Below are 144,179 nucleotides of genomic sequence, written 5' to 3' on the forward strand. Positions count from 1 at the left end.
TTTTTTCATGCCAGGAGGTGGGCAAGGGAGAGATAAAGCTGGCCAGGTCTGGCAGATCGCGGCTTTGTGTTCCCCAATATGCCAACAGAATGCCAGCATGTTTGCAGCATTGTGGTGCAAAATATGAAAAAGTCAATGGAAGATGGGGCTATGAGGGGATCCATCTCTTTGAACACTTGCTCCTCCTGGCTCTAAAGGATGCCCTTGGAGCCAAGGAGTAACAAGGCAGTTTAGTTCTGAAAGAAGTGATTGAGAGGTGCAATACATTTTCACTGGCATATGAAGGGTGGGCAGCAGCTGTGGGTATGCAGTAAAGAGCAGACACCTCATACAGAGCACAGCAGACGTCTATCAGCTACTACATTATCTGCCCCTTCCCCATCCCACTGTGACCATGGCAAAATGTTCTCTATGAAACAGCCAATAGGAGAGGAGATTATCCTCCCTACTAAAGGAGATGCCAGTGCACACTTTCTAGCAAAGCCCATAGAGGACAAAGCCACAGATCTATTGGCATATTGTAGATACAAAGCCGTGATTTGGCCAGACCTTGCTATTGCGGTTCAGCTTTATTTCTCCTGCCCACCCACCCATATGACCAGCGATATTTCTCAGTGTCAGGGGACATCATGAGTCTACATCATTCACAGTTGGCGCTAGAGATGTTGAAAAAGTTTGTCTTTCTTAAAATAAATCTCAATTTGTTGGATTTCTTGGAATTTCCATTTGAGAGGCAGAAGAATTGAATATGCAGCTACAGAGAGCAAGTGCCCATAGCATTGGTCCTCAGTACTTTGCTGCATTCTTGCCAGATGCCTTCCTGTTCCTCACGCCCTGCCTCTCTCCTGGTCTTTTTGGGTCTCAGCATGGTTATTCCACCATGCTTCTCTCTTGGTCATGCTGGGGTGGTTTTGTCCCCATAAAGAAAAAAAATGGTAAATAAGAAAACAAAACTGCAAGTTTCTCCTCCCAACCCACCTCTTTCCTGGTTCTATACTTTGCTCTGATACTGATTGATTTTAAAACCCCTACGCACGCCGAAGCCAGGAGATACACGCGCGACTCAGCACAGTGCATGCTCAGATTTTAAAAACTGCATGGGTACTAGTGTATCTCCTACTATGCACGCAAACCATGAAAAGCAAAAAATGGGCAGGGCATGGGGATGGCCTGGGCGGGTCATAGACAGGCCGAGTCTGTGAAATGAAGTCAGCGCATAAGTATTTATGCACACACACAAGTGAGCGCCAGGGACCCTTATCGCATAAGTTTATTCCAGCTATGGATAGTGTGCAAGTCATATACAAAAAAATAGGCTAATCAGCGGGGTTTTAAGGGTCGGGGCTAATAGGGTAAAAGGGAGGCAAGTTAGCTAAGGGTATTAGGAAGTCCTCTCCTTTACTGGGGTGAACTGGGAGCGAACTGAGAAAAAGGGCTATTGCATTGATGCGTGTACCTACTAAAAATCCCCACACTTTTGCTCTTGAGGCAGCATTGGCGCACATCAATATTAAATCATGCATTCATGTACGCGCATATAGCTGATTTTATAACACATGCACGTAAAGGTGCATATACGTGTGTATGTTATAAAATCGCCGTATCCATGTGCACCGGTCGGCAAACGCGCGCACATGTGCGACCACGTGCGGGTCTTAAGATTCACCTCTTAGTCTGCCACTGTTACTGCCCATCCTGCTTCTGGCCCTCTCCTGGTGTCTTGGAGAACACCATCAGTACCCATTTTGAAGCTTTGCAGTGTTGGGGTATTCATGCTATTGTTGGTTCTGCTTTTACTACTCTTTTGGTGCCTTGGACTATTCTTGTTCATAAACCTGTTGTTTCCTTTTGTCCTTTTCACAGTGCCTTGAGGTTTTACTGCCACTGTGCTGTTTGTCATAACCTGCACTCTTCTTCTTGTGTGTTTCCTCTGGGTTTTTTTTTCTTTGTTAAGGATGCTTTACCTCACTCATAATGCCTCCAGGTGTGCTTGCCACTAGCTGCTTTGCCTCTCTCATGGTGTTTTGAGGTCTTCATGCTACTACTTGTGCTGCTTTGACCCTGTGTTGGTGCATTGTGGTATTTTCTGCCACATTTGCTGCTTTGTTTCACTTCTCATGGTGCCTTGGGCTGTTCATGCAATTGTTGGTGCTTTCACCTCTATAGGTACTCTGGGTTCTTTATACCACTGCCCCTCTTTTGGATCCTTAGGGTTTTCTTGCTACTCCTGCTGTTGCTTTATTCCTCTCGCAGTGTGTTGGGGATTTTTGCCACTCTTAGAGCTGTTGTGTTCTTCTCATGGTGCCTTGGGCAGTTTTTGATGCCTTTGTTTTTTGCCCAGTACTTTGCTCTATTATGGTACCTTCGACTATTTATGGCACTCTTGGTGCCACTTTCCTCCAGTCTTGTTGTCTTGAAGTGCTCTTCCCTCTGTTGTAGGTTTCACTAAATTTGAATAGAAAACCTTGATTTTGGAGCCCAAAATAGGATGCATTGCTTCCCCCATTAACTTTAATGGAGAACAAATGAACAAATAAATGAACATTTTTGTTTTTCATTTCAAATGAATGAAACAGTTTATGAAGACAAATGAAACAAATTAACAATCCAAATTGCAATTTTGTTCTGCACACATCCCTCTTATAGTCCCTTATTCAGGTCTGTACAAAATGACTGCATAGCTCTTGAAAGTTAAGCCCAGGCTTTTTCAGGTTAGTCCAACAAGTATATTTATCTTGTTTAATTAAAGCAAGCAGAAAAGGCAACATTAAGCTACTTGCACTGTCTTGATGGACCTTTGGTCTGACCCATTCCAGTAGTTCTTTTCACCAGGCAGTGATTACGTCATTTTCCTGCAGAAGAGGACCTTCTTGGCTTCCATTTCGGACAGCAAAAACCCTCCCTGACTCTTGATGGCTTTGGAGGGGGTCATTGTTCAGCAAACAAAACAAATCATGACAGGTCATTTCTTCTACTGTAACTCATGAAGGAAACACACCTCAACCCATCGCACTTGTACCCTCATTTTGCCTTTTTTCTGTTTGTACTGCTGCACGTGGAAGCGAACATGAGGAATCATTCCCTCAGCATACATGCTCTACACAATGCTAGATGCTGGCTCTTTCATACATTCGCCAGTTTCTGAGACTATGATTCATTCACAAATTGTCGGAAATTAGAGAGCCTGGCAGATTGGCCACCTGCACGGGGGCCGTGGGTTGCGTTTCAGGACTCTGGAAAGCCCTGGCACTTCAGAGAATTCCTGTGAATGTTGAGAGGGATGCCTGATTCGGTGTATTATAGAGCTCTGGCTCCTTGGTTTTCTTTGTCACTGCAAATTAGAGTGAACGCTTGAATAGAAAGAGCAGCTACTTTAATTGAAACCATATAAAATTCACAGGTGTAAATTAACATCATTTTGCTTAAGTAAATTTATGTGCTCAAGCTGTAAGAAAATCAATCGATTAACTGCACAACAAGCTAAATTAAGCACAAAGATATTGTCTTTCAATCATCCATCCGGTAAATCTTCCCACCCCATCCATTTATATTCATTCTCCTACTTATCAGAGAAACTCTGGGAACCTACTTTCCTAGTCTTATTCAGTAGGCCGGTTAGTAGACAAGTAATCTGACTAAACTTAACCAGATAATTTGTATCATATATTCAGAAGGATAAACTTCCCACTGAATATACTTGCTTAAAGCTATCCAGCTACATCTAGCCAGATAACTTAAAAACCTAACCAGCTAAGTTTGAATATAGCTGCTTTGGTTTTTAAGTTGCCTGGCCTTGTGTAGTTGGATAACTTGCTATTTTTCTGGATATTTTCAAAATATCTGTAGGTAAGTAGCACTGAGAAAGTCAATTAAAAAAAAGAAGTGCAGGGGCCTGTGACCCAATCCTCCTCCACCCCCCACCCCCCCACGAGCACACACATATCACTGATACCCCTTATACCTCCACCCCACTTCACCTCCTAAATCTCAAAAATGACTCATGATCTGCTGCTGACCCTCCCTTTCCCAGCCTCTTCCTTGGATTGAAATTAATTGTTCCTGTCAGTACCTCCCATCCCCACCCCCTTCCTCCCATCCCCCAGAACTTACCTACTCACAGTGATCTCTAGCACGGATTCTGTCAAAGCATAAACCACACTACAATAGAGATAGGTGTGCATTGTCACTGGGCACGCATGATTCAGCTGGTAGAAATCATGAAGCCCTTCAAGGATGCTATGGGGGACCTGAGTTCCAAAAGCACCACTCTTGCCAGGTCATCCCTATAATAAATATTCTGGAGGAAATGTTAGCGCAACAGTTCTCAACCTGTGTGTCGCAACACACCAGTGTGTTGCCACGCACCGGCAGATGTGTCGCGGCTCCTGGTGTTCCACTGCCCCTCTTGTGCTTCCCTTCTCCCTAGGGGCGGGGCTGAAGAATGGAGAGATGCTGCGCGCCACTGCTGGAGGCCAGGCCGGCAGGGCCAAAGAGTAGGGAGACCTGCGCGCCGCCGCCAAAGAATGGTGAGACGCTGCACGCTGCTGCCGGCGGCTGAAAAGTGAAAAGACCTGTGCACTGCCGCCAGAGGCCAGGCCGGCGGGGCCGAAGAGCGGAGAGACCCTGCACACCAAAGGAGGTGGCTGGAGAGATGTTGCACGCCGCAGGAGGTCAGGCCAGAGGCGGCTGAGAAGCAGAGGCCAGGCTTATTGGGCCAAACAATGAGAAGAGGCTCCATGTGAGCTTGTGTGTGTATGTGTGTTAGAATGCATGCCTGAGTGTGTGAGTAGCAGATTTGTGTGTGTGTGGTAGAATGGGTGCCTGGGTGCATGAGTGAGAGCTTGTGTGTGTGTGGTACAATGGGTGCATGAGTGGCAGCTTTGTTTGTGTGTGGTAGAATGGGTGCCTGGGTGCGTGAGTGAGAGCTTGTGTGTGTGTGGTACAATGGGTGCATGAGTGGCAGTGTGTGTGTGAGCTTGTATGTAAGTGTCAGAGCGTGTGTATGATTGAGAGAGACTGGTCAGGGAGGTGACTAGTGTGTGTGTGTGAGAGAGAGAGAGACAGAGACTGGTCAGGGAGGTGACTGGTGTGTGTGTGTATGAGAGACAGAGACTGGTCAGGGAGGTGACCGGTGTGTATGTGTATGAGAGACAGAGACTGGTCAGGGAGGTGACTGGTGTGTGTGTGTGTGGTAGAGACAGAGACTGGTCAGGGAGGTGACTGGTGTGTGTGTGAGGAAGAGATACTAGTTAGGGAAGTTACTGGTCTGTGTGAGACAGAGACTGGTTGAGACTGGTTATGGTCTCAAGGAAGAGGACTGAGGACAGAGCTTCAGCAGCCACTGCTGCTTCTGGTGAGTTCTATTGGCCTGCAATGGAAAGGAGTAGGAGAATTGCTGGAGAGGGTAAGTAAAGGCAGCTTTTTAAGTTTATTTTTCTTGACTGACTGCCATTTTAATTATTGGGTATTATGTGATGTGTCTACTGTTTTGAAATATTTTATTGATATTTGGACAATTTTTAATAATTTTTATGAGTTTTTAATTGTTGGATGTTATTCTGTTCATCAGCTGTTTTGTAACATTTATTAGTATAATTTTACAATTATTTCTTAGTGGGTATCTATCTATAGCACTTGTAGGGGTATGCATTCGTTTCCTACATATTGGTAATCCGCAACGTATAGGGCCATATTCGTTGTATTCATGGGGAAGCGAAACATATCGCGATTCCCCACAAATACAACAAATCTTCGCCGAATTATTTGGCCGTCTAAAGGAGCAAATTTAAACAAACCCCCCACCCTCCTGACCCCCCCCCCAAGACTTACCAAAACTCACTGGTGGTCCAGCGGGGGTCCAGGAACCATCTCCTGCACTCACGCCCTCGGCTGCTGGTATTCAAAATGGTGCCGATAGCCTTTGACCTTACTATGTCACAGGGGCTACCGGTGCCATTGGTCAGCCCCTGTCACATGGTAGGAGCAATGGATGGCCAGTACCATCTTGTGCTCCTACCCTGTGCCATTGGTCTTCTCCCTTTATTATGCCTTAGGATGTTGATTTCACTTTTGATGCCACTTTGCCTCTCATGCAGCCTTCGAGGGTTCATGCCAATGTTGTTGATGCTCTCTTTTGAAGTCTTGTGATGTTCCCATTCTAGATGCTTCTTTCTTTCTTTCTTTATCATCATTTCTTAGTTGCTTTACTGATTAAAATTCACCCAAAGCAATAAACAAAAAACAACATCAAAAATTTTTAGACAAAAAGACATAAAACAGAACTGCAGCCCATCAACATATCCTCTCAAGCAGATCCAAATAAACAGATTATTGTCTTTTCAAACAAACAATGTTCAGATTGCTCCACTGCCACCAGATAAGAATATAAGAACATAAGAAATTGCCATGCTGGATCAGACCAAGGGTCCATCAAGTCCAGTATCCTGTTTCCAACAGAGGCCAAACCAGGCCACAAGAACCTGGCAATTACCCAAACACCAAGAAGATCCCATTCTACTGATGCAATTAATAGCAGTGGCTATTCCCTAAGTAAACTTGATTAATAGCAGTTAATAGACTTCTCCTCCAAGAACTTACCCAAACCGTTTTTTGAACCCAGCTATACTAACTGCACTAACCACATCATCTGGCAACAAATTCCAGAGCTTAATTGTGCATTGAGTGAAAATGAATTTTCTCCGATTAGTCTTCAATGTGCTACTTGCTAACTTCATGGAATGCCCCCTATATGCCCTTCTATTATCCGAAAGTGTAAATAACCAAATCACATCTACTCGTTCAAGACCTCTCATGATCTTAAAGACCTCTATCATATCCCCCCTCAGCCATCTCTTCTCCAAGCTGAACAGCCCTAACCTCTTCAGCCTTTCCTCATAAGGGAGCTGTTCTATTCTCTATCATTTTGGTTGCCCTTCTCTGTACCTTCTCCATCGCAACTATATCTTTTTTGAGATGTGGCGACTAGAACTGTACACAGTATTCAGTGTGGTCTCACCATGGAGCAATACAGAGGCATTATGACATTTTCTGTTTTATTAACCATTCCCTTCCTAATAATTCCTAACATTCTGCTTTTTTGACTACTGCAGCACACTGAGCCGATGATTTTAAACTTTATCCACTATGATGCCTAGATCTTTTTCCTGGGTGGTAGTTCCTAATATGGAACCTAACATCGTGTAACTACAGCAAGGGTTATTTTTCCCTATATACAACACCTTGCACTTGTCCACATTGGGCATCCAAATGGCAGATGCAATTTAATCTTCTAGTCTTGCAAGGTCCTCCTGTAATGTATCACAATCCACTTGTGATTTAACTACTCTGAATAATTTTGTATCATCCGCAAATTTGATAACCTCATTCGTCGTATTCCTTTCCAGATCATTTATATAAATATTGAAAAGCACCAGTCCAAGTACAGATCCCTGAGGCACTCCACTGTTTACCCTTTTCCACTGAGAAAATTGACCATTAATCCTACTCTCTGTTTCCTGTCTTTTAATCAGTTTGAAATCCATGAAAGGACATCGCCTCCTATCCCATGACTTTTTAGTTTTCTCAGAAGCCTTCTGAAAATCCAAATATACTACATCTACCGGTTCACCTTTATCCACGTTTATTAACCCCTTCAAAAAAATGAAGCACTGGTCTATAGTTACCAGGGCCACCCCTGGAGCCAAGTATTCAGTTGCTTACAAAATTTCAATAGTTCATTTTCAGCTCTCAAAATAGATAAAAGAGCATTCCATATACCTGGACTAACCTTTGAAAATGATCTGTTAAACAAATGAGAATAATGAAATGCCTTATTAGGAGGCAACTGCAAAAGATGTTTCCAAACCAACACTTTTTTTTTCTCTGCACATCCCTACTTTAAATCTGCCTTTCAAACCCAGCCCCAGCAGAAGTATCTAAGCCTGCAAAGAGGAAGTCCTGTAAGAAATCCAAGATATGGGAGCACATCTGAGCAAAGGAGGACCCAAATTTGAATTTTTGTTTTATTTTTTATTATTTATAATTACATTATAAATCCATACTCTACAAATGTTTTCACATACACATTTGTATAAGGGTATAAATCTCCGCTAAAAAATGAAATAAACATGCAGATTAGGTATTTAAACAATTAAATAAATTCTCATTTTTTTAGAGCTAATCTACAGGATACTGGATCCATAAAATCAAGATATTCTCAATATTCAATATGTTTACATGATGAGCCAAATGTTTCCTTCAAAAATAATTGTTTCAAGTCAATGCTTATATAATTCTAAATATCGACGATATTTTCAATGGGTCCGAAGCCCGATTCACATCCCTAGTACTGGGAATGTTGCAGAGGCATGGCCGGGTCTCTTTAGTATATAGGGTAAATATGCCATAAGTTTCTGGTGAGTCAGCAGTCTCTATAGTCATCTCCCTAACTGACCATATTATTATGGGTCTTGACAAAGGACACTCTTTTCTGCTAATCCTCTTAGACATATCAGCGGCGTTCGATACTGTCAACCACGCCATTCTCCTGAATCGTCTATTAGACATAGGCATCTCAGGACAAGTCTACAACTGGTTCAAGTCTTTCCTTAGTGATAGAAGCTTCAAGGTCAGAATAAATAATAAAGAATCACCACCAACAAATTCATCACTTGGAGTACCTCAAGGATCCTCCCTGTCCCCCACACTTTTCAATATCTACCTCCTCCCCTTGTGCCAATTGTTAACAAGTCTCAACCTTATTCACTACATTTACGCAGATGATGTGCAGATCCTGATCCCCATAACGGAATCCATTACCAAATCACTCTCGATCTGGAACAACTGTCTACAATCTATCACTAGTCTCCTCAACAGTTTAAATTTGGTCCTCAATGCTAACAAGACTGAACTCCTTCTCATTTCCGCCAACCAAGACAACTTCCAATCACAGACCCATCATAACCACGCCCTCACTCATACTCAGGTTAGAGACCTGGGGGTAATACTCGATAACCGTCTTAACCTAAAGAGTATGATTAACACTATCACCAAAGACTGCTTCTTCAGACTACAGGTATTAAAAAGACTCAAACCTCTCTTATATTTCCACGACTTTAGGACAGTTCTTCAATCCTTGATATTTGCCAAAATAGACTACTGCAGCGCTCTCCTCACAGGTCTACCCAGCTCAACCATTAAGCCACTTCAGATGATACAAAATGCTGCTGCCAGAATCCTAACAAGCACCAACCGGAGTGATCATATTACACCCATCCTCCGAAATCTACACTGGTTACCAATCAACCACAGAGTCCTTCACAAATCATTATCATTAATACATAAATCCATCTACGATCTCCTTTATCTCGACCTTGAAATTCCATTAAAACTCCATACTTCTAATAGGCCAATGAGAGAAATATCCAAAGGAACACTACAAGCCCCTCCAACCAAAGCCACGCGACTCATTGCATCCAGGGACCGAGCATTTTCAACAGCAGCCCCAGCTATCTGGAACAACCTCCCTGCTGAACTCAGGTTGGAACCTTGCCTGCTAACTTTTAAAAAAAACTCAAAACGTGGTTGTTCCGCCTAGCCTTCCCAGAACCCTGGGATACACATTAGACTTTATCTACTCATGAACAATTATACGAACAATTATACCTCCCCTCATCTGATTCCTGGACAGCATGGATACCAACTCTAATATATGGACTAATTCTATTCTGAACTATCTCTAGTCCGGAATTTGTTATTTCTCTTTTCTTTAACTTAACTTTATCTCTTTTCTTCCAGCTACCTAAGCTTCCAAGTTCACGGTCCTCGTTTAATGTAACTTTGTCTCTTGCTTTACCTAATTATTTTTATCCCTGTTCAATGTAAACCGTCCTGATATGGTATTTAACCATGAAGGTCGGTATAGAAAAATGTTAAATAAATAAATAAATATAGTAGAGCTGCAGGTTTCCTGGCCTGCAACCGGCAGGTTCAAACCCTGTTGTTCCTGACAATGATGCCTTCTGCTATTCAATCTGAGCCACTTTGACACAGGCTTGGTGGCCTGGAGTATTTTTCCCTCTTCTGATATTGTCTACTTGCAAGTTTCATTACATCTGGATAGAAAACCCCAATTTTGGAGACCAAAATTGTTCCCCTCATTGACTGCATGAATGACATGAAAACATTTCTTTGTTTGAAATGAACAAAACATGTTATGGAGGCATATGAAGCAAATTAATGAACCAAAGCAAGATTTTCCCATGTACATCCCTATTGAACAACTTGGTATTGTCTATCCAGAGCGTGGCCTTGTGGGCCTAATATGCCAACTTATATTCCCATGCTTTTGATGGGATATGCAAGATTAGCATGTGATTGACATTTGTGTTGGGAAAGGGATAATCTCCTCTGCAGCCAACTATGCATTAACTATGACCTGTATCCGGAGAGCCCATTCTACGGAGGCGATGTTGGAGGTGAGGGATCTAGTGGTAGCTGATAGGGTGTTGCTCATGCTGATGGTGGGGTATGGGGTGCTCACTTTTCCTGCACACTATCCCCACTGTCTTTCTGTCCCTCTGACTTTGGTGGTCCCATTTCCTCTCCTTAGCCAGCAGCATCCCTTTCCAGAGAATTAAACTGTGGGACAGGAGGGTGATACTCCCTTCCCCTTATGGGTCACAAAATGTTGCTAACATTTCGTTTTCTTTTTTGGATAAAGGAATGTAACCTTTTCTGCACCTGCTGCTGGAAGCAGTCCAGAAAACACAACACCTCAGGTTCCAGTCCCTGTTCCTGCCTCAAACGCACTGACTCCTCCATATATTGACTATGGGGAAGACCTTGCCCAGAGTGGCTCCTGTGGAACTCGGATCCTCTATGGTTTCAGAACTTGTATCATCTGTGTTACCTTTAATCAATTGTGATGCGCAGGAGGTGGGGGACAATCCATACCTTTCTCCCTTTCCAGAGACAAGTCATGAAGGGTTGTCTAGAACTCCAGTTTCCTCTTCAGTATCAGATAGGTGGAAATCTCTCTTATGCCTACCTCTGGAATAAGCCAATCCAGAGGTGCCCCCCCCCCCCCCCACACACTGATCCAGGCTTACCACAGAGTTGCTGCCCACTCTTCATGCTGCATTAAAAATACCACACTATTTTCCTATATCTCTCTTGCAATTCCTTCAAGACTAGGCTGACACATTCCTCCTAGGCTCCCAGGTGCAGCAAGTGTGCAAAGTAACAGATCCACTTAAAACCCCCATCTTAAGAACATAAAAAGTTGCTGTTCTGGGTCAGACCAAGGGTCCATCAAGCCCAGCATCCTGTTTCCAACAGTGGCCAAGCCAGGATACAAGTACTCGCAAGCACCCAAACATTAAATAAATGCCGTGCTACTAATGCCGGCAATAAGCAGAGGCTATTCCCTAGACTAATAGTTTATGGACTTCTCCAGGAACTTGTCCAAACCTTTTTTAAACCCAGATAAGTTAACTGCCTTAACCACATCCTCTGGCAACAAACTATAGAGCTTAATCATGCACTGAATGAAAAATAATTTTCTCTGATTTGTTTTAAATGTGCTCTTGCTAACTTCATGGAGTACCCCCTAGTCCTTGTGGTATCTGAAAGAGTAAATAACCAATTCACATCTACCCATTCTGGTTCTTTGTACAATGCCTTTTTCCCATTAGTACCATTGTCTGCAACAAAAACACCAGGAACAATATTTCTGTCTCTCTGGTCTAGCTGCCAACTCTCCATCACTTTCTTTATTGCTGCTAAGGTATTAACTAAAGTGTGGCTGACATTCTTCACTGGGTGTACAGCACAAGCCCCCTGGCTGATCCTCCTCTAGGCCTACTGCTAGACCTCCCCCGTTAGACCTGCCTATTGAATATTGTCTCAAATGGCACATAAATCCCTTGGCCACTAGTGCCACATGTTTCCTTTGCTCCTTGAGGCATGATGAAATTTGACATTAATTAGAAATTAATTAGCCTTAGTGGCTTTGGGACTTCAGTCTTACGATGTGGTATACTCTAGTAATATGTACATCAGTTCTAGTGTCTAGACACAGCAGAATAGATAATTATTTTGTTGCAAAGCAGGCCACACACTATCTACTCCCTTTCAACAACTATGTAACAAGTAATTGCACAAGTTGCGGGAAAAGAGTCTCTCACACATGCTCTAGTCACTGTATGCTAACTCCCTTTTCCACACACGGAAAGCAAGAGAAGAAAAAAAAAAGAAAAGGCTGGCGTTCTACCTGTTCAGGGATCAGAGATACTGCAGCTGTTAAAATAAATGCAGGCCTCCCCTTGCTGCAGCTGCACCCGGAAACCAGCTCTCACCTCTGCAGATTCACCTTCACAGTCACTCTGTGACAGCAAAGAGATGGATAAAACCACAGGCTCCCCTCTCACATAGGGGCACCGTGACAACAGGGGAGAGCGCAGCTCTCCTTGTTTTAAGTTTTTCCTCTCTTTCCTCTTCAAAAATGTTTTAATATGTTTTATTTTGCTCTGAGGAACAGCTTCAGACTTACAGCCTTTCTGTCTGAAATCAACAGAGAAATGAGGGGAAATTATATTTTCAGTTTCAGATTTTAAAGATGAGGAAGACATTGTCAATCCTTGCTTCTAACAACTGGGATGGACTGGCTGAAAGACCTGGACTGGTCCCACTCCATCCTCAGCCATTCCCACCCTGTATTAATTCTGTTTGGCTTGCCTTAAGTAGGAAAAAAAACCTCTGCAGTTTCCTTGCCCCATAGATTCAGAAACAAATGCACACGAAAATCTCTGTTATTCTTGGTGCCACTGTCAGTGTCCATTTGTATTATTAAACCACAAATGGCCTCTTTTGTTTCAAATTCCCCATGCACCTTATTTAAATATTCCAAACCTTTTAGAGTTACACACAAAAAAATTGAGTTTTCAAAATTCCCGTCCCCCACCCCCATCACCATCGACTGCATAAATTTCGTACGCAGGAAAAGTTTGTGCACAAAAAATGTAGGCATTCCTGGGGCAGGATTATCCTTCAGCTGATATGTGCACATATCCAGTGCTTTATGGCTAAAGTAATGAGCGTAAGTCTGCTCGTAGAAATTACAGTCTTGAATTTGTCTGGGTAAGGCTGCGCACACAACATTAACTGGGAATATTCAGTGGGGGACGTGTGTGCATGAGTCCTGATGAATATCCAGATAAATGTGTTGCTCACTGGCTTACTGACCTCTGAGTGTCCTAAGAATATTCCTGAACAGTTATCACTTACTAGAGAAGGCTGTAAATAGTGCCTATTAATAACAAGGACAGCTTTCTACATTTAGAAAGTGATATGCTGGTAGTGGGAACCTGGCTTCCCATGTTAATGGTCTTATCATGGCCATGGCACTGGAGGAATTTTGTGCCTGCAGAGATATCAAAAGCCAGTGTCCCATTTTTAGAAAAAAAGAGTTCATTTTAAAATAGTTGCTGTTTCCAAGAATGACAGTATCCTTTGGTACTTAGCAATTGTTAATTTACACTGATATTCTTTTTAAAATACCTGGTAGTTCTCCCTCAATGAACACACTTTTAAATAGGACATACACACAAATAAAGCTTTTCCAATCACAATGCAGCGATCACAGTCTAGAGTGGTTACTGCAGGACAGCAAAGTCAAATGTTGCAGAAAACACTTTCAGAATATTCCCCATGCCATCAGCCAGGGCACTTATTCTCACCACAGGAGGCTGTAAGGCAGGAGCTCACACAGCTGTAAAAGTCTGAGAAACACAAAAACCCAACAGCCTGGAGCTATCAGATTATGTATAAAGAAACCTTCTCTTCTGTTTGCTGAAGCATAATGAATTCCAAAGAGAGGGGCTTGTACTATCTCTGACAGATACATCCTAGCAGTCCTGACTAGAATTTCTTCATGCTTCCTACTAATTTATATTCCACTCCAGTTTTTAAAGATTGTGCCACCAACCTTCCAGGTGGTCAGAAAGTCAGGATCCATTCAATTGGACTAAGAAAGCAGGATAGTAACTATCTTTACTGTAAGCTCCATGACAGGTCTTAATATATCTGTTTAGAGGTCTAACCAGAAGAAAAAAAAAACAAGGTAATAATACCCTTGTATAGGTCGTTGGTGAGGCTTCACCTAGAGTATTGTGTTCAGTTCTGGAGGTCTTATCTCAGAAAGGATATAGAAAGATTAAAGATGGTCTAGAGAAAGGCAACCAAAATGTTTTGGGGTTTGTACAGCAGGACCTTAATATGTATAACATGTATAGAAGACCACAATATTCAAAAACATTTAATTATTGTGGAGGAAAGGAGATCATCATACATGTAAGCTCATACCTTTTCATTATAACCATCAGTCTCCTATAATTCCATGTTTCCATGAGATAAGTATATTTTTTTATAGAATTTATTGAACTTAAATTAATTTGTATTTTATGTGCAACAAAAGGTTTAAAAATGGAGAATTATAGAAGGCTGATAATTATCCTGAAAAGCATCAACAAAATAAGCAAACACCTCCTATTATACCTAATGCTAGAGAAATGAGGTGCAAAGGCAGATACAGAACTTGGTATCAAAGCAATACCTTCTTTAGAACTTTGCATGATGGAATAATCTACGGTCTCTTACTCACAATGGGCTTCAGACAGAAACATCAGGCAGTGCTATACAATAAATCATCTTTTACCAGTTCCTTCTTTTCAATGTGATCAAATCCAAAAAGATACAAATAATGCTTATCTTCCATGTGTTTCAAAGTGATTTCATGCTGGAGTGCCCCCACTCAAAAATACCCAACACGGCCAATGTTTTGGGAATTGCACTGCCTTCATCAGGGGTCTTCAGAATGTACAGTATCTCTAAAATAAAGTCAATAAGAACCATTGTACAACTATAGAAATATGAAGACACATTTTCACATGCTAATCACTTCTACATAGCTCTCTTCACTAGCATGCATTGTCACAATTTTAAAACATGGCGGTGCACCGTAAAAGCAATGCCAAAGACTTCCCCTTTATCAATCAATGTATTAATTTCCCATATTCACAGTGGTTTACAAAATTGACATCCATAATTAAAATCAACCATACTTCTCAGCAGCAATACTAACGTAACACAGAGAACATAACAATAATCAACATCTGGACTCCCCTTAGGCCTGTCTGGTTTCTTAAATTGACAAAGTATTCAGTAATGACATGCTATATGCTTTATTCTGGTGCTCTACTTCTTAGGTATTTATATCAAATGCTTGTTGGAAGAACCAAGTTTTTAAAACCTTCTTAAATATTTTGGTGTCTGTTAATGTTCTTAATTGTTCTGGCAGGGTGTTCCATAAAGTGGGGTCAACCACTGAAAAGACTCAATCTCTGACATCACCTGAGTGAGCTTGATGACAAATGGTACTCCAGGAGTCAGATTCCATGATGGTAAAACGATCAACAAAACCCACACCCTCATAAACCAGTCATACATAATATAATCTCAAGATAATGTTAACTAAAAGCAAACCACTCAATTTCTTTGTCTACACCTCGTGGTTGGACAGTATCTAATTTATATACCTATCTTTGCTCGTCTGAGGAGGATCAAATTATAATTGCTCCCTCTAGGATTGTAAAACACTGAAAACTTAAGATCTTCAAAGGCATGATGTGCTTGTAAACACTGAACAAGAGGAGCATCAAGTTTTTCATGAGCAATCGAGTTCTAATGCTCAATTATCCTTGTTCATAAAATTCTCTTCGTCTTGCCTATGTACAATAGGCTACATGAGAACCAGAGCAGATACACCATGTCGCTAATCTCACCTGAAGTTCAAGTATAAAAGACATCTTTCTGTAAACAATCAAATGGCAAAGAGCTCCAGACAAATGACTGATTGCAGACTGAAAAGCGGTCACAAGGGTAATGGCGTGTAGTTTCAAATTGAACTACCTCAGATGAAAAATCTTCCCGAAGCTCAGAATATACCACTGAATCTCGATAATTTCGACCCCCGCACAGTGCAAAGAGAGGGGAACAACTGAATGGAGTTATAAAACCTGCTGATGTATACATATGCTCTGCTGTACCCAAAAAATCTGTGGTGAATAAGGTAAAACAAACGGGCTGGACAAGTTCCTGGAGGAAAAGTCCATAAAGTGTTATTGACCATGTAGAATAGGGAAAAAGCATTGCTATCCCTGGGAAAGAGTAACAAGAAATATATCTACTTTTCAAAATCTGCTGGGTACTTGTGACCCAGACTGACCTTTGTCAGAGACAGTATGCTTGGGTTTGATGGACCATGGCATCTTGTTTGATTTTATGGCAGTTACAGCACTAAAAGACACACAGGTGGAGTGGATATCTTGTTTTTTGTGGAAATTTCTATGCACATCTACCCAAAGTGGAACGATCAGTATTGGGCTGATTGGATGGGGCATTTTGGTCTTTATCTTCCATTTGCTGTGTTATTATATGTCTTCAGCCTCAGTCCTAATTTCTGAAATACCTATGGAACACTAAAAAGCTCACCAGTGGTTGTAGCCATGGCTTTGATTTGCCACCTCAGTCAAGTCAACCTGAGTAAACTGTTCCAGTCCTCGTTTATGCAGGGAAATGTAGATCCAACTTTTCTTAGGAAACTCAGAACTACAAATCCATACATGGATTCCTCCTTGCACTAAAGAGCGGAGCACCCTTTCTTCCTCTCCCTCCAAAGACAAGCTCAGAAAAGAGGCACATGAGTATAGAGCACTTGCTTTTCGTTCCATAAATAAGTGTAAGGAATGTCTCTCCTTCTGTAAGTTCAGTAAAGTAAAGCCTTGGGCAAAAGATGTGCTATTTTAAAATTAGATAAGCAAACTGACTTGCAGTTTTTATACTTTTTGCCCTCCTTTTGCCCAATTCTTAAATTACTACTTAAATGTCCTAAATCTATTACAGTTTATTTTTATAATAATTTTAATTTTTTATTTTTCTTTGATGTTTTTTTTGTTTTTATTTTATTTTGTGTGTTTTATTAATGTGCATATCACCTTGAGTTTTGGAGTAGGGCGGTTGATAAGTGCAGGAAATAAATCAATCAATTACTACTATATATCATTTCAGAAGCATAAGAAAGACCATACTGGGTCAGACCAAATGTCTGTCAAGCCCGGCATCCAGTCTCTGACAGTGGTCATTCCAGGTCACAAGTTTACATGACTAATAGTGGATTATGGACTTTTCTTCCAGAAAATTGTCTAAACACTTCTTAAAACCAATTAAAATAACTGCTTTCACCACCTCCTCTGGCAATAAATTCCACAGCTTAACTGTGCTACCCATTAGATTCATGGAATGTCCTAGTACTACTGGAAAGAGTAAATAACCATTCCATATTTTCCTATTCCACCCAAATTATGATTTTAATAGACCTCTATCATATCTCTTCTCCAGGCTGAAGAACCCTAACCTGATTAACCTTTCCTCATAGGGGAGCTGTTGCATCTCCTAATAAACACTATTTGATGTATGTAGCAATGTTCATGTAGCTGGTCCCCGTTTGTGCATATAAACATCATCCAGGGGTGCTACGGGTTTCCAAGGTTCAAGTCCAGTGGGGGGAAAGATATCTTTCTGGGCCCCTGGCACTGTCACTACCTTTTCAGTCTGATGGCTCACTCACCAGCTGGATGATTCCCACCACATGCAAAAGTGTCCAATAGAGGAGCAAGGAAGCAAAAATTATCAGAATGGGAAAAAGAAATAATCAAGCCAAGGTCCATCCATTCACATGGGGCACTGCAAAAATAACCACACAGAGTCCTTGGGGGTGTTCATATTAAACCGTTTAACTTAAACAGAAGTATCCAGTCAAAATAATGAAAATCAAAAAGAGCACTAAAAATATCAGAATAATGAAAACTATGGTTTCCTTGTCCATTCTAGATCATCTCACCAATCTCCCTTCTCTTGCATCACCATCTATATCAAAATTATCCTCCCCAGTGACAGTAAGATAACTGAAATTTAGCTCCAGCCTACGCTGGTCAAGATGGACAAATATCCCCAAGCTTAACATAGTGACAAAATCCCAAAGTTCCCTAAACTCTCTAATCCAACTGCAAAAATCTCCAATAGGCCTCTTAATGTCTCCAGTACAAGAATCCAAAAAACTTCTCACCCTTGTTTCTTCTGGTGCTCAGGCAAAAGGATCTCGCTGAATTTAGTCGTTCAGGATCCCAGGGGGATGCCCTTCCATCCAGGCTGAACCAGTCATTATCCAAAAATCTTCTACTTACCAAAATCTAAAAGTCCCATCCTAACTTCCAGGAATGATGGAAAAAAGATCTTAACAGTTAAGGTCCAAATTCCTTCCTCCTCTCTCAATTGATTGAGACCCAGGGATGACCTCTAGCTTCTGTTCTTCTTCTTAGCTCCTAACCCACTAGAGACTGAGCTTGCACATGAGAATTTTTATATCCCACAAAAATGTCCCCCATAGAGGTGGGGTTATGGCAAGGGGAGGAATTCTGAATATGGAAAACCCCCTCCCTCTGTCCATTGCTGGAAAAATACTTGGAAGCAATTGTTAGTGATTAGCAAAGTCCCATCATATAGAGATGCACATAAGAGACAGTCACTATACTATGGAGATAATAGTCTAGTTAAATTTGGTCCTATATCTTTTCTGTGATCTATCCCCCCTTTATGATAACTGTATCCTCCTATAAAAATCAATAAATACCACAGCAAAATCACAATGACAATGCTTGGTGTCATCTGCAAAAATGGCAGTATGGCTGCTTACTCCTTGCACCAATCATTGATATCAATAACAACCAGCAGTGGTTTAAGTGCATCCCATTTAGAGCCCAAGGCCTTATAACAATCTGAACAGGTGCTATTATTGGCGACATAGCACAGATAAGAAGAAAGCACACACCAAGCTTGGTCAGCCCAAAATTCCATCAAGCCCAGCATTCTGTTTCTATCAATGATATGTATAAAGCTTTGGACATCACATGTTGCAGCCTACATCAAGGGGAGCATGCGGGGCTACTGTGTAATGCAGAAAATATTTTCAGCTACTGGGTGACTGGCAAAGTTAGCTGCAGAAACTTTGAGTCACTTAGCTGGGATATTCAATGGTGCAGACACACCACTGAATTTAGCCTGATATCTTAGTTAGCTAGGTACGTTTATTGGGCTAACTTTAGGACTGCTCTTCGGCTGACCTAAAGTTATCCGGTTACATTGGTGGATAACACTGAAAATCAGCATTATCTGGCTAACTTAGCTAGATAATGCCACTCCCACTCTGCCTCAGTATCTCCTGACCACCCCTGACATAGCTGAATATGTTTTTAGCCAGCTAAAATCTTACATGTCTATGTCAAAGGTTGTCAAACCTGTGGGATTTTCAGCGAAGTGCCAAATTTAGCCAGACAAACATGCTGAATATGGACCTCAATCTGTAACTAATTACTTGATATAAAATAGCACATGTCAAATTTTATGTTTCTGGCATTAACGTTGCTCTTAATGATGGCTCAGCTTTCCGCTTCCAGCTTGCTATTGATGGTAAGTCAGATTTTTTTCATCTGAAGGTGGTGCAACTGCTGATTTCAGGTCACCTCTCCCATGAGAACACCTATGCCCCCCTTTATCAGTTCAGACAAAGAAATTGATTATTTAATGCATTTGTATGATCCCTACAATCTCTGATATTGTTGATGCCTCAGAAGAGAGAGGAAAGGTACCTGTGATGTGAATGCCTAACACAGAAGCACAGATGCTAGGTCATGTTCTTTACTAGACTCACAGTCCGAAGGTATGCTCAGGAAGAAGTCTGAAAAAATCCTTACTTACTATAGAGACTGGTGCATGATGAGGGAGGGAGAAAGAAGGGCATGGTGTTGCTATTATAAATTCCTCAACCTGTAAATAGATACCTCTAAGGTAAGGCAATTCATTAAGACCTGATATCCGTAAGCATCATGGGGGCATTTCCATTACCCATCTCCTGGCACATTATTTGTATATTTGCAGATGGTAGCTAATTTGAAAACTTACTGCACACACGTGTGTGTGCAAATGGCACTTAGACTTTCACCTGCAGACAACCAGTCAAAGATGAAAAAATGTGCATACATCTGAAAATCAAACGTATATCTGTTGTTTTGCTCATCCTATCTAAATATCCCCTGGGAATGCTTCTTCTTTATCCAGCTAACAGTGAGAACCTTTTGAAGGCCCAAATGCTTTAAGCTACTTTTAGGGCAGGAGTGCTCAAACCAATCGTTAGGCCCTTCCTTCCCCCCGCCAGTTGGGTTTTCAGGGTATCCCTAATGAATATGCATGAGAAATATTTGTATGCATAGGAGGTCATGCATGCAAATAAATCTCATGCATATTCATTAAAGATATCCTGAAACCCTGTCTGGCAGGGGGGCTCCAAGGAATGGTTTGAGCACTGCTGTTTAAGTGTTTGCAGTTTTCAACCAGAGCAATCTACCATGATGAATATCTATTTACTCTGGTAAATGTCTTTCACAATTGTCCTCCAATATATATTAAAATGAAAAGCTGCAGTGCTTTCATTCCATTATGCTTAGAACTTCATGACCTTTAGAATACTCTATTTCTAAAGATGTAGCTTCAGAGTAGATTGTCTCACACCTTCCAGTAATACTCTGTCTTTTGAAAATTTCTAAATGATTTTCAGCCTGATATATAATCAGGATTGTGATGTTTTACCTAACCAGTTGACAAATCACAAAAGAAGCTTGCTTTGAAAGCAAAAATTCATAATAAAAACATTTTCAGGTACATTTGAAGCAGAAAGTTTGCAAGAGAGTCAGTTGGACCACTAGATAATCAAGGGGTAAAGGGTACACTTAGGGAAGATAAGGCCATAGCAGAGAGACTAAATGAATTTCTTGCTTTAGTCTTTAATGAGAAAGATATGAAGGAGATACCCATGCAAGAAATGATATTTAAAAATGATGCTTCAGAGAAACTGAAACAAATCTCAGTGAACCTAGAAGATATAATAAGGCAAACTGACAACTTAAAGGGTAGGAAATCACTGGACCAGATGGTATACATTTCAGAGTGCTGAAAGAACTGAAAAATGAAATTGCAGACATACAATTAGTACCTGAATGAGAGTTGCCAATATAATGCCAATTTTTAAAAAGGGTTCCAGGGATGATCCAGGAAACTACAGACCAGTGAGCCTGACATCAGTGCTGGAAAAAAATGGTAGAAATTATCATAAAGAACAAAATTAGCCTTGATATAGTCAGTCATAATTTAATGGGACAAAACCAGCATGAATTTAGCCAAGGGCATTCTTGCCTTACCAATCTGCTATAATTTTTGAAGGTGTAAAATAAACACATGGATAAAGGTGAGTCAGTTAATACAATGTATCTGGATTTCCAGAAAGAGTATGACAAAGTCCCTCATGAGAAGCTTCTTAGGAAATTAAAAAGTCACCGGATAGCAGGCAGTATCCTATTGTGGACTGAGAAATGGTTAAAAGATAGAAAACAGAGAATAGGGCTAAATAGTCAATTTTCTCAATGGAGAAAGATGAATAGTGGAGTGCCCCAGGGATCTGTTCTGAGACTCCAGCTTTAAAACACATTTTTAAATGACATAGAAATGAGAATAATGAGTGAGATGATCAAATTTGCTGATGACACAAAATTATTCAAAGCTGTTATTTCACAAGAGGATTATGAGAAATTGCAAGAGGACCTTGCAAGACTGGGAGAGTGGGCATGCAAATGGCAGATGACATTTAATGTGTACAGTGCAAAGCAATGCACATAGGGAAGAGCAATCTAAATTATAGCAACACAATGCAAGGTTCCACAGTAGGAGTCTCTACTCAAGCAAAGAATCTAGGCATCATCATTGATAATACATTGAAATCTTCTGCTCAGTGTATGGTGGCAGCCAAGAAAGCAAATAGAATGCTAGAAATTATTGGGAAAGGAATGGAGAATAAAACAGAGAATATCATAATGCGTCTGTATCGCCCCATGGTGCAACCTCATCTTGAGTACTTTGTGCAGATCTGGTCACCACATCTCAAAAAAGATATAGCAGAATTAGAAAAGGTACAGAGAAGGGTGACCAAAATGGTAAATGGGAAGAATGATTCCTCTATAAGGAAAGGCTATAGATGTTAGGACTCTTCAGCTTGGAGGTCGATAAAATAATTAGCGGAATGGGATGAGTGAATGCAAATAGGTTGTTTACTCTTTCAAAAAGTATAAAGACTAGGGGACATGCAATGAAGTAACTAAGAAAAACATTTAAAACAAAAAGGAGAATTTTTTTTTTTACTCGACACATTGAAGCTCTGGAATTGTTTGCCAAAAGATGTGGTGAAATCTATTAGTGTAGCTGCATTTAAAAAATGTTTGGACAAGCTCCTGGAGGAAATGTCCATAGACCATTAGTAAGGTGGACTTGGGGAAATCCACTGCTTATCCTTGGGATAAGCAGCATGGGATCTATTTACTCTTTGGAATCCTGCCAGGTATTTGTGTCCTGGATTGGCCATTTTTGGAAACAGGATTCTGAGCTTGATGGATTTTTGGTCTGTCATAGTATGGCAAATTTTATATTCTTATTTTCTTATATTTTTAAGAACACGAAAACTATGCTGGTTTAGCATTCTCAGCATTTTCTCCTATGAATGAATAACTGAGATGTAGCACTGGTCAGAATACAGACTTCCGGGGCGCTGTTCTGAAGCCGATGAGGACGGACGTCTAGCTGGTGAGCTCTGCTCCCCCACAAGCCCAAAACCCATAAAAGCTAGCGAAACGGCCCGGAATTTTTCATAAATTACCCGGTCATTGCTCCGCTTCGATTTCCTCAGCGCTCCGATGGCTTCTAAGCACAAAACCGCCGACCTCAGACATTTTTCTTACGGCAAGCTGCCGCCCGAAGCAGAACAAGATGGTGCCGCCACAGATGGGCCTTCAACAGGAGCAGATGTAGACTCGGCGGAGTCACATGGACTGGAACCCGACCTGCCTGATCCCCCGGCAGACACATCTTTAACCCACGATGAGGTTCATCAGTGGTTTATGCACTTGAGGGGGATCTTAAACAGCACAAAATGGATATTATGGCTTCGGTTGCGGACCTTAAGGAGGATATGGCTGCTTTAGGAACCCAGGTTGATGACGTGGAAAATTGGGTCAATGCTCACGGGGATGCTTTAAATCATTTACAGACCCAGGCTAATCACTATAACACTGAAATTACAGCGCTCCAAGAGAAAATAGAAGACCTGGAGAACAGGAGCAGAAGGAATAATCTCCATCTCCAAGGGGTTCCGGATAGCCCAGAATTTTCTGATGCTCCGGCAGTGGCCTTGCAAATTTGCCAACATCTGCTTTTATCGGGTCGGAGGCCCTCGGATGAACCACAGCCTGAAATCCCAACGGTGTGCCTGGAGCATGCACACAGGGTGCTTGGCCCACGCCGGGATCAAAGACCTAGGGATATTGTGATATGTTTTCACAGCTTTACGCTGAAGGAACAGATCTTTGCTATCTCACGTTCACTGAAGGAGATACAGTGGAATAATCACTCTATTTTCATTTATCAAGACCTTGCTCCAGCCACATTGAAAAAAAAGATATGACTTAAGGGAAGCTACTTCTGCTTTGAGAGCAAAGGACATTAAATATCGCTGGACCTATCCCTTTGGGCTGATGTTTCAAGTCCAAGGGGTGACTTACAAGATTAAAACTATTGCGGAGGCGCTGGAGACCTTCAACAAAGCGAAGATCCCTGCATCCTTTCAAGTCCCCAAGATGGGTTTGGCGTTGGAGAAGCTGGACCATGCACCACATTGGCAACGAGCGGACAAAAAGTGGGAAGAGACTCCGGAGACAGTCTGATGCACGCAGATCGCAGCAGTCTCCAGGATAGATTATCTTTTTGTTTCCACTCAATCCCAAAATCGGTTCCAGAAAGTGGGTATTAAAACTATAACTTGGTCTGATCATGCACCTACCTGGCTTGAGATTTTTATACAGGATTCAGACCCAGGGTACAAGCTGTGGAGACTTACTAACAGTCTTCTTAAAGATCAGGCCTTTGTTCTTAAATTGGAACAGCATATGAAACACTATTTTCAGGAGAATTGAACAGAAGGCATGACTCCTCTGGTTATTTGGGAATGTTCTAAGGCGGTCATTAGGGGTGTCTGTATCTCCCAGGCTGTATATTGCAATAAGACACAGGAACCACTAGACTCACATTATTAGATGAATTGCAAACTTTGACCAAGCAACATAGTGCCTCCTCCTCTCAATCTATTACCAAATGTTAAAAGGGACAAGTCCGATCCTTAGATAATGATGCCATTAGTCATCATTTGCTTTTATTGCGGCAAATATTTTTTGAGGGGGGAAATAAGGTGGGACGTTACCTGGCACACCGACTGCAGGCTGCTAGAGCTCAGACAGTGATTGCAAAGATCAATGCAGTGCAGGGACCACCCATTACAACCTTGGAGGGCATAAGGAGTTCTTTTACGGACTTCTATTCCCAACTCTATGCACCAGACAACACTGTCACGGATAAGACTATTGATAATTATTTAAGCTCCATGGTTTTGCCTACTCTTATGGGACCTCAAAGGGAGTTTCTGGATAAGCCCATAGAGCCCACGGAGGTGCTTAATGCCATCAAGCACTTGAAACCAGGGAAAGCGCCAGGACTCGATGGCTTTACCGGTACAAATTATCGTAAATTTGCAAACACGCTAGTGGGTCCATTGACAGATTTGTTTAATTCTTTATTGCAAGGTGCATCACCTAGCAGGGACACTAATGCAGCAGGCATCACTGTGCTGCCCAAGCCGGGACAGGACCCTACTAGGTGTAGCTCCTATAGGCCTATTTCCTTAATTTAATATAGACCTCAAGATTTTGGCCAGAGTTTTGGCTGCCAGACTCAATGGGGTTCTACCAGGATTAGTCCTTAATGATCAGGTGGGGTTTGTTCCCGGGCGGTTGGCGGCAGACAATGTTAGGAGGATCGTTGATATCATCGATTTGGTGCATTCTGATGGGACACCTGCGATTCTCCTCTCATTGGATGCTGAAAAAGCATTTGATTTGGTTCACTAGCCATTTCTCTTTAAGACATTACACTATATGTCATTTGGCCCTTCATTTGTGACTTGGTTAATGAAGCTATATGAACACCTTTTCGCCCGAGTTAAGGCTAATGGGAACTACGGTGATTCCTTTGCGATACCAAAGGGGTACTAGACAGGGGTGCCCGTTGTCTCCCCTATTGTTTGCGCTATTCTTAGAACCATTTACTATGACAATTAGGGAATCTCCGGGCATTTTGGGAGTGAAGAAAGGCCCTAATCACTTTAAGATATCACTCTTTGCTGATGATGTGATGTTCACACAGAGTCGGAAACATCACTCCAGGGGGTCATGACGGAGTTATTGAGGTTCACATCAGTCTCAGGTATGAAAGTGAACTATGATAAATCCAAGATTCTTAATATAACCCTGTCGCCAGCAGTGGAACAGTTGCTTAGCCGGCAATTTCCATTTAAGTGGGCTACATCTTCCCTGAAGTATTTTGGAGTACGGTTGGGATCCTCCGTTAGTCAGCTCTATGCATTAAATTATGACCCTCTTATTAAAGCTATACAAAAAGGCTTAGTGACGTGGCAGCACCAAACTCACTCGTGGCTAGGACGCCTCACCATAGTTAAAATGAATGTCCTTCCTCGCTTCTTGTATTTTTTCACAACTATTCCTATCTGCTTACCTACCTTTATACTTAAGAAATGGCAACACATTGTATGTAGTTTCATATGGCGCAAACCCCCGGGTGGCGTGAACCACTTTGTACTTGATGAAGTCTCAGGGTGGCTTACAATTGCCTAATCTGATGTGGTACTATTTTGCTGCACAGCTCCGGGCTATCGTGGCCTTACACCGTGCACACGATGCACCACAGTGGGTCTGATTGGAGCAAAATTTAATAGGGGCTATTCCTCTATCAGCCCTCCCTTGGCAGCCTCAATCGTCCTGGGGTTTGGTCTCCTACTTCCCATTTGCGTTACGGACAACATTCAGGGTTTGGCATCAGTGGAAGTCTAGGCTGGTGGGGACAGAACTCTATACTACTATGACTCATCTCTTCACGAATACAGTTTATCCCCTCCCTGATATTCCCTGACAACGAAAACATGGGCACAAGTAGGAATCATTAGGCTGGCTCATGTTCAGCAGCAGGGTTCCTTAATGTTTATTGATCAAATGTGTCATACCTACTCTTTAGTTGGGGTGGATTTTCTACACTACGCTAAATTGTATCATTTTATTTGCCGGGGTTTGCGTGGAGGCACTTTAAAATTGACGGGTACACTCTTCGAAACATATTGTAAGAATGCTTCTACTCTCCGAGGTGTTATCTCTAAGATATATGCCCTTCTAAATGGTAAATTACCAGAGCCTTCTCGACATCGTATGTTATGGGAAACTGACTTTCATTTTAGATTGGAAGCACAAGATTGGGACAATATTTATTCATTAGCTCATAAATGTTCCATTTCCGTGGGGCTACAAGAAAACTGTTATAAGTTGCTCTATCGTTGGCACTACACCCCAGTGCAGTTACATAGATTTCAGCCTGCGCTGTCTGACTTATGTTGGAGGGGCTGCGGACAACCTGGCACATATTATCATATTTGGTGGGAGTGTCCGAAGGTGGCGTTAGTCTGGCACGAGGTGATGGCTTGGCTATCACGGGTCATAATGACACGGGTGGATGCTAAACCCTGGCATGTGTTATTGGGTCTTCCCATTCCTGGACACAATAAGGACACACAAAGGTTTATGTTGCAAGTCTTTATTGCAGCTCGGTCAGAAATTGCATTACATTGGAAAGGCACCCCAAGTTTAGCTAAGATTCAACACAGGCTACATGCATATTATCAATTAAGCAGACTCACTGCAGTACATCATGATCGTATGGGTGCATTCGTGAGAATGTGGGGGCATTACACCGGCTGGATGAGCAAGCTCTCCTCCCTTGATTACCTCCAGCTGCTGCCTATCTCTATATAGTGCTCTGCAGATTTTTCTGATTCCCCGTCCAACCCAAAATTTAAACATTCTTTCTTTATGTATATTCCTTAACCTGCCCGGGTGTTTCTTGTTTCTTCTTTTTCTCTCTCATTCTTTTGATGTCTTCCCAGATGTGTGTGTGGGGGGGGGGGGAGGAGGGCTTGGGGGTCTGTTTATAAACTGGTCAATCACAATTTGTAATACTTTTGCTTACATAGGCATTTTTGCTGTACACCTCTGGTTTAGTTTCGATTGTTATGCTTCATATTTGTGTTTTTCATGTTCTGATTGACAATAAAATTATTTACATACAAAAAAAAAAAATAGAATGCAGACTTCCCTTTTTATCATAAGAGAGACTAAAAGAGTCATTTTCAAAGGAGTTACACGTGGAAATACAAAACAGTATAGTAGAAATTTTCAAAAGCACACTTATACGTGAAAGTGCATTTACAGGTGCAAAACCCAATTTTAAGCATGCAAATGCTTTTTAAAATCAGGCCCTATGTGAGCAGAAGTGTAATCCTTACTGTTGCAAATGATCATCATTCTTCTGCAAGGAATAGAAAATAATATTTTCTTACTGTGACTGAAATGAAATGAAAGAACAGGACATTCAGCTTCTCTGTAATGAGTTTTACTTTATACCTTTGGTTCATCTTCTCTTGCTTGAATAGCATTTTGTGACTGCACAAAGTTTTCAGCTGAAAGTTTCCCTAAAATTAGACAACTAAGGGCCTGCTTTACTAAGGCTTTTCTTCCATTCTGTGTCTATGGGAAAAATGTTTTGAAAATGAAGCCCTGAGTTAGGTGTTTGGCCCGGAAAATCTTTCCACACCTTTAGCTGCCCAGTTGTGCAGATTGACCTCTATTTCACCAGCACTTTGAAGTAAGACTCTAAGGGAACACTGAGTTGTAGGGGGAAGTGGTGTTGATTTAGTAGACGGTATTGCTTCCTGTTGAGCCTGCTCCAAATCAACGTCCGAGCATGGTTCAGAGGAGACTGGCATCCCTAGAATAAGCTGTGATAATAAACACACTGACTATGCTATGGGCATTAACTATACCCTGCCACTTTTTTGTAGATTTATGGTGCATGGGAGGTAACCAGCATGGAGCAGCAGCTACTACTTCTAACCGAAGGCATGGGGATTACTGCCCTTAACCAACTGGCTTACATGATTTTGATGCTACTGTAGCATAGCTCTCTGCTTCGATGGTGGGGGGAGGAAGGGGAATTGGATTCAGACAACACTGGGCCCTGACTTATACAGTCCAGGATACTCATACACAGACATTAGGGAAAAAACGCAGGACTGCTTCTATGGCCAAGTCCAAAAGCAAAGCACATTCAAGCAGCAGCATTGTCTGAATTATGAAGAAGGTTGCTCACCCTGTAAAAACATTGCTAATAGTAAATTTGTTATGGGTTTGACAATTGCTTGGTTTTTAATGTTAATATAACCACCCTTAATATAAAGCTTGGGGGAACCTGTACAGAGCAGCAGTTACTACCCTTAACAGTAATATGGAGTAACCTGGATGGAGTGGCAATTACTACCCTTAAAAGAAACATGGGATAACCTGCACAGAGCGGCAGTTACTACCCTTAACAGAAACACTGAGGTAACCTGCGTGGAGTGGCAGTTATTACCCTTAACAGAAACATTGAGGTAACCTGCATGGAGCGGTAGTTACTACCCTTAAGAGTAACATGGAGGTAACCTGCATGGAGCGGCAGTTACTACCATAAGAAGCTTGCTGGGTAGACTGGATGGACCATTTGGTGTTTTTCTGTCATCAGTATTATTTTACTATGGATATTACTCCAGGTGCTCTGACTAAATGGTAATACAGGTTGTACAATCAAACACTTGCTAAAATTTCTTCTTTGCAAAGAACCTAATTGGGCTGAGAAGAAATCAATCCCTTTGTCTTTTATATGTATCCATTACCATGGTAAAGAGCTTTGGCTAAAAAATGCACTGATAATAATAATCTTTCTGTCTTATCCTTGTACAGCCTGTCATCAAGTCCTTCAGTTGCTCCTCTATGCACATATATTTAGTCTGTAGATTTCCCCAGTGTGTCCTAAACCGCTAATCCTTCCTCTGAATACCCCCTCCCCCCACCCCACTGCTTCATCTCTGTGCAAGACCCAAGACCTCACTAGAGTAGTATTGATGTGGTCCTGTTCTTGGCAGGCCTGGATTTGTCAATAGGGACACTAGGCCTGTGCCTATGGCAGCAGAAATCTGGGGGGCAGGAGCCCGGCTGACTGAAGACATGCTGAATCTCACTCAGCAGAGAACAGCCCTCTGATCCTGTCTGTAACACACAGAGCAAAGGGGGATCATTTTGGGGAGATTAGAGCTGAGTAGAGATCACTGGAGGGTGGAATTAAAGGGGTATCGGCTGGGGGTGGGCGGCATATGGCTGCGTGCGAGAGAGCGGGGAACAAGGGTAGGAGGCAGTGTTTGTATGTGTGTGAGAGAGAGATGGGACTGGTGTCAGGTAGATGTGTATGCCATATTGGGTGGGATGTTAGGGGAGGCAAGGAGAAGGAGAACCCGGGGATGGTACTGACGCCTCCCTCCTAACTCCCCACCCACTGCAATTCAGATCCTCCCTTTCTTGATTTTGGATTCTGTCCCCTAGACCCTCAGTCTCCCTTCCTTCCTTCCATCCTTCCTCTCCCTTCTTCCTGGAACCCACTCCCAAGCCCTTCCTACTCCCTCCTCCCCTTCCTCAGCCGATGAACCTCCCCTCTCTCTCCTCTTCTTCCCCATCCCAGATTCCTAATCTTCTCTTTTCTTCTCATCCCATTCCCGAGCCTCCTCTCTTCCTCTCCCCATCCCTGAGGTCTCCCCCCTGCGCTGATACCTGCGATCACTTTTCTTCACCCAATAAAAATGAAATAAATTATACTAATAATTATAGCGTAAAATGATTTTATTTTTATAACGTAATATAAAGATGGAAATGTTTGCCAAGCTGCTTCAGAATTTTACAATTTTTGCCACAGGATCTACCCCCTCAAATGCCACAGGAAACCAGGAGGACTGTGCCTTAGACCTTCTGCTCCCTGTTATCCAAATTCGGTGGGAGGAGGGAGGGAGGGAAATGGGAAAGCAGGTAACAGAGGGTGTCAGCACCAACAATGCCTAGGGGTTTTCAGCATTAGGAAAAAGCTGGTATAGTCTATTGCACCCTTAGGGCAGGGACCTGCCAGCTGACAGTTTAGGAAGACTTCTTAGAGGAAAGAAGATAGAAGTTCTCCTGCCCCAGCTGGAGGAAAGTAGTTCTTCAGATACTGAGAGAGAGAGACAGACACAGGAAATTAGTTTTCTTCTAAGAGAGAAACAAAATTACGAAGGAGTAACCGCAAGCCATCCCCCACCCCGCTCCGATGAAACAGAAGCCAGTAAATGCAAAATCTGGAGCCATCACCCAGAAGTTAGTGGTAGGCCTCCAGAGAAACCGCTGTGCCCGGGCAAAGGTCAGGTATCGTTTGTGATTGGGGGCTATTGGGTATCATTTGGTGAAAGAGTCATTCCCGCAGCATCTGCCGATCCTGCTTTTCTGGAAGAAGGATTACAAGGATGGCCAGGGGACAGGCATTTATTAGATCTGAAGGAGCGAGCGGAAGTCAGATGAAAATCAAACCGATGCAGTAAAAGACTTCTGTATAGTTTTTCTTAAAGAGGAAGAATGCTGGTGTCAGAGGTGAACACTGCCACAAGAGAATCAGATATTGTTTAATGCGTTGGGAAGGGAAGAGTTCAAGGTGAGGCAATAGCTCATTGGACAGGCATGCAAATAACGTTTGCCTAATGTAAAGATGTTCTGCTAATCATTATTTCTTAAATGAGAGATTCATTTACAAAACCCCTCTTTGTGGCTTTGAATCTTTCCATAGACATCTGAAGTGCTATGTATTTATTCATTTTTCTGTATTTCTCTAAAATTCTAAGTTACATGCATACATTCATAAACTAAAAATAACATTCAGACTGTACTGTTCATGCTGTGAATCCTAACACATACCTGCTTAGATTATTCGGACCATATTAGGGGTTAGCTCTTCCTTTTTATAAGCCATATACCACATTATTTTATTTCTGATTTGAGATGTTTCCCTGTGTCTGAGAGAAGTAAAAAAAAAAAAAAGCTTCAATTAAAAGAAAAGCCTTTAGATTTTTTTCTAAAACTCTTTATATAGGTTTTGGCCCTTAAAATATCTGGAAAAACATTTGACATCTTAGACTTGGCTATAGCAAAGGTTCTTCACCTTGTCTCACACAGATACATCAACCTCAGGGAGGCTATTTCCAACATTTTTCTCATGTGAATATAACATTTGGTCTGGAATAGAAACTTTTAATAATATACTGATACTGTACGGTGTCTTGGAATTCAGTGCTTCATAGATTAGCATAAGAATTTTAAATTTATCCCTTCATACTATTGGCTGGGAGCCAAGATAGCCTGTAAAGAATAGGGGAGATGTATTCAAATCAATTAACCCCCACCAAAACCCTTGCAGCAGCATTAAAATATAAGAACATAAGACTTGCCATACTGGCTCAGACCAAAGGTCCACCAAGCCCAGTATCCTGCTTCCAAGAGTGGCCAAGCCAGTTCACAAGTACCTGGCAGAATCCTCCGTTGAGAAGTAACAGAACTGTATGCTGCAAAATATATATCTTACCAAATATGCTTCACGTCAATGTTCATGTGATTCTACACTGGATACTAGTACCAATGTATGTTACACCAATTTATATAATGCTCCAAAGATAAATTTTAATTTTGTAAACTGTTGTGATCTTCACTTGGAACAACGGTATAAAAAACCTTAAATAAATAAATAAATAAATAAATGTGTCACCTAGTAACTTATGTTGAATGTCAGTATTTTTTACTCTTCTTTTTTTTCTGTAATTTTATTTAGCTTTTACTATGTACTATACGATTTTTATGTTCATTATTAGGAATGTTTTTATTTGAAACCATTTTGGCCAACTTCAGTTTTAAAAGCGGTATAAATAGTTTAAAATAAATAAATAAATAAATTGAATAATTGAATGTCCTCTAGTCTTTGTACTTTTTGAAAGAGTACACAACTAATTAACATTTATTTATTCCTTTCCACTCATTATTTTATAGATCTCTATCATATCTCCCTTCAGCCATCTCTTCTCCAAGCTGAAAAGTCCCAAACTCTTTAGGTTTTCCTCACAGGGGAATAGATTCATCCTCTTTATCATTTTGGTATCCCTTTTCTGTACCTTTTCTAATTCTGATATATCTTTAAGATGCGGTGACCAGAACTGCATACAATATTCAAAATGAGGTCACACCATGGAGCAATACAGAGCTATTATGATATTCTCTGTTTTATTCTCCATTCCTTTCCTAATAATTCCCAGCATTCTATTTGCTTTTTTGACTGATGGCGCACATTAAGCAGACGATTTCAACAGATTTTCCACAATGATGCCTAGATCCTTTTCCTAGTTGGTGACTCCCAATGTGTAACTTTGCATTGTATAACTATAATTTGTCATGTGTGCATCAGTTTGCAGTGAGATATGTGGCTATTTTATAACTTGCTCGTACATTATAAAATAGCCTGGTTGTGTGCACATGTGCGCGCAATTTTAAGTGGGTGCGTGTCTAGGCACACAAATCTGGATCCTGCCACGTAAGTCAGGCTATTTTAGAATGGAGCATGCCATTGCCAGTTTCACCAGTTCACCCAGTTAAGAGCTAGGTCCTTCAAACTCCCATTGTTTGACAGCGTACACTCAACCCAATTTTCCCAGATCCTTTAAACCCCTCCAAAATGGCTGTTTTTTTCTGTTTTTATGATTACACCTCTTCCATAGCAGAAATAAATTTAATGTGGCAGTGGACGCATAAGTATTTACACGCACATCTCTTGGCCACACACCCCCAGACCACACCCACACCACACCCTTTTTAAAAATCAAGTAAGATACGTGTGCAGCAGGAGATACACGTGCATCTGGGCGGCTTTTAAAATTCAGTGGGAGTGCACGAGCCCTACTTACACGTGCATCTCCTGATTTTGGCTCATGCCAGGCTTTTAAAATTCACCTTTAACAGTAAAAGCCTATGTGCTCCCTTGCATTTCAGCTCTGCAAATTCCAGAATCCTGAGGATTATATTATCTCCTGTTACTGTTCTTTCTTATCAAATAGCTTGGAAACCAATTTCAAACCTGACTTAAACTTGAATAGGTGCTGTCTTCAGCCATCACATAACCGTGCTAAAACACTGTTGAAATGATCTGTGAAAAAATTAAAATGCCAAAGATAGCAAAATATAATCAGGAAGAAATTTAGAAACTGTCAGAGAACTTACAAAGTGTTCTGTGCAGTTATTGAATTAATCTATTTAACAGCTTTTATATTCCACTTTTCAAGTGAGTTACAACCAAGGAAATAATCCATAATCCAAACCATGCATAATGGTACAATAAATATGACAATTTTTAAAAAGAAAAGTGATATGATCTCCCGGATGGCCTACCCAAATTCCCCAAACTAAATGCAACTTTAGCCCTAAATTCATAACAAAAGTCGAACTTGCGACCAACCACCGCAACCGCAATTCCTGTGTTACCTGGGCAAAAGTATGACACTGTGGATGTAAATCTTAAGGGAAGGCCAATCTGAAAGCCAAGATTTTCCAGCCTTTCTAACAGATTTTCCAATGTGGATTTCCATGCTGTGTTTATTTGTGTTATGTACTTTATTATATTGCTCTATGGTTGTATTGCATTGTTAAATGCATTATCATTTGATGGTAATATGCCTCGAGCTTAAAAGGAAAAGCTGGAAATCACGAGTAAATAAACAAATACATAAATAAGATATCCTGAATCCAGAACAGAGAGTGCCTAGAGTAAATATGAAAGACTAACTGGTCCTATGAAATAAATCTGAATTTAATATACACTACATTTCTCATTTAACTTTATTCAACAAATCAGTCTGGAATAAGTTTGCAACCAATTTAAAACTCAACAATGAATCATCTTCAAGAATGTAGTAATACATTTAAAATTGGTTTCAGTTGCATTTATGGGAGTGTGCTAAATGATGACTCCATTGCGCACACACACACACACACACACATACACGCATGTCAGACATCCTCATTGGTTTGTTAAGGTTGACAGATAGCTTTCCAAATGGCCTACAGGGCAACATCTGACATTCTTATGGCAGATGCAGCAGATGGAATATAGTGAAAGAGCTGAAAGCACGCTGAACTTAAAACAGCACATTCTAATGCCTATATGAGATCTGATGAGCAAAATATACCCTAGTTTAAATAACATCTATTATTTAAACTATGTGAGGGAGAAAATACAGCTAGCAGTGCACTACATTCTGAATATGGGCACAGATTTTGTGCCCATAATAAAGAAGGGCTGTTCCATAATTTCTGTAATGTATTCTACTTAGAACAGAACCCAATGTTGCAGGACTCTACTCTGTATTTGTGTTCTTTCTTGTAATCCAGTCCAGGTTTTCCTTGTGCATGAAGGTGCTCTTGCTAGGCAGCTTGAACTCAGCTCTAACTGATCCCCTAAATCAGGGAAGAGGCTTTAACCTTTCAATTAATACTAGAACTAGTGGGTACGCCTCAAAACTAACAGGTGGTAGATTTAAAACTAATTGAAGAAAGTTTTTTGGGGTTTTTTTCCACTCAACACACAATTAAACTATGGAATTTGTTGCCAGAAGATGTGGTGACAACAACAAAAATAGTGAGGTTTAAAAAGGATTTGGACAAAAGCAAAGAACGTCAAGCAGGATTGTCTGAATTACTGGCTCCACAGCCAGTAAAAAATTTGCTAAATGCTAGAAGTAATTTATGTTTTTGACAGTTGCTTGGTTCTGATTGTAAATATTACTACCCTTAAAATAAAGCTTGAGGTAACTGTACAGAGTGGCAGTAACTATCCTAAAGAGAAAAATGGGGGTAACCTGCACTGCACAGCAGACACGACCATAAGAAGCTTGCTGGACAGACTAGACGGACCATCTGGTCCTTTTCTGCTGTCATTACTATATAACTATGTATGTTACAATTCCTGGAGGAAAAGTCCATAAGCAGTTAATAACTAGATGATTCTGGGAAACCCAGTACTTATTGCTAGGAGTCAGCAACAAGAAATTGGATCTACGTTTTGTAATGGACCACTGTTTAAAGACAGGATGCTGAGTTCGAAGGACCTTGCTCTGACCAGGCATGGCACATCTTATGTTCTTATGTAGGCTTAGGCAGTTAAAATGCTTTCAGCTTGAGAGAGACAAAGAGAGAGAGAGATGGTGAAGATGGTTTTTACTGTAGAGCATGTTGCAAGAGCCTCTGAGAGATCTGTTGTCTAACCACCTTCTAGAAACACTTTGGCACTTGAAGAAGGTCAAACCCTGATTTTCTGAGGTATCAGTCTGAACTCAAGGCTGCTTTCATTTGAGCTTGGATCCCTAAGGCGATACTGAAAGTACTGATACTGCCACTACCTCCTTCCCACCTCCTCATCCAAATATTTGCTAATCTACTCTGTTCTCTCTCTCTCTGCTTGCTGAGAAATTTTCTTTTATCAATGTGTTGCATACAAGCTGATTTACCTTGATGAACCCTGAATAAAAGTTCCTGCTACCAGACCCTAATCTGCCGTGCTGGAGTGATCCCTCCTGCTATTCCAGTCACTTGCAAGTACATGGAAAATGCTTTCATAGAAATAGGTCTTAGAAAATGTATTGTAAACATCAAAATAAAAAATGTCCTGGGATCATTCATTCCCGTAGAAACTCCTGGTGGCTTTGCATCAAAAAAGCAGGATCGGTTCTTCCTTCAGGAAAACTAGGCAATCGCCTAAAGCACTACGATTTTGGGGACAGCAGGAAGGTAGACTCTATTATCTTAGGCAGCAGAAAAAAATTATTCTGCCCTTCCATTCCCAGGCAGCATGCAGTGACCAGGAGGAAAGGCTGTGCACTCCAGTATCACACACTACAAAGCAAAGCAAGGCAAAGAAGAGCTACTCTGCTCCCTAATTCAGCTCCTCCCCTTTTGTTGATCCCCAACTCCCTTATCTTCCAGGCTGCAGGCAACAGAAGGGGAGGGGATAAGCTTGGAATGGACAGCAAAGCACAGAAGGGTTGAGGTTTTGTCTGCATATATGTTTCTAATTTGTGGTCATTTATTCTTACATTTTTTTAATAGAATATCATTATGAATATAAACATTTTGTACAGAAATAAAAAATATAACAGCATGATACAACAATTAAGATAGAAAATAAACCATTATTTTCTAACATATCAAGAAGGAATGAAAACCATTCCACATGCCTATTTTATTGCATGTCCACAAAGAATGTATGGTAAAAAAGCAGAAACATTTTGGTTAAATGCTGTATATGCTAAAATTTATGGCCATTATATTTAGATTTGACTGTATTTCATTTATATTAATATTGTACTTTTATTTAAATCTTGCATTTTCTTTATATGTAATTTTGTAAATTGCATTGGGTTATTCTGCAAATGCAGTCCATAAATTGAATAAATAATAATACAAAATCACAGCCATGCTCTGTAACTAACATCTTAGAAGGGTTCTCATACATAGCAGAATGCATTCACAATGCCAATATTAACCTGAGATCTTAAATGCTTCTGCCCTTCACATAATCTAGGAGTTTCTTGGTTGTCTAAAAACTTACTCAGCTGAGGCAGATCAAAAAATACAGGGGCAGATTTTCAAAGAGTTACGCACGTAACATAGGCGCGTAACCCCCGAAAAGCTGCCCCAAGCTGCCCCTGCTTGCGCCGAGCCTATCTTACACAGGCTCGGCGGCGCGCGCAAGCCCCGGGACGCACGTATGTCCCAGGGCTTCAAAAAAGGGGCGGTTCGGGGGGCGGGCCGAGTGCTCCAACCCAGAGGCCTGTGCCGGAGCATGGCGCCCGGCAGCTGGCCGGCGCACGAGGCAGGCGTAACTTTTGCAACAAAGGTAAGGGGGGGTTTAGGTAAGGCTGGGGGGAAAGTTAGGTAGGGGAAGGGAGGGAAAGGTGGGGGTAGGCGGAAGGAAAGTTCTTTCTGAGGCCGCTCCAATTTCGGACCATAAGACCATTTCGGAGCGGCCTCGTTGGGAACGGAGGAAGGCTGCTTGGCTCGGCGCGTGCAAGTTGCACAATTGTGCACCCCGACCCTGGATTTTATAACATGCGCGCGGTTGCGCGCACATGTTATAAAACCGGGCGTAGATTTGTTTGCGCCGGGTTGCGCGAACAAATCTATGCCCGCGCGCAGGTTTTAAGATCTGCCCCACAAAGCGTACACTTTAATACTTAATTATACATTTCAATGGAATCTTAAGGAAAAATTCAGTCTGTAGCTACAAAACCCTGGAGCACATGGCAAGGAATACTCCTCTCATAAGTGGACTCATTTTACATAGTTCTGGGAAAACCCAAACTTTCTGCTTGAAAAATAACACCTATTTATAATAGAGGAGAACAACATGTTGGATAAATATCAGTTTGGTTTTAGACCATCTTATAGCACTGACATTCTATTACTATCTAGCTTAGATGTGGTTGGAAAGGGCTTAGATGTTGGTACTAAAGGCCTGGTTTTAAAATGGCCTCGCGCATAAAAAATGGGGGTTACACGCGTGGCCGGGCCTTGCGTAAGCCGTGCACATTTTAGAATAGGCCCGGCCACGCGTGTAACCCCTGTTACGTTAAGAAGGGCCAGACCCTGCAAAAGGAGCAGGCAAGGAGCGTGATCTGGGCAGGAAGGGTGGGGCGGGCTCGGACCAGCGCGTGGAGCTTACTTCTGCTCCCGAGGAGCAGTAAGTATTGCAATAAAAAAAAAAGAGGTTACAGAGAGTTTGGGGTCAGGGAGAAGAGGAGAAAAGGGAGGAAGGGAATTTCCCTCCCAGTATGCTCCTTAATTGGAGCGGACTGGGTGGGAACTGGGAAAAAGGCTGATCGTGTCGCCTCATGTAATTGGAAAATCCACCCCCCCCCCCCGTGCTTGCAAGCCACGGGTCGCACACACATGCATGTGCAGATGTTAAAATCCAGCATGCATGTGCGCACGGACATCGTACTTTATAACATGCGTGCACTGACGTGCGCATGTTAGAAAATGATCGCGTCCATGCACACAAACTTTAAAATCTACCTTTGGGTATGTTGTGATTCTGCTAGATACTGTATTTCAGCTGCCTTCAATGCTTTTAACCACTAAATTCTACTAAGTCACCTAAGTAATCTCTGTATTTCGGCTACTGTGTTAGAGTGGTTCACTTTTTATTTAACTAATTCTCCAAAAAGTGACAATTGGGTCAAAAATTTCTCCCTGGAATCCTGTCTATATTAGAGTACCACAAGGTTCTACTCTCTCAGCAGTATTATTTAATATCTATCAGCATCCAATCTATAGCCTATTTGCAAATTTGAGAGTGAGATACAAGTTATATGCAAACAATATCCAATTCTTTATTCCCTCTACAACTACGCCATCTGATGCTTGGGTTGTGGTTACAACTACAAATGTGCTTCGGGTAAAAATTTCATGTTGGGCTTTGTTTCGGGGCCCCCCCCCCCCCCCGTGGGAATTTCATTTTTCCTGTGGTTCGGGGGGGGGGGGTTTCGGGGGCCCCGATTTTTGGGTTAGTGTGCACTATCGGGAATTAGCGCGCACTAACCTGGCAGAGTTATTTATTTTATTTATTTAGCATTTCTTCTATACCGATAGCCGTTTGCACATCGTAATGGTTTACATATAACCAATAACAATTAGTGCGTTATGAGTTAGTGCGCACTATCGGGAGTTAGCGTGCACTAACTAAAAATGAATTTTTTCCAAAATTTCGGAAAAAATTCAATCGTTTTTCGGTTCTCCCGAACCATTCCAAATTATGCAATTTCATTGACATTGCCTAATTCGGGAAAAATTATTGCACATCCTTAGTTACAACATGTCTAACTGGCAATTGACAATGGATATTTGACAACAGGCTCATGCTTAATATAGGGAAAACAAAATTAATGATTCTTAACAGATCCTCCTTCTGAAGATATTGCAACTTTTTTTCAGTTTAATGAATTGGTTATCCCTATATTCCAGCGCATAAGGAATCTAGAAGTATTACTGGATCCTAATCTCTCATTACATCTGCAAGTATAGGTGATGCTTAGAAGCATATTTTGTAAACCAGTACCTGATTCAGACATTAAAGTCATTTTTAAGCTTTAATGATTTCTTTGCTGTTCAAGCCCCAGTTTTATCAAGCCTCAATTACTGTAAATCAATTTATATTGGATTACCAATGATTGTGATGAAAGCTCTTCAAGTAGTGCAGAATAGTGTTGACTGGTGCCAGATTAAGGGATTACATTATATTAATTTTGCAGTCCCTTCACTAATCGATTACATTTAAACTTTTGCGGGGGAAGCTGGAGAACAAGGAGAGGAGGACTGTCCAGCAACCCTAGAAGCAGCACAGCTAGAAAAAAAACTGTGGGATTTCCCTACTCAGCTGAAGCCGATCGAGAGGTGAGTTGGTCTCTTTTATGAGGGGCGACATGCTGTCGGTTTAAAACTTGCGGCAGTGCAGCTCACCTGCCACCGCCGGCACGACACCTAAGCCACGCGCTTCAAAGGGGCGTGCGGCTTTGCCCGGCGAAGACTGGTGGACTTGACATTGTTTTGGTTTACAAATTCTGAGCTTTTATCTTTTTCCCTGAATACATGGGGAGAAAGAGGAAAGCAAAGATTTTTGCTTCCTCACCAGTAACATATAAGGGCACTATGGACGATCATGTACTACGTCTGGTGGATACGCCAAATGAGGACAGACTGTTGGCACCTTTTGCTGCCTCCTTGAGCCCTGGCGATGGGCCGTTGTCTCCACCACAACCTTTAATGACATCATTAAATGAAGGTAAACAGACACTAAATAATACTCCAGCAAGTGGTGAGGCTGTTGGAAAAGACAGCTGTAACCTAATGACTGGCCAGTTAACAACTAATCAGGTGTCAGTATTGGGGAGTGAAATTGAAAGTGGGGCTATGGATAGGCAAGGAGCTATGCCTACCAACCCTCCAGACAATGTAACTCTTATAGATTTATGGAAAATGTTATCAAAGGTAAATCAAAATGTTTCGCAAATGAATACATCATTAACATCCACTGTTAATAAAAATAACTTATTGATTTGATGAACAAGTAAAGAAACTCTCTAGTATAGAGAAAGATCTTGGTACTTAGACATCGAAAGTACAGTTGTTACAGGAAACTGAAACAACTCATATAAAGGATAGTTTAATTATCCATAAGGAAATAGAAAATATTGAAAATATGATCAGAATAAAAAATATACGGGTAGTGAATTTCCCACAAACCCGATTACTTTCTACTGAATTTGAAGGAAATCCTTTCATATAATGAAAAGGATTTACCGGTAAATTTCCCTAAAAGAACTGAGAAAAAAGTTGCGATTCAAAATGGGCACGCTGTTGAAATATCAAGTATAGGGGTAACTAGATCTTTAACCAGATTAACTTCAACTCCACAACAGACTTTTCTATTTATTCGTTGAACGTTTTCCCCAGTTACTTGATCCTAGTTTATCTCCCTTGTTCAATGTAATCACATTCTTACATGCTTGTTTAATGTTTTAATGTAAACCGAAATGATATGTAACTCTACTACATGAATTGCAGTATATAAAAATGTTAAATAAATAAATAAGTTTCTTGAAGAATCAGTTGATATAATTGAAAATAGAAATACTTTGTTTCCTTTCAACTTGAAACAGATAAAGAGAATATTCAATAATTATTTTCAGTTTAGAGATGTAAATTTTTGTGGACAAAAAGTATATGTTTCCAGATGTCTCCAGAGCCATGCAGGCTGGAAGGCGACATTTCCTATCTCTGAAAAGTAGATTAGTTGCCATTGGAGCATATTTTTTTCTTAAATATCCCTGTTTATGTTATATACATTTTCAGGGGAAAAGATATATGGTAGCTTTTCTGATCCGCTTAATTTAGAAACATTTTTGGTTGATAAGAGCATAGGAGGAGAAGGAAGAGACGACCAATAAAGAATACTCTTTCTCGGTGATAGAATTTTTTTTTATCATATTTCTATAAATAAATGTTATTTGAACTTCCCCCAATTATGGATTTTGAAAGCAGTTATTATGGATTATTTGTTTTAATTATGTAAGTGATGCAATTGTTTACTTTCAAATGCCTGTCATTTTTAAGAAATTTAATGAAAATTAATAAAGTATAAATTGAAAAAATGTAAAATCTTGCCATTAATTCTCAAAGTGTTGTGTGGTTACAGCCCTCTCTGCCTAAACAGACTTTCGAAGGTTTATAAACTTTTTCAAGCATTGGGGTCTGCGAGAAGTATGATAAGCAGAAACAAATGCAAGGACCTTTTATATCATAGACCACAACTTTGGAACTCACTGATAAATGATCTTAAGGCAGAAATCTGACTAAAGTCATTAAGGAAATGAGCCAAGATCTGAGGGGGTACACTTGGGGGTAGGGAAGGGAGGTTGGGAGGAAAACATAACTGAACACACACAAAGAGGCACACACATACCAATTTAGAAGTAAAATTTATTGTTGTTATCCTTATGTGCACCCTTACAAAATGATGTTTTTTGTTTTGCGATGGTATAATTATACATCCTGTAAAACATTTCAGTTGTATGTTTTTGTTGATGTTCAATAAACTTTAAATTACAAAAAAAATAAAAGGGCCACATGCGTAAACTTTGGGGGTTATTCGTGTGGCTGGGCCTTGCATGCGCCTCATGCATTTTACAAAGGGCCTGGCCATGCACGTAACCCCCATTTCATGCCAAACTGCCAGACCTGCTGAAAGGGGCGGCGTGGGCTGGGACAGCGCCATTAGCCACTGTCCTGGGAAAGCATGTGCTGGCAGCTGGCGCGTGGAAGATACTTCCATTCCAGAGGAGCAGTAAGTATTCAAATAAAAAATTAGGGGCTAGGTAGGGGTAGGTTAGGGAGGAGAGAGGAAAAGGTTGGAAGGGTAGAGTTAGGTTTAGGGAAGGCCTACTCACGACACCGCGCATACTTTATAAAATGCCCACCCACCCCCCGATTGCGCAAGTTGCGGTACACCCACAAATGCGCGCATGGATATTAAAATCTGGCACGCATGTGCGTGCAGATATTGTATTTTATAATAAGCGCAAGGCGAAGTGAGCATGTTATAAAATCAGCACGTCCAGGTGTGCGTGCCAGGAACCGCGCGCATCTGGGCGCAAGCAGCTTTGAAAATCTTCCTTTTATTTTTTAGGTACACATTTTGAATAGACAGTGGACGGTTACGTTAAATTTAATTGCTTGTCCTCCTTGTTTCTGTTGTTTTGGAACCTCTATAATTAGAGCAGATCAATTCAACTGAAGACATGTACATCTATGTCTGGGAGAAGTATTTGGCATCCTTATGGAATATGAGGTGAGGTACAAGGAAGTTTTATGAGTGTATTGTTGTACCCACTTAGAACTGTGGATAAGCAGGCTCGATTTCTTTTTAAAAAAAATAAATGAATGGAAAATGCTTTCAAAATCCAGTTCTTGGCTGGTTCCCGTGCAAATGTGACAATTATTGTAGCTCTCATCACTTCCTCTTGTGGTTTTTCAAAAAATGCTGTTAGATTTATACTCACATTTTGCCCTAGGTCATCTGTTATTCTAATAGCTCCTGACACACCTTGATTTGGGGTTGGCATATACTGAAGTTTCACAGTAGGGGTAGAGCTTCCACTGAGAATTTCAACCATTTATTTAACATATCCTTTGATGAAGTCAGAGGACTTTGGATAATTAACAAATTGAAGATTGAATTTTTTAATAGAAGTTTTTAACATTTCTACTTTGTGTTATAAATTTGTTGTCCTTAATTAAAGTTGTGTTAATAGTCTGAAGGGCTGTCAGTTTCTTTTCTCATCCTTGCAGATGCTTTTCATAAAATAAAAACATTAATTATTAAGATTGTAATTTTCCACATAGATATATCATTCAAAAAGACATACAATGTATTAGTTTTCTCCAAAAATAAAAACAATTGTGTCTGAAGTTTGAAGGGGCAACAGGAATTCTTGGTCTCCAGTTTGGGGCATGTACTTGGATCCAGGACTTTTGGCAAAAAGTTCAAGCTTATGTCTTTTCCATCACAGGATCCCAATTGCTTTTGTCTGCAGATATAATACTGTTTGAGATCCTGAGTAAGGTGTCCTTTCATACAAGATTTGTGTGCTTATGGTGCAGAAAGGTGCTTTTATTAGCAAAGAAAGTAATTTTACAAAAATGGTTGACACCAGAACCGCCTATGATTACCAAATTACATAAAACTTTTTTTCCCATTTGCGCATTATGGAAAAAATATGTTGTTGTATGTGATTTATAGAAAACCAAGGTTGCTTATATGAAGATTTGAGATAGGTATTTCCAATCGTTGCCACATGCAGCTCGTAGCAGGATTGTCAATGATCTATCTCTAGAATGAAACAAATTTGCTGGCTAGCAGGCAGTAAATGTATAGTATTGAAGGATGGCAAGTTTAGATTTGAAGAGTTGGAATGGGAATGGGTGGGGAAGAACTGTAAGGGAGTATTACTTCTCTTCTCAGTTATTGAATTTAACTCTATATAATCTTTCCCTGGATGGTGGATAAGAACTTACCATCGACAAGATTTTGTTTGTATTTTTTTTAATTAATAAAAATACTTAAAAATAAAATATAAAACAATCCAAAACATAAATCCAAATTAACACACAACAAACAAACTGACAAATAATAACAAAATTACCTTATGAAACTACAAACAAATCATTTAACATAATAATAATACAGATAAAATAATAAATAACATCAAACAAAAACCTAAAACAAATGTTTATGACTCCCACTATAACTATAATGCAGATTACTTTAAAAATGATCAAAATTTAAAGGTTTTTTTAAAAGTAAGTTTTAATGGTGTTCCTAAATTTGGAATAATTACTCAACCCTAATACCCAACGGGAGACAATTTTGTAATGAAGAAGCTTGGTAAGAAAAAGAAAACTTCCTGGTGCTCTCCAAATAAATCTCAGCAGGAGAAGGAAGTTTTAAAAATGTTTGATTGTGAAATGAACAAATACGCCTTATTTAACACTTTTATATATCACCTCCTACAAAACTAACTCAGGGCAATTATAACACTCAAATTAAAACAAACAAACAAACAAACAAATAAATAAATAAATAAATAAAACGATATCTATAAAACAAGTAATATAAAATCTAACAGTTCAAAAACTCTGCATATCCTAACACAATCAAAAAAATGTCCTGATTGCAACATTGTTTCATAAGTCAAGGGGAACCATTTAAATATTAAAGGCCTATTTAAATAAGTATATTTTAGGGTTCTTTTTAAATTCTTTTGGGTTAGTAGTCCTCCTTAATGTTTCCAGAAGAGTATTCCAGAGTTTGGGCCCATCATTGGAAAAAGTGTGAATATAACCAGAAATCAATCTCGCTATTTTTACATCAAGGACTTCCAGCAGATTTTTTATCAGCGGATCTCAAATGCCTGGTTGGCTTATATAGGCATAATGAGGAACAGAGCCATACCAAAGAATCTTGTTTTAGTAAACTGAATATCACAGTCAATATTTTGTATTGGATACACTCTTTAATGTGCGACCAGTGTAATGTATATAATACCAGGGAAATGTGCTCATGTAATTGGGTATTTATCAAGAATTTTGAATTAATTGCAACAGATAAATAGCATATGTAGGGAGTCCTAGATATTGGGGTAGATTTTCAGAGCCCTGCTCGCCTAAATCCGCCCAAAACCGGGCGGATTTAGGCGAGCAGGGCCCTGCGCGCCGGGAAGCCTATTTTACATAGGCCTCCCGGCGCGCGCAGAGCCCCGGGACTCGCGTAAGTCCCGGGGTTCTCGGAGGGGGGCGTGTCGGGGGCGTGTCGGGGGGCGGGCCCGGTCGTCGCGGCGTTCCGGGGGCGTGTCGGCAGCGTTTTGGGGGCGGGTACGGGGCGTGGCTACGGCCCGGGGGCGTGGCCGCGCCCTCCGTACCCGCCCCCAGGTCGCGGCCGGCGCGCAGCAGGCCCGCTGGCGCGCGGGGATTTACGTCTCCCTCCGGGAGGCGTAAATCCCCCGACAAAGGTAAGGGGGGGGTGTAGACAGGGCCGGGCGGGTGGGTTAGGTAGGGGAAGGGAGGGGAAGGTGAGGGGAGGGCAAAGGAAAGTTCCCTCCAAGGCCGCTCCGATTTCGGAGCGGCCTTGGAGGGAACGGGGGGAGGCAGCGCGGCTCGGCGCGCGCAGGCTATACAAAATCGATAGCCTTGCGCGCGCCGATCCAGGATTTTAGTAGATACGCGCGACTACGCGCGTATCTACTAAAATCCAGCGTACTTTTGTTTGCGCCTGGAGCGCAAACAAAAGTAGGCTGTTCGCGCTCGTCTGAAAATCTACCCCATAATGAATTACAATAATATAAATTCTGTAGAATGAGAGCTTGGAGTAAGTAACGCACTAAAGGGTAAGACAAATTTTCTGGTTATGCTCTATCAAGGGTATTAAAAGTTAAAAACATAAAATCTTAAATCTAACCCTATACAGAACTGGAAGCCAATGTAACTTCTCCAATAAAAGAGTAACATAGTCATTTTGATTGGCCCAAAAAAATAAACTTAGCCACCAAGTTCTGAAGAAAATTTCAGTAGTCCACTCCATACAAAATCAGAGCATTGACTCACCTTTTCAAAACACCTTTGCTCAAAAATGGGTTTAAGGTGATGGATGTAGTAGAGAAAAAAAAGAAAGAAGCTCTTACCATAAGTGAAATTTGATTTCACATTTTCAAAGCTAAATCCAATTTTGCACCTAGAGATGTGACCACATCATAACAGGAAATAAGTGCACCTGACATTTGTGGATTAACATGTAATTAATTTTTGTGTCTACTAATCCAAAGAGCCATTGATTTAAGAGGATTTACTTTTAATTTATGTGAATGCAAGCAGGAGCAAATTTAGTCTAAACAAAGATTAAATTCATCTACTTGTTTGTCACAGTTATAATCAATATTAGCAATTATATGGATATCATCTACAAAAATAGAAGGAATGTAACGAAACCCTTGAATTAAAATAACTAAGATGGCTAAAAAGACATTGAATAATAAGGGACCCAACACAGCCCCGTACAAAACCCCACACTGTGGTGGCCAGGTTTTGAAACATCTTACCCTCAACTGATAAAAATGATCTATTAAAAATGACTTCAGCCATGATAAAACTTTCCATGATTCCACAAATCAATTAATTTTTGAATCAACAGACAATAATTAATAGAATCAAATGCTGCAGACCTATCAATAAAAATAATCAGAGCATCTTTTTCTTTCAGCTTTCAACTTAACCTTATTAAAAAGAGAAACCAATGCAAATTCTGTACTATGATTATGATAAAACACCAAATGGCTCGGATGAAAAACATTGAGGTCCATATTTAAAAGAATTTAGTCAGATAACTCAAAAGTTAACCAACGTATTAATCGGCTAGAATCTAGCTGAATAAGTTAGGGGTGCTCTGGGAGCGTAACTAAGGGGAGTTGAGTTAGCTGGCTAATTTATCCAGCTATCCCAGATATTCAAAGTTAGCCGGTTAAATCTGGTCAGGCCAAAGAACTGTCCTAAAGTTAGCCCGATAAAGTTATCTGGCTATATTCAATATTATCATTGCACTATTTGAACATGACTCCAAAATTAGCTGGATAAGTTTATCTAGCTAAGGGAGTTATTTTCCAATTCGCGCTATGGCCTCTTTGCACTTTGCGCAGCCATAGCGCACAGTTTTAATCCCATAAATAACATCACCTTTTTCACTGGCACTAAGCTGTGCGATATACCCATAATGCAAATTGCAATTTTTTCGCAAATTGCGTTTTTGGCATTTTTAGGCTGGGGAAGGATTGAAGGAGGGCCCTGAAATGGGGGAGGGGAAGAGAGAAGAGGAGAGAGAGAGCCTCTGGGGGTGGCACCATAGTAAGCAGCTATTTATGCTACTATAGAAGGCCCACCTGGTAACTTGAGGTGAGGTTTAGGTAGTAGTGTAGGGATTAGGGGCCACTTTGACATGCAGAGTGAGACATACAAACAGAACAGTGCACTCGTGAAAATTTGACATCTTTTGGGGGTGAGGAAACTCACACAAAGATGAGATTTGTACAATGTTCTCTCTAGCTTGAGGTGATTGTATCTGATGGTCTTAAAGTGGCCAAACAGGTGGATAAAATGATGACAAAAACCAGATGGATGCTTAGCTGTATAGGGGGAGGAATAATTAGAGAAAAAGGAAGGTGATACTGCTCCTGTGTACAGTTTTGGAGACCACACCTTCAAAAGGATATAGACAGGATGGAGTCAGTCCAGAGTGAGGCTACTAAAATGCTCATTGGTCTTCATTCTAAAGCCTAAAGGAATAGACTCAAATGTTTAAACATGTACATTCTATAGGAAAAGTGAGATAGGAGAGATATGATCGAGACATTTAAATAACTCAAAGGTTTCCATGTACAGGAGGCCAACATTTTTCAATGGAAAGGAGGCTATAGAACAAGGGGTCATGAGATGAGGGTGAAAGGGGCTAGACTCAGGAAATATTTCTTTACAGAGAGAGTACTGGCTGCCTGGAACGACCTCCCATTGGAGGTGGAGGCAAAAACAATATCTGAATTCAAGAAAGCATGGGAAAAGAACATGCCATACTGGGCAAGACAAAGGATCCATCAAGCCCAGTAACCTGCTTCCATTAGTGGCCAATTCAGGTCACAAGTACCTGGCAGGATCATAAGGGTTAGACAGATTCCAACCTGTTTATCCCAATAATAAACAAAGGATAGGTGCAATTCCACGTTAATGATATTTAAGGACTTTTCCCACAGGAACTTGTCCAAACTGATTTTAAACACAGCTACACTAATAGTTTTCACCACATACTCTGGCAAGGGATCTCTGAGGGACTGATTGGAATTGTAAGAGCTAGATAAATTAGACAAATGGGAGATCTAGATGGGCCATATGGTATTTTTTTCCTGTCATATTTCTATGTTAAAATCCCCAAGTACCAGTAATTGGCATAAGGCACCCAAAAAATAATTAATCAATTCATATCTTCAGGTAGCAAGTGATACTAAATATATGAGAGAAAAATAATAGTTTCACTCTCCTAATTTTATAACAGAGCATCAATCAATAAAAATGACCTCAATTCAAGTTCCTTAACTTTGAACATCTTAGGACAAATTACTGCTACTCTTCCTCTTTTTCTAACTGGCCTACATTACTAAAAAAAAGTGAAGTCAACAGGACATGCCTTAACGATACATAAGGAGTCACCTTCTTCAAGACAAGTTTTGGTTAAACAAAGAATATGGCATTTATACTGAAGCCTCACCAAAGTCTATTGATCAAAAAGAAAAGAATCAACATGAGAAAATTAATATATGATTTGCTTTACTTTTTATAGGGCAATCATACTGAATATGCGGTGTTTTTCAACATGAAATATTACTGAAGTACCATTCAAGATATAATCACAGCCTGATATTTTTAAGTGAAAAATGCATAAAACCCTTTTTTTTTTTTTTTAATTATTTTGCGAAATGACTCAGTAACCACAGTAACTTTATAAATCGCACAGCAGCAATGAAAAGATATGGTGAAAAGACTTATCTCAGATGGCCAAACAATGGCGGCCCATCTTCTTTCTCACATACTCAAGAAAAAACGCTTCCACCTTCTCTCCCAGTACTAATTCCACTTTTTATCCCAACATAGCTGTGTTTCAGTGTTACATACACCTGCTTCTGGGGCACTTTGACTTGTTCCTTTTTGATTCATGGTTTTTGGGGAGGTTATAGTGCATTTAGGTGGATACTATCGGGTTTATTCATTTGTTTGAGTTCTGTATTTATATTTTTACTGAAGCAACCAGGTCATGAACAAGTGGGTATTTAGATGACAATGAACGGATATTTAATAATCCCGTCTTTATCACAGAAATATGAGACAATCATAAGAAACCATGAGATGACAGTTGAAACATAGAAACAGTAGTAAGATATTGATATTCAGGAGTAATGAATGAAATAATCCAATCCTGATCAAAATGGGTTTAATGAAAAATTCAGACACATTAACCACAAAACCATCCTGGAATATCACAGACAGTGATTGCTAGCAGCAAATAATATATGCATAACACTATACCCTATTTAAGAGAAGCAGTGATAGATACCTATAATTCTAAATATCTGGTAAACTTGCCAAAGGAGTGCTTCTCCTTTAGCTCCTCTCCTTATGCAAACTGCTATTGGCATGCTGCCTGATAGAGGCTGGGACTCCCTTTTGAAAAAGATACTATCAAAATTTGAGTGGGTGACATCTCAAATGGGCAGAGTTTCAGTACTGGGACTGAGTAAGCAGACAGGCAGGACTACATCCTCAATCTCAGCATTCAAATGATGAAAGTTCAAGCCTCCATTCTTGCAACAAGTGACCATATCTCCTGCAGAACAACTGACAGGCATTACTAGGGTAGGACCAGTTGTAAACATTATTAGAGCAAGCATTGTCACTGAAGTCAGTTCTTGTACTGTAGGAAATGTCCCCGGATTTCAACATCTGTGCCCGTCTGCAAGCATCCTGGAACCTCTGGTCCATTCCATCTGCTCTTTTATTCATCTGCTGCCTACTCTGGAGACCTGGTCATTGTTGCACTAACTTACTGAGTCTGCTGCATGGTTTCTCAGCATCTGATGTCACCATCTGATGTCAAACCTAGCAGAGTAGGAAAGGATCAATGAGGTCTTTTTTTGCTTGGAATCTCTGCTCAGGTGGCTCCTCCTGCTGACTCAAGCAGCTGCCTTTGATCAGCAGGGTAGGTCTTAATTTTCCCCTTATGTCTCATCATGTTGACATGGAAGCCAAGGGATGTGATGAAACACCAGCTTTTACTGAGAACATGGCTCTCTGTTCATCATTTTTCTATCCTCCTCCCACTGCTGTCATTTTTTCTGTATTTAGTGAAAGTCAGTATACTGCATGTGTGACTAAGGTGAAGTATTCTGTTTTTCTGTAGTTTCTGTGTAGGGATCTGTAACAATTTGGCTTATTTTGTTTTCCCAATTAGTGTTCTATGGTCAGGTGTAATATCTGCAGTGATGCTGTTTCAGTTGTGGAAGCTAGTACTGATTTGGTATGGCAGTTTTACTATATCTCTTCTGAGTGTCTTTTTTGAAGGGTTCAAGTTACTTTCCAAACTATCTTGTGATGAGGGAAGTTCATGTCACTGTAACTGAGGCAAATATCTCAAAGGGAGAAATCCACTTATACACAAAGTAATAGTATAAGGAAGAAGGTGTATCATGGTATACTTGTAGTCTGCCCTATGAATGGAAATGATAACAAATCATGCTGAATTAATTCAAAGTTTATTGTGCTGCTTCTGTATAATCACAAAGGATCCATCCCCCAACACGAGCCTTGTTATGCCATACGGCTTCGTTGGGAGGGACAATTGTATAAACAAATAAGGTAAAAAAACAGATATCAGTAACAGACAGCACATATTGAAGGCTATAAAAGCAAATGGAAGGAAAACTGATCATATACATATCATGAATTTAATGATACAAAGTGTAGATCAAGCTTCTTAGCATATTTGAATGAACATACTTAAGACAGCCAAATAAGGAGGTTAAAAAATGCATACCAAAAAGGTCACATGACCAAGAACACGCAATCAACAATGGAGAATGCAGGGTCCAATAGAAACAGTGTATCCGAAGTACAGAGCAGGAGCTAAGGTATGGTGTTTAAAATAAGAAACCCTAACCATGCTCAAAGCTTTCCATTCAAAATACTGTAACAGTGTAAAAATACAAGAGGAAAGGATTGAAAAAAAAAATTAAAAAAAAGATAACCATTCAATTTCATGATTGAGGACCGTCGGAGTGAGGGATGCCAAGGTATGAATCCCACCATTGTTCCTGGTGAATCAGCTTATCAGGAAAGTTACCACCATGACCCCAGTGCTGAATGACCTCGAACACAAAGAACCTCAGATCTGAGATAGTGTCTTCATTCCAGCCAATGGGACAACTAGCAGGGCTTCGATACTGGGTTGCTGAATACAACTACAATGTTTGAAAATTCTTGTCTTCAACATTTTTAATATCTTCCCTACATACAAAAGAAGGAAAGGGCAGTATACAACATAAACTACCCCCATGGAGCAGCAATCAGAAACATCTGTCAAAGGGAAAACCTTGCCATTACTAGGATGTTGAAAGCAAAACAGAGAACAGGATAGAACTCAAGCATGGCAATTACCACACAAAAAATGTCCCCGATTGAGGACAGAAGTAGGGGATTCCATATGTAGTTCTGATGAAACCAGGAGATTCTGAAGGTTCCTCCCTTGATAAAAAGCAAATTGAGGTTTTTCCCTTAAAGGGGAGAGAGGAGAAAGTACAAGCCAATAATGTTTGATGATGCCACAAATCTGGCCAACCCAGCCTGAAAAGGGAAGTACACAGGTTAGTGTAGAGGAGGAGGTTCGAGTTTGTGGTATAAGGAGAAGATATTAATTAATAAAAAGGGCCCATTTAAGTTTGAGGACTCATTTTGGATAACCCTGTGACAAATCAATCCATCATGATTCATGACTGTAATAAAATGTCAGCACAAGACAAACAGAGACTGCATGGGAGGCATCATGATGGCGGGGGAGGAGTCAAGATGGTAGCACTCTAGGCTTTGTGTGTGCCAGCATTTCTTTGCTTTACCTGTTTCTTTTCTTCCACTATGCCTTCAAAACAAAAAGGGAAGCCCATGCAGTTCCCTTTCGAACATGTGACTCTCCCTGGTCAGCGCACACTTGATTTGATTCTCAGTCGGTTGATGGGTAAAGGAGAGTCCACTGTGGTTTCCATTGAGGGAGCGTTGGTTCCACTGGACATTTCACTTAGTCCCCCTGAATGCCTTCCTCCACCTCAGCCTGGCGTCCCCAATAGCATGGTGTCTCAGCTGTCGCAGGAAGATGATGCAGCAGTTGCCGAGGCGGGAGGGGCCATTGGTGGAGTACTGGTTTACTTAACAGCGATGTTGAAGGAAATGGACAACTGGTGCAATCGGACACCTCTCCACAAAGCACTGCAGCTCGAGATGAACCCTCTCTCCTGAGCCACTCTTTGCAACCCCTGGTAAGACCCACAGAAGTTTATGGTCTGTTTTGATGTGAGTAGATTCAGCCATAACAAACTGTGCTTCTGATATTGGGTTGCTGGTTGAAATCAGTTTCAGAGCTCAGAAAGGTCCACTTGCAAAGGCTCCAGGGGATTGAGACCAAGGTGGACAATGTAGAGAAGCAAGTTCAAGATATTCAGTCTGTTAATGCTGCACTGGTACAAGATAAAAATTCTATTCATAAGAAAATTGAACAGCTTGAAAATTTTTCAAGGCGTTTGAACTTGCGTTTTTCTCAGCTTTTCTAAGCTACCAGGAATTCCAGTTAAAGATACTGTGAAGAAATATATCAATGAAGTTTTAGCATTGCCTGAAGAAACTTGTCCACATATTGGCAAACTTTATTTTCTGCCTTCTCGCACAAGAGAGAATGATTGACCTTTGGCTCCTGATCCATCACTGGATGTGTCTGCCATTTTAGAGAGCTCCATTGAAGAGGCTGAAGAAAGAGAGACTCTTTTGGCTTTTTTTTGGTCTTTGAGCAGAATTTAAATATGATTTTAAAATTCTACTTTCATAAAGCTCAAGCTCTCTTCTACGGGAAACATATTTGGGTCTATCTAGATGTAGTTAAATCTTCTCAAGAGAGAAGGAAATTATTTCTTGCCATGTGTCAGGAAGTTTTGTCTTTGGGAGCCACTTTTTCACTTAGATACCCCTGTAAATGTATTATAACTTATGTTGGTAATAGATATAATTTTCTTTTTCCTGAACAATTGTGCTTTTTCCTAGATCAGAAGATATCTCTAACTTCAGTGCCTCTACTTGGCATTTAAGTCTATTTTGAACATCGATTTTGTAGCAAGTTAAGCCTGTTTCCACTTTATTTATTCTATGTTATGCTCCCTTTATGCCTGTATCTCCTCCTCACGTTATTGTGGACTAAGGCTATGTATTTTTTTGTATTGATTTTTTTCTTATTTCTTATAAGTATTTCTATTGAAGAAATACTTTTGGTTCATTTTGCCTTTTCTTGGTCATTATCTGGCTCTGTGATGATAAATTTATAAAAAACAAACAAACAAACAAAAAAAACAGACTGCATAAGTTGGCCAACTGGAAAGTTATTGCAAAGAGCATGGGAATGGTGGCTAATGTATTCCAATGGCGTATTTCAGTTAGTTTCCAAAAAATGGATGTAATAAATGCACCATCCTGAGTTGAGATAGAAACATCTAGGAAGGACACCTGTGATCAGTGAAGGTGGTATTGCAAATGCAGATTGGGGTCTCTTATATTCAGCCAGTCATAGAACATATAAAATTGTATGGCAGTGCCCAACCAAATTAACAGAACATCATCAATGTATCACAGCAAAGGGGGACCATGGACCAAAAAGATGAATCATGTAACCAAACTTTTTCAAACTTGACAACATATAAACATGCAATGTCAGGTAATATGGTTGACTCTTGATTGGTGATATAGTGGTGATCTAACCTGTTTTGTACCATTTTAAATTTTTTGAGACAAAATTGGGGTAGAATCAGAAGGAAGAATTCTGTAATACTTTTGATTGAAAAGTTGCCAGTGGATTTCAGTAACGTATGCTTGATGGTCCAAAAGAACAATACCGCTTCCCTTGTCTGCAGGTTTAATCACTATTGAGAAGTCAGAAGCCAAAGATTTGGCAGCTGATTGTTCAAAGCAGGACAGGTTGTTGATAAAAAAGAACACATTTTGACTTGGGCTAAGTCATACATCACTAAACATTCAACGGCAGAGAACAGAGTCCACAGTGGAGACACCACTTCGATCTATGAGACACTAGAGATAGATTGGTAGATTCTGTATGAGCAGAAAAAAATAACTTGAGCTTCAATGATTGAAAGAATTTATGTAGCTATACCGTATGTTGTACTTTGAATTCGGCGAGCTGAAATCCGGCTCGCGTCTAGAAAAGAAAATGCACGGAGCATAACCGCAGTCTTCATTCTTGTTGAATTGGATTCCATCTTCCAGCGTTTCCCCTGAAGCAGGACTACGGTCCGAAACATGGCCATGTCGGGACGTTTGGGACCTATCTATTGCGGTTGAGTATCTTTATACTATTATTAGCTTGAGACTGATTAATTGGAAATTTTCCTATGAATTCTGGTCGGGACTATTTTTATAACATTTTTGAAAAAAGAAAAAATTGATGAGTTGAAAATTAAAGTAATTAAGACCCCTTATGAAAAACGAGATGGTTTGCTCTATGCCTACTCGTGAATAGAGGGTCTAACAAAAGTTTGGTCGGTAATAAGGTGCTTTATAAGTTTATACCAGTACATTAGTTGGTTGGTTGTTTACATAGTGGTGTACTGGAATACACTAGTGGTGTGTAGTGGGTTTTTGTGTGTACTTTGAATGGGTCATACAGGATTGAAGGAACAAATGAGAATCCTCATTGTAGAACTTGAATTTCTGGCTCAGACAACTGACGGGAGAATAGATTAAACACCAAAGAATTTGAATCCTTAGATGCAAGTGTTCAGACAGGTACAGTCACTGCCACACGTTTGTATTGGTATGTTGTTTCGGATGGGTTTTCTCTGTGGGCACAGTGAACTGGTAAATCTGATTTGAGTCCATTCGCATTGATTCCTTGAAGTTTTGGAATCTAGATACTGATCTAAAAAAAGAAAAAAATGCCAAGGCAGAAGACCCAGTGCTGGAAGATGGAGTGCTGGTGTTGGGGAATATCTCCAGAGGAGCCATCTGATGAACTATAGAAAGTGACTTTCTTACACATTGGACAAGATGAAGACATTCAAGGACTGGTTATCAGTTATTTGATCAAAATAGGCAAACTAGAAGAACATGCCATGCTGGGTCAGACCAAGGGTCCATCAAGCCCAGCATCCTGTTTCCAACAGAGACCAAACCAGGCCACAAGAACTGGCAAGTACCCAAACACCAAGAAGATCCCATGTTATTGATGCAATTATTAGCAGTGGCTATTACCTAAGCAAACTTGATTAATAGCAGTTAATAGATTTCTCCTCCAAGAACTTATCCAAACCTTTTTTTGAACCCAGCTATACTAACTGCACTAACCTCATCCTCTGGCAACAAATTCCAGAGCTTAACGGTGCATTGAGTGAAAATGAATTTTCTCCAATTAGTCTTAAATGTGCTACTTGCTAACTTCATGGAATGCCCCCTATATGCCCTTCTATTATCCGAAAGTGTAAATAACCGAATCACATCTACTTGTTCAAGACCTCTCACGATCTTAAAGACCTCTATCATATCCCCCCTCAGCCATCTCTTCTCCAAGCTGAACAGCCCTAATCTCTTCATCCTTTCCTCATAGGGGAGCTGTTCTATTTCCCTTATTTTGGTTGCCCTTCTCTGTACCTTCTCCATCTCAGCTATATCTTTTTTGAGATGTGGCAACCAGAACTGTACACAGTATTCAGTGTGGTCTCACCATGGAGCATTACAGAGGCATTATGACATTTTCTGTTTTATTAACCATTCCCTTCCTAATAATTCCTAACATTCTGTTTGCTTTTTTGACTGCTGCAGTACACTGAGCTGACGATTTCAAAGTATTATCCACTATTATGCCTATATCTTTTTCCTGGGTGGTAACTCCTAATATGGAACCTAACATTGTGTAACTACAGCAAGGGTTATTTTTCCCTAAATGCAACACCTTGCACTTGTCCACATTAAATTTCATCTGCCATTTGGATGCCCAATCTTCCAGTCTTGCAAGGTCCTCCTGTAATGTATCACAATCTGCTTGTGATTTAAGTACTCTGAATATTTGGTATCATCCACAAATTTGATAACCTCGCTCGTCGTATTCTTTTCCAGATCATTTATAAATATATTGAAAAGCAATGGTCCAAGAGGGGGTGGATTATTCATCATAATCAAAATCAAATATAATATGTCTGTGGTACATGTTGATACTTCATCAAGCTTGGATGTTTTGGCCATAGCAAACCTCAGTTGGATTTTTTTCTCCCCCAAACAAACCGAACAGTGATGCAACAGTTATTATTGATATGCTTTCTGCAATAAATGCTAATATGAAAGAATTTTTGGTATTAGGTGATTTTAACACATTGACGTTCAACGGATTGCAGAGGGTAGTAAGATATTTTTAAGAGTGATGGAAATGCTAGGGTGGGAGAAAGTGGCTCATGAGCAGAATTTTAATTTTCTTTTGTATGGTGAGTAGGAAGGGGAAACATCCTAGTTCAGGTCAGCCAACCATTTCAGAGATGATCTTCAGGAAATTCAGCATAAATTACTTTTAATTTACACATTTTTATCTTTTTTTTTCTTCACTTTACCTCTCAATGTCACATATGGCACATTTGAAAGGAACCTTTGGTTTCTTTACCAGATGGAGTGAACCAAAATTCTGGGAAGGTACAGAGAGAATAGGAAAGCAGAGATTTGGGTTTTGCTCCCCCTTTAGGAGAAACAGATGATGTACTCAGAGGTTTTATAAACCCTTGCTACCATCTTAGAGTGTGGATTTTCAATTGGACTTTTCAGTTGAAAACTTGAGTTAACCTCTTAAGGGGCAGCATATCCTATATGCTGGCATCTCTCTACATAGAGACTTGGGACAAGAAAGGATAAGTTCTTGGAGGAGAAGTCCATTACCTGCTATTAAGTTCACTTAGGGGTAGATTTTCAAAAAACGCGAATAGGCGTACTTTTGCTGGCGCATCAGGCGCAAGCAAAAGTACGCTGGATTTTAGTAGATACGCGCGGAGCCGCGCGTATCCACTAAAATCCCGGATCGGCGCGCGCAAGGCTATGAATTCTGTATAGCCGGCGCGCGCCGAGCCGCGCAGCCTACCCCCGTTCCCTCCAAGGCCGCTCCGAAATCGGAGCGGCCTTGGAGGGAATCCTCTAACGCCCTCCCCTCACCTTCCCCTCCCTTCCTCTACCTAACCCACCCGCCCGGCCCTGTCTACACCCCCCCCTTACCTTTATCCGGGGATTTACGCCTCCCGGAGGGAGAGTAAATCCCCGCGCGCCAGCGGGCCTGTTGCGCGCCGGGACGCGACCTGGGGCAGGTACGGAGGGCGCGGCCATGCCACCGGACCGCCCCGGGCCGTAGCCACGCCCCCGTACCCGCCCCCAAAACGCTGCCGACACGCCCCATAAACGCCGCGACGACCGGGCCCGCCCCCGACACGCCCCCCTTGGAGAACCCCGGGACTTACGCGAGTCCCGGGGCTCTGCATGCGCCGGTAGGCCTATGTAAAATAGGCTTACCGGCGCGCAGGGCCCTGCTCGCCTAAATCCGCCCGGTTTTGGGCGGATTTAGGCGAGCAGGGCCCTGCCCCTTAGAGAATAACCACTGCCATTAGCAATGGTTACATGGAATAGACTTAGTTTTTGGGTACTTGCCAGGTTCTTATGGCCTGGATTGGCCACTGTTGGAAACAGGATGCTGGGCTTGATGGACCCTTGGTCTGACCCAGTATGGCATTTTCTTATGTTCTTATGTCCCTGTAGAGTTTTGTTCACATTTTTGGTAACTGTTTTAGTTACCAGAGAAAGAAGTTCTTTACACCCTTCATGCCTCTCTTTGAGTTGCCCTGTTGACTTTTCTGTGTTACTGAGCACCCTAGGGCCCAGGGTCTCAGCCGTTACTAGTTTGAGGAGCGGTACCTTTCTCTTAGAAAGGACTGGAGGGAATGAGGTGTCATTAAGGAAGAATGGACTCATATCCAAGGAGAAGAAGCTGAGGTCAAATTCAGTATGAACTCAGGGATAATCATCAAAGAAGAGAGGTGGGTAATGTGCACATCAAGTGCTATAAAATGAAGAGTGAAGATTAGAGAGGACAATGAGAAAGATGTGAGAACTGGGACATTGTTGTGATTTCAGGAGGTAGCTTGGGATAAAGTTTCTTTCCATTCCCATGGGAGTTTATGGAGAGAAAAATACAAAGTGAAGAATAGTGAAAAGTAAAATTACTCAAGGAATTGGCTGAAGTGATTGGAGAACTGATTGCTGGAAAATGTATGATTACAAATTTAAGTTTAATTTGTGAAAATTAATTGGACAATTTTGGGCTTTTACTATGCTTAGAAATGCTTGCAAGCCACATCTTGGTTTAAGTTTATGCCTTCTATATGATGGCCCTTTAAACGATGTGTACTTGGTTTTTGTTTTTTTGTTTTTTTTTTAATTTCTATGAAAGAAATCTTTGGTATACCCTTTTGGATTTGAGTGATTTCTTGTAGACTGGACTTAGGTTTGACGGTTGATACAGGAGGGGATTAGTCCAGGGCCACTCACAATCTTCAATAGTAGTATCTCTGATTATTTTTAGAGCACATGAATCTGATACCTTAAGATCAAAGAGGTTCAGGTTGTTTACAAAAATCACATCCAGTCACACTCACTTTTTATGTGTGTTTACCAGCGGTATCTACTTCCAGTCCTCGAGGACCACAAACATGTCAAGTTTTCAGGATGTCCTTAAATACTCATGAGATAGATATTCATGCACATTGCCTCATTTGTATGCAAATCTGTCTGTTGCATATTCATTAGGAATATCTTGAACACCCAACCCATTTGTGGGCCTCAAGGACTGAAGTGAATACCACTGGTCTATACAATGGGGTTGTTCAGTTTCATAATATAAATTTAAAGAAAAATACTGTATAAAGTAATAATATATGCTTAAGCCTAAGAGAAAACTGCTGAAAAAAAGCTAAGAATCTGCAGACACAAGGAATATGGGAAATCTAGCAGAGCATCAGTAAATTAAATAAACTTTACCTAGAGAAGGGTTTGTTCTTTGCCCATAGGCCAATTGCAGAGGAAGCATTCTGAAAGAAGTGCAGCTAGCAAATCTTTCTCACAATGATCTGTGTTGCATATATTCCTCTACACCTTATAGGCATAAAGAAAAGGAACTCCAGTAATGCTGAAAGTACATTCAGGGGTAAATTTACAAAATGTTTACATGTAAATTTTGAAATAACATGTGGAAGACATATTCTGCAACTACCCAAAGCATGCATGTACTAGCAGTATCATGTGCAAATGTGAACAGAATAAAAGGGGTGATTTACATGTGCTCTGGGATGGGGTTGGGAGTGAAAGTATTTTGTAAGGAGTAAACATGCTTTTATTACTAAACTTATCTGCATACTTTTACACCTGCTAGTTAAGACATGGAAGTGAAATTGCACTCGTCTTTTGCTTGCAGCTTTTAGGTGGCAGGTCTGGGTAAACTGGTGAAAGTATCAATGAACTTGTGATTCCAAGTGCGTGACAAGTATTTTCATAAATGGAGTATATGAATTCTTCATAAAATGCAAGCTTCCGTGTATAACTCGGGGTTATTTCATGCATGTGTTACAATTATTACCTGCTTAAAATATGTGTGCTACTTATATGAAATAGACAAGAGAAAGCATGTATGCTCCTGCACTACAAACACATACATGCATACATTTGGGACAGAGATGCGCATTTGTTTATAAAGTGTGTGGCTGTAACTTCAGACACCCTGACTTATGTGCATGTGTTGACTTATGCAAGCTATTGTAAGTTACCCTTCCTAAGTCTTAACAGTTACCTTAAAAAGGAAGAGAGGCTGACTGCTTTTTGCATGGGATTTGAACATTAGCTATCCATCTGTAAAACTACATATAATAATTATTTTGCATCTTCTTCCAACTGCTCCTGTGTGAAATATACAGAAAAGAAGCCCCTGTACTCATGTACCCTGCCAAACAGGAGGAGATGGAACACAAAAAGCCAAAAACTAATTTGCAAATTTCAGTATACTTATGAGAATAATTTTGAGTCCTTTCATTGTACTTGCGTGCTGAAATTTTGCTTTGGCTAACAGCAGGAACACCAGCTGTGAGCAGGATGTGTGATCATCTTGGAAGTTCATCCTTATTTTGCAGCACTGTTCTGCTGATCTACATAACGATCCATGGAAAATAAGCAGGATATGAGTAGCATCATTTTTCAACATGTTCAGGGAACAAACACCAGCAATGTCTTTAGCTGGTTACAAATATAGAGAGGACACTGGAGCTCAGAAAAGCGGCTCTTGATACATGAGTGGCTACCTGCAGACTTTCAGGCAGGTCTCACTGGAGACATGCAAACAGGACGCCCACAAATAGAAAGCAAATCAGCAAGCATTTTATTTTGCTTTTTTGAACCAGCTGTTTTCTTCTGCTCCTTCTGAGCCTCCTGGTCAATCAGAACCGGACTGAGATCCAGTGCTGTGAGCCTGCATTCCCAGCCACTCAGGGGATATTGTGCTGTTTTTTTAGTCCCCTCCAACTCGGCTCACCCTGTCATTGCAGCACCGATCCTCGGATACCAAAAACCTGTAATATATTGGGGGACTGGGTCTCCCTCTCTACAGCATCCTCAGAGCAGTTTAATTTTAAATGTATAGCACCATATCTTAACCTAAAGATGTGAAAAATAGCCGTCTAGTTTTGATTCTAAAGTAATTGATTAGGTTGGGTCCTAATCAATTTTTTTTTTTTTTTTGATAGTGCACAAGAAGCCCAGAATGGAAAAGTATGGGTGCCATTAATATGGGCTGTGCTTGTATTTCCTATTAAAGAATACAAATGTTCTACATGAATTGCTTGCAAGGGATTATTTTCAAAAGCACGCATGTGCAGAAATCCTGATTTTTGTGTGTGTGTAAGCAGTGCAGCTCTTTGAAAGTAGCCCTGAATGGTGGCGTGGAACATGGATGCAATTGGGGCAGGAAGAGGATTTGCACATGGACTTTCACTTTTCAGAAGTCCACACACACAAAGTTTACACTTGCTCTGCCTGTAAAAGGTAGGCACAGAATTTAGCTTCTGCGGGCTGGGTGAATGTCATCCCCTCCGGGTCTTCCCTCACATCATAGTGCCAGTAAAATTCTCAGCAGCTTGCAGCACGTGTCTGTGAAGGAAGAGGACGCTCTGTACAAGGACATCGCGATAGAGAGAAGATGGCTGTGTTGATGGGAGACTCGGCAGCGGCCTTTTCCTCTGATGAAAGGAATGGACAAAGGAATGAAATGGAAGTGCGGTGGAGGTGCTGGAGAGGAGCTTTGCTTTCCTAGTAGGCAGTTCTAGGACCTGGGCACAGACTGATGGATAAAAACAGAAATGTTCCCTCTGCCTTTTTTTATGGAGGCAGATTACCACATTCTCTGCGAAAGTGCAACATTCAAATGGGCACAAGTGGCCGCCTGAGGAGTTAATTACAATTAAATTTATAATGGGGACCAGATGGCGACCCAATGAAACACTGTTCACATGCTCAGGCTAAAAGATAAACAGGTTTAACAAAAGGTTACCAGAGGACATCAAACTGTGCTTCTGATCCACACCAGCTTCAGTTGCTCAGAAGGGATTTGGTGTGCACTTAAACAGCAGGTGCCTGCATATCTGTTTCTTATGGTAGACTTTGTTTTATTAGTTCAGTGTGTTATTCATCTGCTATAACAGGGCAAGAACTGGAAAGGGAATGGAAATCACAAATTCTTCACCATTTATTTAGTAAAGTGATTTTTTTTCTTGTTACAGTTTCTGAAATTATTTAATTAATCATTCAAATATCATTGTAATTGCTGGTGACCCACATCTGGACATACTGAACTGCCAGAATGGAATGTGAATGAGTGGACTAGGCACAGTTTATAGTAGCTGAATTGCGGGCTTGAGTCAATCGGAGGCCAGAAGATTACAGGGTGCAAACACACAGCATCTGGTACTCACTGATCACTTCTTAGCTACAGAAAGTATTGACTTATAGCCAACAGTGAACAGGACAGGTGGAATAAAATGAGATAAATATACAATCAGCAGGAAATAAAGACATTTGACTTCTACAAAAAAGCTAGATTTAAAAAAATATATACATAATCAGGCTCATCGGAAAAGATAAAAGTATTCTCTTTGAATTCATGAGGACCTGAGAATATAATACAGGAGTGGTTGGCAACGCCGGTCTTCAAGAGCCACCAACTGGGCTGCTTTTTCAGGATATGCATTTTGTTTTACTTTTATGTGGTTCCATTGATGTCTCCGATTTAAGGTTATTAGGCAAAATAGCATTTGCTAACGATGTTCAGATCAGATTAGACAGTAGATATGATGGAGTTTAATGCTTACCTGAATGCAAGATCAAAGTGGTTGTTGTCATTCAAACTCAAACTGAATCCTAAGACGTCCAAGACCTTATGGATTAGTTGGAGAGGGAGACCTTGCCAGTTTCCTTCATCCCCAGAGAGAGTGCTTGTAGTCTGGCGAAAAATTGGTACTCGCCAGAAGATGAAGTGCCAAATTTTGCTGGTGGTTAAGATGTTTTTTGTCATATCAAACACATTTGTCAGTGTAGGGCCACGCTGATTAAAAGAGAAATAGCAACTCTCTTCCTCTCCTTGGTGATAAATCGGGTTGATGACTGCAATTCCCTGATCCAGGATATACCAGGAGTATCTTTGAAAAAGACTGCTGTCAATCTAGAATGCTGCCTCTAGGTTACTTACAAGGTACACTAAGGTGGGAGCATATTCAGCCTGACTCGAGAGAACGCCATTGGCTCTCGGTAGAGTATAGGTTAAAATTTAAAATATTGTCTATTGTGTTTCACTCCCTTTGGAGTTTAAGAACTAAACCATTGATAAGACGCATTTATTTGGTATGTACATATTTCTACCACCAGTCACCATTTTTAAAGTACTACTACATATATTCAGTGCTGTACAGATGCATATCAGAGACAGTTACTTCTCCATGGAGCTTACAATTTAGTCAAGACAAACATACATGAGAAAAGAAGTCTATGGGGAAAAAAACCAATTAAATCTAAAACAGTAACTTTGAAACAGGTATGCGGGCACACTTGTGCGCGTATGCCGGCTCATGTCCAGAGACACAGCCATTTTATAAAATACGCGTGGATATGTGCACAAGTTATAAAATAGGCTGAACACATGCACATAATTTTAAGTGGACATGCACACATGCGTGAAAATCACACTTCCACTACGTAAATGGGAGGATTTTAAAAGAGGTGCGAGTCCACACCATTGCCAGTTTCACCAGTTCATTCCCAGTTCACCCAGTTAAGGGCTATGAACTCCCCTCCCCCTTAGTTTAATAGTCTCCCTTTCCCCTTAAAACACTGCTAACTAGCCTAGATTTTATTTTATTACTTATACGCGATCCATAGCAGTAGTAATATTATGCAGCAGGGGACCCTAGCGCGTGCCTGTGCGCCTAAGTATTTACACGTACATCTCTTGGTCTTCCCCTGACATGCCCACACCCCACCTGGACTATGCCCACGCCCCACCCCTTTTTGAAAACATTTGACTTGTGCGCATAGTGGGAGATACCTGCCTAGACGGGTGCCTTATAAAATCCTCTCAGCATGCACAGGCCCGACTTGTGCACGTGTCTCCCTATTTTGGAGCACAGGGCTTTTAAAATTCACCTTTATGCATATGGCATAGGAAAGTAGAAAGCACAGAACCGGCACTGGTAGTGGAGGAGGAGTGCATGGACAAGAGAAACTTGCCTGATGAATGGATTTCATGAGGAAGGGTAGGGGAGAAGAAGGAGAAGATTGGTAATGAGGAACAGCAGTGTGAATGCATTTGTAGGTGAGCAATAGAAGCTTGAGCCTTTGTAGCAACTTGAGAAGAAGTGTGACATGGTCATTTCAACACTGAAGGAAGATAAATTGTGCAGCTGAATTTTGAATAGATTACAGTAGGTGGTTCAATGGGAGGCCTGCAAAACACAAGCTGCAATAGTCTACAGGGAGGTGATAAGAGGGTGAGCATTTTGGTAGCTCAGAAATGAAGGAATGAATTCCAGTGATGTTAGAGAGGAAGAAATGAGTGATGTTAGAGAGGAAGAAATGAGATGTTTTAGAAGTTTGGGATTATGCATGGAGAATGAAAGAGAGAAAACAAAGATGACCCCAAGGTAACAGGCTATTGGAACCAGGAGCATGATAGCACCATCCTCAGAGACAGAACAAGAGGCAAAAGGGGAAACATGTTTGGGAGGAAAAGTAAGAAATTCTGTCTTGGCCATGAAAATTTTAAGATGGCGGTAGGATATGAAGGCAACGATGTTAGAGAAGCAGGCTGAGATTTGGGACTCTAATTTTAATGAAATTTCTGATGTAGAGAGATAGATCTGATAATCAACAGCATAAAAGTGATATTGAGGTATCATAGGAGGATATTAGAGCACCCTGGGAAGAAGTCTAGAGAGAAGAGAAGAGGCCCACCAACCATTATAGTAGACTAGAGAACCTCTAGGAAAGATATAAAAAAAACTTGGTCAGCAGAGTTCCATAACCCTATTAAATGCAATATTTCAAGGAGTAGACAGCGATCAATGATGTCAAAATTAGTGATTTGGTCAAGAAGGATGAAGGTCGTGTAAAGGTCCTTGGTCATGAAGAAGTTACGATGGCAACAGCAGTTTCTGTGGAAGGTAGAGGGCGAAAACCAGACTGGAGAAGATCTAGAATGGATTGAGATGAAAGAAAATCAGAACAGTGGACCATTCTCTCTGCTCCTCTAAGCAGATGATATTAGAGACACCTTCTTTGGGGAAAAGTGCATTTGACAGTAACTCACCAGACAGCATTTGGCTGTTATGCCCATGTATTCTAGAATAATATACTCCCTTTTCCTTTATGGGAAGAGAAGAATTATGGGAAGTACCATAAGGGTTTAAATGCTTGGTTGCTTGTTTTTTACAAAAATAAAATCCACTTTAAACCTTGACTGAGAATGGAGTACTGCCACAAAATGTAAATAATCAACAAAATTAGCAATGAAAAGCATCAAAATATCACAATTTTTTTTAAGTTTTCATTTTGCTAATAAAAAAGCACTTATCTGGAAGAACAATTTCTGAAGGTTTGGAGCTTAAATGTGCCTGAGGGTATCATCCCTGAAGTGTACCGCCAATGGTGAATCAACATTTCAAAATGTGAATTTCTGCATCGGGGTAGTCAGACTCTCTTAATGTAAAAAAAATTCTGTATCAGGGGTATTCAAAAACTCTCATTGCTATGGAAATTCTCAGGGATAGGTCACATCGCATGCTAGCAATATTTATTCCATTGGTGCTCTTAAAAATTAGCTTGGTAGAATAAGTGCATTTATAATCACTCTGGAAAACACTCTATAGATCAATTTGGTGAGACCCCCTTAAACACGCAAATCTATGACATGCCAGATCAGTGAAACAATAAAGAGATAGGGGTGTGCATTCGTTTTCACCATATTGGCAATCCGCAACGTATATGTCCCTATTCGTAATATTCATGGGGAGGCGAAACGTATAGAGACTCCCCACAAATATAATTTATCGTCCGTTTCATCCATTGCATGGTGCATGGCGCGCGCGCACGCTTTTCTTCGCCGCCATTTGCAATCGGAGGAGGCCATTTCGGTGTATCCACTATCCAGAACTAAAAACCAGTCCTTTCCTGAGAGTCATCAGTGACTCACAGGAAAAAGGGTCGGACAAGTTGGCACAGATACCGGAATGCAGCGTATCAGCGATAACATTTTGTGAAATGCACTGAATGCAGCCAATTGCGCTGTCATTCAGTGCTCGGTGATGATTTTCCTGATGACCCAGCACTATATATACTTAAGCACGAGGCGTGCCACGCACTTTGTGGTAGATTTTAAAATGGTTACGCGCATAAGTTATGCACGTAACCCTTAACCCCCCCCCCCCCGCGCACGCGCCAAGCCTATTTTGCATAGGCAGCCCGCGCAAGCCCCGGGACACACGTAAGTCCCGGGGCTTTGCTGGGGGTGTGTGTCGGGGGGGCGTGTTGGGGGCGCCGTGACATTCGGGACATTCCTGGGGGGCGTGGCCAAGGCCTCCGTAATCGCTCCCGGGCCGGGGAGTCGCGCGGCAGCGGCCAACCGTGATAAAGGTAGGGGGGTGTAGATAGAACTGGGCGGGTGGGTCAGGTAGGGGGAAGCCGGAGGGAACGGGCAGCGCGCGCCGACCCCGGATTTTATAGGCTATGCGCGTATCTTGTAAAATCCAGCATACTTTTGTTTGCGTCTGGTGTGCGGGCGTACTTTTCTAAAATCTACCCCTTTCTTTGCAGGGATGGTATGGGGAGGTGGTCTCTGCGAAAGGTGGCTGCACTCTGAGCTAATCTGAGTTCATAAATCTCTATTCAATTGCTAGCTAGGCTAGTTACTTAAGAGGAAAAGATATTTATTTTGCTGCAGTGCAAAATAGCCCCGTTTCTTTTTTCAGCAGTTTATTTAGGTGATCTGAGACGGTCTCTCTGTGCCAGGGAGAGAAGCTGCTAGCAGTGCCATTTTGTTTCATTCACCCTCTGGGCTAGGCTGCAAGCAAGCACGATTTGGGTGTTGTGGCTGGGAGAGATATATTCAATTTTGCTAGAATCTGCCATTGGAAAATATATTTCATTGATTTTCCTGTTGTGCCAACAATTCCAGCTTTTTTAAACTGAGTTTGTTTAATTCAACTCAGTCTCTCTGTGCACTTGGCTTCAGTGGGCTGGCAGTTTAGCAGACTGAAATTTATTATTGGGACAGTCTGTGCAGTGAATTCCCCAGTCTGCCTCTTTTGTGCTTACAAGCAAGCTGCGTGTGTGTGCACACCACACGTTACATTAGTGCATAGCAAGGCACTGATACAGTGGGCAGCCAGTAGGCACTAGGCATTGACATTAAATATAAAATGTCAAAGAAAGTTGAGTGATTGGGACTGGCAGAGGAGGCACTTCAAAAGGCAGTAGTGCCACTCCCCCATTAAAAGTTAAAAAGGTACCTGTCGCAATCTAAACTCTTTGGACGGGTAAGCAGTTCCATCCAGAAAAAAATGAAATCAGACCATGATGCATCGCCATCACCTGTTTCTGACCCTGTAGTTTTGGAGGTGAGGTAAGGGGAGGCTGAGTCATGCCAGACAAAATGTCGAACCCAAAAGCAGCAGGGGGACAGAAGTCTCGACTAACACTTAGCGTTGACAATGTAGCGCAGTCTCTGTTTGCTTCTGAGTCAGATGAAGAATCATCTTGTACGGGATTCTCATCAGAAATGGAACAAGTAATAGCTGACGAAGCTTTAGGAGGATCAGTTAGTCCTGTCTTAGCCTCCACTTCAGTGCAGCAGGGGAGAGATGAAACTGATGATGAGGAGGAGAAAGAGCAGTCAGCGCAGGCACAAAGGGTGACTGACGCCCCTGGCATTGCTTCTCAGGGTGCACCAACTACTTCAGCTCCAGTGCCAGCATCCACCCCCAAGGCTTTAGAGAAGGGAGGATCACGAAAGACATCTGCGATCTGGAGCCACTTTAAAGTGACGGATGACCCGCGTTTTGCTCGATGTAATTACTGTGGCAGGGATATTAGCAGAGGCAAGCAAATGGGACATCTATCTAATTTTGGCATGACGCATCATATGAAGAGGCAATACCCAACAAGAGTACTGCCATCTGTGGATGGTGGCAGTACCAGTCAGGGGACCCCTTCCAAGCAGCGTAAAGTGGTTCAAAAGCAGCAGAGTCAGCCCACACCCTCATCCCCTTCTAACAGTCAGGTGGCAGGCCAGCAACCACTTGACATGTGGCAAAAGCGACAACCCACCATGGAGGAAATGGGGTGGATCCGGTAACGCTATCCCGGGGTACGAGGCAGGCAGCCTCAAAAGTTGTAACCAGGAGCATTGGGGAAATGATTATCCTTGATGACCAGCCCTTGCAGTTAGTGGAGAATGTGGGTTTCAAGCGTTTTCTGAAGGTTATAGTTCCAAATTACAAAGTCCCCTCCAGAACCACATTTAGCAGTAAGGTCATCCCCAGCCTGTACAAGCAGTGTCGCAGTCGCATGCAAGCGCTGCTAGCTTAGGCAGAGGGGAGAGTGCATTTCACCTGTGATATCTGGACCGCCATGAATGCTGCACACTCTTACCTCTCCCTGACAGCACACTGGTGGGACCTGGCTGAGGCAGGGGCAGCCAGCAGCTCTATTACTGAACAAGTATCAGGGTGGGGGTGGGCTTTACTGCACACCCACCTGACGGACCAGGCTCATACCGCAGCCAATATTCTAGCATGCATCAGTCAGATGCTGGAGGGCTGGCAACTACACCAGCGAGACAGGAATCTTCAGGCAGGGTTCTTTGTCACAGACAATGGTGCAAACATGGTTAAGGCAATTAACGACTCTGCACCTGGTAGTGAAGTCAGCTCTGGGGTTGGAGTCCAATGACAAAGAGAATGAATACCTGCATAGGTTAATACACAAGTGCAGGAACATAGCAGCGCACTTCCACAGAAGTGTGAAGGTGGGGCAGATTCTACGACAAAAACAGACTGATTTGGAGATGCCTCAAAAGCATCTCTTTCAAGACATTGCCACCCGGTGGAATTCCACCTTTATGATGCTCGAGAGGTTAGTGGAGCTGCAGACACCCCTTCATGAACTTTCTGGTACAATGGACATAGGTGTGCAGAATCCCCTAGGACATCATGATTGGTTAGTCATGAGGCAGCTGATAAAAATCCTGCAGCCCTTCAAGGATGTCACGGAGGAACTCAGTTCCAGAAGTGCCACCTTGGCTGACATCATCCCTATAGTTAATTTTCTGGATGAAAATTTGGAGGGCTTTAAACAGGAAGAGGGAATGACAGTTGACAGTTGAGGTGCTGCATTGTCTGGATGGTGGAAGAGAGATTAAGGCCTTTAACAGAACAGAACACATTCATGCTCGCCACAGTCTGTGATCCCCATGTGAAAGGGAAACTCGCCCTACAGTATGATTGTCTCTTATTGGTGAAGGACCTGCTGTTAGCAAAAGTCCGTGAACAGGAGCGCCATAGGCAGAGACAGATTAGGCATGAAGCAGAGGTGGAAACAGCGGGCACTTCAGAGAGTTGTGCTGCTAGCCCATGCAGAAGGAGCACTCTGTCAGCAACAGATAGTACCTCCTCCTCCACTTCAGAACGCCAAAGGCATGCTGCCCATAAAGATTCATCTGTTGTGTGACGGGCGAGAGAGAAAGCAGCTGGCATGAGTGACTCTCAGCCCACCCAAGCAAAGGAGACACCAGCACAGCTGTCAGTGACATGGTATCTCTCAGAACAGTCAGAGAACATGCAGACAGATCCGCTGGCATATTGGGCACACAAGTCCACTGTCTGGCCACACCTAGCCAAAGTGGCTCAGCGATATCTGTCATGTCCACCAACCAGTGAGCCCAGTGAACGTGTCTTTTCAATGACAGGGGATATCATGAGCCCTCACCACTCAAGGCTGGCACCAGAGTTGATGGAAATGCTAGTGTTTTTGAAAGTAAACCTGCCTTTGCTTGGGTTTCCAAATGTTCCCTGTGAATGGCAACATGAATAAAAGCAATTGAAAACCTTGCAGCAGCTCCAACTGCCTCCTGTGCTCCAGATAATATAAGCACTGCAGCACATGTACTTGACCTGAAACGCTGTGCCTGACCATCCACTGTCCAGGCCGTACATCCCTACAAGGGCCTGACCTCTAACGCTGTGCCTGTCCGTCCACATTTGGAATGTAAAAACATAAAAAGCTGACTTAAGATGTTTGGACCTTGCATATTTCATATGTGCAATATTTTTCATGACCTTGCCAACAGTAATGTTTCAAGTACTATTGAAAACTGGTGGTAGTTGCACTCTAGTTCATCCTCTGTGTTCCCATTGTTTACAGAGGCACTGTGTAAACCACAAAGTCAACATAGGTTGATATTGTAGATTTTGACTTGATTAGCGGTTTTCTTATTTCTGAGAGCTCTTCATGTTCCTTTGCCATCAGTTGAAGTGCATAAGTACAGTTAATAGCTTCTGGGTATTCAAAAATAATCTCCAGCTCAGTTCTTGCTTCACAAATGGCAGTCTCTATTGCTCTAAAAGCGTCCTCTGTTGAATTATCTTTCAGAAATGAAAAAAGAAGCCATTTTCTTCTGGCAGTGAACCAGTTAAGGAAGAAGTGACAGGTCAAACCACAACATACCTGCACAAAGGAAATCCTCTATTGCTGTGCCTGTCCGTCCAGGCCTTACGTCCCTACAAGGGTTTGACCTCGATTGCTGTGCCTGTCCGTCCAGGCCTTACGTCCCTACAAGGGTTTGACCTCGATTGCTGTGCCTGTCCGTCCAGGCCTTACGTCCCTAGGTGGTATTGACTCTGTCCTGTATTGCTGTGCCTGTCCATCCAGGCCTTATGTAACTACATGGGCTTGACCTCTGTCCTCAACTGCTGTGCCTGTTCATCCAGGCCTTATGTAACTACATGGGCTTGACCTCTGTCCTCAACTGCTGTGCCTGTTCATCCAGGCCTTATGTCCCTACGTGGGATTGACCTCTATTGTTTTGCCTGTTTGTCCAGGCCATATGTCCCTACATGGGATTCACCTCTGTCCTCCACTGCTGTGCCTGTCTGTCCAGGCCTTATGTCCCTAGGTTGGATTGACTCTGTCCTGTATTGCTGTGCCTGTCCGTCCAGGCCTTATGTCCCTACAAGGGCTTGACTTAGATTGTAAGCCCTCTGGGGATAGGGAAATACCTACAGTACCTGAGTGTAATCCACTATGAAGTGCTGGAAAAGCGTGAAAAACGGGATATATATATAAATTAAAAAAGAAATTGCTGTGCCTGTCCGTCCAGGCCTTATGTCCAGTCTCTGGCAATTCAAACTAGTAATCCTTCACAGCATGGATCCTTAAATAAAACAAACAGTTTTCTTTAGTTTCAGGGCAGAGAAGAGAACTTCCTCTGTCTTGCTTATGAAGTCATGATCTGTTTGCAAATGCTTAAATCCTAACAATTTCTACCATTATACACTCTATGGGCCAACCCATTCCAGGGAGCCCTTTCCTGCTCAAAGGAACAGGAACGCTCCCCGTTGTTGCAGCCTCTCTCTTACCACCTGTTGACCCATGTTCAGAACAAGAAAAGATCTCCAAGGTACTTAGACTTTGGCAAACACAACACAGTGAGACCATGCTCACAGTGAGACCCTGGCTCCAGGTCGCCACGCTTTGAAGGCTCGTGCTCCACTCTAGGGGCCAACCCATTCTAGGGACCCCCTTCCCGGCTCAAAGGAAAGAGAACTCTCCCGGGGTGTAGCCAGCCTGTATCTACCCTCTGACCCATGTTTAACCGCTGTTTACATGGTAACCTCCTCTGCCTCGGCCTTGAAAATTCTCATTTGTATATCTACTAACTCTACCAGATTTTAAAAGACCAGCGAGAGCTCACTAGACGCCAACGGAAACATCCCACTCTAGGGGTGAACCCATTCTAGGGAGCCCTTTCCTGCACAAAGGAAAGGGAACTCTCACTGAGTGTAGCCAGCCTGTATCTACCCTCTGCCTTGCTGCCATTCACCAGATGACTCATTCAACTCCTTGTGGTGTTCTGGCCACTATCATGTTTGCTCAGTGTGTTGGTGCTAGTCTTTCTGCTTGCTATGTTCCTCCTTCATTGCGCTGTAGGATGTCGATGACACTTGTCTTGCCGCTTTGCCTTTCGTGCTGCCTTCGAGGGTTCATGCATCTGTTATCGGTGCTCTCTTTTGAAGCTGTGGTGTGTTTTTGACACTCTATTAAAGCACTCTTCTTGCCACTCCTGGTACCCCTTTGCCCCTTTAAAGTACCTTAGGCTATTCATGCCACTTTGGTGCCACTTTGCCACAGTCTAAGTACCCTGGAGCTGTTTTGTTGTTCTGATGATTGCTCCCCAGAAGTTTCATCAAAACTGATAATAAAACCCCAATTCTGCAGCCAAAAATAGGCTGCAAATACTTCCCCCATTGACTTTAATGGGAACCGGAAACAAATGCACGTAGCAACGTATCGGGGCCCCAACGAATACGTATCCCAAATCCAACGAATACTTTCTGGCTGCACATCTCTATAAAGAGAACAAATTCTGAATAATAAAACAAAAGTTTAAAAACACTCCTGGAAAGCTAACTGTGGATGTCAGAGAAGACCTGTAGGTTCATGCTGACAGCTCCATGGGAGGCAAAAGTTGTTCGCTCAACTGCTGGCCCCATGGACAAAACCGCCATACTTAAAGAGACAAATGGCAGTAAAGTAAACTGTCAATCATTGCACTTCTTGGCAATAAATCATACAATAAAACCAAAGAAGCTCACACAGTATACCAGCCTCCGTTTTCATTCAGTCCAAGGGGTGCCACACTGCTCAGAGTGAAAATCCAAAATTGTTCACATTTGTTGAGTAAAATGTTGATATCACCTCCTTGCAGCGACTGATGGATTTTTTCCAAAATGGACAACTTCAATTGTGTAAAAATGTGATCCTTTGCAAGACAATGTGGTACTTATTATACGGTGCCTGAACTGTTTTAGTGTTTGAACCGCTGCTGTGCTCTATTAACCACACTCTTAAACAGTGTCTAGTGCATCCTACACAGATTAATGGACATAAATATCTGCTTTAGAAGTATAATCTGTGTAACCTCTTAAAGATACTGTGTAACCTGTTGTAGGATGTCGCTACTGTGCTCCCATAATAGTGTCTGAGCAGATGACAGCACTCACAGATATGATGACTCAATAATGTAACACTTTTTTCTAAAGTGGAGGGTAATATTAGCGCCTCTCATGAGAACTTCGGATATGCATGAAATACTGAGTGCATCTGGAGTATATGCCAGTCGTGTTTGATAAGCGCTATTATTTTACACACCTTGTCTGAAAATTTTAAAATGCATATTAACCTGACTGCCTCTTGCATTTATACTGTAATAATTGATAAGGGGAATGGAACAGCTCCCCTATGAGGAAAGACTAAAGAGGTTAGGACTTCTCAGCTTGGAGAAGAGACGGCTGAGGGGGGATATGATAGAGATTTTTTAAATCATGAGAGGTCTAGAATGGGTAGATGTGAATCGGTTATTTACTCTTTCGGATAATAGAAAGACTAGGTGGCACTCCATGAAATTAGCATGGGGCACATTTAAAACTAATCGGAGAAAGTTCTTTTTTACTAAACGCACAATTAAACTCTGGAATTTGTTGCCAGAAGATGTGGTTAGTGCAGTTAGTGTAGCCATGTTTAAAAAAGGATTGGATAAGTTCTTGGAGGAGAAGTCCATTACTTGCTATTAAGTTCACTTAGAGCATAGCCACTGCCATTAGCAATGGTAACATGGAATAGACTTAGTTTTGGGGTACTTACCAGGTTCTTATGGCCTGGATTGGCCACTGTTGGAAACAGGATGCTGGGCTTGATGGACCCTTGGTCTGACCCAGTATGACATTTTCTTATGATCTTCATCAATATGTCTGACTCTCAAGTAAGCAAGCTTGATAACTTTTTTGGGATATTCCCTCATAAGAATCCTGTTCGTGGGATCATGAGATTGTGTTTTAATTCTAAAAGCTCTGAGCAAATGAGTCGAAGTCTGAGGAACTGACTTGCTGGTAAGCCACACTTAAAAAGACGAGGAAGGAAACTCTGGAAACGAAGCAAGTTGTTCTGTTCTATCAGCTTATGGATCAATGTGGAGGATTTGAACGTGCCATTTTTACATATGTAAATATCCAAAATAAATATTGTTATGATGGTAAATCTGAAGTTCTTATCTTGGAAATCAATCAATTGCATCTCTATTTCTGACCATATAAGAAAAATATCTGTGTATCTATTGCATTTAATAAAAGAAGAGGAATACATAGAAAGCTCTTCAAATTAGGCAACATTATCAGTTTGCCACTGATAACCCCACTGAATAAAAAATACTTTTCACACAGAACAAGACTGGCAAGATCTTGCATAAAAGCCAAAGGAAGGTGCTGGGGAGAGGTATCTGATCCAAAATGGCCTTAACCAAGTCTAATGCTGCTAACTGTGGTACATGTATATAAAGTCTCCACATCCAAGGTGCAAAAAGGAAATTCTCCAGATCTGAAAGTTTTCTTTTTATGCAATATGGCTTGTATATATAATGGGTTGGTAGAACACATCTACAGAAACAGCCAGAAGTTCTAGCAATGAGCCATTTATTGAGACTATTTAAATAGTCTTAAGTACTTTTGCTATAAAGCACTGGAGTATGAGGATACTTCCCTTGAAGATAGGACAGCTCTTTGCTGGTTAAAAACCATTGCTATCAACCTTATCAATCTCAATGTGGGGTTTTCAGTCAATCTTTAATAGTATTGTCTCAACATTTCTGTGGTATATATAAAATATCAAACAACATAATCAAGAAATATAAAACATCAATCATAATAGTAAAACCATACCAATAAAAAGAATAAATATTACAGAATATCTGAATAGAAAGCATCCAATAATTGAAAACTCATGCACACATTTTTTAAAATTTTCCAAACACCAGTAAAATATTTCAAAACAGCAGTCATATCAAATAACGCCCAATAATTAAAACTTACAATGTTAAAAAAAAACTGCATTCCATATCTGGTAACTTTTGATTTCCAGTCACTCTGAGATTGTCATAAATTAGATAGGGTGGGTGAGAGTGCACACAAACTTTCTCCTCCTTCTCTCACTCTCCAACACACACATACACACTCGCTCTCTTCTCCCACATGAAATTTCTCTCCCCCACATGCAATAGCGCATATGCTTTCTCTCCCCCACATGAAATCACACACATGCTCTCTCCCACATGCAATGACACATGCAGCCATGCTCTCTCTCACATGTAATGACACATACACACTCAGATGCAATTAAAAACTCTGTTTCTCTCCCACGTACAGTCACACACATGGTCTTTCTCGCTCTCTCACACACACATGCAATCACACTTGTGCACAACGGCAGACAATGGACGGCTTGGGCAAGAAGCGCATTTGGTCACTCGTGGGGCGGAGGACTTGAGATTAATCGAGATACTAAGGGTCCCCCCATGGCAATGCCCAGTTCATTAATTCCCTCCCCCACAGCATTCCCTGGTTTATTTTCTCAGCCTTGCTGGCGATCCCTGATTCATTCACTCACCCGCTGTTATCCTAAAACAGGAAGAGAACGAGACCTTACAACTGCTCAGGTGCTTCCTCCTTCCTCCTCCCCTGCGGGGTCCTAGTATCGCCCTTTGACCCACGTGGCACTAAGCGCCCAATCAGGGCCGGGCAGGGAGGAAGGAGGAAGCGCCTGAGCAGCTGCAAGGTCCTGTTCTCCTCCTCTTGCATTAGGACAGCAGCGGGTGCTAAGGAATCCGGAAGGTGGGAAGGTGTCCTGCAGTCACCAATGCTTTTGCTTGAAGAACTGCGCCCACCAATAATATTTTTTTTATTTTGAGGGTCCTTGGCTTCTTCTTGGCCGTGACAGTTGTTTTTTTACCCCGCGGGGGTCGGGTATATCATAGTGCGCCGCCGTGGTTATGCTGCACGTGACAATAAAAATGTTCCCGCGTGCCATCATAGGTTGCTGACCCCTGATCTATAAAGGAGATTTTGAAACGTCTGCGACCTCCATACTGGCTTGTGCCATTAGATGTTTTCTTCTTGCCAGTTGCCACGTGGGTGTTGAGGCAAGCAATAAAGTCTGTGAGGTGGAAAGCCTCGTCCTAAAAAAGGAGATGATTTCTTTGCTCAGTAAGGTGTCGGTATATCAACAAGATGCTTTGCTCATTATGTTTTGATTCAATCGATGAGGAAAAGGTGATTTTCTTGATGGCATTTGTCTTATGTGATTTTTCAGTATTATTCAAGCATGGATAGAATCGCGCCTTAGCATAATCTTGCTCATCTCTGAAATTTAGAGATCTTGACTCGTTTAATCTCAGTTTTGAAACGATCCATATGCTGGATCTCCTTTAGAGATATGTCCAAAATATATTTTTTATTGTTTAATTTATTCTTCCGTCACGATGATTTGCGCCTGTAGCTCTTCCGAGCTGTGCTAAGTGTATTCAGTGATCAGAAGCATTAGATCTAATGCACACATTCAATATTGGTTTGACATTTGGATGATTTAGTTCGTTCGGTGCATTGCATTGGGGGCTATTCAGTACCGGTTAATTTGCTATAGAAGTTTTTAGGGGGAGTGGAAGTTTTAATCTAAATGGGAATGATTTGGGTTGGGTGAGGGTATAAATCGTGAGATGGGTATGTTTAGGATGTTATTGAACTGTATATACAGTGTATATTTTTTTCTTTTTAATTGTAACTATGAAAATGCAATATAAAATAGAGCACTAAACTAAACGAAAATGAAATAGATTCGCATGCACTGCCTCCATCTTATGTATATTCATTGCAGATATCCTTCGCATCAAGCCTGTTCGTGGCTCCTGAGGGTGGGAGTTGGCTACCCCAGGTATAATAAAGCCAAATGCAATGAGGCACCAGCCAGGGAGGCTGAGACTTTACCCGCAAGGGACTATGAGGGCTTCCTCTCCAATTTTCAGTGAATTCCATGAGCAATTTTTAAGATGTGTCTTTAAATAAATAATTCAGAAGCCTATTTACTTGCAAGAGTGATTTATTAGCTTTCTTTTATCTTTAGTTTCCACCAGTCAATGGAAAGATGCAATTGCAGACTGATCTGCTTTAAAGACACCAAAACTCCCTGCTAAATTACACTTTATCTTTACTTCCACATTTAATGCTCCTAAATGTGACCTTTAACAAACAAGATAAATAAGAAAGAAAATGTTGAAACTTGTGGGCACATTTACTAACATTTCCCTTGGCTTTCCTGTTGTGCACGGCTTGGGGACTTTCTGCCAGTCAGTTTCGCTGCCATACCCCAGACTTTTTAGACCTTGGGCTGTTCTTGCCACTGTGGGGAAGCTGTTTTGCGCCTCTCGTGGTGCCACTCTTTGTGCTGATTTTTCCCTCTGTCAGTGCCTGGGGATTTTCTGACACCTTTGCTGCTTCATTTCCCCTTCGTGGTGGCTTGCTTGTGCCGCCTTTGGAGATTCGTGCCGCTGTTGTTGGTGCCCTATTTTGAAGCCTTGGGTATGTTCCTGCCACTCTTGCTGCTGCTTTTCTCCTCCCAAGGTGCCTTCAAGAACTTTTGCCACCACTTGTACCCTTTTTGCCCTTTTAGGATGCCTTAAAGGGAGTGGCAAAAGATGGTCTTTTAGACAGATTATGACTAATAATGTATCACTAACAGAGGGGATTTTCCCTGAGATTAGTTAAACCGCTTTAAAAACAAAAACAAGTTGTTGCTTGATCCCATTGTACAGAAACACTGTTGATCAGTTTCTATCCTGCCATATCTTGGTAAGGCCATTGAAGAAGCAGTTCGGCTTCAGCTGATAGATTCCCTAGATGACTCATCATCAGTGGATAAAGGTCAATCGGGATATAGAGAGAAATTTAGTACAGCGATTGTTTTAGTGCCCCTATTGGATGAACTGCATAAGAAGGTGTCTTCGTGGAACTTTCCGCCATCTTTGACAAGTTAATCACAAATAGCTGATTGTGTGGTTGAAGGTGTGGTTAGGAGGAGCTGTGCCGCAAAGGTTCGTCTCCTTTAGCCAAGGGAAACCTCAGGAGGTAGGTGTGGGGCAGTTTCAATCTCCACTCTGGAATTTAGCTTGCAGAGTCTCATCGGGCTCAATCCTGTCACCTCAACCATTTAACATTTATATGGTTCCATCGTAGCTCCTTAGCGACGCCAGTAGCGCCAGGGCTGGGTGGCAGAAGGAGGCTATCGCCACCCAGGCTGAAGAGAAACAAACATTTAAGGTGCAGGGAGGGGAAGTCGGGATAGGGGAAAGAGGGGCCCCTGGAGATTAAAAGATTTAAAAGAGAAGTGGGGGAGGGGAGAAGCTGGCATTGACCAGCGACACACACACACACACACCCCCGGCTCCTATATTTTTCAAAAATTCCAATTTGAGACCTTTGGGGAGGAGGCAGCAGGGTCGCCCCAGCAAGGTCGAGCCTGCTGCCTCCTGGTTAGGGCCCGTAGGCCTGCGGTTTCGTTTTTCCTTTTCATTAGGATTGCAACTTAACCAAATATCTTTTGAAACAGGTTTAAAATTATCTGGCTACCTTAACCGGTTATACTTTAAAATCGGCTAAGTTAGCCAGCGAACTTAACTCCTCCCCGGAACTCTGCTTTTTTATTCAGCTAGATTTTAGCCAGATAGTGACTTATTCAGCTAAAATGTAGCAGATTAAAGTATATTAAATGCTCTTGAGAGGTGTGTAGGATGCATAATCTCCTGCATTGCAAGCCATAAGCCGAATGTCAGGTTTATGATTCAACGTTTATTGTTTAAAGTTACATTTGTGTAACATGAAATGTTTTAAGTGAGTCATTTTGAAAGGGACTTCTGTGGGAAAGTAGTGCTTTCCTTGCAGAAACACACGATCGATTTGCACATAAAATGATGCTTGCGCGCACTTTTACAGGCATAAGGGAGAGGGGTCCCAGGGGTGCAGACTGGGTGAAGCTGAGGTTGCTGTATTCATTTTTTTTTTTAATGTAAGAAGAATGTGAATTATTCTCTTGGCAAACCCACCTGCACCAAATAGCAGGCATCATCGTGTGCATGGAGTCTCACCAGGATCATTTTCAAAGCTTTGGAAACTGATGACAATTTTGCGCCTACCTGCTGGCTAGCTGTGCACAATATTACAAAATTACCCCATTTTGTTTTAATTCTATTTGCATTTCGCTTTGAACACTTTTGATGGAGCAGCAGTTAACTAACACACGCTATGTAATATACTGCCACACAATTCCGTTACTAATGCAAGTTAGTTATGCTGTATCAACCTAATAAACGAAGCTTGATTGACATGCCGCAAATGCGCAGTAGAGAGCAGCTCTACTGCGCATGTGCGGGCAAGCACATCGGTCTCAGCGAGCGTCAGCTGGATATCAACATGGCGGTGTCGAGCAGCAGCGGCGAAGAGGAGCGGCGGCCAGTAGCGAAGAAGGAGAGAGTGAGAGGGAGGGAGGTGAGAGAGGGAGGAGTGAGAGAGTGGGAGGGAGGGAGGAGAGAGTGAGTGGGTGGGGTGGTGGGAGGGAGGTAGGGGGTGGGAGAGGTGGGGAGGAGTGAGGGGAGAGGGAGAATGAGGGGGGGAGAGGGAGAATGAGGAGGTGAGAGACAGAGGGATGTGAGTAAGTGGAAGGGTAAGAAGTTGTGGAGCAGAGAAAAAGGGAGTGGAGGAGGGCTGAGGAAGAGGGGATGGGATTGAGAGAGGGTGGGGAGTGACTGAGGGAAAGGGAGGGAGGTGAGAGGGAGGCAGTGGAAGACAGAGGGGCGAGTAAGACTGAGTGGAGGGAAGGGGTGAGTGAACGTGAGGGAGAAAAAGTGTAGAAGGGTGCTGTGTTTGAAAATGGACTGAAAAAAAAATTTAATGTAGCCCGTTTTAACGGGCTTAACAGCTTGTATATTTAGATTTAGAGCTTGTTTTTCCTTTTTTAAACTAATAATCTGGTGGCAGTATATTTGTTCAGCATTATTTACATTCATTGTAATTGATTGATGATTGATGAATAAATAAAAAAAAAAAAGAAAAACAATTATATCACCACCCTGCAGTAAATGGACCCTTGAATTTGATTTTGAAGATGCTATTTGCCATTTTTTTTCTGTATATGGTGCATGCATTTCTGGCCACCCAAATTACCAGTGGGTAGGGGGTGGCGCTTGGTCACCCTGAGTGCTTTTATTTGATATGAATTATTCTCTTTTTATTATCTTGGGAGAGCAGTGCACCCTGGCATCTAACACACAGGCTCTGCTTTCTCTGTATCTTCCTTCCTTCCCATTGCTTTCCTACTCCATAATTTTGCCAGAATGATTAACGTCAATACATGATACAGAATAAATGGACTGAAACTTGGAACATTTTCATTCAAAATGCCAGCTCTTTTTACCAATGCTCTGTATAATTTCTAGTTAAACAAGAGATCTGTAATCCCCGCAAACCCTTTGCTACTTGCAGTTCGCAGGTGGCAGGTAAGGAAGATTTTTGCTGGGAGTTACACTGGGTGGTAAAGTGGTATATACTGGTAGCTCATCCATTCTCTTAGCTATATGTCCCGGGGTTTAGGTCAGGAGAATCAGGACAAAGAACAAGGCACAATATACTGGGGAGAAGGGGCTGTGAAAGATAGAGACTGGTTTGCAAATAGACCTGGCAGTTTGCTAAATGCACCCTGACCTCATAGGTTCTCTTCACACCCCCAGGCTTGGCACGGAGGCGATGCATGTCATTGCTTAAGATTTTTCTTTTTTCGGAATTTGGACTGGATGGACATACAAATGAGGCACCTGGCAGTCTCTAGTAAAACAAATCAAGGATTCATGCACAATCCATAGAATTAGTTATTACTTAGACAATTCCTGGTACGTCAGGCATCTCTAGATCCCTCAGCTGTGTATAATTAGTAGCTATAATTTAACCTGGTGATAAATGTCACCTCGGCGTATTCTATTTATTCTAATAAATGGCTTCATTCTATTTTTAAAACTCAGATGCTGGCAACAAATGCACTGTGAACAGTAACAGCAGGGATCGAAGGACAGCACTACAGAGCAAAGGGCAGTACCATGGACACCAGAATGACAGCAGGGACAGAAAGACAACAGCAGGACCTGAAGAACAGCACAAAAGATCAGGGACCAAAGGATATCACCATGGACCAAAGAACAGCACCCCAGGGCAAAAACGACATCGTGACCTGAAGGACAGAATTACAGAGCAAAGGACAGCACCATGGATCACAGGATGACAGCAGGGACAGAAGGACATCGGCAGGGCCTGAAGGACAGCACCACAGAGCAAAGGAAGATAGCAGAACCCGAAGAACAGCACCCTGGAGCAAAGAGAGAGAACCACAGAGTAAACGATGGCAGGGCCTGAAGAACAGCACAACAGATCAAAGGTTGATAGCAGGGCCTGAAAGGCAGCACCACCCAGCAAAGGACAGCACCATGGAGCAAAGAGAGAGAGAACCACAGAGTAAAAGATGACAGGGCCTGAAGAACAGCACAACAGATCAAAGGTTGATAGCAGGGCCTGAAAGGCAGCACCACCCACCATGGAGCAAAGAGAGAGAGAACCACAGAGTAAAAGATGACAACAGGGGACTGAAGGATGCCACCACAGATGAAAGGACGATGGTGGGGGACTGAGTTTCAGCACCATGGACCAAAGCCTGATAGTGAGGACAGAAAGCAGCATCATGGTGCAAACAAAACTCACTTTTATATTAGAAATGAAGGAGATTTAACCAATCGAGCTATGCAAAGACCTGGACGTGGGGGGATCTCTTTACAGGAGCAGATGGTTTTAAAAAAAAAATGTAGTTAAGTACATTGAGTCACTGTTTTAGCCTTTCCAAGAATAGCAAGGAAAGAAAAGCACCCAGATGGAATTTTAGCTTCATAAATTATTTTGCACCCTTAGGTTGATTTTGCCAGTTCATTAAGAGGGGTCTGTACTAACGAGCAATAGCATTAATGCCCATGTTATACACATATTAAGGTGTGAGTTACCTAACATCCCTATACAAGGTGCATTAATATAAACTATTTACATGCACATTATCATTACTGCCAGCTCCCTAGCAGTAGCACTAATGCACATGCACGTGATTCAATTAAATATATTTAAATTACCTCATTAGGCATTAATGCTGGAGGATAGGTGGTGGCACACCAAAATTAATAATACATGGCAGAAGAACTGATGTAAAGAAGACAGTTTGGAATATCTTGGGGGCCAGGGTGATATATGGAAGGATTCAAGATTGTACTAGGGGGATTGTCTGCATCTGTATGAGACAGGAACCAGTATCCCAGCTCAAACATGGACAAGAATTTCAACTAGATGAGGAAGGTTGGTGGATGCAAGCTCATTAAATCAAGCAAATGAAATTAGTGGTAAAAAAAAAACCACAGATGTGGGTATTTCACAAAATTACCCATAGCGACAGTAACCAAATGGCTGCGTGGGTGCACATATACATGTGTGCGAAGGCACACGCCGAGAGATGCGGCAATTTTATAACATGTGCACACATACACACACCTTATAAAATAGCCTAGGCGCATGTATCTTGTGCACCTAAATTTAAGCTTATGCGCCTCCTTTTAAGCTTGTGCACTCAGCAGCGTAAGTTGGCTTATGGACGTGCAACTGCCTGTATTTTGTAATAGAGGCATCATCCAGCCGAAGACCAGTTTCACCAATTCATCCACCAGTTTTCCCGGTCTACAGCTAGGTCCTCCAAATCCCCTGCACTTCCCCCAGTTACCCCAAACCTCTCAAACCCCTCATTAATGCCTGTAACATTTTGTTTAGCTTACACTGGATCCATAGCAGAAATAAAGGTACATGGCACTGGACTTGGGCATGTGCCCAGGCACGCACATACTTGCGCACACATCTTTCGGCCCTGCCCCGGAACACCCATCCCCCCCCCCCCCCACACACACACACACACACACCCCACCCCTTTTTTCCCCAATGTAAGATATTCATTCATCGGCACTTGTGCGCGCATCTGCCTGCCTTATAAAATCAGGTGGACGCGCAAGTGCGAGGCGCGGGCCCATCTCTGGATTTGGGCGCACGTCCAGCTTTTACAATTCACCTTAAAGAGTGCAGAGGACAAGGGGGAAGGGGTGAGGATGGGAACAGGGAAGACAAGGGAAGGAGGAATATCTGGAAGGCTATGAGCCCAAATGCTTAATTCCATCTGTTGATGCCCTAAAGGAAGAGACAGATATGCATATTATATCTATCAAAGTAATCCCACGGTGGGCATGTAACCTTATCCAGCTATCATCATTTCAGAAAGGACAGAGCAAATAGAAATGGGAGGCGTAGCACTTTGTATTAAAAATAATTTTAAAAAGGCTGAAATGCATGAGGTATGGGTAATGGAGGTAATGGAGTGTTAAACAGGACCAATTAGGTCCATTTGGGAGTATTTCTGCAAAAAAGTAAAAGGCCCTTGAGACCCTCCTGCCCCTTAAAAACCTAACCTGTGACCCAGGCCATCATTCCCAAATCCCCTTCTCCTCCCAAAGCCCCCCCCCCCCCCCCCCCCCCCACACACACACACACACACACAAGATTACCAGAAAGTTGTGGGCCTTTTGGTCCAGGGAGCATCCCCGTCAACACCTGATTCTGCAATTAAATATGACCTCTAATCTCCCTCCTAACCCCCAACCTCCTCCTTCAACCCATTACCCCAAGTGGGACCTTCCCATCACAGCAATGCTTGATGCCCCCAGAGTGCTAAGACTGTACCACACTCCTAGTGGCCTGGGAGAGTTTTAGGAGTTGCTGTTTGGGGCAGGAGGGTTCCTCTTGGGGTTGCGGGTGGGAGGGGTTTGGGCAGCTCTCATTAGTTTTAGTTTTTTAGAGGGGTAGGAGTGGGGGGGTTGCAGACCTGCAAGGGGTTTTTTTTGTCTGTCTTTTTCACTTAACCTGATGTGAGTCAGTGTATATACGGTTAAGGATACAGTTATCCGGGTACACAAACGCCTAACTGGGTGAATTCAAACATAGCCAGTTAGATTTAAATAGTAACATAGTATTGTCAGCAGAAAAATACCAAATGGTCCATCCAGTCTGCCCAGTAAGCTTCCCATGGCAGCAACTGCCACTCCATGCAGGTTACCCCCATGCCTTAGGTTAAAGATAGTAAAACTTACAATCTAATCCAAGCAACTGTCAAACCCATAAAAAAATTACTACAACATTTTTACGTGGTAATTCAGACAATGTTGCTTGAATGTTTTTTGCTTCTGGACTCAGCCGTAGAAGCCTTATCCCCAAAGTCAGCGTATCAGGTATCCCAGACTGTAAAAGTTTGAGTCCAGCTTTGGTTGTCTTCAGAATCCAATACTATTTTTTTTCCCTACCCCGCCGTCAAAGCAGAGAACAATGTTGCAGTTGTGTTTAAATCATCAAGGCTAATTGGTTAAGGGTAGTTAATCCCCCATGCCTTCTGGTTAAGGGTGCTAACTGCCGTTCTGTCCAGATTACCCCCATGCACCCTTTTCTTCATTATCATGCTCAAGTCTTTAGGGATCCAGTGTTTATCCCATGCCTTTTTGAATTTGTTTACTGTTTTCATCCTCACCACCTCTTCCAGAAGGGGATTCCAAGCATCTACCACCCGCTCCATGAAAAAATGATTTCCTTATGTTGGTTCTGAGTTCTCCCCCCCTGGATTTTCTTTTCATGATCCCTAGTTCCACTCTTCCCTTTCCAATGGAAAGGTTTCAAAGTTTGTGCAATATTAAATCCTTTCAGGTATCTGAAGGTCTGCATCATATATCCACTGCTCTTTCAGGGAATACATATTCAGATCCTTCAGCCTCTTCTCATAGGTCTTCCGATACAGACCCCACACCATTTTGGTCACCCTTCTCTGGACCGTCTCCATCCTGTCTCTATCCTTTTTGAGATACGGGCTCCTGAACTGAACACTACTCCAGGTGAGGCATTACCAAGGACCTGTACAAGGGCATCATCACCGCCTTTTTCTTACTGGTTATTCCTCTCTCTGTGCAGCCCAGCATTCTTCTGGCTTTAGGTATTGCATTGTCACATTTCTTTTCCAGATCAGAAAGCACTGTTACCCCAAGGTCCCTCTCTTCGATCCGTGCACACCAGACTTTCACCCCCATCACATAAAGCTTTTTTGGATTATCGCACCCCGGATGCATGACTCTGTACTTCTTGGCATTGAATCCCAGCTAAAACCAAATGTTACAAAAATAGGACCGTCAATTTTAGAACCGCCTTTATTTTTTTTTTAATTATTTCAAACTTTTAACTAATTCAGTGCCTCCAAAACTAATGGATCCTGCACTTTACCACATGTCATATATTCTAAATATCTTATAAATCTTTTATTGTAACTCAAATTGTTTATCCCTTTAATAAGACACACTCTAACCACTTTTCACTGTCCCTGACAAAATGCCTTTTAAAAAAATTTAAAAAGAAATAAGAAGGAAAAAAGAAAAGACAAAGTTAAAAGTCAAGTTAAAATGACATTTGATGGTGGTGTTGCTGCAAACCCCTAGATGAGAGTGTATAAGTGTTTCAACCGGTATTAATATAAATCATATCACAATGTAACAAATGTCACTTTTCTCCAACACTTGTCATTAGGGCATGACTCTATAAAGATGAAAAAATGTTATAATCCACAGTGGATATAAGGAAATGTTCCAAGTTCCACTTATATCAATAATAATTTTTTGTAATTCACAAGGCTAGTCAAGCCCTTTCAGTCAGACCGTCCTTTCTTGCAGTTGTATTGTGGTTGACCAATAGACAATTGCCTCCACATGACAACACTAAATCCAGAAGCCGGTCACACACTTACGATCAAATTGTCTTTTAACAGTTTTGCTGTGATAAACCAGTTGTCAGATGAAAAAGGCTTAAATTACAGAAGGCTATATTGCTGAAACTTAGCTCCAGTTAAGGCATCAGCACGCAATCCACAGCACTATGTGAACACCATGCCGCATAAAATTAAAATTAAATCCCAATGCTGCAGCATTTCGGCAGAGCAACTGCCTGTATCAGGGGAGCAATTTCAAGCTTTTGTAAAGCAAAAAATGTCAAATTGAAAACCACATTTTATAGAAAACCCCATGGAAGTCATCTATCAACATACAAAATTACTCGCAGCAAGCTTTTCAGAGTCTAGCTTAATGATGTCAGAACGTACAAAGTGCTCACATAAACATGTTCGCAGTGTTTAAAGAGAAAACCACCAATCACAACTAAAATTTCAGACACACAACCAATCACCTTGAGAAATTAAACTAAAGTTTCAGATGCTCATCCTTGGGAAAGCGCATAACCTGTTTAGTTCAGTAACTCACACGCTACCTTCATATGACCCAGTCAAATCCCTTCTGCTGGAGCTATCGAGACTGCCTAAAGAACAGTTGAATGTGTAATCCAAAATCACACAAAATCCCTAACCCTGACCCTAATCCTAATCCATAAACCTAACCCTATACCCTAACCCCCTAACTCTAACCTCAACATTAACCCCTAACCCCAACCCTCACCTTGTCCCTAACCCTAACACCCTAATCCTGAGCCTAACCCAACCTTAACTGTAACCCACTCCACTTCCTTATTTAAATCATTTGGAATTATTGTATCCCACTGGAAGATGAACTTCTGTTCATTTCAGATCAGACATCTATTAAAGTCACCACTTTGAAAGTGTGGTGTGAATTTCTCTAAAACAGTGAATCTCAAATCTTAATTTGATGGTGTTTATCCTTCTAGTAGGAAACTAAAGGAGCCACATTTCTGCCGCATTCTATACAGTATCATTTCTGATGCATTTTATACAGTATCCGTGTCCTAATTTTATGACTTTTTTTTCCCCTATATAACATAGAAAACAGGGGCACCAAATCAAATAAACAACTCCAGTGGATTTACAAGACGTCAATGTCAGAGAAAATAAACCTTCAAACAGGCGTTCCACAGGGATCTGCCCTATCCGCCACATTGTTCAACATATACATGCTGCCGTTATGTCACCTACTAGCAGGTTTAGGAATTTCGCACTACATCTATGCTGATGATATTCAGTTATTACTCCCAACTGACGACACAATTGAAAAAACATTAAACATAGCAAACATGTACCTAGATATAATAAAACAACTTCTAAACCAAATGGAACTAGTGATCAATATAGATAAAACCGATTTCTTACACCTAGAACGAAAAAACATAACGATCATCCAGAACCCAATTACACTCAACAACAACCAAAAAATACATCTAGCTGAGAAAGTAAAAAAACCTGGGAGTGATAATTGACCCAGAATTAAGTATGAAACAACATGTATCTCAAAAAGTAAAAGAAGGATACACCAAACTTATGACTCTCAGAAGATTAAAACCACTACTAACACCCACCAACTTCCGATCAGTCTTACAAGCCTTAATCTTTTCCAGTACCGATTATTGTAATGCCCTCCTACTGGGCCTGCCATATACCACAATAAGACCATTACAGATTCTGCAAAACTCAGCGGCAAGAATTTTAACTGGGAAAAGTAAAAATGAACATATCACTGAAACCTTAATAGAATTACACTGGTTACCCATTGAACAAAGAATACATTACAAAACTTTTTGCACCATTCATAAATTAATACACGACGAAAAAGCAGAGTGGCTGAACACAGCTCTCCTCTTACATACCCCGCACAGAAATCTAAGGTCAGCAAACAAAGCACTGCTAACTATTCCGTCAGTCAAAACAGCCAGATTAACACAAGTAAGGGACAGGGCCCTATCCCTAGCAGGACCGATAATATGGAACACCATGCTGGTAGAAATCAGATTGGAAAGAGACATCAAAACATTCAGAAAAAATTTAAAAACATGGCTATTTAAGCAAGCATACCACAAAGAGAATCAAGAGTAGAACCCAGGGAACTGTTAGGTGCAGTCAAGCAAACACCCACACAAACACACTCCTTCCTTCTTAAAGTGTGTCTTCTCTCCTATATTCTAATTTCTTCCTTTATCTTAAACAACAAAGAACTAAAGTTAAATAACACCAAACTTTTAGCAGAGTTAGAAAAACTAGACATGACTTATAACACTCACCAAATAGTATTTATTATGATATAATGTTAAAGTATTTTTGATACACTACACTGAGGGTAATATTCCACTACTGGTTCTCTTGCACCAAGTAATTACATAAACAATAAGAGAACTCACAAAATCACAACATTCAATCTCAAATGTATAATTTATTTATGAAATATATATATAAAAAAAGATCCTGTCTAGACAATAATTACTATCTAGCACAATCATTCCTCCATACCCCAATCATATCACAATCATACAGCACCTATAAAAACATCATGTCATAATGTAAAACCCCAACACCAATATATAACATCAAATCAAATCACAATATAAAGTGTCTATTGCAATATCATACACTTTAAATTTAAATGTGCTTCACAAAGTATAGTAATGCAACTTGTCTCTATAAATATCTAGAACCTGGTTTTCTCATGTTCCAGCATTAAATACTGTACTTTTCCAATTATCACAACCAAAAACGGTGACATCGTTCGCTGGACCTGCCCGACAAGGACTCCTTGTTTCGCCCGATTCATCTGGGCTTCATCAGGGAAATTCTCGCCACTGTCGTCTCTAATTCATTCTTTACACATCGTGTGAATTTTTTAACGCTTAAGATGTACAACCTCCGTTGTCATATTAAAGTACTCTTTAGTCCATTAAATTTTCAAAGCATTGGCAAGGCGCTTCACATTTCAAACATCACTTCGCTAATTCCAGGGACCAACCATTTCCTCCGGAACTGATGACATCACGTACAACGGCATGATGTACCTGTTTAAGAGTTAGAATTCTAGACACTTTATTCAACATAGTTTTTGTGCCTTATTGGGAACCGTTGTGATGGCACCCGCTTAACGACGGAATAGAAAAGATTTTAAATAAATAAATAAAGAGATAACACTATATTACCACTATATTACCATTAAAAGACAATGGACAGGGGACGGATCCAACGTGGCCGCCTGAAAGGAAGCTACTTCCGGTCGTCTAGAGTTATCGTTGAAAATTTTCCTGGATTTTGTAATAATGCCACATAAGAGACAGAGGAAGGTTAGGGTTTTTCTGCCCAAACCTAATCCCCCAATAGAACAACACTTGATTCGGGAGTTTGCAGTTCCTGCTACAGAATTGAGGGTGTTGACCCCCACTGGTGGAACGGAGAGGGTAGCTGCGTTTTCACCGGGGGGGAAATACCTTTGAGCCCTCCAGACCCACAACAGCTGCTTATAGCTTCTCCCTCAAGAGATATCGCCGACGCTGGGGAAACCGGAGGGTATCGTGCCCAGTCACCTCAGCCGGACGGAGCCAGCGGTGGTGTGCTTGAGTGGGTGTGGATTTCAACCCCAGACCAGAGCTTGGAGCTCTCCGGAGAGAGGAGAGGAGTTACCGGAGATGGCTTGCCAGTGGAGGCAAGCGAGAACGATCTTGAGACCGGTGCTGGAGGGGTGAGTCAAAACCCTACAGGGATTATAAAACCAGCAGTTGTTAGGCAATCCCTTTGGGACTTAATGGCAGGCCTTACTACTACATTTCAAGAACAGTCTCATCGATTACAAGGTCTTTCCTCTAAACTGGATATGGTTGCCCAAGACCATCAGCGTATTTTGTTGGAATAATTTACTGATATTCAGAAGTTGGAGGAAGAGTTGAAAACCTTAAAGGATACAACTGCAGTAATTACCCGTGAGCGATTGGCCTCAATGAGGAAAATGGAATCCTTGCAAAACTCTATTCGACATTTAAATCTGTGATTGTTAAATTTCCCCAAGTTAACTGCGTTTACCTTAAAAAAAATATCTGGGAGATATTTTAAAAATCCCTCCAGATAGAGTTCCAGCGGTTAAGAAGTTAATATTCCTAACTCAGAAGCAAAATCCACCGAGATTTAATCCTGTTCAGAATTTATCCAACTTAACGCAATATTTATTTATTGGCACCTGTTAGAATGTACGATATCCTAGATTTACTAACCTTAGTCTATGTGCCTATTTGTAAACCGTTGTGATGGTATATAACTTAGCGACGGTATAGAACATTTTTTAAATAAATAAAATAAATAAATATTTAGAAGAATCCCTGATAGAGGTCACAAGCAGAGCAACGCTACTAATGACTTTTTACTCTGCAAGATCTGAAAACACTAATGTGCTTATATTTTAAGAGTTTAAATATACCTTACTTGGGGGGGTCTGGTATGAATTTACCCAGATTTAGCTAGGCCCACACAATTGCGCCGCAAGGCCTTAGGTGCTAGTTTCTTGCTAAAATACCCATTCAAGTGTATAGTGCAGTTGTTGGGTAACATGTATATTTTCTTTGATGTTGTACAATTAAGGGATTTCCTGATTGCTAGAAGAAATGAGCCTGTTATTAAAGTATAGTGGAAGTGGATCTAATTAGAAAAGTGATTGTGGGTTACCTTTCAGGCTGCCTATATTTCTGATACTAGGATAAAGAATCAGTGTTGTAAGACAACTCTCTATATTTCCCTGTTCCTCCGCCCCCCCCCCCCCCCCCCCCCATCTCAAATTTCCTTTATGATGCTGGAAAGTGTGGGACAATGTGTTTTCTTTTTCCTTTTTCCTTTTTGGATTGTTACTTGGGTATGTAATAATTTTCACTGTTGTACACACTTGTATTGCTTATTCAAAGTGTTATTACTTTGTTGTTGAAATGAAAATTAATAAATATAAAATTTAAAAAAAAAGACAATGGACAAACTTTGCAGCATTTGCTGTCAAAATGGCTATATTGTTACTCGTTTCCAGTAAGGTCTAACATCATAGATCCCGAACCAAACGGTCTCTCAAATTACGAGCTTGAGTCAAAGCAAATGTTGGGCACTCTTGGAACACAGAAGGAAGTTCTAAAATGTTCCAGTGTGAATGGATGCTCTGTTGTACCCGCCAAATATCTGTGGTAAAAGGTAACACACAAACCAGTTTAGCGCTCTCACGAGGAGAATGAGACTGTAGCAACAGATCCCGTCTGGCCCAACGGCCTCTCTTATAAGTTTGCTTTAATATTTTATTCGGGTAACCCCTGTTGATGAATCTGTCATGCATCTCTACAGCTCTATTGTTAAATTCATCAACAGAAGAACATAATTTCCTCAATCTCAGATATTGTCCAACTATGAGATTTTGTCTCAAATGTTTAGGATGACAACTCTGAAAGTGGAGCAATGTAATCCGGTCAGTCTCCTTCCTAAAAATAAAAAAATGAAATCCATCTTGATTATATTGGATGGCTATGTCCAAACATGAATATGTGTAGGACTAATTGTGAAAGTGAACTGAATATTAATATCTTGCTGGTTAAGCCACTCCAAAAAAAAATGTCTAAATCATTACATGTACCTGGCCACAATATTATAAAGTCATCAATATAACATTCCAAAAGTTTAATGTTGTTATTATAAGGACAAAACGACAAAAATTGGTCTTCAATCTACCCCACACATAAATTAGTGTTGTCGGGGGCCATTGAGGCCTCCATCGATACTCCCTTAATCTTTTGGAAACAGAAAACATTTTTCTTCATAGCAATAGAAATCAAATCAACAAAGGAGCAAATGGGTACACAAGTGAACTTGGAACACCTTTCCAATACTCCCTGTATTATCTCAATAGCTGTAATTGAATCCCAGCTGCCAAATCCTTGATCAGTCTTCAGGCTTTCTTAATTCATTTTTTATTCATTCTATTCCAAGTGTGTCCACTTTGTTGCAGATCTTAGTATAATCCACAAATAGGCAAACTTTACCTTCTATCCCTTCTGCAATGTCGCTCACAAAGATATTGAACAGAACAGGTCGCAACACCAATCCCTGTGGCACTTCACTTAACACGGTTCTCTCTTCAGAATAGGTTCCATTACCATTATACGCTGTTTCCTATCAGTCAACCAGTTTTTAATCTGCACCACTACCTTGGCGCTCCCTCAGGACCATATCAAAAACTTTGCTGAAATCCAAGTAGATCACATCGAGCGCTCTTCTCCATCCAATTCTCTAGTCACCCAATCAAAAAAATCAATCAGATTTATCTGATAGGACTTTCCCCGGTGAATCCATGCTGCCTCAGGTCCAGCATCTTTATTTTAGAATGATAGTTATGTGGGGAATGGTACCTGGAAAACTCTAAGAGAGTATAATCAGTGGGATGCTTATCCCACTGAATATCCCTGAGAACTTATCTGCTTAACTTTATTTGCTGCTTTTCTAAATATTATCCTCTAGGATATCAGAGATGTATATTTCCAAAAAATAACAGGGAAAATAAAAAACCTCACAAACAAATGAGCAGGAAAAATATGAGATCCAGGCCCCAGCAGCCTCTGCTGGGTTAAAGGCCTCAACTCGGCCACTTCACCAGATTCCCGCCACCCCTCCCCACCTGGTTGTTCACTTTGAGGCAGCTTTGAGCACATGTAGGGCTAGTCAGGAGGGACCGAGAGATGGAACAGGGAGTTTGGAGGACTGCCAACAAGTAGTAGGGTTTTCCCTCTGCAAGCAGTTCCTATAATTAACAGGTGGGAGGAGGTAAGGAGCAGGTCAGAGGAGAAGCCTTTAGCTTCGTTGGCTCAAGTTAGTCATAGGTGTTGTTGCTGTCTTTCTTCCTTCCTATTTGGGTACCAGAGCTTTTCACCCACTTCACCCTTTGGCTTGATATATTTGCCTTTGGGTGGGTTCGGATATGGAGGCTCTCTCTTTGCTGTCATGACAGGTTTTCAGGCGGTTTCCAGGCACTCTTATTTGGCTCATGGCTGTAACATTTGGTTAATTGTGAGGGAGTAGGGAGTCTAAAAGGCCTCTGATGGGCTTTTCCAGTTCCTTGATGATCGCACTTAGGTCAGAGTTTGTTTTTTGTTGGGGAGGGGGGTCTGTCTTTACTTTGGCTTCTATGGCCAGAATGGGGATCTCCTATACATTATATATATATATTATAAATGATAACGCTGGTGGAGTTCTTCCTACACATGATCCTAAAAGTAGGGATGTGAATCGGGCTTCGGACGATTGAAAATATCAAAATCGTCAGCAATCGGGGGCTCTCCGAAAACAATAGGAAAACCCCACGATATTGATCGTGGGGCTTCCCTTATCGTTTTGGGGGAGGGCGGGAAAAACAGCATACAAAAATAACCCCTAAACCCACCCGACCCTTTAAAAGTAACCCCTTAGCTTCCCCCACCCTCCCGACCCCCCCCCCCCCCCACAAAACCTTTTTACAGGTACCTGGTGGTCCAGTGGGGATCCCGGGAGCGATCTCCCGCTCCGGGCTATCCTCCGGCTACCGGGCCGTCCTTTGCCCTTACCTTGTGACAGGGTATCCGTGCCATTGGCCGGGTCCTGTCACATGGTAGGAGCACTGGATGGCCGGCGCCATCTTGTGCTCCTACCATGTGACAGGGGCTGACCAATGGCACCGGTAGCCCCTGTGACATAGTAAGGGCAAGGCTATCGGCGCCATTTTGGTTCCTGGCACCCGACGGCACGAGTGCAGGAGATCGCTCCCGGACCCCCGCTGGACCCCCAGGGACTTTTGGCCAGCTTGGGGGGGCCTCCTGACCCCCACAAGACTTGCCAAAAGTCCAGCGGGGGTCCGGGAGCGACCTCCTGCACTCGGGCCGTATTGCCAGTATTCAAAATGGCGCCGGCGCTAGCCTTTGCCCTCATATGTCACATAGTGAGGGCAAAGGTAGCGCCGAGGACTGAAACCACTATGTTTCATTGTAAACCACTGTGGGCCTTGCTATAGGAGGCACATACACAGAAATAAATAAATGGGCTCTGTCACATACCTTTAATGACTGGGCAGGGCAGATGCTTGGGGAGAGGGGATAGGCAAGGGGTCAGATGCTGGGAAAGCAAGGGGTAACACTGCAAAGTGGGGAGGAATGGGGTGAATGCTGGGGAAGGGGCATGGAGCAGATGGGGAAAAGAGGGAGAGAAATAGAGGGTTGTCGAAGGAAAGGGTGGAAGGATATGATGTGTGGTGAGGGGGGGATTATATTGAGAAGAAGATACAGCCTGGGGTGGGGACAAAATAAAAGAGCGATGCTTCTGGGGATAAGTGCTGGAGTTCAGTGGAAAGGAAGCGAGAGGGCTGGGGATGGAAGGAAGAAAAAGAGAGGGAAAGTGTTGGGATCCATCCAGGGGAGGGGAAGTGCTGGGGTCTATGCTGAGGGTGGGTAAAGGGAGAATCCTGGGTTCCATCCTGGAAAGGGGGGGGGAATGCTGGGATTTCCCTCCCCCCCCCCCCTCATGAAGGTGAGCAGAACTGTAAAGTCCCTGGATAAGCTTCTTGGGTTTTTCAGTTTGCATTTCCTCTTCCTAATTTGTGGTCCCTCATTCTGCATTTGGGGAGAATCTCTCAACGCTGTACATGTGTGACAGACATGAAGGATTTTGCTACTGATTTGTTTCTGTGTAGGGATCTGTCATTCAGGGCCTTCTGTTTTCCCATTTGGCAGTGTATTATTTCTGTACAGACATAAGGGTCATACTTTAGGGACCAGGGTCACACTTATGTCCACTACAGATTATGAATAATAGGGTCCATATTCAGTAGGCCGGATATCTTGTCCCATAAGGTCAGCAGAATGAATCTCCCACTGAATGCTGTCCTAAAGTTATACGGCTTCATTTAAGCCGGATAACAAAAAACCTATTTGAATAAAGCCAGGTTGGTTTTCTGTGTATCGGGGCCTTGTGTTGCCGGATAAAATGCTAGTAATGCTACTTAACCAGATATCTTTAAAATGTATCTGGCTAAGTAGCACTGTTATCAAGAAACAAAGTAACATTTTAGTGGCCCATTCCCCTTCCTCCACCCCCAAAGCTAATTCTAAGGCTCTGTCAGGCCATATTGTCCTACCCCCCACAAATCTTTTTAAACACTTAAGACGAGACCTGCATTGAATGCCGGTCCCAGTTGTCACATGAACACGGGATCTGTCTGCCTCCCCTTTCCCCCTTCACCCCTCCCCTCCCCCCCCCCCCCCCCCCCCCACAAGGAAGAACTGGGACTCCTGTCCCCCATTCCCCCGGATCCTTTCCATCCCCACCCAAAACCTTTATTAGCCCAGCTGGGAGCGAGGGACCCTCTGCTCCCCTCCTGGTGCCTCCAGCACTGCCTCTGCGTAAGCTCACACTGAGGTTCAGGCTTCTAGGTTGCCTCTGACAAGAGGGCCACTGAAACTTTATTTTGTTTCTTGGTGACAGCGCTGCTTAGCCAGATATCCTTTAAAGATATCCGGTTAATAGCACTTTATCTGGCGACACAAGGCTGAATAACAAAAAGCTATAATAAAACTTGCTATGGTGAACCTATATTTATTTATTATTATTATATTATTATTATATTATATTATATATTATATTATATATATTATTATATTATTATATTATTATATTATTTATTATTATTATTATTATTTATTATTATTTTTTAATATACAAACATTCAATCTGAGATATCACATCAGTTTACATTTAGGTACTGTAGGTATTTCCCTATGCCCAGAGGGCTTACAATCTAAGTTTTGTACCTGAGGCAATGGAGAGTAAAGTGACTTGCCCAAGGTCACAAGGAGCAACAGTGGGACTTGAATCCTGGTCTTCTGAATCGTAACCCACTGCACTATTCCTCCTCCCTATCATATATATATGTGGTGATGCTTGAAAGTGGATATCTTGAAGTACTAACAATGAGTACTGAGCTCATACAGTCTATGATAGTCCCTAACAATCTCTGAGTGCCAATTTAGTTTTCACAGCATCTGTTATGATATCATGTTATAATAATAGCTGTGAGAGGAATCTCTTGTTTTTTAGATTATTGCTACAATGATTTCTCCAGTTGGACTTTTAGTACAGTGTATTAAATATAAAATAGCCATGCTCATTCATAACTTTTTGAGCCATAATATATCACCCTGGATTTGTGCAATATTTGTGCAATATTACCAATTCTGCTCAGGCTCATCGCAGCTTGATGTGCCTTCTCCATCTCACTGAGACAAAGGATAGAGCTTTTTTAGTGGCTGCTCTGATTTTTGGCAATACTTTGCCAAAAGAACTGTGTAGTATGGCACAGCTTTACATTGTTTCTCCTCCAGGTAATAACAGAACTGATCAGCAAAAAGAAAACCATAAATTGAATGTGAACAAATATATTTGGGCCGAGGTCTTTGGAAGGCAAATAAGTACCATGCCAGTGTGTATAATTAACCCCTGCTGAGCCAAATCAACAATGCAGTGTCTATGGTGTATCTGCTGCCTGTGCACCCTACATCTCTTTTTTTTATTGCTGTGCCAAATAATTGTCTACCCCAAATAATCCCCCCTACAATGCTTGCTATCTGGCCACTACTTGCCAAGTGAAGGCTCAGAATGCAGGGAGTGAATCAGCATCTAAAGTGGTGGCGAGCTTTTGCTTTATTTGATGCTGAGGTGGCTCTAGTGTTCCGTGCATTGATCTGAAGTGCCCCAGCCAGCACCTCCTGTGTACACCTGTCATTTTGTAGACAACAGAAGACAATTAAGTTAAATGCGTGCCAGACCTTGCAACAACCCAGGGCTCCAGCTACAGGCAAGAGACAGAGATATAAAGCTATCAAAGCAGCAATGTTTGATTTAGCTGTGTTTCACCAGGGATGCCCCTTTCAAATGATTGTTGGACAGTTAAACCCTCTTTAAGATAAGAAACTGGGAAGGAGATAGCCATACTGATAATCAATTTTATTTTCTGCCATATGGAAATCAGAGAAGTATCTTATGGCATGTTTTAGCGCTTAGCAATATAGGAGTAGATTTTCAAACCTTGCATGCACTACCCGGCGCACACAGATGGCTGCGCGATTTTATAAAATTCTGGGTCGGCGAACGCAAGGGGGGGTAGACTATTGCAATTATGCGCAGCAACGCATCAGGGCCTTCCCCAGTTCCCTCCCAGTCCGCTCCAATTAAGAAGCGGACTGGGAGGGAACTTCCCAACCCCCTAGCCTAACCTCCCTTCCCCTTTCCCTATCCTGCCCTCCCCCTATCCCTATCTTAAATACCCCCAAATTTATCTTACCTTTTTGCTCCTGCTTCAGAGCAGGAGCAAATTGTGGGTGCCAGCACAGTGGAAAATGCAATGATGATGGAAGTGTTAAAATGGCCACTGTGCCCGCACCTCTAGCCCCGCCCCATCCCACCCCTTGGACTGCCCCTTTGGCTAGCCCCGGGACTTACACGCATCCCGGGGGTTTACGCATGGGGGCAGGACCTTTGAAAATGGCCCGGCGCGTGTAAGGCCCGGCCACACATGTAAACCCTGGGTTTTTACGTGCATAACTTTTTAAAATCCGGCCCACAATGAATGGTTTCAGTTCCCACATTTTCCCATAAATTGGGATCTTGCAATAATAACAACTTGCAATATAGGATTTTTTTTTTTATGTGCTGCACTAGGTATGTGACACTATGACATTTCAGCTTCAACTTGTACTGCAAGTCCTGTCCCACAAGTTTTTATTATTCACAGAATTAACATGAAACGATCTTCAAAAATAAGGAGGAAATGTTTTCATTTTTCTCATTAGCATTGCTACTGTACCCTCCTTTATGTCACTCTTGGATGTGGCATCACTGCCAGCTGAATTAGATGTTTTATCACCTCCATCATCATTGCATCATGAATATCTACAGTTTCACAAGAATAAAAAACACCATTTTGTTTAGAAACATCAGTTTTTCCTGTTCTTTTCTACTAATATCCTTTTCCTAAGTTTATGCAATGGCTTCCTTCGTCTACCTTGTTTATAATAGCATATGGACTTCTCCAGGATCTTGCCCAAACATTTTTAAACCCAGCTATGTTAACTGCCTTTACCACATCCTCTGGCAATGAATTCCACAGCTCAGTTGTGCATTGAATGAAAAAGTATTTTCTCTGAGGTTTTAAATAAGCTACTTAATAATTTCATGGAGTGTCTCCTGGTCTTCTTATTTTTTGAAAGAGTAAATAAGCCTCTATCGCACGCAAAGAGGCCCTTTTCGCGTGCGATAGCATGCAAATTTGAGTCGGTGCAGCAAGGGGAGGAGTCAGGGCGGCAAGGGGCGGACTCGGCGGTGTCTTCGCTGGCAGTGATAATGTAACTAACATTATCGTCAGTAGTGCACCCAATAGCACTACCTTTCACGGTGGTGCTATTCGGTGCAAAAGCTGGCAGCGAAGACACCGCGGTGGTGCGAAGGCTGTGGGATTTCACAGGCCTGTCCCCCCTTCACCCCCCGCCCCCCCATTTTCGCTGGATTCATCATTCTGCAATGAATGATGAATCCAGGCCTAAAATGGGAGACTAGGAGTGTATATCAGTGAATGATGTGAAAGACATAATTGGCATCTCAGAGACATGGTGGAAGGAGGATAACCAATGGGACAGTGCTATACAAGGATACAAATTATATTGCAATGATGGAAGGATTAACTTCATGGGGGCGGGCACTATATGTCCAAGATCGCATGGAGTAAAGATATTGCAAGAGACTAAATGCACAGTAGAATCTTTATGGGTAGAAATCCCTCATGTGTTGAGGAAGAGTATAGTGTTAGGAGTTTACTATCGTCCACCTCATCAAAATGATGAGATGGATGATGAAATGCTAAGAGAAAGCAGGGAAGCTAACCAATTTGGCAGAGAAGTAATAATGGGAGATACATTTACCCAGTCAATATTGGGATAATTGATAACATCAGGACATGTTAGAGAAGTAAAGTTCATGGATGGAATAAATGACTGCGGCATGGAGCAATTGTTTCAGGAACCAACAAGAGAGGGATATATTTTAAATCTAATTCTTTGTGGAATGCAGGAGTTGGTGAGAGAGATAACGGTGGTGGGGTCACTTGGCAATAATGATCATAACATGATACAGTTTGAACTCATGACTGGAAGGGGGCAATATGTAAATCTACAACTTTAACACCAAACTTTCAAAAGGAAACATTGATAAAATGAGAAACATAGAAAAAACTGAAATGTGCAGCTTCAAAGGTTAAGAGTGTACAACAGGCGTGGACTTGTTTAAAAATATCTTGTTAGAAGTGCAGTCCAGATATATTCCAAACATTATGAAAGATGGAAAGAAGGCCAAATGATTACTGGCATCGTTAAAAGGAGAGATGAAAGAGGCTATTTTAGCCAAAAAAAAACCTCTTCAAAACCTGGAAGAAAGATACATCTGAAGAAAATAGGAGAAAGCATAAGCAAAGTCAAGTTAAATGTAAAACGTTGATAAGACAGGCTAAGAAAAAATTTGTAATTAAGTTGGCCGCAGAGGCAAAATCTCATAGTAAAAACTTCAAACTATATCCAATGCAGGAAACCTGTAAGGGAGTCGGTTGGACCGTTAGATGATTGAGGAGTTAAAGACACACTTAGGGAAGATAAGACCATTGTGGAAAGACTAAATGAATTTTTTGCTTCAATGTTTACTGAAGAGGATGTTGGGGAGATAACCATTCTGGAGATGGTTTTCAAGGGTGATCATTTGGATGAACTGAGCAAATCATCTGGACCAGATGGTATACACCCCAGGGTTCTGAAAAAAACTTAAAATGAAATTTCAGATCTATTAGTAAAAATGTGTAACCTATCATTAAAATCATCCATTGTACCTTAAGCCTGGAGGGTGGCCATTGTAATTCTAATATTTAAAAAGGACTCCAGAGGTGATCCAATAAACTAGTAACTGGTGAGCTTGACTTCAGAACTGGGAACAATAGTGGAAACTACTCTAAAGAACAAAATCACAGAACATATAAATAGACAAGGTTTAATGGGACACAGCCAGCATGGATTTAGCCATGGGAAGTCTTGCACCACAAATATGCAACATTTCTTTTGAAGGGCTTAATAAACATGGATAAAAGTGAGCTGGTAGATTTAGTATATTTGGATTTTCAGAAGGTCTTTGACAAAGTTCCCCATGAGAGACTCCTAATAAAATTAAAAAGTAATGGGTTAAGAAGCAATGTCCTTTTATGAATTGCAAACTGGCTAAAATATTGGAAACAGAGTAGTATTAAATGGTTAGATTTCTCAGGGAATGGCCAAAAGTTCTTTTTGGGCCGAACGAGCCGTCCGGCGCGAATGAGCCGGGAATCACGTGACGCCGGCGTCACTCGACGTGCCGCCGACGTCTCATGCTTCTCGCCAAGGATTGCAGAAATGGCGTCCTCACTCCTCGCTCCATCACCAGGGAGTTGTGGTAAGTCGGGGGGGGGATTAAGGAGGGTGAGGGGGTTTATATTTTTATTTTGGCTCAACAATCGCGATTTCCCACATATCGAACATATCTATGTTCGATATGTGGGAAATCCGATCGTTTATGTCGAATCAATTTTTTAAGTAAAAAAAAAATATGAGTTGCGTTTTACTAATGCGGTCAATCCGAATGCACACCCCTACAGGTTATAGACTGGATTGGCCAATGTTGGAAACAGGATGATGGGCTTGATGGACCCTTGGTCTGACCCAGCATGGCATGTTCTTATGTTCTTATTATAGTAGAAGCAGCTGTGGCTAATCAGTTGGGGATGGGGGTTTGATAATGGTAGATTATCGCTGATAGAAAGGGTAATTTAAATTTCCTTTTTCTCACTTTGGCCCTAGATCCTCTTCGGCATATTTGCTCTGTCCTGTTGTTGGTATAACTTGTTTTTGTCAACTGTCAGTATTCCTGTTTTATACATGAAAGCTTTACCATGGGTGAATCTTTGTCTGTGTCTGCCGGCACATACCTCTTCTTCAAATACAATAAGAAAAATGATCATGCATGATTTCATTATGATTTCACTCGTACATCCCCACCTGGTTTATAACAGTAAAAGGACTGGAGTAGCTGTGTGCTCTTTCCAAAGGAAGGAGTGAAAGTGTAGGATCACGTAGCGTCTAGCTGATTTCTGTAGCTCAGTCTACTACGGCACAATGCCTGGGATTCACGGATCCTGTTTCCAGGGACCATTTACAAGTCACAGAAATCCAATCCCCTTCTAACCAAAGGGTTTTCCTTTTTAAATGACTGTATGTTCACTGCACTTCTCACTGAACTTTCCTGCCCAATAAGCGTGAGAACTGGTTTCAGAAAACGTTAGACGATAATATGAACTCACTTCTGTCATCATGAGCCACACTTAAATAAAAAGAGTTTGACAGCTCTTGCAAATGCAGGGAAGTGACAATAAACAAGAACTGTACTTTCCCAGAAAATTATATAAAAAAGGTTTCTGTAATTCAGGCAGGCTTTGAAAATTCTTGTCAGGGACATGGTTTTGAGTTGCTGCTATTCAGAGAAAGCAAAGCCATTGAAAAGTACCTGGCAAAAACTTGGAAACATTGCAAAGGTGAACTTTCTCCAGCTCCTTCACCATCACTCAATGAAGAAAGAAAGCTTTTGTATCGACCACAGAGGGCCCTTTAAGAGAAGCGCAGTCTGGCGCACGTGTGCCTTATGAAATCCCGGGAGGCAGTGGCATCGGAGGCAGGCCGAGCATGGGGGCCTGCCATGCATTCAGAGAAGGACATTCGTCAATGTCGGTGCTGTTTAACCCACAGTTTGACACGGGTTGTGTAGGCGCGTCCACAGCCCCTTATGCTATAAGAGGATTAGCTCCTCCACAACACATGTCCAACACGCCATGAAACTAATAGCATTCATCACATGCAAATGCATGTTGATGAGGCTATTAGTTACTAATCCAAAATGCAAAAAAAAAAAAATCTGCGTCCAATATGCAAATTTTTTGTGCGTTTTGGATGCATCCTCAAAAAGTTCTGCAGAAAATACTACTTTTCTGTACATCCTCCAACTTATCGTGGCGATATGAAGTCAGAGGAACAAAAGATTTACAAAAAAAAAAAATGTTTTTAAAGTGCCGGTAGTCAGGTTCAGGAAACAGATGGTCAGTTAACCAGTATCCATTTTCCGAACCCGTGGCTGTGCGCCATTTAGGAAAACAGTCGCCGATAAATGCAGCATCCGTTTTCTTAACCGGCGGGACAGCTGATAACCACCGATCTCTCCCAGGCACCCACTGTCAAGGAGGTGCTAGGGGCGTGCAATTGACCCTAGCGCCTCCTTGACAGCACGACCCCTAATTTAAATATTTCATGGTGCCCCCAAGAGAGGTGCCTGGGGGCGCGCGCGTTAGGAAAGCAGGCGTTGAACACTCAGTGCCTGCTTTCAGCGCATTTTCTTTTTTTTTTTTTGCATCGGCCCCAGAATGTGTAGGTAACTGGTGGCCAGTAATCTGCTCCTGACTGTTTGATCTCAAAGACATAAAACCTTGCAATTAGTTTACATTTATATACAGTTTTGACCGGGTTTGTATGTTTACTAATAAGACATATGAGCTGTAAAGCGTTGGCTGAGAAATAATCAGCACATTATCCATATTCTCAGCTGGGGTCTGGCTGAGAGCTTTGGCCATGGATCTGCCTGAACAGCAAGCCTAATGGTTGCAGAAGTTTTGAAAGCATTCTTCCAGCCCTTTGCAGATTTTAAATTGCAGAAACATGAAAATTCGTTGTGCAGGAAAGAATATATTCAAGAATTATCAATGACCTTTCCTTCTCACTTTCAATTATATTGGTAAGCTGAAACCATGGCAACCTTCTGATGAGCAATTCGTTTCCCAGTGTAATCCCACGCCAGCCCTCCTAAACTTATCATACATTTTTTATATATACTGCAAGACAATCCTGTAATATTGGTCGATGACAGCCGATATTTTAAAATGCATATTTTAAGGACAAGTGCATGTTTTCTGCTTTAATTTTCACGCCGTTACAGTTTCATAACCTTGCACTTTTTAAGAGACAGTGAAAAATATTTAATTACAGAGAAATGCTTTTGTTTTGTTTTTTTAATGTATTAATATGCCTTCGGAATGAGACGTTATAGTCAGATGCAGACGTTGTGCCTTTTTTTTTTTACTTTGCTGCTTCCTTAAGGGTAGAATACGACACCGTGCAATTAAAATCCCTTTGCAAGGCTGAATGATTCAGCTCGGCTGCGATGTCTGTTTGATGTGGATTATGTGTCTGTGTGCTTCAGCACATCAGCGGTGCTAAAACGTAGAATCAGATGGCATCAAAGCTGTGGAGCCAGGTACTGGTGGCAGCGACACTCCAAAGGAAGTAGGAGAAGGAATTCTTTATTTCGCAATGGCGTTGGCAAGTACAAGCGGAATTAAAATCAATTTGCTCTTTTTCAGCAAAAATGAAAATAAAATATGCAAAAAGGAGAAGCAAAAAAAAAAAAAAAAAGATCTATTAGAGGGATAGGCAACTCTGGTCCTGGGGTGCCATAAACAGGTCTGGTTTTCAGCACATCCACAATGAATATGCATGGCACAGAGTTGCCTCCAATGAAGGCGGTGCATATTCATTGTGGAGATCCTGAAAACTGGGCATGTTTCTGGCCTTCTAGTACTGGCGTTGCCAACCCTTGATCTATTAAAAGAAACCCAGTAGCCAAACAAGGGGAGGAAAGAAGTTACCAAAATTATCAGTTATATAATATACACTGCAGAACGAATCTTCACAGCACAGTAATCAACTTATCCAGAGTGGATGACTGGAAAAAAAAAATTTAACAGAAATGATTTACCAACAAAAAGTCATACTTCTCTGCTGCACAGCACAATGTGTGCTGATCTATTCTTTATTTGTAATCATTTGTAATACAGTACCTGAATGTAAACCGGTGTGATATCTCAATTGAGATGAATGTCGGTATATAAAAATAATAAATAAAAAATAAATAAATTCTCCCCTTCAAAGTCTTACAAAAGTATTTACAATGAATTTTATTTAAGGAGATTCCAAAAATAAGCAAATGTGAACTCTCCTTGTATCCCTTGTTTCAGCGAGAAGCCTTCATCAGGGATGCTGGCCTCCACTCCACATTACAGTTATTAATAGTTTTGAGTTTTATTCAAATTATTTTGGTACTGATGTGAGGATGGGAAGGGGAGTCAGGTGAGTTCCTCTGATGAAGACTTCTTGCTGAAGCATCAGTTGCTGGCAAGGTATGCCTAGGATCTCAAGATAGTACACATTTTTATGTTTTTGGTTTGTGAAATTTTGTTAAATAAAATTCATTAGGGGCATGTAGGGAAAAATATTCAATTCTGTTCAGGCCATTTTATTTTCATCCATTTTCCAATAGAATATCATGACAGGGTTTTGGTTTTTTTTTTCAAATTTCAGATTTTTTGGATCATTTGTTTTGGCAAATAGAATGAGGGCCTGATTCATCAAGGTTCACATAGAGATAAAATGGGAGAAAAGTCTTAGTGAATCAGGCAGTGAGTGTGCTAGTTGTAAAATAACATGCTATTTGCAGAAAAAAATGATGCAAACATTTTTTACCATTTTCAGATGAGTCAATATTTTGGTTCAGCGTCAATGAACTGAACCAAAATTCAATGCATTCATTGCATTTTTCAGATTTGGATCCTCCAAATGCATAGCCCTAAAATTCAAGGGTTAAATGATAGCAAATAGAATATAGCGCAGTACAGATTTTGCTGTGTAGCAGAGAAGTACATGATGCAGTTATAAGAAGGAAGAAAGATATGCTTTTACAGAGAAGCTACTTTTGTGAATTTTTTTCTAGTCATCAACTGGGGATAAATTCTTGTGAAGATCCTTTCTGCAGGATAGGTAATAACAAGTGTTTGTCATCATTTTATTGGTCTTACTGTCCTTTCTAGTGATTGCATCTTCATTCTTCATGCTGTGAGTCTCCCATGACACCCAAGTGATCTCATATTATAAACCCCAGAAAGTCCTCCTATTCAAGATACTCTTGAAAGTGGGAAGCAGGTGCATTTCTACTGAACGTCTTTTACTGATGGTAGAAAGAAATCCAGCAATTTAGAGGTGATCCTTTTGATTGGTGTAACTCATTTAAAGCCCTATTTACTAAGCACGTTTCCTAGAGACACAAACAAGAGAGAATGGCTGATATTAGAGTGCATTAGAAAACAGCTGATATAACTGCAGATTACAGAATATTGAGATAACCATGCATTAGAGAACAGCTAACAATTTATTTATTATTATTATTATTATTATTATTTTGCATTTTTATATACCGACATTTTTGTATCAGATACAAATCATACCGGTTTACATTAAAAACAAAGTATGCAGGAAAATAGGTTTCCTAAGTCAAATACATTGAACATATTTAATAAACAAAGGATTACTAAACACTATGAAAAAGGTTAATTAACAAAGGAAAACTTAAGGGAATTAAAATAAGCGTAGCACAAAGGATTGCACGAAGGGGTGCACAAAGGGGAGTGCCCCTTTGGCGCACCCCTTCGGTGCGCGACGCACGGTGCGCGACGCCTGGTGGAATGTGGCCATTTACTGGCTTGCCGCTGAGCGTGATGACATCAGGGGGGGGGCGGGTCTCTTCATCCCTGAGTTCACAGCATTCTCAGTTTCAGCGCGAAGTGTTTTTTCAATTTTTTTGGTCTTTTTGGTCTCTTTTTCTCTCAGTGATTGCCCCTAAAGGTGCCCAGTACTGGTGGGCTGCCCCTCCGCACCACTGCCTGGTGGAATGTGGCCGTTTACTGGCTCGCCGCTGAGCGTGATGACATCAGGGGGAGCAGGTCTCTTCATCCCTGAGTTCACAGCATTCTCAGTTTGTTTATTTATTTACTTAACTCTTTTTTATACCGACATTCATGATACAGATCATATCATATCAGTTCACATGGAACAAGGGGTTATAACATTAACATTGAAGAAAAAGCAAAGTTACAATAAAACAAGGGCATGGAAACTTGGGAGTTGAAGAAGCCAGAAGCAGAAGATAAACATAGTAACTTTAACAAGAATATACAGGAGGTGCATTGAGTCAGAAATAGACTACACTGATTAAGTGGAACTTGTATACGAACTGTAGATCGGCTAAGGAGGTGAAGCGGAGTCCAAAATGGGGGATTAGCAGGATGGATGAGGCAGCTTGCTGGGATCAAGGAATTGGAAGGGGGTTGGGTTGGGTTAGGGGAAGGCTTGTTGAAACAGCCAGGTCTTGAGTTTTTTTCTGAATGTCATAACTGTGCATAACTGTGCATTGGAGAATGGCTGATATAACTGTGCATTAGAGAATGGATGAGATAACCATGTATTAGAGAATGCCTGATATAATCATGTATTAGAGAATAGCTGATATAACTGTGCATTAAATAATGGCTGATATAATTGCACATTACAGAATGGATGAGATAACTATACATTAGAGGACAGCTGATATAACCGTGCATTAGAGAATGGACAAGATAATCATGCATTAGAGAAAGGCTGATATAACTGCACATTAGAGAATGGATGAGATAACCATGCATTAGGGGAGAAAGGCTGATATAACCGCACATTAGAGAATGGATGAAATAACTGTACATTAGGGAATGGCTGATATAAGTGTGCATTAGAGGATGACTGATATAACCACGCATTAGAGAATGGCTGATAAAACCAATTGTTAGAGAATGGATGAGATAACCATGCATTAAAGGATGGCTGATATAACTGCACATTAGAGAATGGCTGATATAACCGTGCATTAGAAAACGGTTGAAATAAGTATGCATTAAAGAATGGCTGGTATAACTGCATTAGAGAACGACCGATATAACCACACATTAGAGAATGGATGAGATAACCGTGCATTAAGGAATGACTGATATATCCATGCATTAGAGAATGGCTGATATAACCATGCATTAGAGATCAGCTGATATAACCCTGCAATAGAGAATGGCTGATATAAATGTGCATTAGAAAATTTCACTCTCAGCAGCAGTAGTGACGGGGACACAAAAATAATATTTTCCATTTGTGTCCTGTACGAAGCACTTATAGAAGGATGGTTCTGTTTTATCGATTTCCATTTTATTGGACTTTCTAAATGTCTTCTGACAGAAGTGTGGATTGTTCTCAAATGTCTGAGTGCCCCTGATTGATTTTTTTCCCCTCAGCATGAGTCTAAATATCAGTGGAATTTCATGTGAAAAGTGCATTTGTAACTAGGAGGGTAAGCACTCAGAGCCATGTGCAGGCTGGCGGCTTTTGTGTTTAGCATGCAGTGAAGAAGATGCTGGAACAGACAAATCCATACTGCAATGCTGTAATTAGGGCATGTCAGGTCCATCTAACCAGTGGCCCACTGCAAGAATAGCAAATTTAAACCCAGGCTTTGCTTATAACTGCCCATTACTCAACAGCTTGCAAATAGAAGAAATATATTGCAAAAGAGAGTTAAAAATTGTTTCATTGAATAAAAGTAGTACATTTTTAAAAATTATTCTCCTCAGTTAATGTTTATTTATTGTAACCACTTTATTCATATCAGATGTAAAGTCCACAAATAAGAGCATTCTCCTGAAATAGGCAAAATCTATACAATAGACTCGCTAATGGATTTCTTTTCAGTGCATTAAATGGAAATGTACAAAATGCAATGAAACTCTTTTTCAGTATAAAAAAAATTTGTCAATACATTGATGAAGGCAATGAATCAATCAGGAAGACATAATTCACAAAATAATGGGGTTATTCAGCAACAATCATTTGGCCTGAAATAGGTGTTAGTCTAAAGGTGCAAAGTGCCATGGCCTTCCAGGATCTGCAGGCACCCCCACAGTCTTCAGTGGGGCAGGTTGTGGTAAAGCAGCAGGGACTCTGCAGATTGCAGGAGATCTACAGAGGCCTAGTCAAGACCTTTCCCTTCCCATGCTTTCTGTACTGGGTTGGTTTGATGAGAAAAGAGGTACCAGGCTGCTGTGCATGAGCTTGACTGGAGACAAGGAGGAATTGGGGAGGGGGGGGGGACTGTCTGAGAGGGGTTTTCACGTGGAGTGTGTTCCCTCATTCTAGCCCCAAGTGAAATGACTTTGCCGATTACTATTGCAGCCAGTGCCAAGAGAACCCTGAAGAAAGATTCCTTCCCTCCTGTCAAAAGGAACCCATACTGTTATAGGTCTTTAGGGAAGTAAGGGATTTTATGATTATTATTATTATTATTATTATAAGGGACACCCCCCCTCGCTGCTCCACTACTAGCTCAAATACTTGCAGAGGGCAGTTATATTTACACCACAAAAAAACAACAACATTTTTTCCAAGCAAAACTTCACAGATTACTGCTGTTTCTCAAGCATGGTTATACATTTCACAATGTCTGAGGCAGTGGTTCTCAACCTTTTTTCGGCCGGGACACACCTGACAGATGGTTCTTACATGCGTGACACACTGAACATGTGACCGTCATGGGGCTAATTGTAAACATACTGTTACAATCCTGCTTGCCGAGCCCATCCTGCGAGCAGGCCCTTCACCTATCCCAGGCCACCGCTGCTGTCAGTCTTCGCGGCGGCACACAGCATCCCTCCACAATCAACTGCATCAGCCCACCGGGGGATGACTGATCCCCCAATAGGCCAATCTGCCCCTGGGGAGAAGGGAAGCATAACTGGAGCCGAGGGCCACTGGGAAACGCGACACACCTGCTGGTGCTTGACTACACACTAGTGTGTCGTGACACACCGGTTGAGAACCGCTGATCTAAGGCACAAAGTTTGAACTCTGTGAAATAAGGGCGTACAGATGCATGCTTCTCCATTAAAGGGCACAGAATCTGTGGATGCCTTTTACCAATTCATCCACCTGTGCCATGGTTTCCCAATTGGTGTTTTGCAATGCAGGAAGCTCCCTAGCTTGCCCCTGCTAGGTTTTTGATGCTGTCTCATGGACTGTGAAGCTGTCATTGACATCTGGACCCAGTCTGTTGGTGAAGTGTTCCTGCTGTGGTGTGAGACAAATTGGACAAATGTGGTCATTTGTTTTTTCTTAGAAAAGGTCTGGATCTTGGTGGACGTTTCACGGATGCTCCTTTTGATGTCTTGATATCGATGTTGTATATTTGATGGCCTTCTGGGTGATAGCTGCCTCTATTCTTTGACTAATTCATTCCTTGGCTACCAGAGCTTTTCTAGCACAGACTTTACCAAAGAGCACAGTTAAGCTTTTTGCTACGAGCTCCAGCACCTTGTTATTTTCTGGTTGTTTGACATAAAACATACATTGGTGTGCCCATGTACCTGCCCTTATAGCACCTTTCTGAGCCTTGGCTCGGTTTTCTCCTTCAGCTCTTCCTTCTCCCTCTCTTCTGGCTGCACCTATCGCATCTGATTCACCTTTCTGCTGCTCTTCTTTCACCTCCTCATCTGAGATTCAGTAGTTCTCCTGCTTCTGGTCTTTGCACTGACAACCAGTAGCATGTGCAAAGCTTTCTTTTATACACTTCTAAAGAGAGGAGGCAGAGTCAAGAGGACAAGTGAACTGGACAGCTCTGTTCCATGTGTCTGCCCTACATGTACACACTATACAGCAGTTCCATGCTAGTGAGCAAATGCTACAGTTTTCATGTTAGTGCAAATATTAATACATTTGAATGGTATTACAGCTACATATATATTTAGACAAAAAATGTTTTGTGCCTTTAACTATAAATGGTGTTTTTGTATACATCTACTTCACCATTGGCCATAACAGGATAAGTATTTGGAAGAGAGTAAGAGACAGAAATTTTATCTGCAGAGTTTACTGGCTTTTGACTTTTTCCTCAAAGATCACATCTCTCATATAGCAAGGTCCTTGTTGTCCCCTTCATCCCCAGTTGAATTTACTGTTAAACAGAAATACAAAAATAAGACTGTAGTACAGGTAGAGGTACAGAAATACTGCATTTTGGTGTTATAAAAAAGTTTTTTTCTCATTATTATGATCCGTTGCTCAGGTTGCTTGGGGCCACTTATGAACTTAAATTCAGGATTACACACAGACATTAACAAAGGTAAATGATACCTATAACAGATTAGGTCTCTGGGGAGAGGACTAAAAGTAATTACTTTTACTACTAATTTAGAAGATGAAATGTATAATGGGGGAGTGGGAGGTTGTACAGAGCAGAGCAAAGAAGAGCTACTCTGCTCCTTAAACCAGTCTCTCCCTTCCTTTCGGTCTCCCAGACAACCTGCAGAGAAGTCAAGGATTGACAGAGATTTCCCAGGCCTCTCTGAAGTACCAGAGATTTAATTGAAAACTGTGATGGTGCAAGGTATAATAAGTCAGGGCGGTTCAGACATTTGCTAGAATGGAAGATTAAAGAGGATGGTGATGTTGGCTTAGAAGCCGTGAATAAGTAATTTTAAATAAATAAATTAGAAGCTCCAGCACGGCCTTTATAGACTAATTTCACCCCTAGGCTTTTGAAGATATGCAATATCTCCAATAATGGTGTACATAGTGTTTTTGTTTTCCTCAAACTGAATTTTGGTCATGCCACTCAGGAGCACTGAACTTACATTTAAAGCCAAAAGCTGTCTGGAAATCCCTTGTTTCTTTCTTGTTTGCTTATGCACCAATCAGTCTGCTCTCTTGCAGCTCCCTTCTTTTCAAGAAGTGGCTGGGATGTGACTATACTTTCATACTTTTTCAGTGATTGGTTCTCAACTTTGGAACAAGCTTCCTCAAGTGATGAGAATGGAGGCTGAGTTGGTTAGAAAACATCTTAAGGCTTTTCTTTTTCTGGTTTTTTTTTTTTCTCTTTAGGGTCTCATGCTAAACTTTGATTTTTATTTTATGACTGTTTTATTGTTGTTTTATATTGAATGTGATGTTTATGTTTTATTTTGTATTGCTTCAAACAATCTTTAGTCAGATGGGGAGGTAGTATAAGAGTGAATAAATAAATATCATGTAATAAATATTTCTCCTGGGTGCCCTGAGGAAGGTTTGCTTATGAGATGGAGATTTTTATGGGTCACTAACTACTTTCTCTTAATTCTTTTGTTTAGCTTCAAATGTCTGGAAAATTATTAATTATATTACATTACATGTAGGGCATATGGGGCCCTACCTGTAGTGTCCAGGAGCAACTCTCCTTGACTTTTGTTTTAACACTTTGAAGTATGCTGTCAGCATTTCACTCTGATATGGAATTTACTGATATCATGCAAGTAAAACAAACTTATTGTTCATTTTGAGTCAATTTCCTTTTCATCTGCCTGATGCAGTTCCAGTGCTTCTGTTCACTAGAGCATTGCAGATAGTTTATTTAAATCTTCCCCTTTGCTTGGATTCACACACAAATATGAGGCACACTAGTAAATTATTTGTGGAGGTTATTCATGGCATGAATTGAGTTTTGCCTGACTGGGCAGTCAATTCCGTGGAACTTTTCCTCAGTAATTGTTGGTTTAGAGTCTGCAAGGTGAGCTCATGAAGGAAGCAATCCAGTAGTTTACCTTAAAGCTTGGGGTTATCTCTGATGCGGATTAACACAAATATTAACAACCTGCAAATACCATGTCTTGGCCTCCAGGTTCATTTTCTCTGAGTTGGAGGATGGTATGAATTCAGATATGATCATCATGGCTGGCTATTGCCATTGCTCGTGTCTGATTTCTAGAGTCGCCAAAACATTGTTCAGCAAATCAGCACCTTCCATCTCCATAATGTGCTTGAAAGGAATTAAACATCCTTCTGAGTGGCCACAGGCTGAATGGCAAAGTAAATTCAGTCTACCTGGGCATCGCACTAGACTGCAGATTTTCCTTTAAACCTCTGTCTAAAATAATTGCAAAATTTAAGATGAGAAACACTTGTCATCAACAAAGTGGCCAGAGCTACATGGGAAGAAAATGCTGTCATGCATTGTTCATCTGCTCCTGTCCTTTGCTATCTTATGGCAGGATATTGCTAATCAGATTGGGCCCAGTTGTCTCACACAAAACTGACTGCTGTTCCATTATATAAATCCATGTGAATTGTGTCTAAAATTCTTCACCCCCCACTTTACACCCATGATTGCTTGTGCAGTCCAATATTCTTCCACACAATGTGAGTCATGAGGCTGCAACAATAAAATTTGTTGCCAGGGTGCATCTAAAACAACTTTTGCCATTACATTCAGACATATTTTAGCTTCCTGCTATTAGTTTACCATCTTGCCATCCCATTTGGATCGCCTCACTTTCACTCAACACCACCATGAGGGTAAGATGGAGAGAGAGTCAAAGCTGATCTCTCTGTAAATGCCTTTCTTGTCAATGACTCAACACATCTATCAAGTTTTAATTTACCGTGCCTTAAATGGATGCCAGTATACCACTTTCAGAAAAGTGATCGTCAGTAAGAAGCCAGTAAGTTCTGATGGGTTTATCATGATAGCCCCCTTTGCAACTGTGGGTTGGGTATGATGATGTCTCATATTTCTGATGATTTTTGAATGAGTTGGAAGGTAACCTGACCTGACAGGACTGAAAACTGCAACTGCTGCTGCTCTGGCATGGTTCCGTGCAAGTAATTACATACTCTGAGAAAAAGTATGGCATGATTCAAAATTTGAAAAACCTGTTGAGTCAACAGGTGCCTTTAACCTTCAGCATAGTTAATAAGGAATCACCACCCCACACCAGCATCAGTGTCAACAAGGTGGGCAGCATTGCCTAATGACTCACATGCTCTACCAAGTATAGATATGCACAACTCAGTGTCTTCTTTTCTTCCAACCTCAACAAGCACAAATATGGGAGGATATTCCTCCACCTCTTCTCCCTCCAGGATGTAATATTAAAACAAAACAGATTTTTTGTCAGGTTTTTTCAAATGTATTTATTTTATTTATAACATATTTATAAACTGTACAGGCTCTAGGGTGATGTACAATAAAAAAAACTAAAACATAGTAAAGCATAATAAAAAAAAAATACAGCAAGTTCTCATTTAGATTTCCCTCCAATGAGTGACTTGGATTTTCCACTGAATTTCAAACCCATATTGTTATTCTCTTAGATAAAATACCATTTATACACAGTTGTAGGAGTTTTTGAAGTGGTGCTGTAGTCCAAGAATGTAACTGTTGTTTCGTTCTGTACCTCATGTGGAAAATAGACTTTGTCCCCATGGATGTTTTCTTGACCCCTATTCACTTCCAGTTTCTGGTGTAGATATTTTTTGTTCTATTTTATTCCATGTTAGGAGCATAGAAGGCAGTCAGATAGACTTGGGCTATTCCTAAAACTCAGATTCTTCCCTAAATTACAAAATTGCCTGCTACCTGACCTAGAGTATGTTTGAGCTATAATTTATGCTTTTGGCTCTACATTCCTTGAAGAAGGCTCCTAGAGGTATAAACTCAATCAGCAGCCCCTCTCAATCAATGTAACAACCTCAAGTAAGGCATTTGATTCCAGAACCACACACCTTCACATCAGATCAGAAGTCCAATAATTGTATTTCAATTATCAATTGTCACTGGTACCTGCAGAGAAAATATAGATTTTCTCACACCTTACAACTAATTCCCATTAAATAGATTATGTTCATTTACAAGTATGTGCTCAGTGCATTCTAAAATGAGTGTATGATTAGGGCTTACAAATTTCAAGTATTTTTTTTCAAGGATCAGAGCCTAATCGGGGTTCTGAATTTCTTATGCTGCTGGTAACTGTGGCACTCATACTATACTACTACAAGTCCTGACAGCAGAAAGATATTGCATTGCTGGCAACTTGAAGGTCTCATTGGACTCTGAACCTTGCAAAATAAAAAAAATCCCCCAAATTGAAAACCCTATGCATAATGAACCCCTGAAAATAGGCTGCTAGGTCTCACCCCTCACAATTCTGCAGTGTTCTGCTACACCTGTCACAGCTCTGAGGGGTACTTATACATATGAGTCCTGTTCAGCAGGTGGAGATTGACCTCTAACAGAGTATGAAAAAGAACATTTTGGAACAGACTGTGAATACTATTGTAGGATCTGCATCACCATGAGTTCTGTGGGCTGATTTTAGTGGCATAGCAACAAAAAGAGAACTTATCGTTTGCATATTCTTATTCAATATTTGCATGAATCAGAATGTTTGTTAAAAGAATGGGAGTGAAGTTCAAATTAGGTCAAAGCTGATTTTTATTGTACCAATAAATTAAAGTAAAAATATGAGCACGGAGGAAAGAATATTGAGCTCCTCCCTCCCTTTTTACTGTATTTGCTAATATTTCTTCCATTTGCTTTTTCACTTTCCTAGCTTCTCTTACCTTTTCCAGATATTGTTGCCTCTTCCAGTGATCCTGTGTAGTTTATGAACACTAACATTTGTTAACAAACATTTTCAGCTACTTCATTAGAAAAGCATAGAAGCCTCTTTTTTCTCTTCCCTTTATTTGCTTTCTTTACAAAAAGATCAGTTGCCTTTACAATATCTGCTTTTTGTTTTGCCCACTGCTCTTATACTTCCCCTAGTTTTCTCATCCTGCTGATTACTTACGGGACTCCCCCATTTTAACATCATTTTCCTGAAGTCTAGGACACTTGCCTTAGAATAAACTGCCTCTGCTCTGATGATAAACCACCCCTCCAGCGATCACTGGATCCCAGAGAATCATCCACTTATGACAACAGAAACGCTGTCCCCACTGGTAAGCACTAGAGCTAGAACAGTACCAGAAAAGCCTACAGTTCAGTGTTCACTGAGGAAGAGCTTGTAATAGGGCCACAGATAACTTCCACAAATAAAAATGGAAGGGAAGTAGACCTCAATTATTTTTCAGAAAACTGTGTTCGCAAGGAGCTAGCAAAACTATAAGTAGATAAAGCAATGGGGCTGTACGGAATACAGGCTATTAAGTGAACTTACGGAATTTCTCTCAGCTTCATTATCTGACCCTTTTAACACTTCTTTAGGGTTGTGAGTAGTTCCAAAGGAGTGGAGACAGACAAATGTGGTCCCTCTTCATAAAAGTGGAAGTAAGGAGAACTACAGACTGGTTAGTCTGACTTCAGTGGTGAGTACATTTATGGAATCACTACTGTCTCAGAGGATAATGCAGTTTCTGGAATTTAATGGGTTATATAATCTGAGGCAGAATGGTTTCGCCAGAGGTAGGCCTTGTCAGATGAATGTAATCAATGTCTTTGACTGGCTGATCAGAGGTTAGATCAGCAGAGAACATTAGATTTCAACTATGCCTTTGACATGACCTAGGCAACTGGTAATGGGAGGCGACAAAGGGTAGTGGTAAACTGAGTTCCCTCGTAGGAAAGGAGGGATACATATGGTGTGCCTCAAAGATCAGACTTTAAGGTTTGACTTATTGCAGATATCACAATCTAGTGAAGCTTGAAGAATGGTCTAGAGATTGGCAGCTATGATTAAGAACATAAGAATATAAGATTTCAAATACTGGGTCAGACCAAAGTCCATCAAGCCCATTGTTTCCAACAGTGGCCAATCCAGGTCACAAGTACTTGGTAGAAACCCAAAAGGTTCATAAATTCCTTTTGGGTTTAGATAAGCAGGGGATTTTCCCAAGTCCACCTTAATAATGGTTTGAAGGCTTTTCTTCCAGAAACTTGTCCAAACCTTTATTAAACCCATCTACACTAATAGCTCTTGCCATACCCTTTGGCAATGAATTCCAGACCTTAATTATGCATTGTGTAAAACATTTTTTCCTATTTGTTTCAAATGCATTGCCAGTAACTTAATTGCATGTACCCTAATATGTGTACTTTTGAAATAGTAAACAACTGATTTGCGTTTAACCATTCCACTCCACTCATTATTTTATAGATCTCTATCATATCTTCCCTCAGCCGTCTCTTCTCTAAGCTAAAGAGCCCTAACCCCTTTAGCCTTTCCTTGTAGGGGAATCGTTCCATTCCCTTTATCATTTTGGTTGCCCTTCTCTGTACCTTTTCTAATTCTGCTATATCTTTTTCGAGGTGTGATGACCAGAACTGCACATAAATGTCTAGATGAGGTCGCACCATGGGGTGAATCAAAGGCAATATGATGTTTTCTATTTTATTTTCCTAATAATTCTTAATAATTGCTTTCTTGACTGCTGCTGCACACTGAGCAGAGGATTCCAACATATTATTCATATTATCCCTGAATGGTGACGCCTTATGTGGAACCTTGTATTGTGTTGCTATAATTTGGGTTACTCTTCCCTAGTTGTATCATTTTGCATTTGTCCACATTCAATTTCATTTGCATTTGCATGCACATTCTTCCAGTTTGGCAATGTCCTCTTACAATTTCTCACAATCCTCTTGTGCTTTAACAACTTGGCCTAATTTTGTATCATTGGCAAATTTGTTCACCTCATTCGTTATTCCCATTTCCGGGTCATTTATAAATATGTTAAAACGCATCGGTCCCAGAACAGATCCCTGAGGCACTCCACTATTCATCTTTCTTCATTGAGAAAATTTGCCATGGTCTGACCCAGTATTTAACCCATCCCATGAGTTTTTAATTTCCTCAGGAGTCTTTCATGAGGTACTCTATCAAATGCTTTCTGAAAATCCATATATACTATATGAACTGGCAGAGACATGTATTTGAGCTGAAAAAACCAAGGGAGCAGCACAGTATAGAGGGCAAAGTTCTTTCGTGCACAAAACAGGAGTAGGATCTGAGGGCGATAATATTTGATAATATTAAAAAGGCCAAACATGGGACAAACATAAAGGATCTCTGAGTAATAGGAAGGGACTGTAAAGCTAAGCATCCTGGATGAGCCATAGGCTCTTTTTATGTCATCATGTTCCGTTTCTGTATGAAAGAATAATTTCTAATGTTACCCCTTCCTTTGTACAGAAGAATACCTCCTGTATACTATTTAAACCTTCACGGTCTCTGCTGAACTACCCATGTGAAAATCACTCTCTGTATGCTATTAAGAGAAATTAAGGAGAACTGAAGCTCCCAATCTGGTCTTATTAATTCTATTTTTATTTACATTCTCTTTCACTTCTGAGTTCTATTTTTCTTTCCACTGTATTTTGTGTGTGGGTGAGAATGGGACATAGGCTCTTTCTTCTCTGGCAGGTACTCACTGGAGACAAGTTAAAATGTTCTATGATTTGCCCAGACTCTTTGAATGAAATTTGTGTTATGACTTCCTGCCAGTATTTGGCCTGGACTCACAGATGGGAGGGCCTACATGAAACAGATTGCAGCAAAAGTTATAGGAATAAAAATGTGTCTAAAACTGGAAAACGAGAAACATGAGCCAACAAATCTCATAACAAGAGATGTTACTAATTGCTGTGCTGGATTACAGCTCAATTAGTCTCCCATGACTGCCAAGTGAATACTCATATTCCCAGTGAACAGAATCTTGGAATCCTTGACTGGTTGCAGCCAATCCATTCCTTCCCTATGTCATTTACTTGGCTCTCAGCAACCGTTGGAGGATACGCATGGAGATGGCTCCACAGATTCAGTAACTCATCCACCAGTTTAGTTTCCTCTAGTTATTTCTTGATACAGCATCTTCCCTACCTCACTTATGATTTAATTCTCTGCTGCCAAAATCTCCCAGTACTTTAGTGGGTCAATTATAGTACGTGAACTGTAGCCTCCATAGGGCACCAGAAAATAGTCTAAGCCAATGAAGCAGTGTTGGGGAGTTGTGTAACATTTTCTGTGACTCTGATCATCACCACGGATCACTGATTACTAGAATGTATGAAATCCTATTAGAAATCTTTTTCTGTTAGGATGAAATCCTACAGGGTTAGAATCAGCAGGATTAACAGGACAACACTGGAATGTGAATATGCTTTGTCAAAGCACAGAACAAACAGTGAAGATAATTCATCAGCACAAACAATGCCCATAAGGAATATCTCCACTATATGTACTATTCTGCAATCATTTTTTAATCAAAATGAAACAGTAAGAGGTTTCAGGAAAGCATGAATAAGCAAAGAGGATTCATTTTTGCAAAAAGGTGCAAGGATAGTGGAAGCAGGTTAGCAGCACTTTTTAAAGTACCCTACTAGAAAAGTTTAGAAATGAGTGTTTGAGCTGCTGGAATGACAAGAAAAGTAGGTAATATCAAATTTACAAATTCTAGTAGAAGAAAATAATAACATAAGATTTGCCATTCTGAATCAGACCAAAGGGCCATCAAGTCCAGCATCCTGTTACCAACAGTGGCAATCCAGGTTGATAGATCCCATGCTGCTTATCCCACAGATAGGATTTCTCCAAGTCAACTTTAATAATGGTTTATGGACTTGTCCAAACCTTTATTAAGTCCAGCTACACTATCAGCGTTTACCACACACTCTGGCAATGAATTCTAGAACTGAATTATGCATTGAGTAAAACAATATTTTTTTTAATTTGTTTTAAATGCATTACCTAGTAACTTCATTGCATGTCCCATAATCTCTGTGTAGTGCCCCCTAGCTGCAATTGGTGGAAATGGCGACTCTCTCCCATTATGGTGGCTCAAGGTTCCAATTGTCACTGGAGTAGGTCTATGGTAATGGAGTCGAGTTGCAACTAAAGGGGTTCCACATGTTGTCTTCCTCCTGAATGGGTAATTTAAAATAAATTGGAAATCCCCCCCAGCCTGTAGTTCTCCTGGAGGTTGGGAGGGGGAGGTGAAGACTGAAGTAAATCTGCGCGCGCCAGCAGGCTGCTGGCGCGCCATTACCTGACCCGGGGGCTGGTCCGGAGGCCTTGACCATGCCCCCGGGCCGGCGCCACGCCCCCGGCCCGCCCCCGAAATGCCGTGTCACTCGCGGCCCGCCCCCGACATGCCCCCTCCATGCAAGCCCCGAGACTTGCGCGCATCCTGGGGCTTGCGCGCGTCACCGAGCCTATGCAAAATAGGCTCGGCGCGTGCAGGGGGGGTTTGGGGTAGGTTTTCGGGGGGTACGCGCGTATCGTATGCGCCTACCCCTTTGAAAATCTACCCCTTATTGTTTACCAACAGTAAATACAATTCACTTTAAATCTTTTGCAACTGAGATATTAGAACAATTATTAGAACAACCTTTACAAACTTAGGGGGTCATTTACCAAATTGCATTAAGGCCTGACCACGTGGGAGGGGAGGAGTAGGAGGAGTAAATGGAAATAGAGAAAGAACACCTCTGTGGGGACCCACTGATTTTTTTAACTCTTTATATCACTGTAAGAGGGGGCATTATGAACTCGGAGTGAGGTTTGGGGGGTGAGTTGGAGTTTAGGGGCGATTTTAAATGCACAGTCATATGTATGAACAGCACAGTTACCATCAGTGAAGATTTATTGTGATTTGGAGTGATGAAAGGTGAAAGAAGAGTAGATTTGTACCATGCTCTCTCTGCCTTGCTTGATGCACTCTCTACCTAGCTGCAATCAAGCTAGGTAGAGAGAACACAGAACAAATCTACTCTTCTTTAACTTGTATCAGTCCAAATCACGTTAAATCTCCACCTGATGGTAACTGTGCTGTTCGTATGTATGAATGTGCATGTTAAACTTCCCACCAAAACCCAACCTACCCCCCACAAATCTCACCCCGAGTTACTAGTTCTTTTTTACTCAATGCACAATTAAACTCTGGAATTTGTTGCCAGAGAATGTGGTTCGTGCAGTTAGTATAGCTGTGTTTAAAAAAGGATTGGATAAGTTCTTGAAGGAGAAGTCCATTACCTGCTATTAAGTTCACTTAGAGAATAGCCACTGCCATTAGCAATGGTAACATGGAATAGACTTAGTTTTTGGGTACTTGCCAGGTTCTTATGGCCTGGATTGGCCACTGTTGGAAACAGGATGCTGGGCTTGATGGACCCTTGGTCTGACCCAGTATGGCATTTTCTTATGTTCTTATGTTCTTATGTTCTCTTATAATAGTATAAATAGTTAACTTTTTCATGGGCCTCCACAGAGGTGCTCTCTCTCTTGCCCAAAATGTGATAAAAGCCTGCCTGGGGACTTCTTGTGATGTGAAAATATCGCAGGTGCAATAAATGTAATGCTCATTAAAGTAAAATACTTATATGAAGCAGTACCAAGAAAATTACCCTAACTATGCCCCCTTTAATTATTGTGGACGCTATTCTGCCTATATTTATCATAAAATGATGAATCTAGGCCTTAGTTACTTTGGAATTATCATTTTCTTCTAGGTCTCTCTCATAAAGAAGCAAGATACATTAAAGACAGTTATTCATGCAAGTAACAATATTGTCCACTCATACTTTATACTGTATTTTCTTAACACCAATGTATTCTCTGGAATGTATAAGAACATAAGGAATTGCCATACTGAGTCAGACCAAGGGTCCATCAAGCCCAGCATCCTGTTTCCAACAGTGGCCAATCCAGGCCATAAGAACCTGGCAAGTACCCAAACACTAAGTATATCCCACACTACTGATGCTAGTAATAGTAGTGGCTATTTTCTAAGTCAACTTAATTGATAGCAGGTAATGGACTTCTCTTCCATTAAACCCAGCTACACTAGCTGCACTAACCACATCCACTGGCAACAAATTCCAGAGTTAATTGTGCGTTGAGTAAAAAAGAATTTTCTCCGATTAGTTTTAAATGTGCTACATCCTAACTTCATGGAGTGCCCCCTAGTCCTTCTATTATCCGAAAGAGTAAATAACTGATTCACATTTACCCGTTCTAGACCGCTCATGATTTTAAAGACCTTTATCATATCCCACCTCACCTCCAAGCAGAACAGCCCTAACTTCTTTAGTCATTCCTAATAGGGGAGCTGTTCCATCCCCTTTATCATTTTGGTTGTCCTTCTCTGTACCTTCTCCATCACAACTATATCTTTCTTGAGATGCGGCGACCAGAACTGTACACAGTATTCAAGGTGCTGTCTCACCATGGAATGATACAGAGGCATAGTGATATCCTCCGTTTTATTCACCATTCCCTTCCTAATAAATCCTAACATTCTGTTTGCTTGTGGTGCTCTCTATCTTATAGTATCTTTGAATGCCTTTACTTAGGTAAGTATAGTTTCCTTCATTTATCTCTGTTTATGTATTTCTCTTTTATAGTGAATGTCACTAGTGTCTGGCCAGACCTTGGCTGTTTTGTGAGTGCAAACTTAGCTGTACGATGTGGGGTACTAGGGATGTGCAGGCAAAACGTTTTCGTTGCGTATGTGATCCGTATTCGTGGGGGGTCAATTCCGTTTCATGCGGAAGTATGGAGAATTCAATAAGTTGTCGATCTGTAAATACATTACTACTAAATTAACTACAACCCCCCACCCTCCTGACCCCCCCAAGACTTACCAAAACTCCCTGGTGGTCCAGCGGTGGGGTCCGGGAACTCACTCAGACCCTCGGTGCTAGTTTCTTAATGGCGCAGATAGCCTTTGTCACAGGGGCTACCGGTGCCATTGGTCAGCCCCTGTCACATGGCCATCGGCGCCATCTTGTGCTCCTACCATGTGACAGGGGCTGACCAATGGCACCGGTAGCCCCTGTGACATAGTATGGGCAAAGGCTATCGGCACCATTTTGAGTCCTGGCATAGGACGGCAGGTCGCTCCGGGACCCCCGTTGGACCCACAGGGACTTTTGGCCAGCTTGGGGGGGCCTCCTGACCCCCACAAGACTTGCCAAAAGTCCAGCGGGGGTCCGGGAGCGACCTCCTTTCACGCCGTCCGTCCGATCCCAATACTCAAAATGGCGCCGATCGCCTTTGCCCTCACTATGACGGCGATCGGCGCCATTTTGAGTATTGGCGGGACGGCGATTTTCAGTCTCAAAATGGCGCCGATCGCCGTCATAGTGAGGGCAAAGGCGATCGGCGCCATTTTGAGTATTGGGATTGGACGGACGGCGTGAAAGGAGGTCGCTCCCGGACCCCCGCTGGACTTTTGGCAAGTCTTGTGGGGGCCAGGAGGCCCCCCCAAGCTGGCCAAAAGTCCCTGTGGGTCCAACGGGGGTCCCGGAGCGACCTGCCGTCCGACACCAGGACTCAAAATGGTGCCGATAGCCTTTGCCCATACTATGTCACAGGGGCTACCGGTGCCATTGGTCAGCCCCTGTCACATGGTAGGAGCACAAGATGGCGCCAATGGCCATGTGACAGGGGCTGACCAATGGCACCGGTAGCCCCTGTGACAAAGGCTGTCGGCGCCATTATGAAACTAGCACCGAGGGTCTGAGTGAGTTCCTGGACCCCACCGCTGGACCACCAGGGAGTTTTGGTAAGTCTTGGGGGGGTCAGGAGGGTGGGGGGGTTAAATTTTTATTTAGGCCAAATAAAACAGAAATCTGTTTAATACGTGGGGAGTCGCGATGCGTTTCGCCTCCCCACGTATTTAACAGATAGCAAAAAATAAATTGCGGATTACAAATACGTGGAAAACAGATGCACATCTCTACCATCTACTTCCCCAGGACAGATGCTGGGGAAGGGAACGAGGTAGGTGGTTGGGTTCCTGGGAGTGTGACAGGATTGCCAGCTTCTTAGAATTATTATCATTGACAATTTCTACCACTCTTCTGGGAACTCTAACCGGACCTCTCTCCTTCCCCAGCATTTCAAATCACCAAAAATACCAGACTTCAAGAGACACCCCCTCCCTTTTTGCCCTCTTGCTTTTTTGACTTGTGCCACACCATGCCTTTTGGGGGGCTGGAGGGTGCCATCTCATCCCTCACCTCAGGCAGCAGATTGCCTTTACCACCCCTGTTTGTGGTCAGAGCTTTCCAGTTTTGCTCTCTTGGTTTGCTTATCTATAGCAGCTAGGTAGAGAGTGCTTCAAACTAGGTTGAGAGTACAATGTACAAATCTCATCTTTGTGTACCTTTCCTCACTCCAAATGACATCAAATCTTCACTGATGTGTGCTGTCTGTTAGTACCACTGACTGTGCATGTAAAACTGTCCCCCAAAACCTAGACCACCACCAAAACCTCACCTCGAATTTCTAGTTGCCCCTCCTATAGTGGTATAAATAGTTTACCGTATTTTTCGGACTATAAGGCGCACATAAAATCCTATGATTTTCTCAGAAATCGAAAGTGCGCCTTATAATCCGGTGTGCCTTATATATGAATTACCGTAATTCTTCGCTTGGGTTTTTACAGTATCGGTCACCCACAAATGGATTGAGCATTACAGCCACCGTAGTCAGGAGCCTCACTGAGTGCAGTGATACGTATAGCTCTGTGCGCAGGATCCCCGCGGAGTTTCTGTGCTCCAGCATTAATGTGCGTGCATTCAATAATTTTTTATACCCACTACCCCAAAATGCCTCCTGTTAAGAGACATGCTTAAAAGCCTTTCCAATCCCTGACTGAGACCTACTCCCGACATCTCAATCACACTATTAAAAATGGACTCAAATAACAATCTTTGTCATTCCCTACCATCACCTTCACATTGTTATCATTATCATTCTATTCAACCACACATCATACTATTCAAACCACATTTAATCGGACTCAATCTTGTAACCTTGTAAATAAGTTGCTGTAAGTTAAATCCCCTCTTCTTACCTCCAACTCCCAGTTATTTATTTCCCTGTTTTATTGTAACTGTCACTCTCCTTTCAATGCTCTCGTTACAGCTGTTAAGTTATATCTTATCTTGTACACTTTGTTAAATGTAAACCGGTTTGATGTGATCCATGTCATGAAAGCCGGTATAGTAAAAATAATAAATAAAATAAATAAAATAAATGCAGATTTTAAGCTTAAAGCTATAAGTCATGCAGTAGAGCATGGAAATAGAGCAGCTGCGAGAGAATTCAATATTAATGAATCTATGGTGCATAAGTGGAGGAAACAAGAAGATGCCCTATGCCAGGTAAAGAAGACCAAACTGAGTTTCCGAGGAAACAAAGCAAGATGGCCACAGTTGGAGGACAAAATAGAACAGTGGGTTATCGAACAGAGAACCACAGGTAGAAGTGTCTCCACTGTCTCTATTCGACTCAAAGCCACAGCATTAGCACGCGACATGGAGATCAAGGACTTTCGAGGAGGTCCTTCATGGTGCTTTCGTTTTATGAAAAGGCGTAATCTCTCCATCCGCACCAGAACTACTATCTGCCAGCAACTGCCAAAGGATTATGAAGAGAAGCTGGCCATTTTCCGCACCTACTGCATAACCAAGATAAATGAAAAGAATATCCAGCCAGAACACATCACTAGCATGGATGAGGTCCCCCCTCACTTTCGATATCCCCGTAAAACAGGGACCAGTATGGTATCTATATGTACCACAGGAAACGAGAAGTCATCTTTCACTGTAGTTCTCGCCTGTCAGGCTAATGGCCAGAAACTACCACCCATGGTCATTTTCAAGAGGAAGACTTTGCCAAAAGAAAAGTTTCCTGCTGGTGTCATCGTCAAGGCTAACCCAAAGTGCTGGATGGACGAGGAGAAGATGATTGAGTGGCTGAGGGAGGTCTACGTCAAAAGACCGGACGGCTTTTTTCACAAATCCCCATCCCTATTGGTCTGTGGCTCCATGCGCGCTCATGTGACCGATACTGTCAAAGCCCAAGTGAAGAAAACTAATTCAGAGCTTGCCGTAATTCCGGGTGGATTAACCAAAGAGCTCCAGCCGCTAGATATCGGCATCAACAGGTCATTTAAAGTTAAATTGCGAGCTGCGTGGGAGCATTGGATGACAGAAGGTGACCACACATTCACCAACACAGGGAGGCAACGCCGGGCGAGTTATGCCACTATGTGCCAGTGGATCGTGGATGCCTGGAAGAAGGTATCAGTCTCCAGTGTCATCTGAGCTTTCAGGAAGGCTGGAATCATCACCGAAGAGCTAAGCAGCAGCAATGAGACCGACTCGGATAATGATGAGGGGGACCCGAGCATGCTTGATACAGAAATCGCACAACTGTTAAACTCCGACACTGAAGATGAAGGATTTGATGGATTTGTGGTGGAGGAATGAACTGAAAATGTAAGTGTATTGATTTGCAGTTACAACTGAACAAGTTGAGAGTTATTGTGAAAGAGTTGAATAAAGTTTGCCCTACGGTCTGAGCTTTGTTTCATTTAATGCACTGCGCCGTATAATCCGGTGCGCCTTATATATGAACCTAGACGCCTTAGCAGGCGCTCATTGATAATGCGCCTTATAATCCGGTGCGTCTTATGGTCCGCAAAATACGGTACTTATATGAGAGCCTTTTAAAGCACCTCTCTCTCTCTCTTTCTTTCTCTCGCTCTCTTGTCTAAAACATTGAGAATAACCCTAACCATGCCCCTTTTCTAATCACAGGCACTGTTCATGCAAAATTTATAGCAAAATGATGAATCTAGGTCTATATTTTTAAAAACTGACATGCCTTTCCCCCACCCCAGAACCCACGGATAGGGAAGGGTATAATGTACCCTAGGTAAGCTTACAGCCTTGCACCCCCCCCCCCCCACACACACACACACACACACTCCCAAACCCTTTACAGGCACACAGAATTAAATTATGCATTTATAACAAATTTTACATGAAAAAGAACATTCAAAACTACAGTCTTCTGAGGCAATAATAACACTTACAACATGCATATTATATTTACATGCAGTCTTGTAGTGCCAACCAGGAAACTCTGCAAAAAAGGACACTTGTAATTCCTAAGGAGTTAGACTTTCTGTAATGTGTGCTGGGTGTGGGGCTTGGCCCTCAGAAAGCCATGAATAAACGGAATTACCAATACAATATAGTAAAGCTCCCATACCAAAAAAACCTAACAACCTTATCTATTAAAAGACAACACTGCACATATTACACAAGCCCTAGAAAACTAATAAAACTCTTATTAGAAAACCAGGCTGCTATAGATCCCTACACAGAAATTACATGCCAGCAAAATACCTCACCTCAGTCACATGTGCAGAACAGAGACAGACCCTCACCAAATACAGAATAAAGAGATCAAAAAGTATAAACAGAAATGTGTTGAGAAGAAATGAACTGGATCCCATAACAAGCCAGCCTATATATGCAGAGCAACAATGGAAAAGAAGAAACATTGATATTGTAAAAATATAGGGCTAGATTTTAAAAGCCCTACGCGCCGGCACGCGCAAAGCCCCGGGACAAGCGTAAGTCCCGGGGCTTCGTAAAAGGGACGGGAGGGGGCGTGTCCGTGGGCGTGTCCGGGATCAGGGGGTGGTCCGGGGCGGGTCCGGGGGCATGGCAATGGTTCAGGGGCGGGCCGGGAGGGCGGTCCCGAGTCCCCCGGCACTGCAGCCTATGCCGGGGGATGCCGAGGCGGCGCGCGAAAGTTACGCCTGCTTCAAGCAGGCGTAACTTGCCCAACAAAGGTAGGGGGGGGGGGGATTTAGGTAGGGCTGGGGGTGGGGTAGATAGGGGAAGGGAGGGGGATGTGGAAGGAAAGTTCCCTCTGAGGCCGCTCCGAATTCGGAGTGGCCTCGGAGGGAACGGAGGCAGGCTGCGCGGCTCAGCACGCGCATGCTGCCGATTTTGCGAAGCCTTGCGCACGCCGACCCCAGATTTTATAAGATACGCGCGGCTACGCGTGTATCTTATAAAATCCGGTGTACTTTTGTTCGCACGCGCGTATTTTTTTAAGATCTACCTCATAATCCTCTCTTGGTCAATAAATCCAAATGTTGTTGAGCAAAATATTAAGTACAAGAATATTTTGAATTCAATAATTTATTTCATTCACCGAAATCCCAATTGCCATATATATATTTGTTGTATTTTAATTTTCTACTTCATGGACCTTAATAACACCCCCCGGATAGAGAGCACTATCACTCAATATTTTCACCGCTTCGGGGTCATATTTAATCATTGGTCCAAACAATTCATAATTTTTCTAAATTTTACTCATTTTTTTGTTTCTTTAAGCCTTTTCTTAAAAAATGGAGCACTTTTGTTAACTGCCGGATAAACTTTGAAGTACTTCCTTTTCAATGAAGATTCAAAGTCTGATCCAGAGTCTAGTCGGGGGAGTCCTGTCTGCCAGTAATAAAAACGGCCGCCGAGTTTATCGGTGGCCATTTTCATTACTGGCAGATGGCCGGTAATGAAAACCGTAGCCGAGTCTACTGGCGTCGGTCTTCATAACTCGGCAGTCTGCCAAGTTATTTTATTTTATTTTTTTTATTTTAAAAAAGAAGTACACTGTACTTCTTTTCAATGCGCTCAGCTATTAATGCCTGCTGCAGGCGTTAATATCTGAGCGATAAATATGCGACTGAGACGCACATTTATCTTTTTGCATTTGGAGTGAATGAGTAATAGGCTCATTCACATGCATTTGCTTGTGATGAGCGCTATCTCATTCACTCCGCGTTGGACATGCGTTAAATAGTAGAGATGTGAATCGTGTCCTCGATCGTCTTAACGATCGATTTCGGCTGGGAGGGGGAGGGAATCGTATTGTTGCCGTTTGGGGGGGTAAAATATCGTGAAAAATCGTGAAAAATCGTAAAAAATCGAAAAAACGTAAAATCGCAAAACCGGCACATTAAAACCCCCTAAAACCCACCCCCGACCCTTTAAATTAAATCCCCCACCCTCCCGAACCCCCCCCCCAAATGACTTAAATAACCTGCGGGTCCAGCGGCGGTCCGGAACGGCAGCGGTCCGGAACGGGCTCCTGCTACTGAATCTTGTTGTCTTCGGCCGGCGCCATTTTCCAAAATGGCGCCGAAAAATGGCGGCGGCCATAGACGAACACGATTGGACGGCAGGAGGTCCTTCCGGACCCCCGCTGGACTTTGGCAAGTCTTGTGGGGGGGTCGATTTCGGCTGGGAGGGGGAAGGGAATCGTATTGTTTGCCGTTTGGGGGGGTAAAATATCGTGAAAAATCGTGAAAAATCGTAAAAAATCGAAAAAACGTAAAATCGCAAAACCGGCCCCCCCCAAGCTGGCCAAAAGTTCCTGGAGGTCCAGCGGGGGTCAGGGAGCGATTTCCCGCCGCGAATCGTTTTCGTACGGAAAATGGCGCCGGCAGGAGATCGACTGCAGGAGGTCATTCAGCGAGGGTTCCGGCGCCTCGCTGAACGACCTCCTGCAGTCGATCTCCTGCCGGCGCCATTTTCCGTACGAAACGATTCGCGGCGGGAAATCGCTCCCTGACCCCCGCTGGACCTCCAGGAACTTTTGGCCAGCTTGGGGGGGCCTCCTGACCCCCACAAGACTTGCCAAAAGTCCAGCGGGGGTCCGGAAGGACCTCCTGCCGTCCAATCGTGTTCGTCTATGGCCGCCGCCATTTTTTCGGCGCCATTTTGGAAAATGGCGCCGGCCGAAGACAACAAGATTCAGTAGCAGGAGCCCGTTCCGGACCGCTGCCGTTCCGGACCGCCGCTGGACCCGCAGGTTATTTAAGTCATTTGGGGGGGGGGGTTCGGGAGGGTGGGGGATTTAATTTAAAGGGTCGGGGGTGGGTTTTAGGGGGTTTTAGTGTGCCGGCTCACGATTCTAACGATTTATAACGATAAATCGTTAGAATCTCTATTGTATTGTGTTCCATAACGGTTTAAGACGATATTAAAATTATCGGACGATAATTTTAATCGTCCTAAAACGATTCACATCCCTATTAAATAGGCGCTAATCCCCCTATTGCATTAGGGGGTGGATTAGCACCTATTTATCCCATGTCCGACTACAAGTTAAACAGTGCACTCGGCTGAGCGCACTGTATTGCATCGGCCCCATACACAGGCTCCTCACCCTCACAGATACATTATGTGTTTGTGTGTGTGCCTATGAGAGCCTATATGCGACACATGGACTCTCACAGGCACACAAACTTACACAAGCACACAGATTCTCACACAGACACAGTCACATGCTCACAGGCTCTCGCACAGACAAAGGGTGGCTCAAGGGCAATCTGCTGCCTGAGGCAAAGGAAGAGATGGCACCCCCTCCCTTCCCACTCCCTGAGGCATAGCATAGCACAAATGATGTCCCCCTTGGAGTCTGGCCTTTTCGATTATTTGAAATGCAGGGGAAGTGGGCAGATAGGGGTCAGAATTTCAAGAGGTGTGGCACATAAACGTGTTAGTGATATTTTTAAGAAGCTGGCAATCCTGCCACACTCCTCAGAACCCTACCATCTGCTTCCCACCCTTCCCCATTCTGGGGAAGTGGGAGATGGGTGAATGGTGAGGGTGTGTGTGTGTGTGGCATTCTCTTTCAAGGCCAGTACAAGGGTATTAGGTACTCAGCGAACCTTACGCCCTTGTGCTCCCTCATTTCCCCAGCTCTCACCACACATTCAAAATTATGCATGAATAATAGATTTTACATGAAAAAGGACATTCAAAGTACAGTCTTCTGATGTAAAAATATATCTTATAACAATATTTACATACAATGCTGTGATACCAGTGAAGAAACCCTACAAAAAGATATTTGGAGCCCATATGGTATTAGGCCTATTGTAAAGTGCAATGGGTTTGGGCTTAGCCCTCAAAAGCCATGAATAAACTGAACTACAATTACAATATACTAAACATCCTATACCAAAACTGTACTAACTGCCAGCACTCAAACAGTAAAAATTCTATCCATGAAAATGCAACATTGCAAATAATACACCAGGCTCTAAAATTCTGATACACCCGCTATTAAAAAAAAACAAAAACAGAACAAGACGGGCTATAATAGATCCCTGCACAGAAATTATACAATAGCAGAATACCTCACTTCCATTACACACCAGAATGCAGATAGACCATAAAGTATAAATAGAAATGTGCAGGCAAGCACTGAACTGAAAATTGCTAATAGCCAGTTTCTGTATGCAATGCAACAATGGAAAAACAGAAAATCACCATTCCTCATAAAACAATAAAATCTGGAAATATAAAACAGTCCTAATAGTAAAACCATACAAATAAAAAATAAATATTTCAAGACAGCTGATGAATAGAATAACATTCTAAAATTAAATTCATATAAAAATGTTCTAAGTTCCCAAAAACCAATAAAATATGTAAAAATAGCAGACACATCAAATAACATCAATAATAATTAAAACTAATAAGGATAAAAAAAAATTCCAGCTTTTCATACCAGGGAACCTTTGATTTCCAGTCACTCTGAAATTGGCCTGGAGTAGTGGGGGAATGAGAGGCTACACATAAACTTTGACCATGCACTCTCAATACTTTTTAACACACGTATGTTCATTCACACACACACACACACTCTCGTTCACACTCTCTCACATGCTGTCACACCCACAAATTTTCTCACAATCTCACATGCTCTCGCTCATGCTCACACACACATGCTCACCCTCACACACAAACAATTACTCACTCACATGCTCTCTCTCTCACACACACATGCTCACTCTCACATGCTCTCACATACATAGACGCTCACTCATATACATGCTCGCTCATACTGATGCTCACATTTTCACATGCTCACACACACATGCACTCACCCGATCCCTTTTGCTCCCCTTTCCTCTCACTCACCCCTTCTCTTTCCTTCCATCTCAGCCCCCTTTGCTTTCCTTCTCTCCCCTGTCACACACTCACCTCTTCCTCCTTTTCCCTCTCTCCCTTCTCACTCACTCGCTTTACATTCCATCTCCTCTTTCACTTACATCCTCCTCTCCCCTTCCATGCCATTCTCTCTCACTCTCACACCCACTTTCTCTTCCCTTTCCTTCCCTTACACTCCACCCACTGGGTCTCTTCTTTATTTCTCTTAGTGGGGTGTGGGAAACCTGTGGGCACATCATACTCCAGTGCTGGCCTGAGGGTTGTCTTTCTGCCTGTGGAGTGTGGAATCCTTGCCGGCACATCATAATTTCAGATGCTGCCATTGTCGTCTTCTTCCTGCGGGGCCTGCTCCCCCTCCCCCCCCCCCCCCCCCCCCACCACCCATGAGTAAGTCATAAACCTGTGCCGCCACTGCCTCTGTCTTCCTGCTCGCTGGGCTGGGAGCCCCGAGTGCACGTTCTAAATTTGCACTGTCACTGCTGCTGCTTTCTTCCTGCTCGCAGGGGCTGGGAGCCCGGTGAACATATATGAAATTCTTGCCACCGTCGTCTTCTTCCTACCAATGGGGCTGGAGATCCCTGCGGGTATGTCATAAATATGTGCCACTGCCACTGGTTTCTTCCTGTTTGCAGGGTTGGGAGCTCCGTGAGCACATAAGAAATGGCCCGCCGCCCCCCTCTCTGGGTGTGCTGGCCCATGCTAATGCATGGGATGCATGCCCAGTCACGCTGGGCCTGCTAATGCTTTCCTTTCCCTTTCCATGAACAGGTAATATTTTAGAAAAGGCAACATTCTTTACCATGGATTTTATAACTTACAGGTAGTAGCTCTTGCTATCTCGCTTTTAAAAAAAGGAAATATGATATAAAGACGAGTCAAAAAGTACTCTCTTTAGTTTACAGCTATGGAAAAGAAATGTTTCAGCTGGCAAGGCCTATTCCAAACATTGTAGCACAGAGAGCTATTAATAATAGGGATGTGAATCGTTTTTTGACGATTTAAAATATCGTCCGATATATTTTAAATCGTCAAAAATCGTTAGAGCCGCGATACAATAACAATTCCCCCGATTTATCGTCAAAAAATCGTAAATCGGGGGAAGGGGGAGGGGAAGGGGGAGGGCGGGAAAAACCGGCACACTAAAAACAACCCTAAAACCCACCCCGACCCTTTAAAATAAATCCCCCACCCTCCCGAACCCCCCCAAAAGCCTTAGGAAGGGTCCCGGTGTGATCTTTTACTCTCGGACCTCCGTGCGTTGTAGAAATGGCGCCGGCGCTACCTTTGACCTGTCATATGACAGGTCAAAGGTAGCGCCTGCGCCATTTTGTTTTTTTTTGTCCCCGACGTCAGGAGCATAGGAGATCGCTCCCGGACCCCCGCTGGACCCCCAGGGACTTTTGGGCCAGCTTGGGGGGGCCTCCTGACCCCCCCAAGACTTGCCAAAAGTCCAGCGGGGGTCTGGGAGCGATCTCCTACCGCGAATCGTTTTTTCGTACGGAAAAACGATTCGACTGCAGGAGGTCGTTCCGGACCCCCGCTGGACCCCCAGGGACTTTTGGCCAGCTTGGGGGGGCCTCCTGACCCCCACAAGGCAAAAAGTCCAGCGGGGGTCCGGAACGACCTCCTGCAGTCGAATCGTGTTGCCGTACGGCCGGCGCCATTTTGCGCAAAATGGCGCCAGCCGTAAGGCATTTGGGGGGGGGGGTTCGGGAGGGTGGGGAATTTATTTTAAAGGGTCGGGGTGGGTTTTAGGGTTGTTTTAGTGTGCCGGTTTTCCCGCCCTCCCCCTTCCCCTCCCCCCCCCCACTGGACCCCAGGTAATTTAAGGCATTTTGGGGGGGTTCGGGAGGGTGGGGGATTTATTTTAAAGGGTCGGGGTGGGTTTTTAGGGATGTTTTAGTGTGCCGGTTTTCGATTTACACGATTTACACGATTTACACGATATTTTAAAAACCCAAACTGCGACGATCCGATTCTCTCCCCCTCCCAGCCGAAATCAATCGTTAAGACGATCGATCACACCATTCACATCTCTAATTAATAAATATCAGCCGGAGAGTTTTGCCACAATCAAGTTCACTGTGAAACTATACAGATGGAATAGCCCAGGTTAATAAATTCAGATGAAGGAATTAAGCAGCAGGGAAAAAAAAACAAAACCTTCTAAAAGTACACACTAAGAGGTGAATTTTCAAAGGAGTTACACGTGTAAATGTAACTATTATCGTAGCAATTTTCAAAAGCCCACTTACTTGAGCAGAGTGCAGTTAATCGAATAAAACCCAGTTTTGTGCATGTCAATGCTTTTTAAAATCAGGCCCTTAGTTCTACTGAGGACTGGAGAAAAGTCTCATCAGAAACACGGGTCTATGCATGCGGCAGGCTATACTCTCCTCGTGTTGACTGGGGCAGTAGGTTAGCAATGGTGGGGGCACCATCCAGAAATGCCACAGGAACCTAGAAGCCTAGCTAGTTTTGGTAGATATTTAGATTATTGCCAAGCTGCGTGGTTAGACTTGGAAAGTGAGGGGTGCTGGCTGTGAACAAAATAGGGAATCTTCTATGTGTAGCTACCCAGGAGAAAGGAAGTAAAAGTTATCTTGGATAAGGAGAGATATATTACAGCAGTCACACTCTGTGGCTAGCAGCTGGGACATATCCTTAGCAATGTGGACAATTAAAACTGGGCAGACTGGAATGTGTCAACTGGTCTTTTCTGTCATTGCCGACTCTGCTACTATGTAAACTATTTGTCATGTGATGGTCTTATTCATTATGGGGTCCCCAGTTCAGAAATATATGCTCACGGACAAACTTTTGACCCACAGCACCAATAATAATGTCTGAATAAATTCTGAGAACTTATTTGCCCAAACATCATTCTAATAGGATACAAAAATCAAGAACTGTGTAGGCGTCTCTTTTGTTCCATGTGTGCGCCGTGCAGCAGGTATTAGGAGCACAGAAATGGAAAGATTCTGAAAAGGTGTGTGACACCTTCCAAAGAAGAGTCTGCTTGTACATTTCTAATGTGAAAAGACTTTAAAAGCAGTGCTTTAAAAAAGAAAAATGATCACAGAATAGTTACAAATGAGGACACTCTTAAAGGTTTCCTGCCCTAAGTTATGGCTGTGTTAGAAAGCCACTGCTGCTTTTGGTTCTCTGTTAGTTCTAAAAAGAAATCCCATGAAAAATAAAGATGGTTTTTTTTTTTGTTTATTGCAGACTACACAAGCGCAAGCAGTGCCTGTTCTTGCAAGATAATACCCCAGAGGGCTCACACACTGCCTAATAGCCTGGAGCCATTTCAAAGTAGCCTTCAAAACTCAAGGGACTCTTTGAGGACAGACTTTTGCATAGTGGCTTAAAATGTTTGGTCTTTTCAGTTTGGTAGAAAATCAATATACAGTAGCTGTCCTTTGTCAGAGCACATCATCATCATTTTCTTAACACATGAATTAATTCCCCAGAATTAGGTGATCTTGGAGTTTGTAAACTACAAACAGAGGAAGTGGTCAGTAGTCTGAACCTGCAGAAATGGGGCATGGATAGATTTCAAGGATCGGGTAGGGACTTTTCACAAACTCTTTTTTTTTATATGAAAATTATTTAAATTTAGCTGGATAGGTGCCCTCAGACAAATTCTTAACTGAGTGAAAAATATGTTCATACACAGGCCAGCATTTAAAGTGTGAAAAAAGAAATGTTGCACTGTATGCTTTTCATCTTCACATATTTAAAAAAAAAAAAAAAAAAATCCACTTATGGCTGGATTTTAGATGGCCTGTGCATGTAAATCCCGGGGGTTTACATGTGTGGCCGGACCTTGCGCACTCTGGGCCAGATTTTCTAATCTACGCCCGATTTTATAACATGCGCGCGCAGCCGCATGTTATAAAATACCTGCTAATACCCTGCTGCACGGCGCACACATGGAACAAAAGAGACGCCTACACAGTTCTTGATTTTTGTATCCTATTAGAATGATGTTTGGGCAAATAAGTTCTCAGAATTTATTCAGACATTATTATTGGTGCTGTGGGTCAAACGTTTGTCTGTGAGCACATGGGCTTTTGAAAATTTTGCCTTATGTGCAGCCAAATAAGGTCGCGGTAAAATAAGGGTATTTCAAGCTTCGTTTGTTAGGGCCTTTAAAACGTTTGCTATCTTCCTTGGACTTCTGCTTGGCTGTACAGTCTTTGGTTCTACCGACTTTGGATTATTGCAATGCGCTACTGATTGGTCTTCCTAAATACGTATTGCATGCTTTACAAGTTTTCTTAAACTCTGTTCCCAGATTAAGATCTGGCTTAACTAAGTGTAAGCATATATCTCCTAGTTTGAAAGAACTCCACTGGCTTCCAGTCGAGGAGAGAATTCAAAACAAGACTGCAATATTAATCCATAAAGTGCTTAAAATAGACTTGTTTCCATGGATTAACCTATTTCCCATCTATAAACCTGGTTGAGCATTACAGTCATCTCAGAGCAATATTAAACGTGCCTTCAGTGCGACAGGTTCATCCGGCTAAGTCCCGTGACAGACTTTTCTTTGCTGCGGACCCAGTTCTATGGAACTCATTGCCTATGGCCTTAAAGGACCATGGAATGTATGAAAACTTTCAAACTTTTGCTAATGACACATTTATTCCAGCAAGTTTTTGATTGCTGAGGACATGAGTTCAGTTTTGAATTGTTTATGCTTGCTGCTTTATGTTTTTAATTATTTTGTTTCTGTTTTTAAATCTTATGTATGTTAATACTGTGAACTGCCTAGAAATTTGTGTAGGTGGCCTATAAATCTCTGCAAACAAATAAATAAAGCAGCAGTATGGCCTGATTTGGCCATTTTAAATAGTCTCAAATACCCAAAACAAGACTGAGTTTAAACCAATGAAGAATGAAGACTTCTTCAAACTATTGTTTCATTGGTGGTTTCCTTAGCATAGGGCATGCCACTCAGCCTCCTGGTATGACTGTTCATCATCTGTAAATCCATTGCTGTTCTCTCCATAATAAAGCATGAGAAATATCGACCCCCTTGACCATAAGGTGATACTTTCCAAAACAACAGAGAGAAAGTCAGTAATCACATGTGAAAAAGCCAATGCTCCACCAGTGCAGCTTCTATGTGGGAATGACCTACCTATTCAGTTCAAATGTTCATTGATATGAGTTTTCAATTTTACGTTTTGTTTGACTGATATACAATAAATCACAAGGGCACTGATTGCATAAATAACCTGAGGTGATTCACAAGTAGTTCTGTGCCTTAAATGATGGTGTAAAGGTAAAATGGGGCTAGAGAAAACAGAGGCTTCCAAACTAAACTGGCATACCAAGCAGCTACCACATTTTGTATGTCAAGGTTTATCGTTGTGCTGCTCATTCATGGTCTGAAAGGGAAGCGTTGATGATACTAGAATGTCTTGTAGATTCCTCCCTCATCAGTAGAATACTAATTCTGAAGAATTCTTCCTTTGATGAGGAAGACTGAGACAAATTTCGTTAATGCGCACACCAATGGTGGATTTTATCCTTAGACTGAGGAAGCAGAAGCCAGTCATGATGTGTATATGAGGACCTTTTAAATACTTATTTTAAAATTCTTCATGGATAACCCCATTCCTCAAAATGCAGGAACATGTGCTGTGCTATTTCCTTAAAATCTTCCGTGGTAGAGCATAGATACCTCAATCACAGGAACTGTACAACTGGCATGTTACCTGAAAGGATTTAGGGTGATGTATTTGATACAATAGCAAATTGTTACAGTCTGTGGGTTTCTTAAAAATAGTAGTTTTGAAACTGTGTGGTGTCAAAGAGATTAGCATGTCCAGAACATTTATTTTCTGATGAGTCATATGAGAGGAAAACTGAAAATGTGGGCTGCATGAATGTAATCATTGTAGAAACTCAGTAAACAGATCATCCGTGTCCATCAACACAACAAAGATATCATCTATAAACCGCCTCCACATATGGATGGAATTCCAATAAAGCAACATGATGATCCAATCAGGATTTCTGTCTGGCTTGCTGAGTCATACGTAGCAGTCTCTTCTGTTTTCTGTTTTTGTTTTGTTATTAAATTATGTATGTACATATTTGTAACGTGCCTTGGAACATGTAATGCATAAGTGCAAAATATAAATTCAATAAAAGTAACTTGAAATAAAGCAACATGGGGAGCTGTAAATGATGTAGCTCCTTTCAAAGTCTGCCAAATGTAGGCAAGCTATTGAAGGAGCCATTGTGACTCTTATGTTGCGCTGGGAGTGGACCCTTGGCCTGGTGCAGGATTGGTATGGCCCTCCGGTCGGACCCGGAGAGCACCTGCCACCAGGAGGCGGAGCAAAGGAGGAGACAGAGGCTAGCTGGAGCTTCACCAATAGCAACCCGGGGATCCCTCAGGTTGAGCCCTTGGTTACCCGGGCCACCTGGTCTTAGGTGGGCCTCGCAGGGTCTCCTAGAGAGAAAGTTCAAAGGAGTGCCCACCATGAACAAGGGTGTGCAGTCAGTGTTCAGATAAGGAAGTCTGGAGGTTGCAGGAGGCCAGAATAGAGTCTCCAAGTGTATAGTGAGAATCAAGGCCAGAGCCATATGCAGAATGGTCAGCCAGGCAGGGTAAGTAGCAAGGTCAGTCCAGACGTAGTGAGCTCAAGCAGGAGGTCAGTTTCCAGGTAGCAGACGAGAGTAGTCGGTGTTCCAGGCAGAGGTCAGGGTAGGCAGCAATCAAGGATAGTCGTAGTTCCAGGCAGAGGTCAGGGCAGGCAGTGATCAAGGAGTAGTCAAGAACAAGCAGAGGTCAGTACTGTGAGATCAGTCCGAAGGGTACTACCAGGGATGGAGAGACAAAGGAGCAGGAGACGCTGGGACAGGAGACACAGGAGACGCTGGAACTGGAGACACAGGAGATGCTGGAACAAGAAACTGGAACAGGAGACACAGGAAACGCAGGAAGGCAAACTTGCTATCACAAAGTGATCGACCCGATTGCCAAGGCGAGGTCCTGGGAGACAGGGCCTCGCTTATATACTAGGCAGGGATGATGTCATCACTGAGCAACCCGGCCGGGTTTCCCACGCTTGGCCCTTTAAATTGAAGGAGGTGGGCCACGCGCGCACCTAGAGGCGGAGCCGAGGAGACGCTGGACACTCAGCCCCGGCGGGAGCTCCGCTGTGAGACCTGCGACGTTGCCGGAGTCGGAGCGGGCCGAGGAGAGTGACAGGGACGGCTGGGACTGGCAGAGGAAGGGAGGCCTGAGCTCATGGAAGGTCGGGAGAGGTGAGCAGGCCCGGCCGCGAAGCATACGTGGCTGGGAAGCGCAACATCTTATTGCTGTACTTTTGACTTGTTGGAAATATTTATCTTAAAGCTAAAGTAATTGGATGCAAGAGCAAGCTCAGTATTTCCCAAAAATGCCAAGCAATCCTCTGGAAAATTGTAGAGCTGTGTAGAGTTCAACACCACCTGCATTACCTCCTGTTTAGGGATGTTGGTGTACAAGCAAGATATGTCCAAAGTTGCTAACAGCCACTGAGCATTTCTGTTGGTGCTTGATTGTAAATGCAAAATCAGATCAGAGGAGTCTTGAACATATGAGCAGATTCCAGGCACCAAAGGTAACAGAAAAAGAGCCCAAAACCAGACACCATAGGTCGTCCTGGAGAGGCAGTGAAAGATTTATGGATTTTTGGGTGGCATTCAATAAGAAATTCTGATTGTTTGGGTGTTAAAAAAAGCCAGATGTAATTCCATGGACACCTTCCTAGACATCTCAGAAGTAGGATCGTGTAAGAATGGTTTATAAAACTTGGTGTCTGACAACTGTCTAGGTGCTTCACTCAAATACGCCTCCCCGTCCAATACCATTATTCCACCTCACCTGTCTGCAATTTTTATGATGATGAATCAGTGACTGATGCAAAATATTCTTGAAATTCATAGAAACATGGTAACATAGTAATGTTGGCAGATAAAGATCAAATGGTCCTTTCAGTCTGCCCGGCAAACTGCCCATGGTTGCAATCGCCACTCTGTAATGGGTTGTAACTGTTATGGGTTGTAACTGTCGCTCTGTGCAAGTTATCCCATGCCTTCATTAAGAGTAATAACTGCCGCTCAGTGCAGGTTACCCCCATGACTTCAGTTAAAGGTATTTACCTGTTGCTGAACAATTTTTTTAATACTTTGGTAAATCATATTCCATATGTGATATGTCCATATAACTAAACATTCAAAGGCAATTATCGTATGACCTATAGGGCTCAGTGGAACCCACCTGGATTGTCTACTTACTATAGACAGATCTCCACCCATATCTTTATCCTGAAAAAATATCCCTCTCAATGTTCCATCATCCAAAACCAAAATCTCTTAATCCTCTGTCATGTGGTATACATCATGTAAAGCGAAGAGACAAAGGAAACAATCCAGGCACAATACAGCAGCCCAGCAACTTTCTAATAAAGTTTGACAGGAAGAAACAAAAGACAGAACTAGGAGTCCAGAAGGTCATCCCTGGGCTGAGCTCTGAGAGAGGGAGGTGCTGAGTTCCACCTAGGACTGACCTTAGGAGGGTGTGGACCAAGTGCCAATCAAATGTAACAGGGCCCTGGAATGCTGAAAGTATAGTGTTGGGGATGGGGCTACCATGATAGTGCAAAGTCCCCCAAAGTGAAGGGCCCAGTGTGGTCACCCTTATTCACCTTCCTTAAGGCAATCTTTGGTTCTCTCTGCCCTGGATTACTGTAATGCCCTGTTTCTCGGCTCCCACATTCACATCTGAAAGTTAAGCAACTAATTCAGAACTCTGCCACATGGCTGATCTCTGGCACTCCCTCACATGCTGATGTCCTTACACAGGATCCCTGTGGCGTGGAGGATCAGATTTACGGTCCTCATTACTGTCCATAAGGCACAATTTAAGTCCCCCTTGTCTCCAACCTGCCATCCGCCAATATGCCCCCATGTGCACCCTCTGCTCCTCATCTCAGCACCTCCTTGAAGCACCTATGATGAAACATGCCCACCTGGCTTCCATCAGAGATTGTATGTTTAGTACAGCTGGCTGCTCAGATCCTATGGAACGAACTGCTGAGGAGCGCACAGCTGAAAATGACCTGCTTCACTTTAGGAAACAACTTAAAACCTAGGCGGTAGATTTTCAAAACTTACGCATGATTTTATAACATGTGCACCCTGGCGCGCGCTTGTTATAAAATGCTGGGTCGGCGTGCGCAAAAGGGGAGGGCAACTTTAGCAAATATGTGCGGTGACACATCGGGGCCTTCCCCAATTCCCTCCGTCCTCTCCAATTAAGGAGTGGACTGGGAGGGAACTTCCCAACCCCCTAGCCTAACCTCCCTTCTCCTTCCCCTATTCTGCCCTCCCCCTATCCCTATCCTAACTACCCCAAATTTTCTTATTTTACCTTTTGCTCCTGCCTTGGAGCAGGAGCAAGTTGCGCGTGCTGGCACAATGGCACATGGCCGCTGTGCTGGGCGCCTCTAGCCCAGCCCTGCCCCCTACCGCCCCTTTTTCAAGTCCTGGGACTTACACGCGTCCCGGGATATACCCTCGTGGCCGGGCCGTTTGAAAATTGGCCCGGCGCGCATAAGGCCTGGACACGCGCATAAACCCCGGGCTTTTATGCGCGCCGGGGTTTGAAAATCTTCCCCTATCTGTTTGCCATGGCTTTTGCCGAGAGACAACCTTGACTGCAGTCTAGGATCCTCAAGCTTGGTTACACAGCCACTTTATGATTCATTTTGGCTTTGTTTTACTGTATTGTATGCTGATATATTTAATTGTTTATTGCTATTTGATTATATTTTATGTGTGTATTTTTTTTGTTACCCACTGAGATTTGTAGATCAGCGAGATAGAAATTTAATAAAGAAATAAAGACAGCTCTAGGGCTATCCATAGCTAACCATGCCCACAGGCCTAGAAAAATTGTGGCAATGGGGAAGAAAGAAGCACTTGGAGAAGGAGAGAATATGTAGGTTCTGACAGCACAACCAAGAAACTTTGAAACTGGGAGGTTTCACTTGGGCAGACCAAGAGCCTCAGAGGCTCTCTGAGAGGGAAATAGCAGTGTTGAACCAGCGAAGGTCTGAATACTGTAGCTAGCAGCCAAGGGACAGAGGTTTGAGAACTAGCAGCCCAAGGAAGAAAGGAATTGTATGGGCACACTACACCGACAGGAGTGACCCTGGGGGAATTGAGTCTGAAAGGTCTCCCGTCCCGAAGGCAGCTTGAGGGCCACCTCATCTCAACCCCGCCCTCTTACCTTCCACTTCACCTCCTGCCCTCATTTCAATGTATTTTAACTGCTGCTTCTCTTAATTCCCTCTCTCCTCCCTCCCTTGCTTCCTGTCCTTTCTGGCCACAAAATACCTTAAGAATGTGCAATTTTGCAGCACTTCAGTGGGGAGTTCAGTCCATATCAGAAGGGAATTCCTGCCCTTGCTGGATTCTGTGCCCAGACCCAAACTCAAGCAGCAATGTGGTTCTCAGCTCAGGTGTGATGCTCAGCTCATTGTGCAAGAGGCCATCGCAGGATCGGCTGCATAGCTCTGCTAATAACTTTGCATGCATAATTCATAGAGCCCAGAGATTTCATTTCCCTTGTCACTGAAAATCACATTCAAGTATTTTTTTAATCATACAAATATTCATGCAGAAGTTTAATAAATAGTCCCTGAAGAATATTTTTTGGACTTACATTTTTCTGTTGAATTTTTAAGTGACTACTGAATCAAGATCATCACCTATATGCTATACATAGCTCTCCATATGTGACAGTCAGCCACAGACAAGTGCTGGCTCTTTATTACCCCAAATCGCTGTAACGAGTCAGAAAAGAAGAAATTGTATTTCAGGTTTTAATTGATAAACAGAGATGAAACATCCCCGGATACAAAAATATAAAACTAAAATCGGTGTTTATCTTATAAATGCTGGAAAAATACTAACACCCTTAATGCTATTTTACTCCTCCCCTTGCCTGCTTTGGATCCCCTGCACCATCCATGATTTGAGCAGCTGATGGCCCTCCATTCTCCTCTTCCTCCTTCCACTACTTCTGCTGCACAGCTGTTCCCAGTAGTAAACAAACATGGAAGCTGGTGGTAAGAGGACAGAATGTGCAATGCAGGGTGGCCAACTGTTCCAGATTTTCCAAGTGACAAGGCTGCCAGCAGCACACCGTGGAACACAAAGCTCAGGAGAGGATTCCTGGGCTGTGGAACTCTGGAGTACACTCATCCCCGTCTTGCAGCATACCAGCCCTGCCAAGCTCAGCAGCAGTAACACCACCGCCACTAAGCGCAACATCTCCCACTGCGGGAGCTTGCCTCCGGCTTTGGGCTCTCTCCAATGCATCATCAACCAGGCCAGGCCGATCCAGTACTGGTTTTCAGGGCAGGTTGATTTGATCCTCGTTTTCGGGACAGATTGATCCAGTCTTGTTTTTACCCCATTGTATGCCGTGACTTGTAATTCTGATTTACCTATGTATTTCTTAAGAAGAGGAAAACTGCAAGTCCTTGCATGTAGTGGGGTAAAATCTGTCTTTGGAGCCAGTTGGCATTCGCAATTCATTTTACGTCTCCTGCAATAAAGTTTGAAAAAGACGCTCTTGTGGCATCCTCCTGTTTGTCGCTTTCCTTTGGAGCCAGTTGGCAACCCTTGTGCAATAGTGGAGAGTTTTAGAGTGGTAGGGACAGGCTGTGGGGAGAGGGAGTGGTGGGGCTGTGGTTGTGGGGGGAAGAGACCTGGGAACAGGGCTATGGCTGTGGGAGAGGGGACACGAGAATACTATGTTAGGGGACATGTACTGGAAGGAATGGAAACATTGTTTTGTTATAGCATTCCATTTGTGTATGGAAAGGTATGTATTTGATTCAGCCAGAAAGGTGCCCAGAAATAGTATCTGTGCCATGAAAACACCCTAAAAAATAACTAATTAGCTGGAAAACAAGCACCTAAATTTACAATTTATATGCATCTAAGACCAAGTCTTTATGACTGGAGAATAAGTAGAAAGTAATTATCAGACTGTTGGCTTTTACTCTGAAACCTGCAGCAGCTACTAGGGATGTGCATTCGTTGGTCTTTTTAGTCCATTCGTTTCATTTGTTTTGGCTCATGTGCACATATCTCATAACTGGAATGTATGCACACAAAACCGATGGTTCAATGGTATGCGCGCATGTAGGTGCCCACTTGGATATATGCACACCATCAGTTTTGTGTGCTTACCTTTCTATCACAAGATATGCACACACAGCTGAAACAAATGAAACTTATGGCTCAACGAATGCACATCCGTAGCTGCTACAACGTGCCCTTGAACATTTGCAGCTGTTTTTAGTGTAAAAAGGTTTTCATAGAAAATAATACACGTCAAGTTGAAAATGTGATCTATGCATGCTAATTTCCCATCCCGTGTACAAAGTGCAGACTTAGCGGTGTTGCGGCAGGGACAGTTTCTGGCAGCCAATTTACAGGGATAAATCACTGTTCACCCAGGTAAAAAGATTGGACAATTGTCCGGGTAATGATTACCCAAAACCTTCTTCTGACCTCGGCATATTTGTTCTGTGAAGCCCTGGGAATGCAGAGCAGTCATTCACAGTCTGTGCACTAGGGATGTGAATCGTTTTAGGACGATTAAAATTATCATCCGATAATTTTAATATCGTCTTAAACCGTTATGGAACACAATACAATAGAGATTCTAACGATTTATCGTTATAAATCGTTAGAATCGTGAGCCGGCACACTAAAACCCCCTAAAACCCACCCCCGACCCTTTAAATTAAATCCCCCACCCTCCCGAACCCCCCCCAAATGAGTTAAATAACCTGCGGGTCCAGCGGCGGTCCGGAACGGCAGCGGTCCGGAACGGGCTCCTGCTCCTGAATCTTGTTGTCTTCAGCCGGCGCCATTTTCCAAAATGGCGCCGAAAAATGGCGGCGGCCATAGACGAACACGATTGGATGGCAGGAGGTCCTTCCGGACCCCCGCTGGACTTTTGGCAAGTCTCGTGGGGGTCAGGAGGCCCCCCACAAGCTGGCCAAAAGTTCCTGGAGGTCCAGCGGGGGTCAGGGAGCGATTTCTCGCCGCGAATCGTTTTCGTACGGAAAATGGCACCGGCAGGAGATCGACTGCAGGAGGTCGTTCAGCGAGGCGCCGGAACCCTCGCTGAACGACCTCCTGCAGTCGATCTCCTGCCGGCGCCATTTTCCGTACGAAAACGATTCGCGGCGGGAAATCGCTCCCTGACCCCCGCTGGACCTCCAGGAACTTTTGGCCAGCTTGTGGGGGGCCTCCTGACCCCCACGAGACTTGCCAAAAGTCCAGCGGGGGTCCGGAAGGACCTCCTGCCGCGCCGGCTGAAGACAACAAGATTCAGGAGCAGGAGCCCGTTCCGGACCGCTGCCGTTCCGGACCGCCGCTGGACCCGCAGGTTATTTAACTCATTTGGGGGGGTTCGGGAGGGTGGGGGATTTAATTTAAAGGGTCGGGGGTGGGTTTTAGGGGGTTTTAATGTGCCGGTTTTGTGATTTTTAGATTTTTCACGATTTTTTC

The 144,179-nt window shown here is 42.1% G+C and overlaps 1 long non-coding RNA gene across 1 annotated transcript; it reads right to left on the minus strand.

Annotated features, from left to right (window-relative positions):
* Positions 1–14,712: 14,712 nt before the first annotated feature.
* LOC115091561 lies at positions 14,713–75,670 on the minus strand. The gene is made up of 3 exons (XR_003856771.1): positions 75,585–75,670; positions 31,185–31,282; positions 14,713–14,885 (listed from the first exon to the last, which is right to left on the minus strand). It is a non-coding gene; the product is annotated as an uncharacterized LOC115091561 (long non-coding RNA).
* Between the last annotated feature and the right edge of the window lie 68,509 nt (positions 75,671–144,179).

The sequence above is a fragment of the Rhinatrema bivittatum genome, chromosome 5, assembly GCF_901001135.1.
Source record: "Rhinatrema bivittatum chromosome 5, aRhiBiv1.1, whole genome shotgun sequence".
NCBI lineage: Eukaryota > Metazoa > Chordata > Amphibia > Gymnophiona > Rhinatrematidae > Rhinatrema > Rhinatrema bivittatum.